Raw genomic sequence first — 119,555 nt, 5'->3', positions numbered from 1 at the left:
TATTTGTTTTTTTTTTTTTTACTGAAAATTTCTCAGGCAGCAGAAATACATGTTTAAAATATATTTTGCATTGTTATTTTTGCTTTTTTCATCTTAATTGCTATTTCACTCTGTCACTGAAAGCGGTGACAGTCTAGCATCCTTGGGAGGATCCTCGTTAAGATGCTGGCTGCTCTGCGATTGGTCAGCAGTCAGCGTTTAATTGCTGTGTCACACTGAGACCATCTGCTCTATTTTTAGTGCTGTGTGACTCAGGCTCCACCCCCCCCATCCAAACCCAGGGGTCTCAGTAAAGCTTTAACTACCAGCGCAACCAAGTTCATTGTAAGTCATGCTTGGCTTTGGGAACACAAGCTTTAGCTGCAGCTTGCGGTTAAAACCACATAGGAATCTATTCTGCTTTTGCCTGAGATTCTCCCTGTGTGAGCAACGGCTTTTCAGTTACCAGCAGAGCCTCACAACTTCAGGGCTGATTCCTGCCCTTCTGGCTGTGTGGAGTTTGTATATTCGGCCCATATTTGCTGATGTTTTCTCCCACGGTTCAAAACTGTGCAGTTAGATAGACTGGTGCCTCTACATTTCCCATAATGCTTGACTGAATGTGAACATCCTGTCAGGTGTAGCCTGTGCATCCTGGGCAAGGTCTAACACACTCTAGTCTGGAAAAGCGATGGGGGTTTTTGGTCTAGCTGAGTATGGGTATCTGAAGTAGTGGGATGACAGGGCATCCATGTCCGTGTTTAACCACTTAGTCAGAAAACAAGGTAATTAAAAGGTATTTTTCATACTGGGGTACTATTGGTCACCTGCAAGCTTCAGCTGAAGAACAGCTGCTAAAAACAACCAGAATGTGAGGAGCCAGGCAAAGTGCTGTTACATACCTGGGTGCTGTGGCTGTTCAGTAGTGTTGCCTCACATAGGTCTGGGAGTATGGTGGAGCATGGGGTCAGGGAGTATGGTGGAGTGTGGGGTCAGGGAGTATAGTGGAGTGTGGGGTCTGGGAGTATGATGGAGCGTGGGGTCAGGGAGTATGATGGAGCGTGGGGTCAGGGAGTATGGTGGAGCGTGGGGTCAGGGAGTATGATGGTGCATGGGGTCAGGGAGTATGATGGAGCGTGGGGTCTGGGAGTATGATGGAGCGTGGGGTCAGGGAGTATGATGGAGCATGGGGTCAGGGAGTATGATGGAGTGTGGGGTTTATGAGTATGGTGGAGCGTGGGGTCAGGGAGTATGATGGAGCGTATGGTCTGGGAGTATGAGGAAGCATGCATGTCTTCCCTATGTTGCATGGGTTACCTTGACATACCAGTCCAAAGACATATAGTTTGACTAACTGGTATCTCTAAATCACCCACAATGTGTGATTGTGTGTGCATGGGTATGTGCCATGTTATGGACTGGCATCATCTCCGGTGTGTACCCCAGCCTTGTCCTCTGCGTTGCAAGAAATAAACTCCAGAACTGTGCCTTATAAACCCTGAATGGAATAAGTGGCTGGAAGTTGGATGGTTGAGTGTTGAGACCCTTAAATATATTACTATAAACATAACATTGGTTTGCTCCCAGATTGCCAAACAACAGCTGTATGCTTGCAAACAGTGGATTGAATTACAGCAAGGTCGATATTCTCTGGCACCTACTTCTCTGTGCTGTGGTATAAGTCTGCAGGGTCCAAGCAAAGAAGCCAGACCCTTTTGGTGTCAGCTGGGACAGACTCTCTGATGCAGTTCTCCCCAGTGCCTGGCAGACATCAAGGGTATGGCACCAGTATCCATGGAAACTGTGTACCTAGTAACAGCACATTTTCCTAAAAAAAAATCACTGATGCCCTCCTAAATTTTTCTCGCCGCTGTTTCATTTATTGCATGTTTACAAACCATCAGCTTAATATCAAAATCATGTAGTTATAAATCTTAAGCAGCATTTTAAACTCAGTGGCAACTTAATTAGACACATCTAGCTTGCATCAAGTAGGAGCCACTTTTGCCTCCAGATTGCTTCAGCGGTTGTCCATTCAAAGAAGCAGTTCGTCTCTGTTGCCCTGAGCTGTTACACTGGGTCTTACGACCTTCCTGTTGGCTTTAGAGGGTCTGGGTCATTCTCCACTGATATCTTTCATTAAGAAGGAGTTTTTGCTCCCAGAAATAGAGCCGACTAAACATTTTTTATTTATTGCACCATTTTCTGTAAACACTAACCCCCTGCAGTCTGTGAAAGTCCCAAGAAGATATCAGTATCTAAGACGCTCGAGCCAGCAGAACGGGCAGCAACAATCACACCATGTCCAGAATCATTCAGATCACACATCTTGAGCCATTGTAATGCTGTGCCAAACGCTAGGTGGACCTCGTCACCCTGCCTGCTTGCTGTATGTATTCAGTTGTAGCCACAGGCTTTGCTATTTGCAGCATCAGGCAGATTGCATCATCAAGCATTTGTACCTAATACATTGGCCACGGATTTTTGATGTCTTTCTAGTACTCTTAACCCTTTCATGCCTAAATAATCAATGTGTTACGGAGCTGTCTAAGTATGTGGGTACCATGTATCGAAGAAGAAGAGATAATCAATGAAGAAATATATACTTACAATGTGTTTTAAGCATTTTTAGTTTATTTATTATTATATTTTGCTTTGGCATTATTGGAGACAGCAATACTCGGTCAGTGTTTTTATATGCTATATGGGATTCTATCCATCCATCCATTTTCCAAACCGCTTATCCTACTGGGTCGCGGGGGGTCCGGAGCCTATCCTGGAAGCAATGGGCACGAGGCAGGGAACAACCCAGGATGGGGGCCAGCCCATCGCAGGGCACGCTCACACAGCAGTCACACACATATGCATACCTACGGGTAATTTAGCAACTCCAATTAGCCTCAACATGTTTTTGGACTGTGGGGGGAAACCGGAGTACCCGGAGGAAACCCCACGACGACATGGGGAGAACATGCAAACTCTGCACACATGTGACCCAGGCGGAGACTCGAACCCGGGTCCCAGAGGTGTGAGGCAACAGTGCTAACCACTGCACCACCATGCCGCCCCTATATGGGATTCTAATCGAGTTATTATCAACATCTTAAATTTAACAAATATAGCTTCAAATCAACTGCCCCCCAGTGTATACACCATGCATGAGTTCTGTATACACAGCACAAAGGTCACTGTGTAATGCAATTCACCACGTTTCTCAACCTGCATTGACAAAAACAGCATGAGGAGAAGCCCATGCATCATTGGAGACGATGCCCCTCTGCACAGGATGATTGGCTTGTCCTGAATCCATCCACGAATCAGCAAAACCGGCTTGGCATTCACTTTAAAGCCGAATCAGCATCTTCATAAGGGCACACAATGGGAGGGGAGCAAAGATCACATGCTCGTGTTTTTTTAAGTCTTCATTGATGCATCTTAAAGGAAAATAGTGTGAGCTCATGAGGTAGAGGGCACAGCCCCACCAAAGCTATTAATACGTCCCAGGGGACATCAGCAGTTATTCATCGCACTGCAAAAGCACACATCTTCCACTGCCCAATTCACTGTCATTTGTTTTTGTGGCGTTAAAAACTGGCCACGTGTATTTATACTTAAAAAGGTTCATCATATTGTTAGAAGGTGGGTCTTGTCATGCCTGCAGCTGTCTGGCACTTCTGCTGCTTTTCACATAAATGTCATAACTCAGCTGGTAATACGTTACAAAACGTCCACCAATGGCGAGTGACTCAGCCGTGAAGTCTGCTATGTAATTGGATGGAATATCCTTCCATCTCCTCTAGGACACAGAACGTCAGTCTCAGCATTTGTTTTGGCTTTAAAGAATGGAATTTCAAAAAATCACTTCCTCTGATGTCAAGAAAGACAGATTTACATTTTTTTATGATGCTTACCAAGCACCTCCAGTATTGAACATATATTTATGCAGCAGAATTCATTGTCAAGGCTGCTCTGATTAACAGTTACAGTACAGGAAAGTAAACGCTGGAACAGTCTGGCTCCTGCATTTGTGTGGTGGACAGTTAGGGAAATGATATGCCCTGGGTCAATCTACTGCCTTTTTAAATAAGAATCCCAAAATGGTCTAGATGGGGGTGTGTATTTTTATACATGTGTGATATGTAGGTTATATAATTTCATGCAGTTGTTTCTGAGGGTGATATATGTTTAGATATACAGATGATAATGATATATAGACAGACATTGCTGAAATCGCTGTATTTGAGTTGCCATGGAAACCATTTTTGTACGAGTTTTTGCCCCTTAATCCGTTTCGGTGAGAAAATACAAGCTGCCACGACAATTTTTGTTACAGTATGTTCTAATTTTAATGGGCACCAAAAACACACATATACACACACAACAACAACATGCACACATTGTACGCTCATGAACGCTACATACACACAAGGCATTTCGGCCCATGGCAGTGCAATTATAATGGGGTTTATGGCACATGCCAGGTGAAATGTTAGACCATGAAGGATATGCTGCAGTTATTGGAAATCAGTGTGTTAGTATTTCAAACACTGAAGTGTCTTATAGGCTATTGAATCGTGATACAGACTGAAAGAGATTTGCTGATGACACGGAGTCACAAAGTACTGTAGTACTGTGCGCATAACATTGCGAGAAATTATTGTGATATTCTAGATTATTATTGGGGTACACTAGCCAATCAGTGGATGTGGGATGTGCTCATTTTGGTTATATCTCCAGAGGTGGTTGGATATAAGTTCACCTAAAGGTTGGATATAAGTTCACCTAGTGCTCCAGGTGTAAAATCCAGCAGGGGTCCTCAGTGAGAGACAGCATTGTAGATTATACAGAGAATATATAGATGAATACACTTCTACAGTGTAGTGTAGTATAGTATATTATAGTATAGTGCATTACAGTATAGTATGGAGTATACACAAGAGTATTGCAGTATTGCACATGACACAGTGTAATTGTTGTAGCACTTCAGTCTAGTCTAGGGAGCATGAGGGAGTATAGTAGTACTGCGTGACTGTGGAGTACACTAGCACAATCAGAGGGATTCAGTTTGTCTGTGTGCTGGGTTTGACGTTAGCGGCCTCATTCTTCTCGACTTTCTTTGTGGAATCGACAGTCTCCTTGGCCGTCTCTTCAGCGTTCACAGCCTGGACGACGCCCTTCGGCCGATTGGCCCGTTGTCCTTCCTTGATGACGCTGCTGTGCGCGCGGGTCTGGTAGGTGTAGGTCATGCCGGCCCCCATGCTGGGCAAGGCTGGGCTGGTGCTGAAGCGGGTTTCCTCCCCCTCCAACAGTTTCCTTGCAGGAGAAGAGAAAGGCTGATGGAAGGTCTCGCTCCACAATGCAGCAACACGACCCATTCAGGCGTAAAGTCGCCATGCTTACTGTACCCATGGGGATCAATAACAAGTATCCATTATTATTATTAAGTATCCATCTTTACTGGGCTGGACTGGGATAAGAATTCGGCCCTGGACTTGGGGTCCCCAACAGATCCATGGTAAAATCTGCTGACTCAGGAAGGGGCATCCAAATGGCAGATGGCCAGTCCAGCCCTGAACATATATGATGCTCTTTTAATCAGTAAAACAATCATTAAGCTAAGGATCATGGGTATAGGTTTGATATGGACCCCCCCCCCCCCCAAATACTCACCCTACTCCCACAGTATTAGTAATGCTATATCCCTGTCATTCATACCCAAATCTACGCCCTTGCTAAGGGTGCATGTAACATTAATGAGGGGGCAGCATCCCTGCAGCCATGGGACAGTCACGGACTGGTTGCTTTCCACGTAATGGTGCACCTCACTCATTTGGGGGGTGCTTTGCACCCCTCAGCACCCTTGTAAACCCATGTATATAATCTGTTATAATGAAGTCCAGAAAACAGAATCGAAATATTAAATATGAATTGGAATTCACCAAATTCTAGGATACTTTCACTTTCATTTTTAAATCAAACAATATATGAGCAGTTAATGTATGTTTTAACGTTTTTTAGCTGGTTAAGAAACCATTCCTTCACTTTCCTATAGGGTCCCAGTGACAGATTACCGGTATGCTGCGATCTCAATGTCCAGGGCCATCTTGACGTTCAGCAGGTCCTGGTATTCTCTCAGGTGGTGCGCCATCTCGCTCTTCGTGCTCCTCAGTTCATTGTCCAGCTGTCCAATTGTATCCTGTTACGCAAAGTTAAATCAAATTATTTTGGCTGATTGAGCTTTGCCTTGTAATAGGAGGAACCAGATTCCACTAATTAACGCTTAAATAACAGGTTTACACTTGCTTAGGGCTATTTACATTCGCGCATAGGCTTCGTAGAATTTTTGTTTCGCTTAACTTCACATAACAAGATCTGTCCTTATTTGTATTAAGCTATAAATCACGTATAAGAAATGCCCAAATAATACACTTGGGTGTTCTACAGCAACAAATAGCAGGTCGATTTAAGATATCATTTTCATTTTTTAAATATAATGTGAATGCATATTACAGTACCAACGGCGGATGCGCATTTACACGTGCATCTTGTAACATTTTAAAAACCACGTAATTTCTGTTCTTTTGTATGAACAGTGTGAACTTTCTTTTTTTTTCCACGTATATTATATTTGATCACGGCTTAAAGTGGATCAGACCTAATCAGATCTACGACTATAAGTAGAGATGACGAAGAGAATTGTTAATAACCCTACGTACACATACAGGTGTCTGTTGTACGCTGTCTTGTGACCTTGTTACTGAAATGCCATTTTAGGAGCGTTACATATCGATGGCTTAGAGCGATTAACCTGGGCTTTCCGTAAACTCCAAAATTCACCACCAGGGACAAGTACAGCAATATTTCTTCGATCTCGTCCTACTCCCCTCTTTATAATAACTGCATTGAATTATCCGGCGAAATCCGGTGCTGGACCGAACAGACTACGCCCAGTATATTTCTGCTTCTCTGAGTTACCCAGAGCAACCCTCAACATATAACACTGGCAATTCCAACTTGGCCAAAAACGCATTTGTAAACGCTTCTAAATTAATAAATGTTTAGTGCGAATTACAGCAAATAAGAAAGCTACTCCTCAACGTACATAAGTTACATGTTAACATGTAGTTTAAATCTCTTTTAACGTAGTAACATTATATCAAATTATGAAAAATAAACCAATTGCTATATTAAATCTGTGCTTAATGTTTTTGTAATAATATTGTAACATTGGTCGGTATCAGTAATATGCATGTTTCCTGTTTTAGTTACATTTTTATGTTAGGTATTAAAATACCGCTTCTTGCCTGTAAAGTGTCGATTTCTATGTTGTGCCTGTTCTCCATCTCCCGAAGCTGACGCTCCAGCGACTCATTAGTCCCCCTTAGGCTCTCCATCTCGATGGTCTTGGACTGGAGCTGCCTCCTGAACTCGCCGATCTCCTCCCTGCTCGCCCGCATCGCCTCGTTACTTCTGGCTGCCTGCTCGTTCAGGTTCTCAAACTTGGACCGGTACCACTCCTCCGAAGCCTGTAAGTTCTTGTTAGCCAGGGACTCATACTGGGCGCGGATCTCCTTCAGGGCTGAGGTGAGATCCGGCTTTGATACCTCCATCTCCACGGAGACCTGTGCGGCCTGGAGCATGCTCATCAGGTCAGCGACCTCTTCATCATGCACCTTCCTCATAAAGGCGATCTCATCCAGGAGAGATTCCAGTTTCTTCTCCAGATCCAGTCGCACCAAGGTGGCACTGTCAACGTCCTTCATGTAGGCTTTCATGGTCTGCTCGGCTTCTTCCCGAGCTCTCATCTCCTCTTCATATTTCGCTTTAACTTTCTGAAGTTCATCTTCAATGTTGTCTCGTTCGATGAAGATCTGCGCCCTTTCCCCATTGACCTCCTCTAGCTGAGATCGGAGCTCACGGATCTCCTGTTGATATATCTCTGCCAGGCGGGATGGTTCCGTCTGCCTCTGCCTCAGGGCCACCAGCTCCGTCTCCAGAACCTTATTTTGCTGCTCCAGATTATGGACCTTCTCGATGAACATTACAAAGCGATCGTTGAGCCCCTGAAGCTGCTCCTTCTCATTAGTCCGAATGATCTTGAACTCATTGGTGATAACTGATGTCTGGTTCAGATCAATGATATCGCTTGACACGGGTGAGTAAGAAGGCCACCCCGATCGCTTGTGAAAACCTGCAGAGGAGCGAGACAGAGACTGTGATCTAAAACCGCTGGAAGATACGATACCCCGTGATGAGATCCCGCTGCTCAGGCGAGACTGAGACGGGGAGAAGCGAGGGGAGTCCCCGAAAATCTTCCGGTAGGAAGACGAGATGTAATAGTCTGGTACGGTACTCATTTTAGCGTCTAAGAAAACTAGGTGGGACAACCGGTGCGTGCGGTTTATATAGTCGGGCTGCCCCACCAAAAAAGCTATGTGGGATTTTCGGACATTGAAAATACATGATTAAACCGTTATCCTTATCTGAAATATGTTGTATATATTGTTATGTAGCTGTATCATTGCAGTTATTTCTGTTAGCTTTTCAAACGAGTGTGAACATTTAAAATGATTTTTTTTCCCGACAGTCTGCAGTGGAACTGTCCATTTTGGCGCAGTGCTGATACTGGCAGCAAATCAGGTAGTTTCATAGACAAGTTTCTCCCAGTCACTGTGAAAAACATCGGAAAATTTCAAATAAAATACATTTCACCACACATTTTTAAGAAACTGAAATGTTCAGTAGTATTCCTTGTGGAAACTCTGCCTTTGCATTGGAGAGGTTTATAGTTTACACGATTTAATTATCTGAATGAGTTTAAAATGGTGAACTGATGATAATTTTGATGATGAGGTTTTTCAATAGTTTTTATTCTATAGGCCTGCCAGCTAACCAAACACATAGGTAAATACGCTTCGCGATACATGATAAGCAGACAAATCCTATGTATTAGCTTCACTACTTGTCTTCTATGCTTATGTCTTGTCTCATTCGTAAGAAATTTAATGGATGAGTATAATTAATAATAAAACATGAAGTTATTATTTTCGCCCTCTGGACACACAGATTACATTTTATACTTTGGGTGTGTCCGATGCTGAAATTTTATCCTGTAGAAACAACTATTACAGGTTGTTTGAAAGCATCCCTTAATAACAACAACAAAAACAAACAACAACAACAACAAAAAAACACTTTGGGATAGCTAAACATCCGTTTAGTTGAAAATGACAAAAGTTAGTGTGGTACCATTACTTAAAAGTAATATTTCCCCCTTTTCTGCATAAACGTAAAAAGTTGCTGTGAAGTCAAAACTGATACTGTACTGCCCTCTGGTGTTGCTAAAGGACATATTTATTGCGGAAATTGTTGACCTACTTACAAACGAGAAAATCCTAAATTCAGCCAATGTTATACTGGTTAATAGTAACTCACGTCTTTAAAAAAAACTCAAGCTTTAAAGGGTCGAACATTTTCTTACACTCTTGCCAATGGTTCATCGTTATGATATATAGCACAGCAGTTTCGTCCTATTATGTGTTGCTCCGATAGACTTGTTTCTGATGCGGTCAGCTATGTGTCCAGCAGCAGATATCTGCAGCAGCTGGACCTGATGCTAAAACAGGCGGTGGATGTTTCTAGGGTCCCCACAAGCGAGTGTGGGCTTTCCTTACGTGACTTCTGAAAAACTACAGGCCAAGCTGTGTCTTGGCTCTCTTTACATCCATCCATCCATTTTCCAAACCGCTTATCCTACTGGGTCGCGGGGGGTCCGGAGCCTATCCCGGAAGCAACGGGCACGAGGCAGGGAACAACCCAGGATGGGGGGCCAGCCCATCGCAGGCTCTCTTTACATGCACATGCTATTCCAGTTAAACAGATTCAAGACGAACAAGTGGAAGTGTCACGAAGAAACGTTCTGCCAATATAAACATTACTTGTAGAGCCTAATTAATAAGATATATTACTTGTGCTTATACTTTTCGTTATGCAAAGCGTTGGAGTAGATGTTCCACTTTGAAAAACAAGGTGACAATGCAGTAATAAAAAACGCCCACTGTTTGCACATTGCCTTACTTTAACAATGCATCCATTGTTGTCTCACTCGTTTACAGGAAGTCACACTGCGGAACTAATTAATTCTCAGTCATACAGAACGATGTTATCGAGCCCCCCAAATGAGATGGAGTTAGACCCCTCCCACAAATGCGTGGTTGCATAAATAACAGAAAACTAAGGACGGGTGGAGATTTAATATAAACAAATTTCGCTGCAACCTGGGTGTGGAGTCACCCTTTAATACTGGATGCATATTCCGATATTTTATCAATTTACAATAAGTTTTTGCGGACCCCATGCTACTGCTCTATGCCCCCCCTGGGAGTCGCGGACCTCAGGTTGAAAAGTCCTGATGAAGACCATTACATTGGCATATTCCTTGCTCAAACGCAGTGTGGCAGTAATGAGCAAGGCATGAACAACACGTGCAGCTGTTCTGAGTGTCAACGAATTTTTTTCTGTACACCGAAAGAGCTACAAACGACTTCGCATGCAAGTACGTTAAACCACATAGCGGTTATTTATGGTTTATTATAGATGGGATGATCTAATTTCAGTTTACGATTTTTCCTGTTTAAAAATCACATGTATTTTAGTGTATTGCTGCTTATTTTAGTAACTTTTTTTTTTTAACACAAACCTGTTTTTTAGAACAGTCCTATCTGGGATCTGAACCAGCAGCCCTGTTCTTTTTATATCAAAAATCCCTATGAAATTTGTTATATCGGCACAGGCAGTGATACAGTAGCCTGTACTTGTAATCACAGCTGAAATGATCATTGGACGGTAACTTAAATCGTAAGATATATCAGCTTCAGATTAAGATAAACTTCATTGGCCCTACGGGGGGAACATTGAATCCGCCTACCTACTTTATATAAAAATAATTGTGCTTTCGATTCTTCTCGGCTGATTGAGAATGTATTTTCAGTGCCAGATTTTCAGATCTTGACTTGCCTGCTTTTTTTTGCCGTAGACGCTTCTAATGCCTCGGTCTGCGCACCGCATATGATTTCCTCATTCACCCAGAGCCCCGCTGGCGCGCATGCGCCGAAATGCGGCCAGCGACAGTGCGGTCATTCGCTGACAAGCAGAGAGGTAAGTGCCTTTGGGCTACCCGACCCCTACTCGATAGGAGTTTTACAGCCGTAAAAAGGCCACTAGGGAGACTCTAGACAGATTAACGGAGTGTGATTTGCGTGGTGTTTATCGAGTCGATCGCTTGCTTCTGATCCCATCGAGGAAAATGGGAATAAAATAAGTTATAACCAGCAAGAAAACTGACGTCTCTGCGTGTGACCAGGAAAAGTAACAAGCAGCGTTCGTGTTTCATTGAGTGTTGTTAGATGTCTTAAAGATAAAATGAAAATAACCAACCGTCCTGCACCGAAAATGAGTCCGTATTGATTGCGATGATCAGATCTTATGCACTTCAGCGTCTACTGCCTTTTAACTTTGCAGGCATTGTCAGACCAAACCAGATCTACGGATAATATATATTAATTTTAGCTGCCGATGAAGTGATTAGTTCCTAGTCAGCGTGGTCTTTTGATCTGTGAAGTTTCACTGATGGCTATGCTATATAATGAAGGTCTCTTCATTACCCAAAGTCGTGGGTGGTTAACGTCGATCCCTTTTGCGCTGCGGCGCCTTGTAGCCCAAGTGATTTATAGCTGGGATCGCAAAAGCGACCGTCTTGTGAAAGTGTGGGTTGAGTAACGTTTTGGCTGGTTGTTGCAGCTCACAGTGAAAGTCGAGGCTCCAAGCTCTGTACCGGAAGAAAGCACATGCATGCACTGTCATGCAGCGGCGTGCAGCATCCAACCACCTATTCATCTATCCATCCATCCATCTTCCGACCACTTATGCTGCAGTACCATGCCGGGAAACTGAGGTTCTGGCACAGACTTTTGTTATGCAGAAGGCTTAAAGCTCGTGATATCCCCATTGCCTGTATATTACTGCGGTCAGACGGGTAGCCGAAATACAGGCTGTCTTTAGCAAGAAGGCGCAACGCCTGAAATCCTGCATAATGGCAGTGGATTTGTGCTTATAGCGATACTTTAACGGTAGGTTTACTTTACAAGGAGTCAATTAGGTAAATGCATCGGGCGCTAGGCTTGTAAAATCACATTCTGGCAATAGTATGGAGTCAAATGAGAGACAGCTAGTAGTGTTAAAGTTTGCCGCGATACTACCGATGAATGATGATCTAATGATGTTATCATGTTTCTGAAAGGCACTTACGCACCAATGGTGCAATTTTTCTGTTAGCTGTTCTTTAAAAATCTCTTTAATTGTATGAAGTTTCCTTTTCTTGTATAACAGGTTTACGTGTTGATGTATTTTAGGAATTCTGTTATCTGCATTCATTTTTTGGAAGTTAAAACGAGAAGTATTTGTGTCTGAATCTTTATTTGATTTGGAGCCACCTGTCTTAAGATTTTTTTCACCTCTTTTGGTCACTGCGATCTTCGACCAGTAGCTTTTCTGTTGTTACCAGTTCCTGACCCTCAGTAATTACACGCTCCATTGGTGTGAGGTGGCCCAAATGTGTATAAATATAGGCGATGATGTCACTCCTTCCAGACTTTCCATGTTCCAGCCTCCCCTATTCATGTGGGCTACCCTTCTGGAAAGAGCTTCTCTCACTTGCTGTTTTCAAAGTTTGCTTTTGGTTACTGTGAAATTCCTATAAGTGTGAAACAGGGACGCAAAAACGTCTCCACTGTTTGTCTGTTGACCAGAGTAGGGCGGTTGTCTGAGCATTGCTCAAATGATCTGTTTTCCGCGTAGATACCAGAGAACAACTTTTAAACACTTCTTCTAGGCTGGCCTTTGCTATTTTATGTATGTTTATTGCTCTTGTGGAGATAAAAGCAGGTTGTTACGCCTCACAGTTAGTCTATGTGTGTTGAGTGCAGGGGATGGCTGTTAAAGTTTGTTTTATGGAATTTTGGTTTGGTTATGGCTGCCTGTGAGGTTAAGGTGCGGGTGGCATCAAAGGCCCTAACTGCCCGTACATCATCTACAGCAACCATACCTCAGTCATCGGCGAAACCTTCTTTAAAATCGCTGGTACGTTTCACTTTGGGCCACACAGGAAGCACTAAGTCACTTAAGCAAACTAAGTCTTTGGTCACTTGTAAGTAAACCGAAAAGCCCCAGAATGTCATTTATTGATTTGATGTTTTGGATCAGAGAACAAGGTTAGGAGTCTCACTCAAGGACCCAACTGTGACACGCTTCTTATGTTGACCATGGGATTTGAACCGATGACCTTCGGGACACAGATGCAGAGCCCTAACTCACCAAGCCATGCCTCAGTAGCGAGCCGCTTCAGCGACGCATCCGAAAGAGCAACATTACGCCATTCATCCCCCTAGCGACAGTGCAATCTGACAATACTGTGCATATTGATGAAGTCTGTCATTATCTGCAGAGCAGTTGCGGCCGATGCAGAACGCATCCTCCTGTGCTCTGTGCTACAGAAAAGGAACAGCTGTGTTTGGATAGTCACAAAGTGTCACTGAAGAGGCTGCCCGGCCACTGCAGGTGTCTGACGACATATTACCGACATCTGTCTTCGCAATCAGTAATCTACTCAACGGAAAGAATGCTGTTAGATTTCGAAATAAAGCTGAAATATTGCTGGAGATGGATTTCCAAAGACCTCAATTGCAATTAATTTTCTCTTTGGTTAATGTTTGGAACTTAATTAATGTTTGGAACTTAATTTAGGTTTGTTGAGCTGTTCACATTACAGTATTTTATCTTAGAGCTTATACTTAGCAAAGGTTTTGTGAGTTCATGGACAGTATAAATGTTTCTGGCATGAATGGGGTTAATTGTACACCAAGGACAGGCAGAACATTCCCAGTGGACGTCCTCGGATTAATAGCCCCCTCTCAGCAGTGCACTGTATCAGCTGACACATGTTTATGGATTAATGGAATATTTATAAGTAGAACAATTAAGTTTTGAAGCTGAAATTATGTGAGCTAGAAAGTAATACAAGGGACAGTGACAGGTAAACAAGGTTACACAGACATGAAAAGACTGTGATGGGATTGTTCAGTTCTGTCAGTTGTAACAGAAGGTGAATACAAAGGAGATTTAAGACTATGGCAGATACACTGGTGTTCTTTGGGGGGCTGAATATGGGGCTGAAGACGCGGGTCAGGAAGAAAGGGCATGAAAGCAGGGATTTAGGAAATAAAGGCTCACTGAACAACACAGGTGACACCTCTTCACACACATCCAGAAATAAAGAAACGTTTTAAAAACTGCCGATCTTATTCAGTCTGCATTTACATTCATTTTTATTAAGCAGATGCTTTTGTCCAAAATGACAAATCAATTAGACATAAGTGTGCCGATGTGATTTACTGCTCCCCTTCAATTTTTTTTATTAAGTATGTAATAATAATATTCAGAGTTCCTGTTTAACTCATCAAAAATTAAGTCTATAAAGCATAATCTACAGGGGGAATTCAGATCGACTTCATATGCTGTGGTTGTCTAATTTTCTCATGGTCTATTAAACTGGTTTCAAACTGGAACAGAAATTAAGGCTCGCAGAGAGACTATAGGGCTGAACACTGGATGTAATGTAATTATATTCCAACATTTTTAAGACTCCGTGGATTAAAACTTTTTAAAAGGAGGAAGCCTGCCGGTTCTAGTGAGTTTTATTCGGGCAGGATTTTCTCAGGTAGACCTTGACTTGGTTTGGCATGGGCAGATTTCCCAGAGAAACACAAAGAAGCAGTTATAACACGTTAACCGAAATATGTAATGGAACTTGACTGAAGACAAATAATTGTCGTCTCCCTCTCTTATCTCTGCGTACCAACTGATCCAGAATGCAAGTAGATAAAAAAAACAATTTTCATTGTGAAAAAAATCATTCTCCCTCTTTCATTTTAATTGTGATATCGTTATTAATATTAGCATTTTATATTCTTGCCATTCCTCATTTGTTAGCCTGCCTCAGGACTGCAGAAGAAATTGGACTCTGCTGATAAAACACTTTGCATCATTGTGCTTTGTAACTAAGTTAAATTAATGAATATGAATGTATTTCACAGTGAATCTCCGGTTGATTTTAAAATGGCGACATCCTGGAGCGATCGACTGCAGAACTGCGCCGACCTTCCCGCTAACATGGACGGCCTGGCACTGAAGAAGTACCGGCGCGAGGCCTACCACAGGTCAGCGAGATGCAAGGGCCACGCATCCATCACCATCTCCACCTTAAATCCACCTTAAATCCACCTTAAATCCACCTTAAGATGCTTCGGCAAGCCTGGAACATTACGCCAGTATTTCTCTTCTGGGGCCTGTATCATGTGGCTGGATTTCATGCTTAGCTGGATAACTTGTCAGATTTAAGATGCTCCGGGCTAAATGTTACTGAAGAAATATAAAGTCTTTTTAAACTTGGGTGCCTTAAATCTGACGAGTTATGTAGCTAAACAAGAAATCCTGCTTCATGACTCCGTCCCCTGCTGTCTGAGAAAAATAAATGTTATGTCTGAGAATGAATAAAACCTGAGGCATAACATTTGAATAATACTAAATTAAATATTTAAGTTAAAAATTGAAGGGGCGGCATGGTGGTGCAGTGGTTTACATTGGGGGGCGGCATGGTGGTGCAGTGGTTTACACTGGGGGGCGGCATGGTGGTGCAGTGGTTAGCACTGTTGCCTCACACCTCTGGGACCCGGGTTCGAGTCTCCGCCTGGGTCACATGTGTGTGGAGTTTGCATGTTCTCCCCATGTCGTCGTGGGGTTTCCTCCGGGTACTCCGGTTTCCCCCCACAGTCTAAAAACATGCTGAGGCTAATTGGAGTTGCTAAATTGCCTATAGGAGTGCATGTGTGAGTGAATGGTGTGTGAGTGTGCCCTGCGATGGGCTGGCCCCCCCATCCTGGGTTGTTCCCTGCTTCTGCCCATTGCTTCCGGGATAGGCTCCGGACCCCCCGCGACCCGCTAGGATAAGCGGTTTGGAAAATGGATGGATGGAAGTTAAAAATTAACGATTAATCTACCCCCTCTTGCTCAGTCATTTTGCATGTGGGGGGTCAAATACTAGCTTCAGTATTTTCATATAGAACATGGGGGCAGCTCGGTTTTGCATGATATTATGGAAGTACCAAACTTTAAAACTTTATCGTTTTTTTTTTTCTTGATTTTAATGGTCACGTAGGCAGATCTAGACCACTAGTCTTTGTCTAAATTAAACAGGAAACTGCTGTGTTACCTAGACGTCTCTCTGGCGTATTAATGGTATGCGCCGTTTGTGTTGAGTAGTACTCTGAGCACATTCGCTCGCTCGCACGCAGCAGAGTCTAGCGTGTTTCGAAACAAGCGCTTCATGTGTAAGCGAGGCTCGGGACCCAGAGCCACTGCTGTCCGCAGGTGTCCGGAAGGTTCTGCTGCCCACAGGGAGCTTGGTTATGTAATCAGAAGGGCTGCATGCGTGCGGCTGTTTTTAAAAACCTCCCCGGGGTTTTCTGGAACACAAAAAGAAAGTAAAAAAAATCAGCATGTGTGCAGAAATAGACAAACCAGAACACCCCCCGCCCCCGGCACTGCAAAGTTACCCATGTTATTTCACATTCTTTGTGAGACATAATGGGAGCGAATATCGTTTGTGTGCCAAACAGAAAAGCTGCATTGTGGCCTGTGTAAACAGTATTAAGTTTATCTCAGTCAACAGGGGCCTCTATCACAAAGCAGGATTTCTTGCTTAGCTGGGTAACTTGTCAGGTTTTAGGTAGCCTGGGCTAAATGTAAGCAAATGAAGATAAAGTCCATTTAAACAAGGGTACCTTAAATTTGACAAATTATCTGGCTTGGCGAGAAGTCCTGCTTTGTCATACAGGCCCCAAGTCTTGATGCTTTGACATGAAATTGTAGATGTTCTATCTATCCTGGCTTGGGAGTGGTATTTAAAAACTTTCCTTTTTCCATCAGATGTGGTAGCTAAGATGCTGTATGAGAAATTATGTTGTAAAATATTTTTTTGGGGTTTAAAGGCGATGTTTTAGCTACTGTCTGATTTGGTTTTCTCGGTCGTTGCTAACTAAAATTTATGATGAAGTTTTTGACTCTACAGAAGTGTGATGAATGGTTCTGTTGTCTTTGCCGCTTCAGTAACGGTGTTTGAGACTTTGTGAATAACTCCCACATGTCAGCTCGCGCCAGTACTTCCTCGTTATTAGAATAAATGAATATTCTGGACTTTTTTTGTGTGTGTGTTTCAAACGTCTTCCTTATCTCTAACAACGTCAGAGAAGAGCATGGAAATTACTGACTTGTTTGCGCAGCCTGTCGGGGATGACAGGACGAGAGAGCCCAGTGGGGGGGTGTTTGGCGGGGGGAGGGGGGGTCACGGAGCTGAGGACAGGTGCTACAGTGTTACTGTGGCAGCAGTTGCTGGCAGAGCAGGGAAACGAATCACGGGCCCAGAGCCACGCAACCATTAGCTATGCTGTTCAGCGCCCCCCCATTTTTCACGAGGGGGTGGCTGACATATTGGGGGTGGAGGTCGGCTGGTCCTGGAAATCTCTGTAAGTTGCATGTAATTCTCATATTGTTCTTCCTCGGTTCTCTCTCATGAGAACCACATGGAATCTCCTGGAATTCATCTCCAGGTTTGTGTGTAGATGCAGCCTGACTGTACTTTGCTCTGTGCTGTAGACTGTATTGCCTTATGAGTGTAGCAGGATTGATGGAATTACATAAGTGTATTTGGGGTGGTTTCTGTACTGTCGCAATGGGAAGCTACACTGTCATGGTGATGAGTGAGGCTAGTCATCCCTGTAACAGCGCTGACTCCACATCTTGGCTCAGCAGTTCAGTGGAACAGCTTATTTTTAGATCTGCGGACTGTTTCGTAATATTGTGATGTGGTGATGATGATGGTGATGATGATGATCGGTGATACTTTGTTTCACAATTTGTACGACTGCAGGTCGTTTTTGCGTCTCCCATCCTGCTGTCCCTTGAGACTCTCACACGTAGAGGAGAGGGCAAGGCATGAGGCCATTCATCCATCTCCCTTGGAGCGGTTTTCAGGGTTTGTTGAAGGACACATAGTGTTAATATGCAGAGCCACAGCCTGCCCAAGGCGTTGGGTTGGATGGTTTAAATATGAGCTGTTGACAGGAGGTGGAAAAGAAAGGACCAGAAAAAAGGACCAGAGTGTTTGACCATATAGACCAGCTTCCATACAGGACACTTATAAAGAGCTAGATTATGGAGATACAGAACCAAGATGTTCTTTGTGTCTGTGATCATGAGTTTTGACTGGAAACATGAATGAAAATATGGAAGGAAAACGTGTTCTGTTGAGGAGATTAACAGGGCGTGGAATTGGGGCATGAAGGGTTTGGAATATTGCAGTCTTGTTAAGGATAAGGAAATGGTGACTGTAATTGGTCAGTGTGCCTCCGGTCTTTGTTCCTGTCTATGACGTAAGCAGATGGCCTGTGTGGTTTGACATTTGAGTGGGAATTTAATCCGTGCTTTTATGTGCGGAGCCATGCACTGTCGGTGAAACAAAAACGCTCCTTAGGTGACCTGAACATCTTGCAGAAATATTTTAAGTTCAGTAATTACCACCCGCTGTAAATTCAACCTTCTAGATGATACTTTTAGACGGGATAAAGTCTGTCGGCTAGCTCTGTTGGACAGGCTGACATCATATTCTATTCTATCATATTTTAATCCTGACTTGTTGAAGTGTGCCAAGCAGTGTATTTTAGATCAGGACAATTTATTGCGTTCATACATCCCAATTGTAGTCTTGTTAACCTGAAATGGTCAGTTGTTTTTATTATGTAAAGCACTTTGTGTTACATTATGTTTGTATGAAACGTGCTATATAAATAAAGTGTGATTGATTGATTGATTGATTGATTGATTGATTGATTGATTAACTGTGCTTTGGTTTGTTGTTCATCATACACACCCCCACCCACTTTGCTTTAGCAACTGGTGGCAGCAGTTTGTAGTTTGACTCTTTGTCTCATTTCCCCAGAGTGTTTGTAAACAGAAGCTTAGCAATGGAGAAGATTAAATGCTTCGGCTTCGATATGGATTATACCCTAGCAGGTATGTCTGGGGACATCGTATGGGGGAGCAGCTACACGCTTTTTTCTTTCCACACATTTACAAATTAACCATTAAGCCCCGTAAGGCCGAGGGGGTCCCCATATGGCTGAGGGGGTCCCCGTATGGGCGAGAAGGTCCCCGTATGGGCGAGGGGGGTCCCCGTATGGGCGAGGGGGTCCCCGTATGGGCGAGGGGGTCCCCGTAAGACCGAGGGGGTCCCCGTATGGGCGAGGGGGACCCCATATGACCGAGGGGGTCCCCGTATGGGCGAGAGGGACCCCGTATGACCGAGGGGGACCCCGTATGGGCGAGGGGGACCCCGTATGGGCGAGGGGGTCCCCGTATGGGCGAGGGGGACCCCGTATGGCCGAGGGGGACCCTGCATGGGCGAGGGGGTCCCCGTATGGGTGAGGGGGACCCCGTATGACCCTCAAGCCCGAGCTCCCTGGGCCAGCGTACTCTCACCTACAGAGAGCAAGTTGGGGTTGGCGTAAAGAGAACTTAATAAAAAGTATCACTTATTGTTATTTGGTCCAGAATGGCTTATTATACACCCTGCATCTGATCCAGAAACTACTCTGCTCTCTCCACTGTGCCCCAGTATACAAATCCCCAGAATATGAGTCTCTTGGCTTTGATCTGACCGTGGAGCGACTCGTGTCCATTGGCTACCCTCAGGAGCTCCTCAATTTTGTCTACGACCCTTCATTTCCCACCAGGTAAGGACCAGGGATGCACTAATCAAAACCTGGTCATCTTCACTGCGTATCCGTTCATGGTACCAACCTGGTCATGGAGACTTCCCGACTCCGCTTACCGTAACACCAGTCGAAATACATTAGTTGGCTGAAATGATCGAAATATTTCTTCATAGGGGTCTTGTGTTTGACACAACGTATGGAAACCTGCTGAAGGTGGATGCATATGGCAACATCTTGGTGTGTGCCCACGGCTTTAACTTCATGCGAGGGTAGGTTTATTCATGCATGTGTTGCTCGGTCCTACCCATAATGCACCTCTGAATTGTAACATCTGCCATGCGCATGTCCGTCTTGTGTTCCTGTTAATTTGCATATGATACAATGTTAAATTGTGTTCTCTGAGCGGATATACACTTACTGCCCCGGTGAAATATTTTCATTGACTGCTTAAGACTTTTGCACATTACCGTATGTGTGTTTATCTTCAAGACCAGAAATCCGGGAGATGTACCCGAACAAGTTCATTCAGCGGGGAGACACAGACCGCTTTTACATCCTGAACACTCTCTTCAACCTCCCTGGTGAGGAACCAGCCTGCTGCCGTTCCTGCCCAGTAAAGTCACCTCATACTAGGACATCTCTATAGAGATAAGCTTTATGTCCCGTTATATTAGGTTTTAGAGCAGATCAACCCAAGTTTTTCTGAAAGGGAGTCGGTCGTCTCTTGTTGGTAATGATTACGACTCTCGCTGAAGCTTCAATATTGTCTGAACTTTATACTGTAAGACCTTATGGATGGTGAATGAGATTTGTGTGCCTGGAATGTGGGTCTTTCCAGGAGTCCAAACTTTCCACGTTTGGGCTGTGCTGTATCACAATACACCACCAATGGTAGCATTCTCATTTAATCAAAAGGTCAGTAATTCATCTGTTTTTACTCATATAGAAGATGCCTGAATTTTAAGGTTCCTTTGCTGTCCCCTGACCCTCTGTTGTTCTTCTCTACACAGAAACGTACCTCTTTGCATGTCTGGTGGACTTTTTCACCAACTGTGACAGGTACAGCAGGTAAGGCCAGAACGATGAATATCACTCCTTTTTTGTACAATTGCGAGTGGGGTGATGACCAGGGGTCTTCCATACAGGTTTATGAGTTGAGTGAAGATGCATGAAGTCCATCCATTAGAGGTTCAGGCCATTCTGAGCAAATTTTTAACGGATTTGAATGACGGATAGCAGCCGCTCTAAGATGATTTTTAATGCATCTGCGTTATTTTGTTTTTCGTTGCCATCTCCCTCTCCTGACTTCTCTAGTTGTGAAAAAGGCTTCAAGGATGGCGACCTCTTCATGTCCTTCAAGAGTATGTTCCAGGATGTGCGTGATGCTGTGGACTGGGTCCATTTCAAGGTGCTACGTTTTTCCATGACGCTCATAGTGATATTTCAATAGAAGCAGTTTTGATTCGAGGTTCAGTCCTGAAGCGTCACACAGCTTCACTATCATTACAAATCAAGTATAATTTTGATATAAAAGCACCAGGTGTCACATCTATAGCATATTTATATTTGTCTTTATGTTTTCAGGGATCTCTGAAGGAGAAAACGGTAGAAAACTTAGAGAAGTACGTGGTGAAAGATGTAAGTAGTTTTTGGTTGGCATCGCTGAGTGAGAACGGTGCAGTAAGAAGCCGACTTACCACCTGTCCCTGTGTCTGCCCCCCCCACCCCCCAACCAGGCGAAACTCCCCCTTCTCCTCAGCCGGATGAATGAAGTGGCCAAGGTTTTCCTCGTCACCAACAGCGACTACAAGTATACTGACGTAAGTCGGGGCGTGTGTGTGCGCGTTCGAGTGTGTGTGTCCTCCCTCTTTTCAGGAGTATAAGGATTATTAATGTACTTATTGATATATAAAATATGATGTATTTTGCTAGCAAACTGAGCAATAACCTTCAGTATCGAGTGCTGCAGATATTTTGCATGTGCATGGCCGTAAGAGCTCTTGTTGTGTATGTGTGTGTGTGTGTGTGTATATATATATGGTCCGGTGTCAGCACAAGGGCTATATATATATATATAGCCCTTATGCTGACACCGGACCATATGGTCGCAGGATGCCGGAAATCCGGATCCCCGGTTAAGGTAGCTGAGTGTAGAGGAAGCTTACTGGAACCCATTAGAGTAAACCTGGATAGCTAACTCAGGGCATTTTTATTTTATTTTATTTTTTTTATTATTTTTTTTTTAACTACTTTTTTTTCTCCTTTACAGAAAATTATGACATATCTCTTTGATTTCCCTCATGGTCCAAAGGTCAGTTTCTTGACTGATTTACGCTGCTGGCAAATCGGTATATTAAAAATAAACAATATTTCCGTAAATGTCCAGATCCCGAACGACATGCATTCTGTTGTTATACTAAACAATTACTGAACTACAGAGAATTTGGGTTTATCTTGTACATTTTATGTGATTGTAACTCAGTGGGTGAGAAGGTTGTGGGTTCACCTCCCATGGTTGACAGTAATCATATTGCGTATGCAAGGTCCTGAACCCCAACTGTAATGTAAATGAGCTATGCTGAATCGAGCACCTGGTATCTCCCGAATAATACTGTCAGTTATAGCACTGCAGGTCAGTGGACAGGTATTTCACTGGTGTATGAGTAACAGCAGACAGGTGGTGTGTTCTGCCCCCTGCAGGCAGGTACCTCTCACTGCCCTTGGCAGTCTTATTTCGATCTCATCCTGGTTGACGCACGGAAGCCCCTGTTTTTCGGAGAGGGCACAGTGCTCAGACAAGTAGACACGGTGAGTAACACAGTTTTACGCTGCCTTAACCTCAGGATCCATGTCTTAGCCTCCTACCTACACTACAGTTCAGTAACACAAAGTAGACACACGATAATATCCAGGATAATCCATAAATAATCCTTATGATCCTCAAGACAAACCTTATGCAACACACCAATTATACAACGACATGCATAAGCTACCTTTTAATCTTTCTTTATGCTCCACAGCCTTCTTAATGTAGTAACAGGCAGTAATAATACTCCTTCAGAAGTATCAGAAGTTAGAATACAGTAATTTGTAGTAACATGCAGCAACGAGATACCCCCTAGAGGCAAATGCAGGTAGCACACTTTAACCTACTGACTGAAGAGATTTGAAGCAATGGACTGCAAGCTACTATAGTAACACATTGATGTTTATTTCCTGTCGTGGGTGTGTGGTTGGGGAGTTTAGATGACTGGCCGGTTGAAGATTGGGACGTACACAGGACCTCTGCAGCATGGTATTGTTTATTCTGGAGGTAAGGCCTGCTATCTGGCTTATATGTGTGTGCGAGTAGCAATGGTATAACCTACAGTATACATGTGAGCATTTTCAGCTTAAGTGCCTCTGTCATTCCTACATGTGCGGCTCATTGGTTCAGGTCTTTTTCCCTGCGGTCGGAAGGGTGTTGGTTCAAATCCCACCCTCAACGGAATATTCTCATGTCCGCCGGGCCCGTAAGCAAGACCCTTAACCCTCGCAAAATGCTACACAGGCGTCAGATAAATGGCTGACCTTGGGCTTGGATCCCAAGCTTCGCTTTCAGCTGTGTATACGCAATGCCAAAGTATCGAATCCCCTTTAAAATTACATTGTTCTTGTCAGTTTTTTTCTTTTTTTTTTGCAAACTCATAGTCTCACAGTAATCAGTTATCTGTCAGCAAAACTTATGAAGAAATCCAAACGCCGAAAAGTGCTGCTCGCATAAGTATTCAATATCTGTGCTGTAGAAGCTCCAGATGACAGAGTAAAAAGATTCGGATGGAAAACTGAAGAATGAAGAGCATTCTAAGAAAGTTAAAGATAAAATAATTTAATTGCATGCATTTAGAATAGGGTACATCTGCCATCCCTCAGAACTCAGCAATGATACAAAGAGGAGACTGGTGAAGGAAGCCAAAATAGGACCAACAGTCACTCAGAAGGAGCTGTACAGTTCAGTGGCTGAGAGTGGAGTGAAGCTGCACCAATCAGCCAATGCAAGAGCATACTGCTTACTGCAGCAGTGCACACTGCATACCGTGGCAGTGCATACTGCAGCATTGCATACTGCATACCGCAGCAGTGCCTACTGCACATTGCATAGTGCTGCATTGCCTACTGCATATTGCATACTGCAGCAGTGCATACTGCCAGAATATGCAGGCTATCTTGAAGACCTCAAACAGAAGAGCCACATGAAAGCATGTCTAGAGTTTGAAAGAGTTTGAAAGTATGAGGATTTATCCAATTAACATGTCAGTCAAGGTTTTGTGGTCTGTTGAGAAATTGCAGAAAATAGAACACAGGAAAAACAAGAAGAATATATGTATATATCACTGGTAATTCAGGCAAATCATTATTTTGGGGAGGGGGGGGTGAGTACTTTTTCAAGGCACTATATGTCTGTGTATGTCTCAAAGGAGAGCATGATGACAGATATGAGAAGAAGCACTCCATTGTGCCTGTACTCCTACGTGTTCATATAGCAAATAAAACATCATTTCATTTTCAAAAAGCACCATTGCATTTCATGCTGCCCCCCCCACAGGGTCTTCAGACATTGTGTGTGACCTGCTGGGAGCCAAGGGCAAGGACATCCTGTACATCGGAGACCACATTTTTGGGGACATCCTCAAGTCCAAGAAGCGCCAGGGCTGGAGAACCTTCCTGGTGATTCCAGAACTGGCCCAGGAGCTGCACGTCTGGACCGACAAGAGCAGTGAGTGGCCGTGTGACCATGTCAGGCTGGCTCCTGCGTGTGATCATGTGACCTCTGACTTTCCCCTCTGTCTGACAGCTTTGTTCGAGGAGCTGCAGGGCCTGGATATATTCCTGGCAGAGCTATACAAGTGAGTATGGTGAAAATACCTCCAACCTCCACCAGGGGGCAGCCAATGTCGACCCACGGCTGACATTTAACCTGCTGATCCTGTTCCCCATCTGTTTCCAGGAATTTGGACAGCAGCAGTAATGAGAGACCGGACATCAGCTCCTTACAGCGAAGGATGAAGGTGCGGCATCTCACACAAACGTCCTAGGATTTTTTTCAGCCGACTCATCCTACTTCAATTAATGTTTATTATCTCACCTCCATCTTACTTAGATATTAAATTAATGAGCAGTAAGGTTTCTTCAGGTAATGATAGTGACGACGTGTATGAAATGAAATGAAATGAGCACCTAACGTTTCCCACACTAATGTCACAGTTCATGCCAGCTAGTCTTACATCATCCCCCACCCCAAACAGATATTCAAGGCATTACATTTCTCTCAGGCACCTTTTGTACCTCTAACAGCTTCTTTTTAGAAGTCTATTTATTATTATTCGTTTAACTAATGGTGTTATACACCGTTGCCACACACCAGGGTTTGAGTTTGCATATGCTGGTGTGTGTGCCCTGTAGAGGGTTGGCACCCTGTCCTGGGTTATTCCTTGCCTTGCGCGCGTAGCTTCCGGGATGGACTCCCGTGACCCTGCATAGGACAAGCGGGTATGGATGGATGGATGGATGGATGGAGTATTCCTGAATGATTATTCTGTTTCTCAAAAGTCATGCTTCTTCTTGTTGTTTTGAGCCCGATTCAGTTCAGTTCCATCACGCTGCATGTTCTCCTCCCCGCAGAGAGTCACCCATGACATGGACATGTGCTATGGCATGATGGGAAGTCTGTTCCGCAGCGGATCCCGCCAGACGCTCTTCGCCTCCCAGGTGATGCGCTACGCCGACCTGTACGCCGCCTCCTTCATCAACCTGCTCTACTACCCCTTCAGCTACCTCTTCCGGGCGGCACACGTCCTGGTGAGCACTTGGTCCTTCTTGTCGGTTCCCCGTCGCCCCCCTCCTCCTAGTCCCAGTGAGCAGCTCCCCCCCCCGCTCAGACCTGCCACCCCCTGTATCTAGATGCCCCACGAGTCGACGGTGGAGCACGCCCACGTCGACATCAACGACCTGGAGTCGCCCATGGCCACCCGCAATCGTCGCTCCCTGGACTTCTGGGACACAGAATGCCGTCGGCACCAGCTGACCAGGTCCATCAGCGAGATCCAGCCCCCGCACCTCTTCCCGGAGACCCCCCAGGAGATCACTCACTGCCACGACGAGGACGATGATGAGGAAGAGGAGGAGGAAGAAGAGTAAGCAGCTGATATGACCTGGCTTGGACATCCAGTATTGTACTGAGGGAATCCCAGGGGACGGGTTACGGAGAGTCGGAGAGGCATTTCCTACATATCGGATGCGCCTTAGCTTCCAAATTTTTCGCTGTGTGCCCTGGAACGTCGTACTGCCACTCAGCTACTCAAGTATGCACCTGCATCTGTTAATTTTAATTATTTATATATATATAACTTGTTTTGTTTGCAATATTCATAAGAAAATAACCACATGAGAAGTCAGACCAAATTCTGGAGGTCAGGACAGGAAAAGTTATGCCAATATATTCTTTGTGTGTGTTTTTATGTGGGTTTGATTTCCACGTGTATGTATATATAAAATACTTCTGCTGCGTATGCCGTCACAGGGACAGCAGCAAGGCTTAGAGGCCCAGTGTGTTTGGCGTGGCAGTTACACACACGGCCCTCCGAAGAGCCCCCTTGCAGCTACACGCAGCTCGCAAACTGGAAACCACCGTCCAGTTTTTTCCATCCGCCAGTTGAACTCCACCTGCCTGGTATTCACTGCTCAGAAGGGGGCAGCACCCAACGCTTTCATCTGAGGAAGTGTTTACCGTTAGAGGCAGAGGAAAACACCACAGCTCTTGAAATACAGCACCTGCAACGCAATAGTGAAATATGAAACGTTTTGGAACGCAGGTGATGCTGTACCCTCTGGGAAGTGGAGTCAGGTGCCGACAGCTCATTGGCCCATAGCATGTCCCGCCCCCCACCTCCTACCCAAAACATGATTGGGGCCAACTGTCCTACTGCCCAGTATCATGGTTCCCTTTGCTCAAAGCTGTGACGCTTACAAAGCTGGGAGGAGCATCCAGATTGCATGTGTATAATTACATACTGTAGGCAGCTGGGGAGCCCCCCAGCCCCAAGCCCTAATACCCCCCCAAGCTGCTAGCTCTCTGTTTCTGGCTATTTTTTTTTCTGCAGCACGGACACAAAGAACATATAGTTTAAATTTTTACTTTTCGTTCACTTTTTACTTTCCACGCATATTCCTGAGCTTGGGAGTACACTGTGAATTTTAGTTTTCCTTAAAGACAATGAGAAGCATATGTCTTGCTTTTGTTCTGGTGTAATATTAAAAAAAAAATTATTTAATAATTTTTTTTTGTGCTTTTTAACATCCATTTCTTACACTGGCAGCTATAATACATTTTCTAGATTATGGTGGTATGAATTAGTATTTTGTTTTGATCTGTTTGTAAGGAAAAAAATGAGGAACATAGCTTGTGTTAAATATCTCTTTATTGGACCAACAACTTTGACCAGCATACATATGTGGTGTGTATATATATATATATATATAGACACATATATACATACATACCAATACCAGTGTATTACTTTCTGGTTGATACTGTGTAGGCTACATTACTGCTGTATCTCTATATATATACATTCAGGATTCAAAATAGCAGCTGAAAATGCAGGACTTACTCTACAGGCTGTTGGAGCACCGTAAAAAAAAAAACCATAAAGGGGAGAAATTAATCAGACAGGTCTTGTGTTTCGAGTTTCACGGTGCGTTCGCTCATTAACACTGACTGGAGCGAAGGGCCACCACGTCCCTTTTGTGAACCGTTGGAGGAGGAGGACCTGGTCTGTCCATCCTGCTGGAATTTGGAACTCCGGGTGCATAGACATTCTCGTGTGCTCAGTCTCCCAGAATGCACTGCCAGCAGCGAGACTGTAGGAAGGGTGGGTACCTGATGCAATCACATGTGATTGTCCTTGCAGCTCAGTTAAAATATTTCATAAACTATAGTTTTTTGTGTTTTTTTTTTTAAAGATGCATGCAGCACACCTTAGAGACACTATGAAAATACAGATCCCAAGGATGAGATGCAATTACACCGTTACCAATCGACTGGTACCTAAGAAAACTGACCATATGGGCACCACCATGGAATGCACTAGGGCATAAATTCTTCGGGGGGACGGTAGAAATCGATAATTGCATAAAGTAAATTAGCTCTGTGTGTGAAAGAGTGAGAGATTGGGAGCAGTGGATTGGATCTCCTGGCTTAATGAAATGCCCGTTTACACTATCGGCCAAAGCGATTGTTCCGTGTGTTCCTCGGTTTACGGTCCTCTCTGTCACACCACAAGGGTGCCAGCAGATTTATCGCTCATTATTATTATTAATAATAATATTATTATATTCACATTCATTCCTCCAATAATCCCTGTTTCCCGCTGATGTGTTCGCCAGCACGAACAGCTGAGTTAATCATAACCCCAATATAAACCTTTTTTTGAGGTTCTTCTCCAGCTGGTGTGTGGAACAGGAGTCCCCATGACCTCACACCTCCACGCCGTCTAGGACACGGCCAGTTCCAGCCTGATTATCGTAGCTGCGTGTCGCTAGCCGTCGATACAGCTCTGCATGCTCAATGCGAATCAATCCAGCCGCAGGCTGCTATAGGTCTTTCGGCCATGCACCAAACGCTACATGCAGAAGTGCCAAGGCTCCCCGGACCGGAACCGGACCAGGTTTAGGGCCGCGTAGCGACTGACGGGGGGGGGACGTACTTGCACTATAAGTGCCATCTCCAGATTATGGTCATAAAGCGGGGATCACAACTGATCTCTCGCGGCTGACGTAGCAGAAGTGGTAAGAAACCATGACATCACTTCGCTTGTGGACAGAAACTACATTGCATAAAAAAGGACATTTATAACGTGTAACAATCATTCAAATCACACTCTACGTAAATTGTGGTCCATTGCACTTGGTAAGACAATAATATGATTAACAAGGAAAATAATTCAAACCTCACTTTAAAAAGATGTAAAGAGATATTGTACCATAAGCCTGATTTATCATGTACAGTTACAATAAGATCTGTAATAATACATCTGTAAAACACCCTCACGTGCACATACACGAATGTATGCGGAAGTATGTGCGAACGTACATACACACACACACATACATAAAATAAATAAATACACAAAAACATTCTTGGTTCCTGGTTGCCATAGAAAGCGATATTTGGAACAGTCTTGACTCACAGTTTTCGCTTGAGCTGTTTTGCTTGTTCAGTCCAGTTTTCTCCTCCCTGAAAAGATAAGAGGGACCGGACTCTTTGGTTTGGGGCCTTGCGTCTGGTCCATCCGGGATTCGGAGAAGGTATGAAGCCTGGCCCCAGGCACTGCAAGTTCCCACCACGGTAGGGCACAGGACACGGGGAAAAGTGAATGATACGTGTGCAGTACTCCCTCCCCGGCGCTAGATGGCGCCCTCATTGTGCATAGTGTGGTTGGGTTTGGCGTGCGCCAAACAGTTCTGCTGCTGGTTCAACAGGATCGCTGTCTCCTCTGGCAAACCATCCTGAAGTTCTGTGAGAGTCAGTTCGATTTTGGTGTATTCGCCGTCCGAGGACTGAGGCGTCTTGTCCATGCGGGATGCCATCAGGGCATTCTGGTATTGCTGGCGGGTGACCTGTGTGACACAGGTACATGTCACCTGCTAGAATGAGAACATGAGGAGGCAAACTCTGCCCTAGAGTCTCCAACAATGCACAAAGACACATTTGTAGGACCAAGGGCGTAGGTTTGGTTTCAATACCGGTAGGAATCAAATCAGTCTGGACTCCCCCACCCCCTAAACACACAGGGTGCTTCCATATTATTGGAAGGGAAATAGCCCAACTGCCCACGAAGAGCAGCCACCCATAGCAGGCCTACTGAACCACACACTGTCCATTAGAGATCAAGGCAGCAGACAGTCATGAAAAATCCCAGCCCCTCCCAGAGCAAACATCCCCAGGGCGGAAGCCGCACCTTGATGTAGAGCAGGTCGCTGGCGGCGCGGACGGAGTAGTCCGGCACGTAGATCTGCAGGAAGGCGTTCAGCTGGTTGTTGCTGCTACCCAACGTGGGTGTCCCGGTGTCCAGACGCTCGCCGCGGTTCAGGGAGTCCGAATGGTTCAGCCCAAAAGGCCTTGGCGGGGACTTACTCTCTGCGTGGCACACAGGACAGAGCGCGGTTGGAGGGGAAGGGAGGTACACCGGGTAGCGCACACACGGAGGCAGGGGTGCTGCTAGAGATTTTGGGCCCTGTGAAAGCATATCATATGGGGTCCCAACCCAGAAAAATCCAATTATGTTCCAAATTTTTGAGGGCATCTGAAATCGACTGAACTTTCCGCCTTTTACGGTGTCCCCAGTACGATGAATACTAATGGCAGGTAATTATTATGGTGTACACCAGGCGTAGAACACCCTGATTTGGGAAAGCCAATCTCCAGCGGGTTTTCTATCCCTCCTGATGTGTTACGATCTGCCCGATCATCAGAGTCCGGGCAGGATAGAAACCCTGTGGCACACTGGCTCACCAGGATCTGTAGACCATGGTTGTGTAAAACACACTGAAGTGCAATGGTGTAGACTAGGGGTGGGCAATTTTATCCAGAAAGGGCTATCGTATCTGCAGGTTTTCACTGCAACTCCATAATTAGATTACTAATGAGAGGACTGATTGGCTGAAGAGTCCTCACACCTGGGTTTGAACAATTGACCAAAAGGCTATCCCAAAAACCTGCAAACACACTGGCCCTTCCTGGATAAGATTGCCCACCTCAGCTGTAGGCCAAACACATTGAATACACAGTGCAGTGTAACAGTGTAAGCTATGGGTAAGGAGGTATACAGAATAGTTTATCACATTACACTTTATTGTTTTTAGTAGACACATTTATCCAGGGTCAGCCAGTCACTGGAGCAATGGGGGGTAAGGGCCTGACTCAGGGGCCAAGCAGTGAAATCACTGTGGTGACTCTGGGATTTGAACCCACAACCTTCCAATAATAGGAACAGCATTCTAACCCAGTGAACCACACACCACTGCCAAGTAGCCAGTGCTAGAAAAGTGCCTAGAATGCAGCTGGATAGACAGATGAATATCACAGTGTATTCACTGGGCAGGTACTGTACAGTGTTCTGTAAGAGATGTACCGTATGTGACACGGTATGATAATTACACATGTGTAGTTTGCACTAAAACAAAGTAACAGTTAAAAAACAAAACCACAACAGAACAATCATTTGTACTACGAATAAATAACAGCATAGGAAATAAAGCATAAATAACAGCATAGTCTCATCAGTTTAGGTAAATCAGCACCATTTTCTGTGATGAAAAATCATGGAAAATCCATTTGCTCTGTACAGTTGTGACACTTGGCAAAGGATTGTTCTATTGTCTCATTCCTGGACACACGGTGGCGCTCACAGTTCATGTAAGTACTAGAAGCCCTTGAATTACATTCGGTACATCAAAGGCGGCTAAAAAATGCGTTGGCATGACCACCCCTCTTTCCCGTTACCCTGAATAAGCCAGTGGTCCCCAGATACTGGAAGACAGGCTGTCACTCAACCGGACTTTCAGAAAGGCGGGATGGTGGTGGAAAAAAAAGTGACAAACGCACAAGACCTTCTCTTTTTAATTAAACACAGATTATGTTTTCCACTACTTAAAGCGACACCTGCCAAGGTGCACAGAGGCAGCAATTTGGCCGGAATGTCTCTAATCCGGGTCGGGGTGTGTGCTCCAGGCGATCCGGTCCACGCAATGCAGCGGGCAGCCAATGGGAACGCTCCACTCGAGCAACCCCCCAGGGGCCAATGAGGGCTGCCGGAATCGGGGCCACCAGAGTCTCGTTCGAGAGGCGCTGGCCGAGTGCGGCCGTAACCCACGGCGAGACATGCGCCTGCAAAAATGAGGCGAGGAGGCGGGCCCCGAGTCCGTCATTGGACGGCCGATGCTGTCAATCAAACAGAATGAGCAGCCTGACACACCCTGAGGGACAGGTGGTTGGATGGCATCCTGGGAAGGTAATTAAGGGCTCATTTCCATTCTGAAAGGCCTGGAGAGGCAACTGTTGCCAGGTCTCTGGCTGCGCTGAGGGGATTTTCGGTCAGGGATAAGATGAGATGGAAATGATGCCTTCTTTTTTTTTTTTTTTAGTAAGGGAGAGCAGAGAGGAAGCAGAAACCGACATGCCGGCGACAAGCAGACACAGTACCTGGAGATCCAGCCAGAGACTCCGCCCTACTCACCACGAACGTGCGAGAGAGTGAGAGAGGAACTGGAGGGGGGAAGGGAGGGTCACAGGGGGGGATGTAGGGAAGAAACTGTCACCAGAGAGAGAACGAAAAAGGACAATGCTACCACACTCCCATCTGCTCCCCCACCCAACACACGGGAAGGCCACCGTCAGTGTTTGTCACTCGCTGCAAAGCGAGTCACTCCGCTAGCAGCGGACACTCGCGAGGACCAACCGCCTCGCCGACAGTCCAACGGAGGATGACATCAGAGCGTGTGGAATTGCAGTCGGTCAGACTCCACAACCGCCCCCATTTTGGTGTAAAGACTCCATTCCAATTGTTGCACCAAAGTGCCTCGTCGAGTAAAACGTAACAGCACCAGAAATACTGAAATACCGGCTGACGTTTCTCCTCACTGCGTAGACGTTTTGAATAAAAGTATATTTACAGAGATACTTAGTGAAGGAATCCTTCAACAGGAACTTGCTAATGAGTAACTGCAGTAGCGTCCTAATCACGACATTGGGTGAACAACCTAATAAACATCAGGCGAAACACTATGAGCTACTTCAGGTTTTACAAACTACTTTAAAACTGAAAGGCTCCTCTGCATGGCCTAATAGTTCAGTTCTTCTTGTGCTTTGACTGGTTTGTTTCCTGGATTGAGAGACTCATCCAGCTGTTTCGCATTGACATTAGTGACACATGCATGATTATAGAAGACTGACCAATCGGCACACAGCAAGAACTGAAGGTCTTCTTAATTGGAACAGTAGTTTACAAATCCTGCCCTAGCTCATAGTGAACCCCCCTGACATGGATTAGGAAGTCACTCCATCACAACACCACGTGCGGTACATGCCCTACTCACTGCAATAAACTCAGGTTATGTTCACAGTGCGTGGAGCGTATGGGACAGGCCTACCTGGACAGGTGGTCAGTGCCAGCATCCCGTAATAGGAGAACGGCCCAGCTTCGAACTTCATGCCTTCTTTTCCTGCTTCTACCTCCACTTTCCCCTGGCCAAATGAGGGGAGACATGCAATTTAGTCAAGAATGTCATACTTAGGAGCGATGGTATTCCAAACGAGATGGGAAACCAGGGAGGTGTAGGCAGGACACACCAAGGAGAAGGTAAGGCTCGGGGGGAGATGGTGAGCAGCATGACACGGAGTTGGGAGTATGGAATGGGACTGTTTGGGAGACTACTGGGTTTAGTGCTGAAGTGGAGAAGCACAAATTGGCATCAAGTAACCATGGCGAAAGACAAACAGAGGACGTTCTTATAATATGAGAAATTTTTATAATATTAGAGCTAGCTTTCCTACTTACAATAACATTACAAATCAAAACGTGGCCTTATCAAATCCCTCGATAAGGCAGTGTAATTCAGACTAGGTTCTGCAGCTATGCTCTGTGTTCTACATGGTCGGTGTTGAAAGTTTGGTCCATAAAGCGCATGCAGCAGGACGTGGAGAACCGAACTGGGCCGTGTGGTCGAACCTGACCTGCATGATGAGGATGAAGTAATCCACGGGCTTGTTGCGGTGGAAGAGGTAATGTTCGGCCATCTTCTTGTTCTTCTCATCGTACTTTAACTCCTGGATGACGCTGGGGTGCTTGAGAAGTCGCAGCAAGATCTTCTCGGACATGTGGGTGGGCCCGAAGGGATCCACTTCTGCTCGTTGAGACCGCAACTGCTTTAGCTGGTTAGCATTTCTGTTTTAAGGCGGCTCCAATAAAGAGCGCGACCGCTTGCAATTCCTCACCTCGTTATGGTGGCAATTTTTTGATCTATTTATATTCTCAGGCAGTTCTCCGGAGTACAACAGCATTTACTTTTCTAGTACACACAACCCTCAGTCCTCAGTCCATAAACTACAATTCAATGGGTACATAAACATCCATGAAACCTATTTACCTTTTCATAAGAGAAAGGGCTTATGGGAAACGTAGGACTAGAAACCAAAAAAAAAAAAGACTTCTAATGCATAAGCAATAACTGTGCAGTTTTGAAAACACATCAACTTTCATTGGACAGTATAAAAAGCACGCAGTGGACATGCATGCTCTACAGAGGACATTAGTCAAGCTCTCCATCAGTTTGTCTGAATAAAAATTCCAACAGAATCATCTGCTTGTGATGTTTTTTCCAGATCACAAAGTGTTTTTGGATAACAAAACTCAACATATCATTCTTGGGCGGATTTTGACTTAACGGTCTGTATCGTAATATTGTCACACTGTCCTGATCTGCCCTGACCACTACGATAATAAAAGGAAACTGCCACATGCTCCTTTACGTCAGTGACAAGACTTCCTGTGTAACGCATGTGGCAGAACGTCCCACTTGCCTGTTGCTAGGAAACGCAGCGTAGCCAGTAGAAGCTGAGGTGATATTTTAACCTTCATCTCATTGTCTGTGGGCTTGAAAGCTGAGAAATCCTGCTTCCTCTCTCGATGAGTGATCTTCTTCTTAGTTTTGTTGTCAGCTACAGAAAACAGGGAACAAGGGCATGAGGAGAACTGAGGAAGAAGGAAGAGTGATCTCCATAGGGACTCTAAGTAATTCAGGTCTTAGAGGGAACTTCATTAGCTATGTTTAGGATTCAGGGTAAATACACTCATAAAAATGCAAGTTTCGCTTCAGGTAAATAATCTAAGAGTAATCGTGAGTTGCTGACTTATGACCTTTATCTTATAATATACACCGCTGTGTAAAAGTTTGGGCACCCCAGACACTTGCAAAGCATTTGAACTCACGACTTCATTTAAACATATTTTATACCTTATGGAAACAGTAACATTTCTGTAGCAAATATTTCAATATTTTTTATTGGAACAATGAAACCAATTTAATGTGCATTTAAATAAAAACAGGCGGGTGCATAAATTTGGGCGCCACAAAGGAATAATTACTAAATGTTTAGTAAAACCTCCTTTTGATGAAACAACAGCCTGTACTTGCACAACATTCTGACTGGTGGCAATTTGCACCATTCTTCCATACAAAATGCCGGCACTTCAGTCAGGTTTGAAGGCTTCCGGACGTGGACAGCCTACATCAAATCAATCCATGCATTTTCAATGATGTTCAGGTCTGGGGACTGGGATGGCCGTTCTAGAAGATTGTACTTGTGCCTCTGCCTGAATTCCTTGGTAGATTCTGAATAGTGCTCTGGATCATTGTTGTGTTGAAACATCCAACCCCAACGTAACTTCAACTTGTCAAGAATCTGCTGATCCTTGGAGGAATTCACGCGACCCTCAGCTTTAACAAGGTTTCCAGTCCCTGTGCTGGCCACACAGCCCCATAACATAATGGACCCTCCACCGAATTTTACAGTAGGCAGCAAGATCTTCTCCTGGAATGCTGTGTTTTTCTCGCCATGCATAACGCCTCTGGTTGTGACCACATAACTCTACCTTAGCCTCATCTGTCCACAGTATTTTTTTCCACAATGTTTCTGGCTTGTCCAGATGTGATTTTTGCGTACCTCGTGCGACCCTTCTTGTGGTGAGTACTCAGAAAAGGCTTCTCGCCCATCACCCTTCCACCGAGCTGTTCTCGGTGCTAAGTGCACTGGACTGTGGAACGATCAGCAGCCAGACCTTGTTGTAGCTCTCTGTAGGGGGTCTATGGTTTGTCTGTGACCTTTGTAGGTTAAGGTCTAATGAGCTAATCAAAGCAATTCTGTCCTGCAATCTCTCAGCACCGAATGACTACCAGTCTTCAAATTAATGCAATTAATGCCCAAACTTTTGCACATCCAATTTTTATATACTTTACTTTATTTCATTTCATACAACTCAGTAATGCTAAACTGAGAATTTTGGTCTGATAAACATCCCCCTTGTCTACATTTCTTTAGAACAAAAATGGCATATTGCTGTTATCGTCTCTTATGTAGACGGAGCAAACTATCATGCAACCTCAATGGGGTGCCCAAACTTTTACACAGCACTGTAAAACATTACTAACTACATATGATGAAAATGATCCATAATCGTTATTGACTAAGGATATTGAGTAAAGGCACCACAAAGGATTTGCATAGTATTTCAAACATGTTACTCAATCCCAATATGAACATTTAGCCTGTATCATTATGTTTACCTTCTACCCCTGTTTTATTGTAGCATTTCTGCATCCATGCACTATAACGGCTTGGTGGAATACTGGATTTAATTCTGCATCCAGCTGTGTATCCCTGGAGGTTTCATGCTATCTGTGTCCTTTGGTTTCCTCCCATAGGTCAGGATCAAGCAGTGTAGGTGGATTGTCCATAAATCTTGCTCAGTGTATGGTTGTGTGTGTGTGTGTGTGTGTGTGTGTGTGTGTGTGTGTGTGTCCTTAGATGGACTGACACGCTGTGGATAGGGTGTCCCCTGCCCCATTCCCTGTGCTTGGTTCCTGGCCTGCCATGAGTCCACACTGGATAGGCGCATAAACGAAATGGATGCACTGGGCAGAAGATTGCAGAGCATATTTCCCTCTATTGAAATAACAATGAACATTGCAGATGTGATGAAAGTCAAGCCAAGCTTCTGGAAAAGATTCCCTGCTCCCTGAGGGAAGGTACCTACTATACAAGTCTGTCTCATCGAGGATCTCCGACTTGATGATTTCTTCAATAACGTCTTCCAGAGTGACGATGCCCAGGACCTCGTAGAATGGGTCGCCCTCTCCCTCATTGTTCACCCGCTGAACAATGGCTAGATGAGACTTTCCTGAGCACAGAGAGGGAGTTTCAGAAGCAGTACACCACGGTGCCCATGCAACACAGGGCAATCACAGCCACAAGTGTGATGGAAAGTTGCGTGGTACATCACGTAAGCTTTAGTTTATGTTGGTTCTTAAGATATCGACATGTTCTGCTGTTTAGCTATTGGCAGGGATTGACATAACTGGTACGCAAGTGCGCATTCACCTTTAAAAGCGATACATACAGCAATCGATCGTTGTAACAGCATGAATGCATACGCATTTTATGTGCATTTGTGCCAAAATAACTAAATTATTGTGCTTTTTAACCTCTATACCGCAAATGAATTATGAATTAGCATATAAAGGTTAAAATGCACGATACTGTCTTGTCATACGTAGGCATTCACGCTATTACAACAATCGATTGCCACACGCATCACTTTTAAAGGTGAATGCGTACTTGCGTACCAGTTATGTCCATCCCTGGCTACTGGTATTACCTGCCAATTATTCTTCTTCACTTATTCTTGTACAATTACTGAATCATTCAATATCCACTCTTGCTTACAATTCAAACTGAAGGTGGAAAATCAGGTTGCCACAAACGTCATTCTTGCAGTGTGCAAATTTGTCGTTCTGCGATGGATGAAGTGAGACCAACTGATACAACCTCAAGCAACTCAAAGGTACCAGGGCCAAGAAATGTGCTGCTACTTGAAAATCGTGTTTGTGTTTTTAAATAGAGTGCAGACCAGGAAATGGCCGTTTCGTGGCAACTCACTGCTGTCCACCTCAGGGACAGGGTCATAAAATTGGATGTGCTGATAACAGCAGTCAAGAAATGACACAAACAAGGCGCTCTATGGCCACACAGACCGCTATCTGTCCAGTTTTCTTTATAAATTTCTAAGAATTCCACATCTGGGTTCCCAGGACCCTCTGCGAGTAAAAAAAACTTCCAAGTAAAGACTCAACCAAATGCTAAACAAATTCTTTTCCCATTCAAAGCTAGCAATCATTTAAAAGGAATTTTCCAGAGTGGAGGCTAATATTAGACCCAAAATGAAGTTTCCATTCCTCTTTGGCCATGTTCTCACTGACAGAACGGCTGTGGGGTCTGATTGGATCTGAGGCTCGTGCCGACTTGTTTGCATGCAAAGAGGCGGAGATTAAGCAGCCAACACCTGAGACCCGTGTGGACCATGTCCAAGTAACGACATGCAAGAAAGAGTCGGCTCTGTCTATACCTGAACTTTACCCCCCTCCCCCCCTGCTAAACCTCATGACCCCTACAACTCCCCAAACTCACGATGGACATGCCAGAGTTCATTGACCAACAAATGCTACCGTTTGTCTGCTAGCTGGCTGGACTTGCCTTCAAAATCTCACCACCCCTAACATGTTAAAGTTCATCATTCACATTAAGCCTCAATTCTTAAATCGAACTGGAAGCAGCTTTTAATAAAAGCATCTGTTAAACAATAAATGAAAATTTACACATAGACTTGTATTTATAAAACCAGTTAATAAATGTTTAGGAGTACACCATATCACCCACTAGTATTAGGTCACACTCTTCAAAAATCGGTTGATAATGTACTGTAGCTCCGCCTGGGTCACATGTGTGTGGAGTTTGCATGTTCTCCCCATGTCGTCGTGGGGTTTCCTCCGGGTACTCCGGTTTCCCCCCACAGTCCAAAAACATGCTGAGGCTAATTGGAGCTACTAAATTGCCCGTAGGTGTGCATGTGTGAGTGAGTGGTGTGTGAGTGTGCCCTGCGATGGGCTGGCCCCCCATCCTGGGTTGTTCCCTGCCTTGTGCCCATTGCTTCCGGGATAGGCTCCGAACCCCCCACGACCCAGTAGGATAAGCGGTTTGGAAAATAAATGGATGGATGGATGGATGGATGTACTGTAGCTTGGCTGGAAGTGATACCTAAGCAAGAGTGCAACTCCGCTGCTAAAAATAAATGGCACCTGTAAATTTAAGAAAAGTATGACACAAGGCTACAACATCCAAGGTGGATTGCGGTGTGGGTCACCAATATCTTATGTCCAATAGGTAACTTTATCGGTTGACCAGCCAATGAATGACACTGCACATCAATCCCACCTACTTTGTGTTTAAAACCTCATTTCTTCGAACAGATCAAACCAAGCAGGCATGTGATTTGGAAACATGTTGATACAGCAGGCCAGGAGGATTGTGTAGCTGGTAACAGATAATAAATAGGCTACATACAATGCATTTAGGCATCTTCTGAAAGATAGATGTTTTCTTCATTGAGGCTAAACAGTTCTCCCATCTAGCTATAGCTGAAGATGTATCCCAGCCAATAGGACAGAAAAGCAGTGATGCAAAGACAACCGAACTCACAACATCCACTAGCTTGAGAAACTTGGTTCAGTCTGGCGTGAATGCATGCTCAACATCTCCCCTGACACCAAAAACTGGCACAGAAAAACTCAGTAAGTGTCCAAGGCGATTTCACTAGAACGTGTTGGCTGATTACTTCTTCTAACAAACACTGAAGAGGACTGTCAGAGGAACAAGCTACTCCACGTAGGATGGGATGGGCTCGCCCAGGCCTTTGACTTCCCAGGCTATTTTTTGAGAGGCCTCTGGACATAACAGTTTAATATAAATTTGGCTCATATGTCATTAACTTTGGCGCGGGAAACAACAAGCAGCCATGGCAGAGAGGGTGTGGAGGGAGGAGTCACATCAAACAACAGGAATCAACCAATGAGAATGGAGACAATGTGGTAGAATTTGCCATGGGGCGTCGGACTTTGGAGATCCGCCTTGGGCTGATCCACTGGAAGGGGATGCAGGAAAGACAGACTGTGTATCACATTCAGTTATGTTCCCAGGTGAGAAGGATGTGATTCTGCAGTGAAACAATACTGTTTTTTAGTACTTTTATCTCGTCATGCAAAAAAAAAATAAGTTTAATAGGATGAACTAATAAAGCAAAAGTGGTTAAGGGAAGTAGGGGTGTTGCATAGCTAAAGGCTTATAAGAACTAAATTTATAGAGGAAGGCTCAGTGGCCTGCATTGTTGAATCACACCTCCAAGGTTTGGGATTCGAATCCTATGCATGTTCTCAGGGAGTCATATGGTTTTACTCTTACAGACCAAAGACATCCAGTCAGATCGATTGCCACTGCAAGGTGGCAATAGCATGTGTGTGCACACATACAGCCCGACGATGGACTGGCATCCCTCTCATCATATACCCTTGCCCCGGACTACCTGGGTTAGTCTCCAAGGCCAGGAAGTTGGATGGATGGATTCATTTACGCAATAATGGTCAAAGTAATAATAAAAAAATATGCTTACACAATTAACCTGTAAATTGACATTTAGGGTTATGGATACATTGCTGAAACTTCTTTATTCGTCAGAGATGTAAAAATGATAATCAGGGTATCGTAAAAATAGTTCCCAAATTCCTGGAAAAATAAACACCTTGCTTGTAAATAGAATATTTTAAAGATTATTTCTAAAGAAATGTTCCGGTTTAAATGTTATGCATGATAGTTTCGCTTTCCCACAAATGACAGTGGACAATGGAAAATGTTTTTTATACCAAAAGAGAACATCGCACACGGTCTATTTATGTCACTTAGGCTTCTATAATTCTTCTATAATTTAACCCAGATTTTAACTAAATCCTTTCCTTTACTAAGCACTAGGGATCATTTTTATCTTTTTACAAATTTCAGCGTTTGCTTCCGTTTTCATCTGAGGTGTAAAGCATAAAAGCACAATAACATCTCCCATCACCGGCACACATCCATGAATAGCTGCAAAATCCCTGTAAAATCATGGTTTCAAGCTCCACGAAAAAAATTACCTTTCAGCAATCTGAGAGAACGACCCCTTTTTTATCTGGCATAGACCTGAGGCTACATAAACTGAGATACAATAATACACAGATACACAACCTCGCTTTATACACATACTTACATGCAAAATACTGTGAGCAGTTTTAAGTTTTAAGGTATCTTGTGTATCTTAAAGCTTTTTTACACTGCACTACAGAAAATTAACCTTTCATAGCGCCACTGCTGAAATTTCACCCAGGTGAGTGTTTAAGTCACTGTCACTCAGCCCAGTCCTCAGGGACCCCCAAACAGTCCACCTTTTTGGTCCCTTCCAAATCCCAGCACACCTGTACCAAACAATCCTGTGTAATCAAGAACACCAAACACCTGCTACAAGTGCGCTGGGAGCCGGGAGGGACCAAAAACGTGGACTGTTTGGGGGTCCCTGAGGACCGGGCTGAGAAACACTGGCTTATAAGTACCACGTTGTCATATTTCAAAGACGACCCCCTCCCCCCCCCTCCCAGCAGTAAGGATCCGCTCCCTCGGAAGAGCCAAGTGTGTCGAGCTGCCGTGAGCGGGCAGCGAGAGAGAGACCCCCCCCATCCACGCCTCCTCTGTATGGCACAATGACCTAGATATACAGAACAGGCTGCGGCGCACTCAGGCAGGCGGGCAGGCAGGCGGCCGCTTTCATTCTCCGCGACGATCACCCCAGGCTCCAGGGGCCGAGAAGGGGGCTAAACAGGGGAACTCTGCCATGAGCGCTCAGCTGCACACACCCCCCACCCCGGCCGCGTCCCCATGCCTGAAGGGTGTACCCAGAATTAGCTACAAAGAAGCAACAGAAAGTAACATTCCCACCCTCCCCACGATATCCAAGTTCCCCCGGAGATAGCAGAAATCCCTTACTGGGCATGGCACCTGACCAGGCGACCACACCAGCGTCCTCGCAGTAGGGGGGGCCTAAGCAGACACCTTGCACTGCGGGGGCTAACGAAGTCACTTCTGACGCTGTCCGCCAATCAACTCCAGGCCCGGTGAATAATTGCTTATTTTAGCTGTGCCGTGCATAACCCATGTCCCTGAAACCTACTTCAACTGACATTGTTACATTTAGACGCTGTGCCAGATATAAACACACACACACACACACACACACACACACGTCTTTTTTCTGACGTACTCATACGTTACACATGCAACGATGAAGGAAATGTACCATGGTACTGTGCTGAGAAATGAAGGTAGAGTTTTGTCAAACCTCGCAATTGACAGGACTACTCTTGTTAAACAAGCTAGTCGGGTCCCACAGCAGCCATCACTGAAGAGATTTAATCAATCGGAACTAACAGACCAGTTTGCAAATACCCCCCATTGGCTAGAGTGTCACAAGACAACAAGACGACTGATATCGAAGCTCAGCTCCCCCCACCCAACCCCCCAGTAAATAAGGGATTCATCAAAACGGATCGTATCACGCCAGGGACAATTCTTGGATTTTTTTTTTTAAGGTGGGGGGGGCATTCAAGGGTCCATAATTCATACTGAGTAGGCAACCTTATCATTAGCCAATGATGTATTTGAAATGGTGAATGATAGGGGAGGGGGCACTGCAGGGGCGAATTAACATTCAGCTGTGGCCAGTGCCCCAGTGCCCCAGTGCCCCTGTGCCCCACCCTCGTATCGTGCAACTTTAACAAGCAAAAGACCTGTTAGCATGTTGTGGGGTTTTCTTGATGCGTCCCTCAAAACTTCCGCAGGAAAACCACAGCAATGAGCTGGTTACCATTAATTACCAACCTCCGTCTGAAGCAGCATTGTAATATAAGTACTGAGAAGGCCAGAGAGACGTGAAAGAGAAGCAGTTCCCTCCATTCTGGGTCACAGCAATGCAGGCCTGGGTGGTATGGCGCCACCACCAGGCCGCTGATGGCATTTAGAATATGCATTACCATAGGACTCATTTTAGAAGATTAAATATTGGCATTAGAGAGTTATGTAGGGTGCACACTAAACACGTGATACGGGCATTTAATGTAACCGCAATACAAAGAACGTTTCTTTAAATACCCCAGTATGCGTCGTCATAAATGTTGGCAGCTTAAAAGCTGCCTTTGTTCCCGAGGAAATAGATTGGACGGACAGACAGACAGACACAGACAGACAGAGACCCCTAGCACACATACAATACCCCATCATCCCATGCAGAGGTCAAAACTTGCCTAAATTAAACATGCGTGACATCATCAATTCAAACAAACTCTGATCAGATGCTATTAAATGGTAAATGGACTGCATTTATATAGCACTTTTCTACTCCTACGTTGTACTCAAAGTGCTTTACATTTCATGCCTCACATTCACTCATTCATACACTGGTGGCGGAGGCTGCCATGCAAGGTGCCAACCTGCTCACCGGGAGCAATTTGGGGTTCAGTGTCTTGCTCAAGGACACTTTGATGGGGTCAGGAGGAACCAGGGCTCGAACCTGCAACCCTCCAGTTGCCCAACGACAGTACTACCTCCTGTGCCACCATCTTCCCCGGATCCACTCACATGTTATTAAGCAGATGAATGCAAGCATTTGACGTTTTTCTATGTTTATATGCATATTAAATTCCTTATAATATTGTTTATAATGGAGTTACTACCTGATAAACCAGCTCCCTGACCTTGGTCTCTGTCTTACACAATGCAATCGGCTGTAAACAAGACTGATGGAGCCTGGAAGCTGGAGACTGGAGCCTGGAGACTGGAGACTGGAGGCTGAAGGCTGGAGGCTGGAGGCTGGAGGCTGAAGGCTGGAGGCTGGAGGCTGGAGGCTGGAGGCTGAAGGCTGGCCCCAGGCTTCTCTGATGAACCTCGGAGTCAGCTGAGCCCGGCACCCACCCCTGGGACTGGGCCCCTGTTCTTGAAGAGCACACTAGCTAGCCGATTTCTCCATGACCAGACTCAACGCACCTAATGCAGCTAATCCTCAGCTCTTTGTGCAACAGGTGTATGTTTAACCAGAGAGACATGAAATCATGAAGTCACGAAAGCAGAATTAATGCACACAAAACTAATTAAAACATCATTCACCGCAAATGCTGAAGTTCAGGCCGATATAAGACAAAACCAGACAGTACTATAGCTCAGGCCCGTTAAGATTAATGAATGACAAATTCAGGTCTGACTATTATCTTGCAGAATGGGTAGTTTAGCATAGTTATAACACAGTTTGTCAAAGTTTGTCTGAAGAAAGTGGCTGGAGTGTTTCACACGATTAGGTAAGAAAGAGGCAATTCTCTGAAATCCTGCCTGCTGGGGACCTCATGGCTGTCGATCGTGGGCTGAATGAGCAGCTGTGCGTACATATGTACCCACAAGTCTGACCAGCTGGTCTCCTGCGATAAGCTCACTTAAATCACCCGGAATCCCTGGCAGGACTAGACAACGCCAGTGCGGGTCTGGACCTCAGGCTACAATGGGCGCTTCCCCAATCGCCCTGCAGACTTCAAAGGAACATGGTCACTTTGTTCTCACCAAGAAGGGGACAATCTGTTCCAGGGACCTTGTTCCAGTCCCCTTTATAAATTACTGGGGCAGTATTTGATTATTTATCGTTTTTTTGTCTAAAGGCTTTCAGTTGCAATTTAATAACCAATACACTGTTCTTGAGTAGAGTTTGTCGTTGTTGTTTTGTTCTTAACCCTAGAAATAATGTTTAATACACAGATATACAGTGATTAGAGTCATTCAGATGAAATGTAAACTAAGAAATAGGTCTTGCTTGGATCTTCTTGGATATCTGAGGATATTTTCCTTGAAGGACGTTGCCTGCTGCCTGCCCTGCCTTTATGAAAATCCATAGACACGTTTGACTGTGATCGATATTCCGAGAAAATTTCCCCAAAGTAGAATCGGACAATAATGGCATTGCCTTGCACTACAGGGACTACATTCACTGCTATAGTGCCCAAGTATGAAAGGTCATCAGAGGTCATCCCCGACTAATCGATTATTGTCAGCGATGAAATTTATCATTTGGGTTGTAGACTAAGGAGCCATTTAAACCACCAAGAGAACATTTAAAAAAAACAAAGCACTGATAAATGATTCATAAATGTTTAATTTCTTGCATACTTACGCAAACGAAACAACTTTGAACACCTGCTCGTGAACATTAACACGAGAGCTCAGCATACAGGTGAAGAATCTACCTGCTGTTTGAAAATGGCAAACGTATTTTACATAGTACTTTAAAAATGCTGGAAAATTCAGTGATAACCAGATTTCCTCATTCACATCTTCTAACTGTCCCCCATTAAATCGATAAGCTATATTAAAGTCAAAGCTCACAATCCTAATTAGCGCAATTACGGTGTCATTTAATAACCCATTTAACCACTAGTGAATCTGACATATAAAAGAAGTATAAAAAAAAAAGACATAAAGCTCGTTACATTCTCTTTCTTTATCTCCTTCTCGGCCCATTTGCCTGTTAACCTTACCTGTCCAACTCCCACATGTGCCACAGCTGTATTGGACAGCCGACCTCCCCAAGGTGGCTACAGCACGGATGGTCTCCTGACACTAAAGTAAACCTTCTCAGCTAATTCTGAAGCTGCACATTTCAATGGCCGCTCATATGATTGATATTCCCTCTGCATTTATCACTAGCATTGCATAGCAGAACCAGTTAAATGAACTGATTACGGTCTAAACGTATTCATTTCTAAATATTACGATGACCTTCAGTACTTCCTCTTATTATGTTGGATACATGGGTGGGACAGTATAGTGGCTCAAACCAACCTCTGCGGTTTGTGGTTCGAATGCAGCCACCGCTGCATCAAAACTCCCCTTCTGCAGTCCAAAGCCATACATCACTGTCCCTAAAACGACTACAGTGTTATTGTGTGTGATCTGTGATGGACCACAATCCTATCCAGGGTGCCTTGTACCCTACACTGACTGGGAAAGTCTCCAGGCTTCCCACCATCAGTTCTCAGATAAGCAGTTGGGTATTTCAGAGGTCATGTATGGTTGTAGCACTTCCTCTGCTCCCGCAACACTGTGGACAGTGTCAGCTTCGACACTCCAGCTCCAGGTAGAGACAGATGCTGATCAAGGCCATTTGATCAGGTTTTAATGTCAGCTCCATTCAAGATTACCCTTGCGTCAATGCGACCCGTCCTTTTAAAACACTTTGTGGAACCTGATCAAGCTTTTAGGGAGCAGCTGCCCAGTTTAGCGAATTGTTTAGTAGGTATGTTAGTAGATAAATTTAATAATTAGACCTTTGCTTATGAAAAGTGACAGTGAGTCACATGACAGATACAGTGAGTCACATGACAGTTGCAGTGAGTCACATGACAGTTGCAGTGAGTCACATGACAGTTGCACACAAAACTTAAATGGGTTACTGGTTCTCTTTTACCTCCATTATTTGCAAATTACAATGGTACTTCTACATTTGTGTTTGGGTGTTGTTAGAGCAATGGTACAGCATTTTATCTTACCGTTGTGCGACTAATGATTTTATTATCTAGAGTAGTGTTTATTTATGATGCAAGACTCATTAATACACTTCAGGTCTGTTATTGTGTGCATCTTTGCATTTACTATGTGTTTAGGGCACAATTCTCGTGAACGCTTTATGGTCTCCTGTTGTGTGTATTTACAGTGTAATCCTCATTAGCGTACAGTATGGTGTAATCCACAGGAAAACATTTTTGGCCAACTATTATGTGGTTTAGGCTCCACCCCCTCCAACCCCAAACAGGACTGGAAGACGGGGGGTGAATGTTCTGTGGGATTGATTATGTGCCATGTAACACCGTGTGCACTTTGATGTGAGAGTGCTGGGGGTTCTTTTGTAGGAAAGGCGTGGGGATCCTTTCAACTGCACATACAAACACTTTTTTGTGTCTTGGACGACAACTTTCCTTTGTCCTCTTTTGTTCTTCCGTAACCTTGAGTAACGTCAACCTGCACGCCAGCAGAGGCGACGCTCTATGACTGCCTTGAGCCACCGTTGTTCCAAAATCCGCAACAGAACCACTCAAGATCCGAAATGCCCTTGATTTTTAACAGAAAAGATCTCTCCAGACAACCAGCAGTCTATTCTGACCTGCATCCTCGATCCTTGCAAGTACGACGGCAGATCTTTGAAGAACGGAATCACTGTTCTCTGGCTTGTACAGGGGATACATCCTCACCCAAATGCCTGGCACACAGATCTGCCATTGCTCCTGTATGCTCTCACTCTCAACTCCGTGTATATGAGAGACACCAAGCGGACATATTTCTCCCCAAGGGTAAGACATGTCTCCGACCAATCTGCTAATTTCATTCAAAAACGATCAGCTTCCCAATATTCACAGGAATATGATTTAATCATACCATACTGAAAGAGGCCGGCCGGTGCAGCTTTCAGGTGCACCTCTGAATATTTAAGCTTGATTTATGTTTCTCGTTTGTTTTACTAATCTGTTTAAAGTCCACTTCCTGTCGTATCAGAATTTGAAGAATGCAGGCTATGTCAGAAGCTGACCCTCCATGGGGAGTTCTGCCCGTTATGGATGAGGGACCATTGATTAAATTAAAGCTGTACGATACCGAGGTCACACTGCCTTAAAGGTTATAAATATTTAATTCAATGGGTGTTAAAGGAGCTGATAATCCATTCAAGTCCTCTGTAAATGTTGTTTTTGGCCGCCTACATTGTTATGGTCATAAAGACTCCACGTCACTGGACACCTACAGTCTAAAGACTTGTTTATATCATAGAAAAGCAAAAGATCTGAAGAATGTGGAACAGCCAATGAGAAGAGGGCCAGAATGCAGACAGGGTCAGGGTAAACTTCATGTACGGTGGCTCAGTGACCAATAACCACATCCCAAAAAAAGACACACACACATGACTATTTATACACTTCTTATTCTTTCGGATATTGGGATATAAAAACTGAAACTTAATGTGTTTTTCACTTCCTGCAAAGAACAAAAATGGAATTTCAAGGGTGAATCTGCAGGGGGGTCAGTGAAGCTGGATTTTCCTCAGGAAGGTTTTAGTTACACCATGTCTACTTTCAGTTTCAGTCCTGCTCATCCCTTTCTTCGAGATTTCATTGCCCAGACATTCCAGATGGGTTGCTTTTTTCGATGTGCGCTTCATTTATAAAAATCAGAAAGGATTTAGAGCCGTAACAAGTCATCAGTGAATGATCGATATCCAAGATATTTACCCATGAATCAGTTATGGAGGAGTACATACTCAAATTAAATGTGAGAGAAAAATACAAAAGTGACTTTCAAAATTTCAGATCCTTCTGCCTAATCTAGCAGCTACACTCTCTCCCTCATGATGAGGCGTGCAAACGGTGATTACGTAACCACCTGAGCTCAAGGCAGAGATCAGAGCCGAAAGATTGATCGTATGTGGGAATAGAACAGTCCTAAAAGAGTATTTCTCAGATCTCGATGCAGGGTCACAACTCTGTATGCCGCAAAACGCACGGCTACCCCAAGAGCTGACACACACAGCAGGGGCCACAGAGGTCGAGCATTTCCGCTGATGCAGCAAATGGTCTCCTAAACACGTTTTACACTCACCTGGCTATTGTTGCACTCACCCAACCCCCCTTAAGGTGTTTGCTTTGGTGTGATCTACAGTCAAGTAACTCAGGCTGATGTGTTGTGAAACTCACTTGAGATTAGGGACTGGTTTAGAAGCTTTCCCACGTACATGTTGACAGATTTGTAGATTTTCCTGCAGAGCTAGCACTATGCGACACCGTTACAAGTGACGCTACAACGTTCGACACCATCACCTGCAGTGAAAGAAGCCGGCCAATTAGGACTGTAAATGTGTCGATTTTGCCCCCCCCCCCCCATAAACACCCGCGAATATTTTAAGCAGCAACTCTCAGTCATAAAGTTAATAATCAAATAATCAAAGGTCTTACAATTAGCTCAAACCCACTTTTCATCATCATAAAAGCAACACAGTACGTTATGCTAATAAACAAAATAACCGAGAACATGGAAACCGATGGCAGCAACCAGTGCAGTTCAGCAGACCTGGATATTGTTACGGTTCACTTAAAGTCAGTCAGGCAGGTCAGTGACACTGGAGGTAATAAATGTTAGCGCTACGGGTGACTCCGCTAATGGTTTTACTGCTTCTATGGATGAATGATTTAACCGCATGCTCACGTTCAGGTAAGCCTTCAAAAGCTTGTCTTAAACCATCAGGTCCTTGACTACGGCGACAGCTCCCTTAACACATCAGAGCTGCAAAATGCACAAGAAGCAAAGGCACCAATGATGATTTAATGAATGTGACCGGCACTAGGCCAGGAAATCAATTATGACACCGTGGAGGGGGGGGGTGTGGCCCTCAAACATCTTGGAAGGGAAACAAAATAATAAATCAGAAGATCTGGTTTTATATAATGATTACACCTGCCCATCGTTTCTCAATATGTGCTGCTGGGTTTTCTTTTGTTTTCCCCAAGTGCCATATTTGAGTCCATTTGCCAGCTAGGGAATATCAGTCAGCATTCGTTTCATTTTATTTTCAGCAACCTGGCCCACGGATTTTCTGCTTACATGCATGCTGTTTTGCTGCCACTTCCACCACGATTTCTCTGAGAGCCCCCACAAAGGGCAAAGTTTCTAACCAACCGGTCCTTCTTTGCCAAGTCCCTGGTCATGTGATCGGGGCTCACTGTTCCGACACGAGACACTCATGCATGCACGGGAGCACATGCACGGGAGCACATGCACGCCCACAAGTCACAGACAGCTGGAAAACAAGCCGGATCTCCATAGTTTAGGTGTGAAGGTTTCTGTTTTTTTCTTTAAAATAAGCAGGTGCTCTGGATTAACAGTTTCATCTCTTACAAATCTATCAGTTCAAAATGTTATCTTTTAAGCCAAATATGAGTTTTATGTCAAAGGCTATCTGGTTCGTCACATGCACCAAAACCCGATACACTCTCAGGTTCTGCTCTCCATCTGCACATTCACCCTGAGGTCAGAACAGGGAGAGGAAACTTCTCCTACAAATGGCCACTAATTCCACCTCTGACAGAAGCGATTAATGTGCTGCTTAAAGTTTCGGTCGATTTTCGGCTCCGAGAGGCACCTCGGACCCCTACACATCAACGGCTCCATCAGTCATGCTCCCAGAGCGCCAGCCGTGGAGAATGACGTTTCTCCAGTTCATGAATGCAGACGAGAACATATCAGAAGAAAAGCTACACTAATAAACTTTCCAGGTGTTCTTTGTAGTGGAATTTTTTTTTCTGCGAGCTTAACAAACTCCACAAGAGCCATCAAATTAATTAACACTGACTTACCATATAAAGTACTTTAATCTGAGTGTGTGCTGCACCAAAGAGCCAGACTAAATAAAAACTTTGACCACCCCCCCCCCATCTAATCACATTAACACAGCTCAATCCTGGAGGTGGATTCCCCTTTGGCTTCATGCCAGATGCGCCCCAGCCATCGTGCTAGAATGCCAGCCTGTGAACTGATGCATTTTGCTTAAAGTGGATGCCTGCGACCTTAGCGGTAACCCGGGGCAACCACTCACTCGCACTGCTACCTCGAAATTCCACACCAGGTGACCAGGCAACTTCTTATTTGCCTTTTGTAAGTTGTATCACAAAACAGTACATAAATCACACTTCAAAAGACTGTTTAATTAGAGGGGGAAATACCACAAAAAGTAACATTAATTCGATATTTGTCTTGCTTAAATACAGTGGGTCATGTTCCGCTGACATATTGTTCCATGAACTTCAAGCCAGAAAAGACTTCATCGGGTGGGCTAACTTCTGGCGGATCTGCACCTAGTACCTTGATTTCACAGGATACATAAGACCCTCAATGTAGAATATAGAAATAGAATATAGAATATAGAAATAGAAACTGGGATAGAAAACCACAGATTTATACCAAGTTGGAGAATGTTCTGGATTTACGTGGCCTTTGTCACTTAAACATCCCTTGGTGTGAACTCTAAACCCACCTCAAATTACAGTCATCAGAAATCAGAGATTCATCATGAGTAAGATTAAGGAGACGTCCAAACCTTCACAAATGCATAGCACAGCAGATGCTTATGTACGTTCCGGCTTGAAGACACCACAAATCACCCAAACAGTGACTTAAAGTGCGCCATTGTTTCATCAAACCATCTGCTAATCAAGGTAAACGTCCAGTTACTTGCTACTAATCATCCACCAACCACAGGCAACCTCAGTTCTTACCGACCAATCGAAACCTATATACAAAGGATAAAAAAGGTAAAATGCTTTGTAAACTCTGAATCACAAGAAAGAATAGGAATGGAGTGGGTTGGAGATTCAACAGTCATAATCTAAACAGACAAAACCCATTCAGTGACGGGAGGTTAAGCTAGTTTAAAGAAAGGTATATCTTCAGGTGCACCTGTGTCATATATTCCACTACCTTCAGAAAGCTGTATCAGCAAATAACCATTCACATCACTCGTGGTGTGTCAACAAATCTTAGATAACCTTGCATTGAACTGTAAGGTTAGTGAGAGAGAAAACGACAATGAGTAGTATGGCGAACTCTCACATCCCCCCCCCCCCCACTCCCCTTTAAAAAAGAGACATTTTACCAAGAGGATCCAACTTAGTTACTGAGTGACTGATCAAGCAATCAATGTCTTCCAAGTCATTTTAAACAGGCTATATCAGTTAGATAATAAACAAACGAAAACAAACAAATAAATAAAAACCAAACAAACAATGATCATCATTATCATCATCTATACTATTATTATTGTTGTTTTTTCTGCAATAGTAATTTATGGAATGAATTGCCCTTAATTCAGTAACGTGATGTTTGTCCTTAAAGGTCACATCATTCCTCACCACGTGCAAACGCTGGAGAAGATTTGGACCTCAATCACTGTCAGATTCATCCCTCCATTTTCCCAGCACACTTAAAAAAGTGGGCTTCCGCAAGTGCCATCGCGGCCAGGTAATATGTAAGTGAAGCGTTCGGATCCAGCGTCATTTGGTAAATAAGCGTGTCTAAAGCTGCGATTTGCCATTGCAGTATCTATTGGGGTCAAACTGTCATTCAAGGCGAATATTCATCACACAATGGGCAAGTTCGGTCAGTTTTGAGGCTTTTTTTATAAAAGGCACAGAACCGGCAGTCACCCCGGCAGCAGGCAGCCGTCGGTGGGGTCACCGCTCCGGGGACCGTTAACTCTATCGGCGTTAACGCAGGAAAAACAGTGATAAACTCCGCTAGTCCCGAACTCTTCATTCGATTTGTACCTCTTTATTTTTAACCCACTTAAAAAAAACGGCGAAACAAAATAAATTAAGTACGCTTGTTTAAAGGTGGGTCATTTCCACGTGTATAACGAGATGAAGATGGTTTCCAAAGCATCGCTTTACTACAAGGCAAATCGCAGACAGACAAACCCAGCCCAGCCGCCTTACCTTTTTTAAACTCCTCCAGCATTGCATCCAACTTAGTGTCATTGAACACAAAATGCAACGGGTGGCTGTAGAACTTTGTGATGGTTTTTAATGGCGTGCTGTCATCGGGGTCCACGAAAGCCAGATCCTTGACGAACAGCAGGTCTACGATGTTGCAGCGCTCGCCCTCGAAAACCGGGATCCGCGTGTAGCCGCTCTCCATGATCTCTGACATGGTATTAAAATCCAGGATCGCGTCTCCCGCGATCATGAAGCAGTCGCGCAGGGGGGTCATCACATCCTCCACGGTCTTTGTCCTGAGCTCCAAGGCACCCTGAATAATGTTAAGCTCCTCTTTCACCAGATCGTTATAAGGATCCGTCACTCGCAGCATCTCCAGGAGTTTTTCTCGGTTGTACACGGTTCCTATCTCCTGTCCCAAAAGGTAATCTAGCAGCTTGCTCACCGGGTACGAGGCAGGGAAAGTGAGCAGCATGAAGAATTTGGTGAGGAATATGGTATTGGCACCGACCGCAAGGCCATGCCTGGAACATATTGCTTGCGGAACTATTTCGCCGAATATAACTATCCCAATCGTTGACACAACGACGGCGATCAATCCAGAGCCGGCGATATCATCCAGCAAAATAGTCAAGGTGGTATTAACTAAGACGTTTCCTAAAAGCAGCGAGCAGAGAAGGTAATTCCCCTGACTCCGCACCGGCTCGATCTTCTTCGCGTAATTCTTCTCTCTCTCGGTGCCGCAGTTCTGAACTATCCGGAGCTCCATGGGATCCAGGGCCATCAGCCCCAGATTCAGCCCGCTGAACATGCCGGACAGACAGAGCAGCATAGCGATGAAGATCACTTGCAGCCAGAACGGCAACAGAAACTTCTTCTCCTCCACTACGATCACTTTAGTGTCGTGTCCATCGTGATAGATCCAGGTGTTTTCGGTCCAAGGGTCATGGACCCCCGGGACCGCGGGCGTTGAGGTTGCGATGCACAGGTAGTAAGCTTTGCTCCTCTCGGTTTTGCGGAGGGGCTTCACTTCAATTTCAACTATCCCCGACGTTTTCCTATTCACAGTTATACTGGGCAAAATTATAATATCCGATGTCCTGATGCCGCAAGGATGGAAACCGGATACATCTTCTTTGCTCTTGTTGTCCCCGAATGAATTGTCAATGTTACCGATGACTCTAGTTCTCTCGTGTTCTGTGAAAGCGATTTTGGACCATGTCTCGTTGTTAATGTTTTGCCCATATACCCTCAACTTGACACGGGACCTCTCGCTGACCCGCAGATAGCCCCTGTCCATAAAGGAAACGTCATCCGTGTCCTCCAGTCTCAGACCTATGATGACAGTTTCTTCGGCTCCGTCTTTGCTACTTGACGAGCTACCCAAACAGCCGCTGACAGTCAAGAAAACCAGTGTCAGGGCTCGAACCCGGCAAAGCGCCGCCATCTTTGGAGTGGGCACTGCAGCCGATTGCTCTGCCATGTTCATAATGGGCAACCTCTAAATGGAAAAAAAAATATTTATCAGAGCCAATCGGAGTCCGGCCACATCTCCGCTGTGGGTCTCACTGGCTCGCGCATCAGACCAGCTGCGCTCCCGCTACGCGTCTGAAACTCCGAACTGATTTCACTCCAGCGCGAGCTCAGTATGAACTCGTGCGTCTCCCAGAGCCCACAGACGGGCGTTCCCGTCGACCAATCAGGTGAGGCAAGCCGAACTGAGGCGGGCATTCTAGGCACCTGCAGCAAATAAAGATCCAGGACCTAGATCCAGTGGGACGCAACCTCCTGGTGATTTGTTTGGATTGGTTTACAGGAGACCAATGATGAATATGGGAAGCTCGCGGACTCGGGAGGGGAGTTTGGCAGGGGGTGCTGCTATGCTATTCCGTAAACGTTTGTCAACTCTTCGGATGCGGTGTGTACGCTAGATGCGGGGGGAGCTGGCTGAATCGGAATCGGGATATTTATGAAAATGCCCTCTTTAGACTCTGATATATTATGCAGTACCTTATAAAAAAATAGGAATGAAGCAATCTTTCTCGGAACAATACCGTATAAAATGCTGACCTATTTAAAAGTAACCTTAAGTTGTATCTTGTTTTAGTGATTCCGGTTCCTCGTATATATACGTATGGAACTCTGTAACGTAATGAAATAAACAAGTCAAGGTTAATGGAAAAAAAATCAGCGAAGCATTATGTTATTGGTTATTAAGATTGCGATTTCGTCGGAATCAACTCGCTAGCCTGGATTTCAGCGAAAACGATGGTCTAACATCAGGAAATTTGCGTAATAGGTGGTTATTGCACAACACAATGTATGCATACTTACTGTATTTAGTCTTTGCAAAATATCAGTATTTCACGTCGTATGTTATATCTACGGGGATGGGGCATAACTGCAGTGGATGCACCAGTTCGAATGTTACGTAATTTCAATTTTGATTCACATGGCACAATAATGTACATTGATTTCTAATAATTTAGTGCGAAAATGGATAAATGTAAGTCTATAAAATCTCATATGTTATGTTTTAATAAAGAGGCTTAGAGTCCCTTGGCATGTGTTTTCAAACCATGGAGGAAACCTTTAATATTTATTGCCATAATGTAAACTATGACAATACTGTGTTTTGATCTCCCTTTAATACTTATCATAGTTGAGCCATAATAAGATTCAGGTCTTCCTCAGGCATAATGGTGTGTCGGAGTACTTAATGCATTCATAAATATTTGATCTGATAGTCACTGTATAAATAAATCAGAATATTCCAGTAAAGTAGACTGGTACTTGTAAACCATACGCTATTAGGTTGTACAGTGATGTTCAAACATGCTCACGAAACTACATTTGTTTGATTTTGTAGGACGTGTTAGGATCAGAGAGAAATTAGTTCTGTTTAGTATAAATCATGCTATTCTGCTTTGTATTTTTAAGCGTGACTCTGCAAGAGACATTCTAAAGCATTGTAATGACAACAATATTTAAAATAAACGATATTCCTAATAAATTGCATGTTTGTTTGACTATATCGGAGGATAAAGTGTGTACTACTATTTGAGTGAAAGAAATCCCGAATGAATGAAATTAACATATTGCTGTTTAATACTTAGGTGTAATATTTAGGTCTGCATTTTGTGATGACTTCAAAAGTAGTTATTCATTGTATGAAAATGGTTTTTGCAAATGCTTACCGTCATATTGATGTCGACACCCATAAACTATTTGGAGGTTTAATCACTGGGTTCTTCTTACACATTTTCTTGAGTTACTGCACTGGTCTTGAAGAGAATCAGCATTTTTTTTTATCTTCATAATCTTCATTAGTATACCTATAAAGCAAATCGTAATATTTCACACGATCATTTAAAATCAGCTCCTAGTTAATGATGCAAAAACATTTATAATTCTATCTTCCAAGTACTTATTCTGTTTAGAGGCATGGAGTGGGGGGTGGGGCTGGATCTTTGGCAATATACGGCACAAGACCGCGGTACACCCTGGCTGGGATGCCGGTCCGCTTTGATGCAAACACAAAAACATACTCTATGGACAGTTTACACACCAACTAGCCTAGCTACGCATCTTTGGAGTGCAGGACGAAACCAAGATGACAGAGGAAGAACATACTAACTCCACACAGAGACCAGAGATGGGTTTCGAACCTAAATATGGAGGCGAGAAGCAAAAGTGATACCCACTAAGCCACTGCAGCACCCAGAAATAGATTTATTCTGTAAACATGTTTATTTCTCAGTTACATCTGGTTTCATTAAAAGCAAAATGGCAATCAGTTGCTACTGCAAAGTTAATGGATTGATATAAAGGAGAGAAATCCTCTAACTTAAATCATACCACAAACATCCCTACTGTTTTGGAAGACATCGTTACCACCTCCCTTCAGGTACAATGTTCTCCTGAAAGACGAGAAGTTCTCTCACCCCTGCAATGGATGTTTACATTCTACAGTGACCCCTTGTGGCGACACTTACAGTACGCTGAGATTCTTAACTACCTAATTAGATCCGAGTTGTTTCCAAAGTACTTTAAAAGCCATAAAAAAAAACAAAAGCAATTGAGTCATGATTGCTAATTTTATTTAGGGCACGTTAAGTGGCCAAATAAACACCTCAGAGATTTTAGGATTTAGGTGAAATATTTTCCTGTGTCATCTCCAAGCACATTTTCCAATTATGGTTGAAAGCACTGGTTCTAACTAAAAATTGTACAATTACTTCTTTGCATACGGTTTTCTGTGAATCCTGTTTTCTTAGGAATACTTCAGATCAAACAGCTATAATTAATGTCCCCGCAATAAACTGACCCCGCAAAAAACTGATCTTCCTGAAATGTGTCCAATCCAATGAAGTGTCTGGGGTCAGTGTGGGGGTCAGTAGGTTAGGATGCTGTGACTATGAATGGAAGTTCTCCTGTTCAAATTGTTTGGCTCTGCTTTCTCTAAAGATGATGTCGTTCTGGATAAAATTGCCAGCTAAATGAATATAATATAAAATGAGAATGCACTAAGATACGTGAACCACCTGGTCATGACGTCAATACCGACTGTTTTATTGCATAATGAATATATAACATAGGTGAAAATAGTAAAAAAAGACGTGAATTGTTTTCATTCTAAAACATCCCATTGCCTCTTGAGATTCCCCATATACAGAACAAATGAAGACTTAGGAGAATAGTGACAGGTGATAGTGAGCTAATATGTTATAGGATTCTCTTCTATCTTTTAGTCAGTGACTTACACCCCACACTTTCCAGTCAGTAGTAAAAATGCAGTCGTGCAAGAAATGCAGATGACCCTGAATAAAAGGCCGTTGAAGAGACTCCTTTAAAGTGTTTGCTTTATCTTATCTGACCCGTGCTTATGAGAATGGAAATTACAGACCAGAGGTCAGAGATTGTCTCACACATGCAGTTTTTCCATCCCTAACAGGGCTGAATTTATGGCACAGCTCATAAATTCAGAGAATGTATGATGAAGCACCTGCAATGGGGAAATGACATTAAGATAATGACCTGGAAATGAGATGAGAGAGCAAGAACTCTGTCATAGGTATATATGACCGTCCAAAAGGGTCATTTTAAGGACTGGCCAAAATATTTAGCAAAATGACCACTGGTAGGTGATGCTGCACCATATTTCAGCCACAAGCCACCATACCCCCCCCACCACAAACAAACACACACACACACACACAACAGTGGTTTATTATGCCGTCACGATTTATCAAACTTGCGAATCCTCACCATAAAGATGATGAGGAATGAACTCAGCACGATCAGCCAGTATCCAAAGGGCAGACTCGCGCTTGCATTACATGTTCTGGCAGCAGGGAAACCTAACGTCGCACGACGAAGGAGGGATGACGGTGATCTAAGGGAAAGGGGGGCCACCAAAACACAGCTTCCCAGCTGCACTTCGTCACGCACAACATGCACAGCTGATGACCCGTGACCTTGCTTTCACTAATCTGCTATACCTTTAAACAGATTTACACTGCTATACCCGGGCTCTGCAACATAATCCAACACCTTCTTCCAACTAAGGATGACACTGACATTGAAGCTATCTTCCACAGACAGCTGCCTAAAACAGAAAAATGTCTCATTGTCAGCCCTAGGGACAAGAATTTGAAAAAAGAATGTAGCTAACAAGACTCATAAAATCTCACAGTACCTCCTCACTAAAAAACATTCTGTTTGAGTTATGAATTTTAAATAAACTTTAGGGGTTAGGATAAGGTACAGTCCTTAGAGCAGATGTCATCCTTTCGCTGGTTATGTACACGCACCTCTTCCGGTACTGTCACTGTGTCTCAGGCGAAAGCCAGTTTGGAGTCAGCGGTTTTCATCAGACAGCGACCGGAAGCTGCAAACAGGGGAGAACATGCAAATCCTGCATACAAATAGCTAAAACCAAATTCAAGCCTGCGCATGAGGAAGCTAATAATGTCAATATATCCATTCATACGTCTATCATACAGGATTGTTGTGTGATTCTAATATATTTAACATTAAATATTTAAACTTGAAATACATATTGTGCATAAACATCAAATGTAGACATACAATTTCAATACCAAGACGTTTTTTTTCTTAATATGTCATTGTACTGTTCAGATAACTGAAAGTGGAAGACACGGCATTAATTGTTTATGACACAACTAATCAAATACGGGTGGTTGTCAGGTAGGTAATTCACTACTAATAAAACACTAACGTAAAGCAATTAAAGACTACTGTACATGACTACTGTAATTATCCCAGTTTAAATAGTCTAATAGCTTAATTGGACCAGTAGCATTTCTCGGTACGGGTATAATCTTTATTTAAATCTGAGCAAATCTGAACCCGCATTTGTTTTGTTGTCGAATAGAAATTCCACGATTGAAAGCGACTCTGTGACCAATGTGTCGGATTGATATTTTTCTGCATAGCGCTATCAATTAAAATATTCGATTACCTTAACGTTTCTATGCTAAAAAACAATTAATTGATTGATAGTGAATAAAATTAAGGTTTATATAATTAAATTAAACTGGGCAACCATTATATCACGGCCATATAACTAGCGCTGATACTTCACACCTTTAGGATTATCTGTTCGAATCTCACCTCTGCTTTATGTTGGTAGTTTGCGCATGTTTTGCCAGTGTCACACGAATTTCGTCCTGCAGTCTAACACATGCAATTACAGTAAGTGCTGTCTCTAGATTAGGCATAACTCTATGATTGAGTGATGGTGTTTGAGACTGGCATCCCATCTATAGGTCTTTGCTACTTGGGGCAGGCACCCGAGATCCACGGATTATGTCCTGTCTCTTCGCTTGTGAGCCCTCCTTCAGTAACGTGTTTGCAGCATGCAGTAGAAGCGATAAAGCGTTTAACTGATAAACGTGTTTCTAAGGTGAGTCGTGAATGTTGAGGCACCCGAGCATTAAAGTGTAGCCCGGGATAGGGAAATATAAATGATCTTTTATTTTCCTGCTTGCAAATCTGCAAACTGTGATTATGAGCTATGAAGAACGTCCTTCTTCATACTGACGTCCTTCGGGGGTGGCTAAAGCCCATCGCAGACCGCACAGGACACAAGACAGGAAGCCGGGGGACGAAAGTGGGGAGTCCACTTGAATCAAATGCACGCCAAACACTGAGCGAGGAAGTGATTTGACTTTAACTTCATCAATTTCCACAGGAAGGTACAATTCACGGGAGATTATTCTTAATTATACGAAACCGCTGCAGTGAAACATATCGTTGAACAGCATTCTGAGAAATATTTTCGTTATCATTTTGAAATTTAAGGGAGTAACTGTGGTGAAGAACAAAACAACCCCGGCCCAATACGAGTGTATCCCAGGGGATTAACGTGAAAAACATACGAAGTCGTATTGGTTGGCATCCTGATGCCCTCTACAGGCCAATAAGCGCATTGTACCTTAAACCAACACGTCTTACTGGTAAACGAGCAGTTCCGCAGTTGCCTTTCACTGACAGTTCTTTACATATAATACTTAAGTGTTTATCTTATGGAAAATAAAAGAAACAAAAAAGGCATTACAATGTGGCTTTTTATTCTCTCCACATTAATCATATCTTACAAAATGCTACAAATAACGCTGGTAAATTGCACTGTGCAAAATGTTACGAGAAATCAGAGTAAAATACAGCTCAGCACACAGCCCGAGGAGGAAAGGCAGCTGCTACCTTCGGCTCGCTCTAGCACTTCATTCAGCTGTAGCCTTTCTAGATAAAAAAATACATTCCAATATAAAACAGTAAGCAGAGACATTTGGTCACATTAACAAAAGGGATGCAAAACTTACAGTAACTGAATTTACAGTAATTTTGGTTTTATGCCCAAGAACCATGTGACATATTATATAACAAAGGAAAGATTCCTTATAACTTAAACCAGTTCTTAGTTTTAAGGCAAAACCAGACGGTTGATAAACATTTTTACAACTATCTCATCAGACAGATTCCGATTTAAGACAATCAATCACTTCTGAACTAATATCTACTGGAAGAAAAGACAGATGACAATCTCTCTATAAGCTTTCAATAGCACAGCTGCAACCCCAAGTAGTTAAAGCTCATCAAGGAGTCAGACTAGACCAGTAAGGGCGATAATACACAGGGCGACGTTTTGAGCAAAGTTGCTTGGGCACTTTCCCATTGATTTTAGGCAACATTTTTCAACTTGGAAAAACTTTGATCACCGATGGGCAACTTTTTGTGAACATCCAGATGCAGATGAGTTTTCCTTTGTCTCACCTGGTTGGCAACTGTGTTGTTGCTGTGTGTATCATCACCTTAAAGGGTCCATCTGTGGGACTGTGTCACCTGTAACTGAGGGCTCTTCCCCGTTTCCCTCAATGGAGCCGACTGCTCATGATCAGGACAACCACACAAGTGACCAATTGAGCGCTACAACTGCTTTCAATCTCTTAAAACCTAGTGTCAAACAGCAAACAAAAAGCAAATCAGAAGTATATAGGAACTTCATTCAAAACTAAAATTACTGCACATCGAAGACCATGAAAAACCACTTGTTCAAAGGCAGGGCACGAATAAATTTAAACAGTAGATGTTTTGCCTATATGAACCCAAAGTAGAAAAATCTTCGTGACCGAGTGCTTATTTTCTGTCTATTCATTCACTTGGCTAAAAGCAGCCACTTGAACCAAGAAACAGCTTAATATCACTCATGGTTAAAAGAACTATAACTGAAGCAGCAGACTGCAAAATGTGATAAAAAGAAAACCCACAACATCTGTAGATGACCTTACATTTCACTTTTAGAATGCTAATAATGAATAAATACACATATCTGGGTGTTAAGCCACTGCCTAATGAACCAGACATGTTGTTCAGAGCACCAGTGCAAATGGCCTGTTTAACCTGACCCTGGACGGTGCCAGAAACAGGTCAAGCAGCGGCCATTCCTCTGCACCCCGGCTGCGGCCGCGAACCACAGGGGGCCCTCTAGTGGCAACTGACAGCTGCATCACCTCCGGCAGTCAGTCTGCTGCTGCCAGCTGATCGTGCATTCCCATTGGCTATCTGCGTAGGCACTTTGTCGGCAGTGCAAGGAAAGGCCTGTTGGGGGAGAAGGCTTTGCGGGATCCTGCTTATGAGTCCGACACTGAGAATGTACCTCACTCTTGACACGCGCGCGCGCGCGCGCACACACACACACACACACACACACACACACACACACACACACACACACACACATTCACAGGAAATAAAAACAATGCAGTCTTCTTCATCCACCTCAGCTCTGAGGCCCCGGGCTATTGGCTTGGCTGTGTCCCTCCTGCTCATTGATGGTGTGTAGGAGATACCCAAGGGCCCTGGGCTCCATGCCCGGCTCCTCGTTCCCGGGGCTGTCCGCAATGCAGCCCTCACAGAAGTCCAGCGGCTCCAGTGGGTCGCCGCCCTGCCTGTGGCTGCAGACACACACCTCGATTCCCGAGTCGCCCGTGAAGCGCCGGTGCCTCCCTGGGGTCTGCTCCTTGCCCTCCCGCTGCTGCTCGGACACCTCGTCCTCCTGGGCGTCCGGGGGGGCAGGTTCACATTCACGGGGCCTGGGGCTGCTCAGTGGCTGGAGCTCGTCCGTCCGCTCTGGGACGAAAGGGTCGAGGGGGGCCATCTGGCTGGGAGGTCTGACGCTGTACGGGGGGGGCGGTGTCGGGGGGTGGCTAACCACCTCGTCATAGGCTGGGAGAAGGTAGCTGGGCAATAACCCTGTGAAGGAAAGCGAGAAAGCAGCTGACAGGTATATGTATACATCAAATGCTCCTGCAATCATACAACACAAACCTACATACATACACACCAACAGCTCTCCTTAAAAAGGCCCCCTCTGTGGTACCCAATTCAGCTAAGAAATTCATCACTGAATAACATGAGCTTTAAGATAATTGAAATTTAGCTGGAAGAGGTTCCAGGCCCCCAAACAACAAACTTTTCCTGGACAGTCGACTTGACTGATCTTGGAAAACCAGTCATCTTGATTACTTGCTCACATGACTATCAAGTGCTGACTATTCAAAAGCTGGGAGCGAAGGCAGTTTCTTGGACAGTGCACTCACTGAAGTAGAATGGCAGAGACGAGTTGTTGTGGGCCTCCCTGTAGGCGATGAGGTTGATTTCATGCTGCCGTTGCTGCTGCTGGAGGCGGAGTTTGGCCCGGCGGTGGTGGCAGATGCAGCAGCAGCTCAGGGTGATGATGAGGGTCCACACCAGCCAGAACCCTGGCAAACCACGCCCACCGCGGTTGGTCCCAGCCAATTACAGCCACACAGACCAAACCTATACCCAATCATCTCTACCCCTGTATGAGCTCTGCTTCCCATAGGAACCAACCAGCAGAATCATACATTCACCAACAATAATCTATGCCAGTCTTCTCTGCCAGATTATCTACAATAGCACTTAACATTTTAGGTGGAGTAGACAGGGTACAGAAATAGTACAGCTGGTACTATAGGGGTGAGGTTTAGCAGTAAATACCGCTTGAACGGGAATTGGGGGGAGGGACTTACACCAAAGCTGATAGTAGTGGCCGCAGCATTCAGACTCTCCGCAGCATTGGCCAGACTCACAGGTGTAACTCTGGTTCTTCTGGTCATAGCAGATCAGCTTGTTCTGGAAGGGAGAGGCACAGTACACTTTACATTACTATGGTCACATCCTCGGAAAACCACACTATTCGCTCGAGAAACCCGACATGGAGGACATGAAGTCATGTGCTCCGTGTGCGAGCGTACATGTCCCGTGTGAGAAAGCACGCGCCGCGGGTATCACCGACTAAGCTGCGCGTGTGAGCCCACGTGGAGAATTTTCACCCGTATTAAATGCGTAAATGCAGGTAACATGAGTGTCATCTGTAGAGGCGGAAAACTATGAAATCAATTTAATTACTTAAATCAAGATCAATGTCCTATCATTACCAAGACACTCTGCAGTGCACCATAGTCTTTAAAAAAAATTTGATTATTCCCTATTGGACGATTTTAGATTTAAGGCTTTCTTTTAAATATGATTTACAGTGGGGTTTACAAAGGCTTTTTACAGCTAGTAAGTTCTAAACATAAAAAAATCAATATTAATATTATTTTCTATTGTTATATACGATCATCAGCCAAAGTATTAATTCTGTCTCTAGTTTACCAACACATGTTTACTGACACACACACACAGGCTACTTAAGCCAGAAGTCAGTACTCAGATCCTCACACTCGGTCAGTTCCTCAATATTATCATTCTGCTCATCTGTCGCTGGCTCCCGTAGCTCTAAAATGTTTTCCAAGGGTCCGTAAATGCTGCTGAGCTTTTGTCTGCCCTGTCCCAGCTACAGTATGCCACTGGCTTCTCTGCCGCACCCGAAATACGATACCAGCAGGCTGTTCTCTGGGGCTACCCAAGCAAAACTGGCAGCCTGTGAAATGTGGACGTTCTGCTCAAAACATTAATCTACTCACATCCGGCAAATCTAAGCATTCAGAGCACAATGCACGGATATGCCAGTTGCGTAAAAAAATGAACGGAATGAACACTGACCACCCTACGCTTATCATTCCCACTCCTAAGAGCCAACGAGCACCTTCGTTATGGAACAAAAGTTCAGTTAATCATCTGCAGGTTCCCAGTTACCTCCTGCAATCCCTGAAAAAAGGGCATGATGATGCTGCTTCGTGCTCCTTCGGAGATCTGCTAGGGCAGCCCGTTCCAGGGGCTTTTCCAACTGAGGAGGCGGGCTCTGTGGAGAGACAGGTCTCCCTGCACACTGTGCAAAAGAACAGGGGCAAACGGGGCAACATAAGCCCAACCCCAAAAACACACACACACACCCAAATCTAACCAACCAAGTTCGGCACAATGGCTGAAACTTTCATTCACTCTAGACTCATAAGACACTACTTGAGTAAAAGACAAAAAACTTCCAACTACCATATCACAGTATTTGCATCTTGTATATGCAGCACTTAGTGAATACATTCTTCTGTTGGTGCCCATCTCCTTACTACTGAACACACAGCCCTGCGGCTATCAGCTATAAAAATAACGTGTATAAATATATACATATAAATATGTCAAGCAATATATGACACCATCGCGGATGTATGGGCAACATCCTGAGGAGCGATATGGTGAAACTGCAAAATGGATATAGGAGGAGAATATATTACCTATTTACATTTACGTTTTTCAGGCTGAAAGTATTCTAGAAAAACCAGTTTTAAAGCTATCTTATGTTTCTTGGCCAATTTGCAGCTTATGTGATCAGTCTATTTCAAAAGACAACTTTAGTCACACATGTAGACGCTGAGACTGGGGCTAGTGCGGGACACTGTCTACGAAGAACAAGAATCCCACAGCTTAGATTTCTGGTCCTCAGGGGTCAGATGAAATGCTTTTTTTGCTGAACCATCAATCCCTGTTTGCATCAATGGAATAATTATTCGTCACTATGTTGCATTACCCAGGATCTCAGGTGTCCATCAGAAAGTAATAAAATGTATTTTAAAGCCTCCGGTTTTATTTTTGCCGCACCAGTTATCTAACCCTCGTGTATGTTCTCACATAAACATCCTGGTCAGGTTCCAAGAACCAGCAATAAAATCATTTAGAGTGACGACTCCATTGATGCAAAAAAGAGAGAGAGATGGGCTGGGGGAACAATCAGTCTCTTATTAGAATCTATGGATGGTTAGGGTTACTGTAGCAGGACATACTGACTTAAACCTAATCGGTTTTAATGACAAGATGTTGAAAAGACCCTGCTTACCCAAGTGGCCAGTTCTGCCAGTCAGCCATTCAACATCTTCATGGATTACATCTGAGTGCCAGCTATTTGAACACAATATTTCAGGTGGTGTTGATTAAATACAGATGGAGAGTGTCAGCAAATTGGGTTGCGAAATACCACCCGGAGCTGAAATCGAACCCACTGATATGTCCGCTAACCTCCCATAAAAAGGGGATTAGGATTTTGCCTATGGCACACAACGTGGAGTCAAAAAAACATACACTTTGTACACTTGACTCATTAAAAAAAAACACCAAGTCAGGTGTAGGACTCTTCCTGATAGCTACCATAAACCAGCCGCACTCGATATTTCAGACAACCTATGTCTGCCAGTACCCTGAAGGTGCCGTCAAACTTGTTACCACTAGGAGGGCTGATTTACAACCACATTCAAATGTAACGATCCACATGCTACGTATAATTAAAAATACAAACATTAACTTTTAAAACAGCTGGTGTAATAATTAAATATCCAGAGACTACGTGCTGTGCCACTAATACATGAAAATAATACATTTTAACAAACTTCTTATATTAGAATATATGTTTTCAATGCATGTATATTTACAAATCTGTTATATACCAAACTTTTTCTTAGATTCTTAACAGCGAAAGCATGGAGACCTGCACTGTATATCTGGTAAACAGTAACCTTCATGCTCCGGATTCAGCATTTAAGTGCATGTGGGGCGTGAGAGCGAGCAGAACAACAAGCGTCCATCCAGGCTGAAATCACTTTTCGTTTTTAGATGTTCGGCTTCATAAACTCGGGCAGCGCACAGAACCCCCCACCTCCGAGCTATTGTGTTACAGTGTGACTGCTCCCCGTCCAGACACATCTGACTGGTAAACAGTCTATAGAAGTTTGGACCGAAGATCATCAACTGTGTAACACCGGCTATAATATACTGCAAGCAACTTTTAACCGGAGATCTAGTTTGCGCTTTCAGTTGTGACTCGATCTATTTCCTACTTACACGCCCTTCCAAGTGTCTGTGCCATGTAAATAGCTTGGCTTAATTTCAGTTTGATGAATTAATACGCATTAGACGGACGTATGCTTGTGTACTGAAACCCAAAATGACATTTTGCTCTAATGTCTAGAAGACTTACACTAATACGCTATAATGTTGAGATAACTTAAGTGTAACTCAATGTAACTCAAAACTGTTCTTGCTCTGACCTGTTCCTTTGTTTCTGATCTGCTGTTTCTCTACAGCCCCGTCTGTCTTTCTTACTACTTAATAACAGATACTGACAAACTGACTATATTTAACAAGCTCTGTTCACTTCTTAACAAATAATACAAATAAGTACGGCTTCCTTGACGCTTGTTGACTAGGCTGCTTCACGAGCTTCCTCACGAGACGAATTTTAACGGCAAATAAAATTCACGACTTTATACCACAGATAACTATCACACCGAGGAGGTTAAGTTACCAGGCAACAGCGCGAAGTCGAATAAACGTGAAGATCGTTGTTTAAAAACTACCCGTCTCTCACCTCTTTGGCTACTGTTTCTGTTGCTACGGGGATAATGGGCCCGGCGAAGTAAAATAAAATAAATCTCATTTTCAGACAGCCTATTTCCTTCTTTCCACCGGTATCCTGTAAACTAGCGAATGGCATCGCGCACACAAACATACGTTCACGTACTTTCTACCGTTTCTTGGATAAGTCTACTGACTTTTTAAAAGTGGGACATGCACCGCCCCAATGTGACTTAGCAATTGGTCGATTTTGGGAAGCTCCTCCCACTCTGCCCTTCTGCGTGATATCGATTGGCCGACTGCGCTGTCACACACGTGGCCGACACCACCCCGTTACTGGCAGCCTCGCTCTGCTGGACGTGACTTTAAAAGTCTTGCTATTTGCGCAGAAATCAGGTGATAACAAGTTTTAAAGGGACAGGGTGCGTGTGTGTTTTCTCTGCCTCCCCGGAAACGGGAACGCAATAAAATTATTCTTGTCGAAGGATAATGTGAACACTTACGAAGATTGCTGATTGAACTTCCTAATTTAAGATGATTTGGTTCCACATTAATAGTTGCGTTCAGTTTATTTACGCTGATGAGTATATGTACAATTGTCTCAGCAGCAATGCCTGAGCTGACCATCTTACACTTTCATTTACAAACTGCAATGGTCAAAATATAATCGCGACATAAAATTAAGGCGTGAATAATTGTAGACTGCATTGTCACGGAATCTAACTAGTTAAACGAAATATCACAAGAGTCAATATAGTGATCCAATGGGTCTGCATCACGCTGTATATCCTACCACAAAACTTCTAACATGAAATGTATGGGTCAGGTTATCATAGGATGTCAAATGCTGTCATAGGCAACAAAATCGAACCAATCTCCGAATATGATTTAAATATTTCATCCATCAATCAATTTTCTCTACCGGCTTGTCATGTGCAAGTTCGTGGGGGTCAATTCTATATAAACATTTATGAAGATAAAGCAGCAAAAAAAAAAGAAAATCTATATACAAGTATTCTTATCCGCCCAAATAGTGCATCAGCATTCAGACACACTGACAATGCCATGAGAAATTGTACATAGTGAAATTAATCGCTAAACAAAATTTTAAACATTTTTGATAACAAGCCCATTGACTGTAAATTATTCAGATCTTTGTTTTCCCCACAACTGGACAGATTTTTAGTTTTTCTAGGACTTTCCTGAACCAGTTTTTTCTCCAGATTCGAAAGACATGTCTGTGTATTGGTGGAAGTACTAGAAGTTAGTAAAGTCTGTTTTGTTTTTGAACATCTGATTTCTGTAATATTTTAGGTTACTCATACATGAAGGTTTCAATACTACATACAGATCGAGTCAAACCAAACACATCTCATTTCTTTAGTTTGATCAGAAATAATCTAAGCTCTGTAGTCAAACTGGTTTTCTAACCAATATCCACACTATAATCATTTTTTGTGACATATCTGTAACAGTAATACACATATCTGAATTACTACTTATTCTCTGCATGTTGTAGGAAGTCGTAAGACTTTGTTTACAAATGGCTACAGAGTGATTTTCCATTTAAAAGTGCGCCATGGTCAGATAGATGAACGCTACTGCGAGAGCGTACTGGAAGGAGGCTTTGGAAGGCGACAACCCAGTGAATGGAATGTTGGGCTATGTCTGAAACACTGAAGTTAGTCATGCACAGAATTAAACTAATAACGGCTTTGCTGTATCCATTTCTCCTCTCCAGGTATTTGGGAAAAAGGTGATGTCATACGGAGCACCAGTGCGACCTGGTAAGGAATGTGATTGCTTTCACTGACTCACCAGGGGTGGGATCCGGTGGTGCAGGAACAACTTCTGCTCACCAGCATCCAGAGTCCTGCCTCGGCATGGGAGGAGGACACGGCTTAATCCCCCTAATCTGCTTTCTCTCTCCAGCAAGCCCAAAGGGAGGGAGAGATATGGAACTGTAATCCTATAGAGAGAACAATAGGATTAGTCGCCTGCTCTATGGAGTGACAATCAGGTGTCTACACTTCAGTCGGCTAAGCGGGCCTTATTTTGCTAGGTTGGGTATCTGCGGCTGCTTTGTGCGTGCGGGTAAGAATGTTATACATGCCTGAGCATGCCACGGTGGGCTCTTGCGTGTTCGTGACATCCATTAATGACCGTGTATGCCAGACAGAGATGCTGTGGGAATTCCTGCCGCCAGTGACTGACAGGGCAGTATGGGTTATCGGGATGTGGTTTCTGCTGACTGGGCAAAGCAGACCAGCTGCTTCCCAGCTTGAGCGAGGCTTCCTGTTTGATCTCACGTATATCAGCTGCACTCACACCACGTTCCGCAATTATGGCTCCTGCTCCTGCTCGCCGCCGTCACCTCTTAGCCCGGTAATGTGCCAATAAAGTGCCGACGCTTAGTGTTTGTCAACGGCTTTCGTGCAGTAGGCTGAGAAGTAAGCACTGCTCATGTACTCCGATGAAGCGGGCATAGTTCAAACACGATAAAAACAACACCGCGGCACCTTACCTCAAAACGCACTGCCACTGTCCTGTGATTTCCTTCTGAACCAAGTTTCAAGTTGAGGATGATTTATTGAGCTTAAAAATACATGATGAAAATATTTATGTATAGTAGCACTTTACGTGAAGGGGGACAGCTAATATAGTATGATATGATTACTTATGTATTAATTAACTACAAAAAAGTCTTAGTTACATACTGTTTGCTCATCATTAGTTATCTGAAGTAGCAACTATATTTGTTCATGATTTGTTCATAATTTGTACTTCAGTAGTGACTGAGTTATTACTACATATTAGTGCCCTGTCAAGTAAAGTATTACCATAATAATCAATCATGCACTGTGAAGGTTCAGATGGATATCAGCCCCCCCTCCATCGTTTGTAATATGAGCAGTAAATTGCAGCTAATTATAACTTAAAAATACACAAATACTATATACAATATACTGTTCTAAAGGGAAAAACTACTAAGCAGGTGGGTAGAACTGTTGCTTTACACCTCTTGAGTTGGGGGGGTTTAATTTTGCCTTTATTCTCTGTGTGGATTTCGTCTGGTTCGCTGTGGTGGTCCAGTAACATTCAGACTACTGTGGTCACCATGCACACTGATCAAGTCTGTGTTCAAGTTTGACTTCTACCCTCTTGTATCAGGTGACTGGAAATTTCAGATTTCCTGTTCAGTTATGGAATGGATCCACCCACACTATAAATGGTGATTAAAAAGGTCAAAGTCTGCCCCTGCAAGATTTTCCTTCAAAGTTTTTTTTTTTTTTTTTTTTTAATTATTTATTTATTTATTTTAAATCTCAATGAAGAACTTGCTGGAAATGCCTTGTGTCTTTCCCACAGTGGCTGCATTCATTCACTGCACCAAACTCAGCTTTTTATACAATTGCTAGTTCGGCCTAGATCTCCTTGGCTTCTAACAAAGAGTCATTGAAATGTCCCCGTTTAGTTCTACACAAAAGAAATTCTTTGGCTAAAGCACTAGGAGACTGCATAGTGGACAAGATGCAAGACAAAACAAAAATACGTCTCCCGAGGCACAATCGAAAAAATTAAAAATAGAAAAATATTCCAGATTTTACTGAAATGCAAAAAAAAACAAAAAAAAAACAATAATAATTCGAATAAATCTGCATTCAATATATTCGAATTTTCTTAAAACGTCATTTGTAATGCTGTGTCCATAGCCGATAGTGCCATAATTATTCCGGAATGTTTATTAACAATTTTATTTTACAAACGGTATCGTGTTACTTGCTGTCTAGTATGTAACACCGCTCTGCTCCGATAGGTGGCACTGTTGGTGTAAGATTGATAGAGATCGGCATATTTCTACGCTTGGCGAGGGAAAGGCGTCGAAGAAAGTATTTCTCCTTGAGTAATTAGCACTGTGACACCTGATACGAACATAGCCCAGACAAGACCTCTACTAGTAAGAAACAGGGGTCACCTGCAGGGGTCATGTGACCGAGGGAAAGGTCCAAGATTCCATTAACACCCAATGAAACTGGCAAAACATAACAGAGGCCAGTTCCCAGTAAGTTCATGTTTTACTCTGATCTTTATTGCTGGCGTATTTCTTTGCAAGCAAGGAGGTGTAAAATGGAGGGGAGGTCGAGAAACAGATCGTTCCGGAAGGTGCCACTGGCAGCACTGCATGGCCTTCTCCTAAGGGGTTGAAATTACATTTACGCTGCCATTCAGCATCCACATACAACACAAACAGTGCATTTTCTTCATATATTACCAGTTCACATTGTTCACATAAAACATAGCGATCGCCTTAGACTTTAGCATGGACTCCACCACAATTTCTTGAAGATTATCGTCCCACCTGTAGCTGCTGCAGATTCTTTTACCTACTTATCTACTGAACCTAATACTGAAGGTTTTTTATGCTAAATGCAAGGGTGGGTTACCTCATCGAGCAGCCCCAGTGTTACATCAGCATGGACAAGTGAAAAGAAATGTTTGTTCCAGATGCCTTATATCGTTTGTGTGTTGGACGTGATCGATTGTCCGAGGTGTGAATGATGCGCGGATGCTTCTTCTAGTTTTGTTTTACTGTATCATTACTTCATCCCAAACTGCACGATGGCCCTGCAGAAATGGTATTTCATGGTGGCCATGTGGGGTATAGTACACGAAAGGCACATTTAGCATTGATCTGCCCCAGGCTAAATATTATGAGCTTTGCAGCAAACCCAGTAAGATAATAAAGAATGTAATTATTGTAAATAAGAGGTGCATTACGGCATGTTCATTGTCTTCTGAAGATGCTGCTACCCCCCCCCCCCCACCCGCACCCCAACCCCCGATCTCCGGAAGACCTTGTTGACTCACTTGTTCACCTGCCTCCTGTGCTCAGGATGCCCCGCCCATGTCAGGATGTCACAGGTGTGAGTTACATCAGGCCACCCACAAACCCAGGCTTGCTCGATTCGTCCACTACACTCTCGTCCCATACTGCGATCGCAGCCTTTCCCAACTCTTAGGCAGTCAAAACAACATAAAACAGCAATTAAGAGGCAGTATTTGTTACTGTAACTCTGCATCCTACATGGTGCACGGACACATGGGCAGCACTGTAGCACTGACCCCGGTATGACACTGGCAGCCCTATCCTCTTTCACCATGCTCCCCCCAGCTTTTTAAGCAAGCTTGTTTAATTGTTTTCTTTACCCACCTGCTCACCAGCTCCGTTAACAGTACCGGGGATGATTTAATGTGGTTTTCACAGGTGTCGGGACGGCTTGTAATACACTGGGCCAGAACGAGCACACTCAGCTACACGCTAGGGCTGGCTCAGCCTCCAGCCTCGCTGGCCGCGAAGGGCGTTCCGGGCAGCGCCGCTGTGGGGAGTGTTTCCTTCACTGTGTAGGCTCTTCCCTTGGGCACAAGGCCACTTTTCGGTAGGTTTCCACTGTGGCAGGGTGCCCAGCATCCAGCTTAGGGAACACGAGTGGGGGCTAGCGGTGAACTGTCATGACAACAGACGGCCTCCGCGTAGTCGGTGCCCCGGAGGCGAGGACGGACACTGCAGTTGTCGTGCCAACGCTGACCTCGTCGAGGAAAGCTCCCCATTCCCCGTCCACGTCATGACTCACTTGCAGCACATAAAGGACACTCAGAGCAGACCCGGGCTGCACTTTGAGGTGACTCGCTCTGTTTTGTCTTAATTCACTCCAACAAAGAAAAGAAAACAAGAAGCTCTGCGAGATTCCACTTTAAGGCCAGATGATGGTTGTGTTTTCCTTGCAGTGACAGTTAAGAGTCTTCACCCCCTCGGAAAGTGGAGCAATCATCCAACATTCCTCTGGATATAGATTTCAAAGTCTGCCGGGTCATGCACAATAGAGAACGTCCCACTGATATGCCACCCGCTCGGCATGTTTTACCACGGAGGTCAAACGGGACACTACGGGGTGACCAGGCTGTGTGAACATGAGGGTGGGAGTGTGGTTAGTTGCATCCTGGTTGGAACTGGAAACCTCTGGGAGGTGGAGAATGGCCTGGATGGGCAGCTCCATCTCCTCTATATGCATCCACCCCAAAACACACAGCACATTCTCCATTATGCTGCAGCTACTGTAGGACAATGTGTGATGGAATTGATCATGCGTGTTCTACAGATTACTAATTAGTACTTGCAGTTACTTTTGAGCTGGAGTCTTTCACAAGCGCGATCCAGCTTTTGGTCTTTGATGAGTGTAAGATAAGTTTCACTTCTAACAAAGCAATACAAGCATTTACCACCTGACACAATGAACACTGCTAAGGATAAGTATTACTGCACACATCGCACCTGATGATTATTCAGTGAGTACAGCAAACTTTTCCAGTAGTTCCCTAACCCCTAATAAATGCTGTTTTTATTATATACACTATTTCGAATCTATGGGAATAAAGCAATTATCTTCATGTAATGTACTATATTTTATCTCATTATATGGAAAATCTATAAATGCTTGATTGTGCTCAACTCAGACTAACTTTTATCTGATACGTAATATATCATAATACGATGAACACTACTTCTTACATGGACCAGGTACAGTACATTTCTTCCGCATTTAATTTTTCAAATTCAAAAATACTTGCATACTTTAAGGCAAAGGAAATGGCATCAAAAAATGTTCTAACCAGCTGAAATGATCATCTCTCACTTGTAGCTTACTATAGCGAGTAAGACGTCCAATTTAGCAGCATTTTTGAATGATTGTGTAACATTAAAATGAATAAAAGAGCACTTATTGGCCCCAGGATTTCAAGAGTCATCTCCAGCCACAAGGTTCTTATACGGGTATATCCCCGCATGCCCTACGGTGTCTGAGTCGAAGGCTAGCATAGCCTAGCGACATCCTCGAGCGCGCTCTTCAATAGCAGCCAAATCCCAGGGCTTTAACATCAATAGGACAAGAAATTTGTTTTCCGAGGCACCGGGATTACCAGCGTCAGGCGTGTTTTGGCTTGTTCTGACACTGACAGTGCTGTAGACCACAACCATGATGCAGCCCCCCCCCAAAAAAAAAAAAGATAATGCAGGTCGACATTTGTGTCTTCCAACATAGAGAAGCCCGCATCCAAACTTTGTAACTTTATTCGAAAAACAAGACACCTAGGGGTACATTTCAGAGGATGACAGTGGTAACCTAATATTCTCCATAGCATATCTGCGTTATTCGGATGCTTATGACCGTGATGTGTGACTAAATTCTAACCACAGCAGTATTCTTTAGTGGCAAAAACAGTCCGGATGCTTCATCTAACCTCCTAATGGCTAACTGGCCCTAAATAATTAAGGAGGGAAATCCATCAGTCACCATGGGGCTTGACATGTAGGTATCGATGCTCTGTCAGTGGGGAAGAAGGAGATCTGCTGCCCAATATATTTGGGTTAGTGGAATGGAAGCTTCCAGCTCTTGACAAGCAATGGGTCACAAAGGGAGAGGTTCAGTGCACTGGACCCCTTTGGAAACCACTGCCTGGTTTGTATGGTCTACAAGTTTCGGGAGGTGATGTCCAATCATCTAATCCAGAGCTCTGTAGAACATGCAATCACACAAACACAAGATTCTCCACCTTCCAAAGGGCTGCACGTAGCATAAAGAGGCACACTGGGGTCCAAGGCCGACGTGAGGAAGCTCCTGCTGGTGGTTCGTGATCTCCCTCATCTCCTGACCTTGGTCACATGACCCCGGAAGTCCAGAGCGAAGAGTGCGGTGGCCAGGGCGGTGTACAGGTGAGATGTGTTGAACCGTAGGCAGTACACAGGGCTGCTGGTGGATGGCGACAGCTGGAAAGACTGCAATAACCAGACCCAAGGGTGGAGAAAAGCCAGAAAACAGGTGGAGTCAAGGATGGGGCCAACCGTGGTCTCCAGCAAACGCACATATGCCTGCTTCACGCTCAAAGGCGTGGACGTCATCGTCGGCAGTGAGTGCCTCACCTGCAAGCACCGGGTGTGGCGCTTGTCCCACAGACGCACAACGCCGTAGTAGGAGGAGCCACTCGCGATCATGTGGTTTCCGTCACTTTGGATGCAGTACAGAGCGCAATCATGAGGCTCCTCCCACTGCATGACACAACTCCTGTTAAGGAAATAGCGCGGAACAATGAGGCTCCTCCTACTGTATGACAATTCCTATTAAGGAAATAACGCAGAATGATGAGGCTCCTCCCATTACATGACAGGATTCCCAGTAAGGAAAACGTGCGGAAAGATCGATCATTAGTCATAGATAATTTAATAAATTATGAGTACAGATTTGCACGGACTAGCATAAGTATGCCGTGATAGATTAATACCCAAAACAGAACCTGCTACAGAAATTAAAATCTCTTTACTCTTTTAAACCTGAAATACCTTAACATTTAGTTCACAGCATGTAAACACTCGGACTGAACTAGTTTTATCTATCATGTTTTGCATTTTTTGAATGAACGACTGTAAAGGTTTCGTTGAAGCTGGTGATGACTTTAATCTTTGATGGTGACCTTGGTCAACCTAATGCCTGCTCTTTAGCTATCTGACGACAGCATTCTGATCTGTGCTCCACAGAAAGAGAGATAGGAGGGTGAGAGACAGCCTCTTGGGTCTCAGGACAGTGCAGCCCCTACCCTGTTGGTGGACACGGACCTTCTCTGTCAAAGGTTCAAATCTGAAGAGATCTTTAATCTTGGCCTGTCAATATACATGTTTGCATGCAGGATGAAATATCGTCTCCCTAAGCCCTGTGTGCTGGATTTACACTTTTAATAAATGATAGACTATGGCATACTAACAGAAACACATTAACTAGACAATAAACCCATAAGGCAAAAACATTATGACCACATGAAGCAAATAATGTTGAAATCTCGTATAAAAAAAATAAATAGAATAAATTTTTTAAAAAACGGTAAGTTCGACATTCATAGCAGACATTATCATTGTGGCTAGATGACTCTCAGAGTATCTCTGAAATGGCAGGTCCAGTGAAGCACTCGCAGTCAGCCGTGTTGGATACCTACTGGCAGTGGCCCGAGGAGGGAAAAATCCATGAATTACCGGCTAGGTGTTGGGCAGCCAAGACTTGCGAGATGTGAACAAAGGCTAACCATCTAATACATCTCAGACCTTCACGTAAACCCGTTTTAACAAGATGATCAGCATTATTTGCTTCACATGGGGGTAGTGATAATGTTTTGGGTCATTGGTATAAACGCTGCATAATACATTTATACAGTGACTGGAAGATACGATACTGGATGTGGTGGGGGGGGGGGGGGGGGGGGGGGAGCATGAGATGATGGCGATCAGGGGAGCAAATGGGAGGGGGGCTATAGGCACATTGGGAATCATTTTGCTAGCAGCTCTCTTGGAGGGGGGGCCACACTCGCTCGCCTCTTTCCCAAACAGCCGTTTCAAAACAGCTTCCTCCAGGGGGCTCTCCTCCACAGAGGCCCGTCAGACATGCGCCCCCTCGCACTTCTAGGCGTCGCCCCGATGCGGGGCCATTGTCCGAGGTCGCGACCTCGCAGTGGCAGCTCAATGAAAGCACCAAGCCGCCCTGTAGACTGCGTGTCGGACTCGGTAACACCTGTACGGGGCCCACGCTCCGCAGCGAGATCTCACGCGAACAGCAGCTACTCACCTGAAACCCGACTCGCAGTCTCATGCGGGCCTCCACTTCCTACTGGCAATTCGCTGCTTTGTGCTCTGCTGTTTATACTCATCAATACTTTTAATGATTACGGGACTCATATTTCACTCAAATGTTTTCTCCCGCTACACCTGTAAGCCATACTGCATTTCTGATGGCACGCCATATATTTCATATTAGCATCAACAGGAATAACAGCAATAGGCAGAACGAATCAAATACATTTTATTTAAAACATGAGGTGACTGATGAAAGGAGACTGCATGAGCCAAATTCAGCTGGAATTGTTTCCGATTTTTCAAATAATAAATAATAATAATAATAATAATCTCCCAAGTTTTCTGAAAATTCTTTCAGAAGTCCAGTCATTCTTAATCCGTGCTTCTAACCCACTGCATCAGGCTATTGGGCAGACACAGGTACTGAAAACAGATTTCCTGACAGACAAGTATTACATGCTTTAGGACCCTGGGAGCAGGCTTTGCCAAATGAGGTGTGACCCTACACTGCCAGACTATGCAATGCATTATTGATACCTAAAGAGGGAGGCCATTTGCCCCCCCCCCCCCCCGCACCGATTTCCCTGAGGACCTCATCCAATCAGCTCTCATTTGTGCCACTTGACCAACCCAGCGACTGTACCACCTACAAGTGTAATGTGTGCATAACTGAAATTTTGGGCCCGGACCGACTGCTGAGATGTGTCGGTTATGGACCTCTGTGTTGGGCATTACCCCCAAACCCACCTGGTGCTGGTCCTCAGGTCCCAGTAGCGAATGTAGGTGTCATGGCCACAACTGAGGAGCAGGGCGGGCGACTCGTACGCCACGTCCAGCACACCCGCTCCATGCCGAAACTGCCCTCCCAGACACGTTACCAGCTGACCCCTGTGAGGGGATGGGACAAAGAGGTCAAAGTTAATCCTGATCCAACCCCAAGGGGGTACCAGATTCCCTTTGAGAAGGAATGGGCAGTTTCTGATGTGTCTTCCTGTCCCAGTATTTATGGGACGTGGGCAGGAAAAAATGGGCAGTGTGTGAAGGTCGTCACCCACCCCCCTCCCACGCCACACCCCGTGCCCACTGTGAAGTCTGGCGCCCCCTACTTGCCGGGAACGGCAAAGCATGCCCCTTCCTGATGCTCCTGTCTCTTGAGTCCTGTGTCTGCGCTAACAGAATGGTGATCCCGTCGGTGAGACCTCGCGCTAAGCCAAACGCCTTCATTTGCTGACCTAATCCGTCATTACCACCCCCACCCTGCAATCCTCCGTAGTTCTCTGACCATGACTAGGGGCCACACAATGGAGAAATCCACTGCCAGGAGATGTTTGGGGGGGGGGGACCTGAATATGCCCGGGACGGCAGATTAGGGGCGGCGGCGTGTCCCAGATGAGGGCGTCCACAGCACGCTCTCGTGATCACAGCCACCCCGCCCCGCACTCCAAAGCAGCAGCTTATCTAGAATAACTATTTCTTTGTCACCAATTCATTCCCTCCGTGACCGCAACTCGCAGGGACCCTGATACCTGGTCCCTGGCAACCATTGAGGAGGGCCCGTTGCCCCCGGTAACCGCCCGCCCCCCCCCCTCACGATGCCAGCCACTCCGGTGTGCCCCCATACGGAGGCAGGACGAGTAATCCCTTGCTCTACTGTTACCAGCTGGGGGTGGAGTGGTAGACCTGTAGGGCCAGGGCTTTCTCATGGCTCATCGATGGGAAGCAGTCCATCGTCGCCCCCTACAGAGATACTGCACTCTGCTGTGGGAAGAAAGGGACCTGGAGATGCGAAGGCTGGTAGGGTATTGAGAATAAAAGCTCTCAAGCTACTTCAACAGAAGCAAGGAGCAGCTGGATTTCCAGGCTTGTGGGGAGACACAGAGCGAGACATTGGTTTGGAGTCCAACAATGCTGAGAGTAAACGCTTCGAAATCTGGAGAAACCCAACCATCATCATCAATTGGGGGACCCACTGCTCCATCCATCCATCCATCCATCCATCCAGTTCCCTCCATACAGCTGCCTGGCAAATGTCATTTTTTTATGCATTCCATTCAAAATGATAAGTATTCTTACATTTTGACGAGAGACACTTAAATAATACAAACTGTTCCACATTAAGGAAGCACAAAGCTGTTGACCTATATGTATCATCATGACTAATGATCCATCTTTCCGCATTTCAAAACATCCGTACAGGGCACTGGACGGGCTACAATGCTGTTCAGCCACCAGAGAAAAATCTATAAGCAATATAACAGTTTCTCTTTTCTTGCCCACATCGTTGCACTGTCACAAAATAACTTATAACTGCATCCTTATCAGTTTACAGACAGAGGAGGATCCATGGGGTGGGCGGGGGGGGGTCATGGTTATGTCTGACCATCAGAGCCCACTAGCTGCGGTTGCAGACGACTCCCACATTATTACACGTTTGGGCCACACACACGTTTTCTGAAAAGCCTCTATTACTGAATTGATGCATTTTTAAAAAGGAGACACTATGGGTATTCTCCTCGTCTGAAGGAACTATGGTAGGAAAGGTCATTTTTTGTCTGAGCTCTTGTAAGGTTAAGTCCAGAGTATAAACTGGTATGTGCCGGCTATGGGAAACAGTCTTTTTTGTAAAAGGCCTTGGGACAGGTACATAAAGAGTCCCGCTGAGTTTTTCAGGGCCTAAAACAAACATAAATGGCGCGCTGCCCTCAGCTCGTCCCCCAATTTAGCGGTGGGTCGGCGCAACACAGCCTCTCGGCCCGGGGGCCCCACGGGGGCCCCTGCATGCCGCACGCGTTCTCTCAAAAACAATGAGATTGCAATTTGTATAACACAGCAACCCCCAAATTCAGACATTTAACCCTCTTTTTCAGTGAAGAATCTCAGGAATTTGGTAGCGATTGTAAGATTCTTTGATGGGGTTCTTTTTTTCCTCTTCTTCTCCTTTTTTTTCCCCACTTCTATCCATGAGCAGAGGCCTCGTAAAGAGTCGGGGGTCTTTGTGCCAGACCCCTTGTGTGGGATCTTTGTGTGCCCAGGATCATGGGCCATCCACAATGAGCAGCACAGACAAAACAGGGTCAGAGCAGAAAAGAGAACGGGGGCCGTTTTAAATTAAGAACCCGACACAACAATGGGGGGGGGGGCGGGGGGAGAGGAAAGAAAAAAAAAAATCGCTCCCAACTTTCTGCACCACAGAAGTCACTGTTTTTTGTTTTTGTGTGGGAGGGTTATAAGGATAAAAAATATCAAGACGAATCCACTCAATGTCTGTTAAAAGATGGTACAGGCGCTCCCCGGGTTACGATGGCCGGCGTTACGATTTGCTGACATTACGGTGGGTAAATGTGTTCAGTACATTACCCAATACTCCTGTCTGAGTCATTTCGCGCAGTACATTTGATAAAAGTGGGATTTCCTTTATTTCAACCAGTCTGAAGGGTCAGAGGTCAGACACAGGCTGCATGCATGCCCTGTGACATGTGCACAGCTGAACCTTTTGGGCCCGTCAGACATTAAAGGTGTATGGAGTGTTGCCATCTCTCCCCGAAGCGGAGAATATGCCTCCATGTCCCTGACGCCTTTGTGAAAGGCGCTGCTCAGGGAACTTCTCCTAATGCATCTTCTGTTATGTTTCACAGGCTCTTCCCTCTGTTGTGGTTTTTCAGGCTGATTTCTATCAATGCCCGTGTCACTCCTTCCCCCCCGTTACATACAGTTGCATGTTATGGCCTGCTGGTCGGGATGAAAGGCAGCCCCCCCCCCCCCCCCCCACCCACCCATGCACACGGCCACACTGCACCACCCAGCTGCTGTGGCATGGGGGCGGCAGGGTCCGGGTTCGACGTCGCTCTCGGAGTGCTCCCGTTGGTCAAAACGGGGAGGAGATAAGGATGTTTTCCTCCCTATGTCTGTTTTGAATTGAAAAGAACAGCAACCCAAGGAGATCAGCAATGGTGCTGGGCTGAAGCGTCTCAGAACAGAACCAAATAAATACAGACCGGAACTACAGACAGCGATGTACGCGTCCGTGTGGCACAGGATGTAAAACCTGGAGGTCTGCCTCGCCCCCACCCAGGGGTGCGCTGCTACCACAAGGATATCCCGCGATCAGTCCCTCTGTTCCCTCCGATTATCGCTCTATGCACGCCTAATGCCATGCTGTCCTCATCCCCGGCCTGGATGCCAGTCTCTCCAGTCACCTAATGGTTTATTTTTCACTGTCCTTGTTGGGATGAGGAGGGGGGTAGACTTCAAGAGAACATTTTCAAAACGTACTCATTTCCTGTTCTTCTTCAGATGAGACTGCCGACGGCCTACAGTCAGGTCTTATCATCATACGTTACGGCATCGGGAACCAGAACCAACGGCAAGCAGAGATTTGCTCAAAAAACTAATCTCGTGGGCTGAGAGAGTTTCGGAAATTCGGAAGGTTCCTATAGCCGAGTTTCTGTATCAGACAGGAGTGTGGGACAGTGTTGCCCTTCCGGTGTCGGTAAGGTGAGCAGACCTCAGCACAGGGGCAGGGTGACTGGGGTAGTGCGGCATAACAGAGCTTACCGCTAATAGCTCCCAGTGACTGTGGATGAAGCGTAACCCAAACAGGGATTATTTTTAGCGGATTCACCCTGCCTACCACCGACGTCGCTGGTGCAAAAGCCATCGCCTCTGCCAGTCGTGGTAAACCCGTGCGGGCGGAGGAGGGCACGGAAGCACAGTCGCGGGCCACAGGTGCGGGGAAAAACAGCTCGCCCCCATGCAGCCCGGACGCCCCCACGAAGAAGCACCCAGTAGATTCAGAGCCGGATAGCCGCCGCGTGTGGGTGCGCCTCACCCCTGCGACGGAGCACGGCGGGGAGGGGTCCGTGTCACCACCCGCCCTGGGAGCCACAGCAACGCCATTACCTGGCAACCGCATTACCACCCCCACGACTCACCTAATAAGGCAGCCCAACATCTGGTAGCTTCTACCGACTTATCACCATAAACCGTAGGTTTTCAAATTGGACAAACGTAATGATAATTCATTTCAACTGCAGACAGGAATATGGATACGATTTGAGCAGATACAGCAGACAGAAATTGTTATATTAATCGATTATCCATTTTAACCTGGTCAACATGATCATGCTTTTCTGTTTCAGGTACCTCATCCTGCGCTGGCTTCCACATCTCACCTTAATTGGACCCCCCCCCCCCCCCCAGCTCCAAGAGACCCACCCACCCAGAAAGGCAGAGAGCTGGAAGCCCATTTAACTGTAAGTACCTGTGTAGCAGTGGGTGGGGCCCTGCGGCTCCTGTCCATCAGCCTGTCACTCACAATCTGCGCTTGAGAGATCAAACTGAATCCCCCCGTTCCTCTGCTCTAATCCCGCTCAAAATATGACTCCCACAGAAAGGCGCTCAAAGGCCCCTCCCTCGGCCAGCTCACGTTTCCCTGCCGTTTTGTCCCGGAAACCCCTTCATTTCTGCCATACAATGTGCTAAAGGTTTAATTCAGCGGGCAGGCCTTGGGAATTCCGTGGGGCTGTGAGGCTGTATCAGGTTTTAAGCCCCGCTTTCATACCAGGAATGCTCCAGCCCGCTTTGAACTGCGCAAACAAAGTCCGCCCTTAAGACCTGAAAAGGTACGGGATTGACAACTCTCGTCCGAAAAGTTTCCTACTTTCCACCGGTCTAATCAATTCCGCCGACAAAAAGGAAGCGAGCCCGCGCCTTTGTAACGGCGGCCGTCGTTGGTGGCTAATGGGCCATTCAGAAGGTCCGACACATACAGGCGAATGTAGCCCAGATCCCTTACAGTTCCACATTCCAGATGCAATCATTCCATTGTATTGTGCTGCTTAGATTCCGTCTGTGGGAAATGAATTTATAGACAACAGATATTCTCCAGTTGCCCTCGGCATCTGGACAGTAGATCTTTCTTAAGTCAATGCAACTGAGGTAAAACTTTTTCATAAGGATACTGAGCTCTTTGTCCTTGAAGCACCTGTTTTTCTGCACCACCAGACTCACCAGAATTAAGTTTTTAAGAGCCGCTTGAAAGTCATCGCCCACCGAAAGTCGTTTCCATCGGCACTATAAACAACTTCATAAACAGGATTGGCTTGAGCCGCGTCCGAATCAGCCCTGACCGGGTGACCTTGCGGGGTCTCCCGGGGCTTCGTGACCACCCACGTGACAGGGGTTGGTCGCTTCTCCTGCGTCACGCATGTGCGGTTACCTCTCTGTGTCCCAGATGCGCAGAGGAGTGGGGTTCTCGCAGCAGGCCGTCCCTGTCACGAAGGAGCTGCAGGAGGAGAACAGAAGAACTCCATAAGCTCAGTGCTCAGATCTAAAGTAATAAGATTGGGTGTTTCATTCCCAATCGCTGCCTGTGATGAAACCGAGGGGGCTGGCTTTTGGTCCTGATTAACGCACTCAATGAGACCACAGACCAATCGTTCTGACATTTTAAGTTAATGTGACATAATAGGTGGCTGCAGAGCCATCAGGCCACCCAGGGGAAGCAGGTGTTCAGGATGTCTATCCCATACAGCAAGGCCTCACACAGACCCAAACCTAAATGGGCTTAGTCTCTCACAGGCCTGAACACAGTGTCACATCAATGGGGGCGTGGCCTCTAGCAAAGTGGGATGCAAACTCACTGGAAGCGTCCTCCTTTATTAATAGCGCCCAGGGTCAATGACTAATGCTACGGTACAGATAGGAGCCTAAAAGGGGGCGGGGACACTGAGAAAACAGCCAATCAGAAAGTACTAGCGATGGAGGAGAAACACACTCGGACACGGGGAGGCGGGAGGGCACACGCGGTTTGGCAAAGCAGCCATGACAGCTGTCTGCTCGGTGAGTGGCGGCCCATCAAATGGATTCAGCCCTGGGGGCCGTACTGCCATTTTAATTGCCGTGGGCCAGTGAAGGCGATGTGCCGTCATCAAATGCAGCTGGTCCCTGACCTCCACTCCGGGGACACGAGCTGGAAGAGAGGCAGAGATGCTGGGCTATCTCACCTTAGCCCGTACTAATGTACTGCATTTACTCATCTGCCTAATTACATCCATCCATTTTCTAAACCTGCTTGTCCTATGCAGGGTTGCGGAAACTATGGGCGCAAGGCAGGGATTAACAGACAATTTGACAACCATAATTCAGCTTAACATGTGTTTGGGAAACCCATAGAACCTGGAGGAAACTCTATGACGACACTGGGAGAACATGCAAATTCTACACATGTAGATCCACGGCAGAAACTTGAGCCCTGGTCCCAGAGGTGTGAGACAATAGTGCAAAACAATACAATTAAACGCACAGACATGCTCCGTTTGACAGGAGAAGCACCTGCACAGATACCAGGTGACATTATCCACTCCTGGATTATCAGAACCACAAGTTCGTTCTTGGTATTGAGAAATGCCCATGATCCCCTTTTTTGAAGACACACTCTGCTGATGTCATCACCGGGGGCCAATGAGAAGCTTTCTGCAGCTCTAATCCCACATAACAGTTGATCTATAGAGAACCCTCACCAGAGAACATGGGGATGTATCAAATTCAACGTCTTTGACTATTGAGGAAGTAAGAAACATCTAATCAGAAAGTGTTCTCTGTAAGTGACACATTTAAAGGAAAGTTCCAGAAGTAGCAGACACACACGTCAACTTGACTCAGTTTTTAAGTCTATTAATCCAAATGAATTAAAATTTAGACCGATTATAAAATTCTAATTAAACAATACCAACACCCATGAAGGCTTTAATTAATCTTCTTGATCTAGGCATTAATTGCCGGAACTTGGATATCACTCCTGAAAAGGGATAATGAGTTATTGGGCTCGGATCTGTAGGAGGAGACCTAAAGACACCTGCATAATGGGTAGCTGATCGAGCAGGAGCTGTGTCGTAGAAAAGGCTTCCCAGTGAGGTTAATCCCATCCCGAGGCACCTTCTTCAGCAAGCGGCAGGTACAGAACACAACAGTACACAACAGAACACAGGTATAGAATAATGGAGAAGCTGTCCTACGGCATTTGGCATGTGCTACGTCCTATTTCAGCTCTCTATGGACCAAGTTCTACACCATAACCTGCAAAAATACCCAAAGCTTCAAAGGCAACATCCGAGAAGGTGTTCCAAGGAAATCAAGGTCCACCTCAGCTCCAAGACCCACATATGCTCAGGTTCTCTGCTGCAACCTAGAACGTTCACAAAGCTCCAACAAGTAAGGCTGTCTTTCATCATGGTCTTGAAAGTCTACTGAACCCCAACAGCAGATCTGTACTCCCTTGAAGGATGCAGATGGTGCAGAGATCGTGACTAAACTGGATGGAGGTTGGTCTGCCCAAAGACACAAGAAGCAGAGGTGGGATCACCACAACCTGGTCAGTGGCTCACATTTGAAGCGAGGGCGAGATGTGAAGAAGTGTCATGTGAACCACATTGTGTTAGCTTCTTAGTAAAACTGATGGACATATGGTCAACAAACCAGAACCTGACAAGGACTCCAAAACACAGGTTACAGAACAAAAGGTTTACTTTTAGCGCAGTATTTTTGGAATTCTACCAAGCACAGCCTCTCGATTCTGGGGTCCCCCTGCAATAAAATTTGCCAGCCTTCTTCTTGCAGACATAAAGATCTCTCTAGGCTACTAAAACACACTTCTACTGAAGAGACATTTAAAAAGAACATCTAAATGGCATGTTAAGTGGTTCTTGAGTGGATCGATAAGTGTCCTGAATGTCATGAAATTAAGCTAGTTCCGTCTGGGCTGAGGGCGCAGTAGCCTGCACTAGCATGCACTCCTAGTGTGCAAAATTAGGGTCAAAAATCAGGGGAAAATAAAAGAAAGCCACAAAAAAAGGAGGGGAGAGAAAGGGCATACATTCCTGGTGACCATTTGGATTGTGGCGTTCAGTGGGCAGCCCCTATGTGGGGCATGTGCCTCTAATGGCTAGGGGGCTAGGGGGCTGGGGGGGGGCGGTGGGGTGGGCTGTCGGGAATGGGCAGGTCTGCTGCAATTACTGGGGACGCCTCCCGCCAGCAGAGGCCTGGCCCCTCGCTGGGCTTTCAGCGACAAGCGCCCTGTATTTAACGTGTGGGAACACTCGCCCCCATCCCTTATCGCTTTATTGTCGCAGAGTCTTTCTTTCCTCTTTTTCTAACTAATTGAATTCTTGACTCCTAAGACACAGCCCTGCTCGGCCAGGCCTGGGGCAGACCAAAGGCTAAAGAAAGATGCAAGGTTTGGTTTTGCTTTGCTTGAGTGGGGCGGAGCAATGGCTGGTGGGGGCAGCGGTGGGTTCCCTGTACTCTTATACAGAGGTCAGAGGTGACGGCTCCTCCGCTGTGAGAAAGAACTGATTTGGGTAGTTTATCCGACTGTCATTTTCTCTCTCTTTTTGCAAATTTAAAGAGGCACTGCCCTACGACAACTTTGTAGTTTTGCTTGATGAGTTCTAGACAAAACAAAACCAGAAAGAAAAGCCCCCTTTCTCACCTCTCCTGGGGGGGCTACTCCTCCACGCCATCGGTTCGCTGTCCCATTCCTTCTCAGCGCCTGGTGTTAGGCATGCTCTTCACTGGGGGGCGCACTCCGAGGTCTCGGCATGCACGCTAGTCATCCCTTCTACTCCCTGATGACCTACTGCTGTCCACAGCCTAACAAGCGTGGTCGTGAGACTGGGATTAAGGCAACCGAGCCGAACCACGACGAGAGAGTAGTTACAGCATGGTGCCGGCTGGTTCCCACCGGAAAGGGGTTTTCCGGGTTAGAAGATCAATAATTCTGCTCTGTAATATTTTTTAAAAATGGTGTTCAGAAATTTTCAAGTACTGAGTTGGGAATGCATCAATATTTTGCAATGTGCAATACTACTAATAATGAATAATACGTACAATGTGCCTTTTCCCTTCAGATAATCGAATCATATTAACACAGATCACTGGTATCTCGGGTACAGGCTCAGTTCTTGGCGGCAGTGGAAAAGTGTAGATACAGCACCCATTGGCACATGGTACATTTACTTATTTAGCAGATACTTTTGTACAACACAACGTAAAGGTATGGATCAGAGAGCAGGGTCAGCCAGTCCCTAGAGCGATTGGGGTTAAGGGCCTTGCTCAAAAGCCCAATTAGGACACCACTCTGCCCGCCATGGGATTTGAACTAGCAAGCTTCCGATCATGAGCACAGAGTCATAACATGCAGAACCACAAAACGCCCCATTGGTTAGCACTGCCTGTTGTCCTACTACAGGTGAAAAGGGGCATGTAGCTTGGAATCACATCTTGTATGTTCGCTCAGCCAACTCATCAAGCAGATAAGCTGCTTCCACTCCTCATGTTCCTCTCAAATTTCCCCCATCCATAGTCACCACATCTGCCATACTCCCCACAGCTGTATCTTGATATAGACACCGATGCATATGACATTCTCCTTAAAGATTCTACTATAATAAACAGCACAGCAAAGAACCAAAATCAAATCTCTATGCAAATGGCTGTCCGAAGGCCAATAAAAAAAAATAAAGGAGGGGAAACTCGGGCGACAGAGATTTAAGCGCTCTCAGTTCTTCTGCTGAGGGGCTACAGGGGAGATGTAGGTGAAGCTCTACTGCCGGTGTGATTAGTGCGTGCTGGTCAAAGAGGGAGCTGGGCGCAGTGCAGTGTCATGTAAAACTCGCTAGTGCTCATGGCAGTAGGCCACGTATTTCCACACTGCTACAAATATTATCATTCCTCCGGGACCACTAACAGGAAATCTGGGATCCTAAAACTATTTTCAACTCATCCTCTCCATCAAAACAGCATTTTTCATATTTATATTGATACTCCCGTCCTGTTTCATGACAAACTGTAAACATGTAAAAAAAAAAAAAAGTTTTTCCACTGTAGAAACTCGAGTCAGTCAAACTCGGTCAGCAAATATAGCCATTCACCTGGTCCAACGACCAGCACCAAGCTCCCTGTTCTTGGACTGTAGGTCATTTCCCTACCTTATGTAATATGTTGCGATCAATGTCTGTCCCCCAACCTTAGACTGAATTGCAATATGGAGCCCGTGTCAGACTTTCCAAAGCCGTTAATTCCTGTCACTGACACGTGAGGCCGGACATTCGGTGACAGAACACAGTTACCTCCACACTCAACAGCAGGGGGAGGCCTAACTATACATATAATTAAGCTCCCCTTTCCGGGCCTCTCTCTGAGTTTAAAATGCTATGTGTGAAGCCAAGGAAGGGGGGGGGGTGACATTAAGGTATCCACAGAGGCTTCCGGAATGATGAACGGAGGCCAGGGCACTGGAAGGGACATTTTACATACTTTCCTGCTCTGTCAAGACAGTTGGACTTGCATGCTGGAAACACAAAGACAGCACTTTTGCGTGTTCAGATTACACTCCCCCCAGACCATGTAAAAGGGACTGTTCTAGCACTTTCTAAACATGTTTTTAAGATTTCGGCAACAATTAGCTCAAGAAGAATAACAAATGCTTGACTGATTTTTTTTCCCCCTGAAATTTAAATACGCATAATTCAGTCGCAAAGGGTTTCCATGTCTAGCGTATTACAGTGCAGATTTGATATGTCGATTAGGAAGGAAATGCGTCTTCTGTAAACTAACCCTGCAGGCCATATCGGAGGCAAAGGTCAGCACCTCTGACAGTTAAGCTGATTAAAAGCTGCCATGATGAAGCCATTTTTAAAGGAAAAGACTGAACAATCCAACACCAAATGATGGATCTGTATTTCATCTGAACCGACAGGGGAGCGGTGCTGACACTAAAGGATTATGGGTAACGGGCCCACACCCAGACATAGTTCTGGGGGTTATAAGCAAAAGCCTCCCCTCCTATGGAGTGATATGTCAGAGGTGAAGGGGGGGAGGACTCAGAATGCAGGTGGGGCCCACGCTCAGATGAGCCAGCGCAGCTCGGGAGCGAGATGAAACGCGCCCCCCGCCATTTCGCTGGATTTATACGCCGCGCGGAGATGGGAGATGTGACGCGATGGGGAGTTCCTGTCACGGCCTCGGAACTCGATAACGTTGTCGGATCTCGGGGCCCTCGGCGGCGCGGCCTGGGCTGGGCCCGGGCGGCCGAGCGTGGAGGCCTGCATGCGAATCCGAGAAGAGGCTGGCGGAGTGATGGGTGAAAGGCGAGCGTGCGGAGCAAGGGGCCGGCTTCGGCACCTGCACGGCGGGGTCCCAGGTCATTCATCTGCACACAATGTGCCCCCTAATGGATCCTGGGATGCGGCTCCCCAGAGGAGACCAGCAAGTTGGATCTCCTTACACCCGGCCCTTTCTTTCAGCCTGGATACCAGTGAAGCCCCCCTCCACACACCTGGGGGGGGGGGGCACCTCTCACTCCCCACAACCCAGCCGCTCCCAGCTGCGCCCCCCAACCCCATCCCACCACCCCTCCTCCCCCCCCCCCCCCCCAACACACCCCAGCCCTGCGCTTTAGATACCTCGAGCGTGAAGCGGGAACAATGCCATTTGCAACACAAGGGGCTCCCTTTCTTCTGGGTCTGGCTGCTCAAATTAAAACACCCCCCCCCCCCCCCGACACCCCCATCTGAGATGTAGGTCCACCTACCATTCGGCAAAATATTCGAACCCATACAGGCGCAACCTAAAAACTGACCGCCTTCTCCAGTGTAACTAAAAGTGTCTGTGATGCCTTGATAAAAGAAGAAAGATTTAAAAATCAAATGAAAACTCAAATGAGACGGACAAGAACCCCGTCTTTGTAAATGTACAGGTGACGATGTCCCCTACATCACATGAAACCTTACAAAAGCACCAGTTAAAATAATAATATATAAGGGTCACAATAATCATTAATATTTAACCAACTGAAAATGATTCCTATTCCAGTTAATTCACAAATGCACATTTCCCTGTTTGATCTGCAGCCTATGAGTGAATTCCGGCTATCAAGGTGCAAGAAACACAATATCGGGTGTCCGCTGCTCGACACCATTTCCTGGGGCACAGGAGAGGGATTCACCCAGCAGCGGGGTTTTCCGGTGACGCCCGGCAGTGCTTACGAACTGAACCAGAAGATACAGTTACCTTTAATCGAATCTCAGTCGCTCGCGTGAGCCGAGAGCAAGGCCCCCCTCTGGCATGGAAGTGTAACTGCTGGCCAAAACGGCCAAACTGCAGACCCAAAAAACCGTACACAGAGGAGCACAGGACCGTGAGCTGCCCCAAAACCGGCCAAGGTGGTGGTGGGGAGGGGGGTCTGACTGCAGCTTTTGCCCCCCCCCCAAGGGGGGAGTGATTTGTTTGAGCACGGAGGGTTTCCAGGTTAGCTGACACCTCTGTTTCTGGGAATTTTAATTAACCTCTTGCCTCATCCACAGCTGCGTGGTTTCGTGGGGCAGCAGGCTGTGCCCGGCCTGCTATTTCAGCCATCAAATTGGAGAATTAATGACATGGATAATCACTCTTGAATCCGAATGCAAAACGCCTGGCTGGAGAGGCCGCAAGGGGCTGCCGGTCCAGGACTGGCCAGCCAGCTGATGCTGATGTCCGGGTTGCGGCCGGAGCAGAAAGGCCCAAAGAATCCCCTGGGGGGGGGGATACCAGTTAGCCAGGTAACCAGATTTGTATCTGTAATCAACGCAGGTCATGCAGAGGAGTAGAACATATGTGGGCAGGGGCCACCATGTAGACGGAGCCTCGTGGGGGTGTGGCGCCGGTGAGCAAGGACACAGGTCAGCAGTCAAAGTGCCGGCAAGAACAAGCTGGCTTTTGCGTGATATCCGGCCACACTTCCGACCGGCGGACGTACACCTGCTGGAAAAGCACGGAACTGCAGTGCAGAACCAAACAAATAAAAGCAACGGGGCAAGCAGAGGTGAGGAGACGCAGCAGTAAGGTAACATTACAGCAGGTTTACTCCCCATTAGTCATATCTAATGTCCTCTCTCTCTCTCACACACACACATACATACATACACAGCCTCGTTTAGTCACTGGGCCTGAGCTGTTAGTGGCACCGCGGATGACACCCCCCTCTTCACGGCTTCGGAGCGGCAGTTCATACTCAGAGGTTAAGTGAGACAAACAGAGAGGGAAGAAAGATTTGCTTGACCCCACGGAATTCATGGTCAATTGAGGATTTACAAGAGTGTTTTCTTTTTTTTTTCCCTTTTTACAGCCCTATGAAAAGGTTAAAGCGGTGCGCGTCATGCTATAAATCACAGTTAATCTGCATGTTTTATGTCGCAAACCCGCAGGACGGGAATCTTCCTCAGCGGCCGCGAGTGGACCGACCTCTCGTCCATCTGCACTTCAGAGGTGCTGCAGGACTTCAAAGCCAATCGGGGGCAGTAAACTAGAGACTCCGTCTGAAAAGGTCCCACTTCACGCTACCCCCCCCCCCCCCCCCCCCCAAATCCTGATCACTGGTTCCCGTTTAAGTGGCCTGACGCAGTTCACGCTCGGCCTATGGCTTCACCTGGAGGGCGGTGGCCTTTTCGAAGCATTTGATCACGACCTACGTGATGGAACTGAGATCCACATACGTCAGCAGCAAGATGCTAAATCTCCTTATATCGATTTACGCTGAAGCTTCTGTCCAACGCAGAATTACCCATGAAATCAGGCAAGAGTCAGAAGCAGGAGCTTGTGCGTGCGTCTCCAGATTGGGACATCCACAGAGAAAGCGAGCGTCGTGATGCAATCGCATCGAGGGAGGCGGGAATTAGCTTGCCATGTCCACAGCTGGTTGCCATTAACCTCACTTTATTACCCACTTGACATTACGTCGCAGCAGGCTGTGAACTCTGTAGGGTGAGGGAGGGTGGACTGGAGTGCCTGTGCAAGAGAGGTCAGCCGCTGGGGGCTGAGGGGGGGGGGGGGCAGGGCTTACCATGTGCCCAGGTCTTGCCCTGACCCGTAACATACATATGCCAGGAGGCCAGTCACTGAAGTGAGTGCTTAACTGATTAACCTTATTCTTATAACCAGGGGTGGCCAATCTTATCCGCAAAGGGCCGGTATATATATGCAGGTCTTCGCTGCAACTCCCTAATTAGGTCACTAATTAGAGGACTGATTGGCTGAAGAGTCCTCACACCTGGGTTTGAACAGCTGACCTCAAGGCTATCCCACAAACCCGCATACACACCGGCCCTTTGCGGATAAGATCGGCCACCCCTGCTTATAACCGTTTATGGAAGGAGCAGGGCAGTGATACTGACTGAGACCCAAACACCCACCCTTACCTCTGGGATGGACTAATGGCCACGGACCACACTCTGTCCAACATGGGGATGGTGTACAAACATCCCCCAAGCTGCTCCGACGACAGTGTCCATACCTTAGAAAGAATACAGGTGATATGAGCTTCTCAACATAGTCACATAAACGCTGATTTAATGAAAACACGCATGGAGAACAAGTGACTAAGACGATAACAGTTTGTACAACATCAGAATTGTGTTTTTTTTTTTAATGACAATAACATTTTAGCATTGGGTTATTACCCAATTATTTGTTCAATAATTTAATCTCAAAAAGAGAGGAGATACTACCTGCTCTACTTTAATGAACCAGCCCCCAACCCCCGCCAAAGCCCATAGCGCTACATACCCGTGCTGTGCGGTCTCTCGAGCCACTGACGATGACCCCGCCCTGGCTGTCAACGCAGTTCACTTCCTGCCCGTGGCCACTGAACTCGACCCACTGGCGACCCCACCGGTGGTGAGCAATAATCTTCCCATCTCTGAGGAATGAGATATTGTTGCAATTATTGCCTAGCAGATACCTTTTTACCTCAAAACTGATCCCGTGCCTGTGATAGGAAGGTTGCTGGTTCAAATCCCCGGGCCGACAGACTGATGTCGCTGCTGGGTCCTCCTGGCTGGGGATGCTGGCAGATCCTGCCTGCTGTCAGCTGTACATGTGTCCATGTAACACATACAACGCAAGATGGGAGAGGGAAAAGCCTATAGATTTTGCATCAATTAAAAAAGGTAGGTTGTCTCAAGGGAACTTGCAAGTCTATGTCCACAACCACTATCCATGGCTCTTAGGGGGAGGAGACCAGCAGCGAGAATGTTGCCTCTGTGGGAGCCTCTGAAAGGTCCCTTCGGAGTGGGGGAGTGGAGGGCACAGTTAATCCAAGCCCACAAACACCACCCCACCTTGTACTACAGGTGGAAGTCAGTCACTGACTGAAAGGTGACCAAAGCATAAAGCAAAAAGAGGCCCCGAGCTCTAGAGGCGCCCACCTACACCAGTGTGATGCCAAAAAGGATTTTAATGCTCAACTTCTCCTAAACATTACGGCTGAACTGGGGATTAAGAGAATTTTTCAAAGCGTGGTTGAGGGAGAAATGGTTCCGATAAAGGAATTCCTATCTAAAACCACTTGAGAAGGCAGCCGTTGTCAAACCTTACCCTCCGGCACTGATGAGGTGTGTGTCTGTCAAAACAAATCTGCACACATCCTCCCGGTGGCCTGAATACACAGCTGCAGGCCTGCGGATTCTCCCCCCCTCCACCCGGAGGTGGTATGCCCCGATGTCTGCCGCCTGAGACAGATACAGGACATCTCGGTCCAGCTGTATCCATGGCAACAAACTGTGGAGGAACACAGAGAATGGAAAGTGGTCACCCGCATGGATTTCCAAGCCCCTCCTCAGCTTCGGTCCCCTGTATGACAGGACAACTGAAAAATCACACTGATAGCTTTTCAAGCATGGCGACGTTTCAGGGTCAACCTAAATAAATCAAAGTGCTTTGTAAAAATTCTCAGTTTAAGTGATTTAAATATTAGTTTATATTATATGCTATAACCTCATTCAGAATCCTACACACATATTAAGTTAAACAGAAGTTAATAAGTTTTCTGGTTCTGAATATTAAGTTTTTTCTAATTTACTTGGCTTTTCATTAAAAAAATATATATACACCTTACATAGACATATACATAGACTTTTAGGACAACAACTTGGGATCTATGAAAACAAACTGCAGCTCCATCATTTAGTCCTCACTTGACCACTAGACGGGCTTCAAACCCATCCTGTTCCAACACCCCAGCTAAGACCTATTTATCACTAAGTTTTACGGAAGTTCATATTATGTTTCAGTCCCTAAAAAGACATTAACGTTACATTCTAGGTTCTTTCCAACCACCACCAGAAGGTCCAGTGTCCACAAATTGGGTGTTAATGATCAACCCCCACACCACCCCACCCCACCCCACCCCACCTCACACCAATGATCTAGCTCAGCTTCTGGAAAGATGAGCCTCGCAGTAAATGAGTGACCAAAATAGGATCTTGCATACATCATATTGGACTTCAGGGCGAACATCAGTACAGATATTATTCAAAACTATGAGAAGCTCTAGTTTCTCTTCACTTACTTCGTCTTCCACTTCAGCAAGACCTCCTTCCGATGATGTCCCCTCCGCCAGTTCTGTGACACCCTCACCCGGTCCTTTAGGGGGATCTGGGGGTACCTGAAAAGATCAATTACACCTCAGACATCATCCTTACAAATGCTATCAACATTAATACTAAAAAACTCACTAACCAGGTGTGAATAACTGATTCATTGAACACATTTCAAACTGTGATACTACATATCTGATTGAAAAAGGTTGCAAGCTTACATAGTTTCACGATGCACACAAAAGCGATCGGTAATCAGTTTGCTGGTTATGCTTAGAACAAGCCAGTCAGTTCTGACCCTCATTGTTCGAATAAATTTTTGCCTGAATGCAGAGGAATGTATACAACTGAAATACGCAGTGAACACACAACGCATGCAGTTTAGCACAACCATACTTGTTCATCAATCACAAATATCTTAACTGCATACATATTACTAACTTGCTGTGTTACTAGATACTACGTGAGTATTAAGATCACTGAGGAAGACCGTAAATTTAAATGTTCATCTTAACAGAATGCTGGGACTTCTGGACTATCGCAATAAATGATATTTTTAAATACATAAATGCAACATCATTTTTACAAAAAAGATGATCGAATATCCGTGTTTTCGGCTACCTCAATAATAATTTGGTAATACAACACATCTGGCGTTTTGATATATTGATAATTTGGTAATATTGTTTCTAGTTGATTTAAGCACTATTTCAACGTAGAATCGAGGTACGGCAGTTGAAGAATTGCGGGGTACTTAGCGTCGTTAGGGATTTCCTACGTTTAATACGCTAGATCCGGTACGTATTCAACGTAGGCACGTAAAAAAATATGTCGTACGCAGGCCTTCGGATACAAATGTTTCACGCTAAATTACACAACAACAAAAAAAGCTTACATATCTGTCCCTTGTCTGGTCATTCCCGTGTTGATGCATTCTCTAGCTATGCTCCTCCAGACTGCGTCACGGTTAACGAAAGTGTGAATTTTCTTGCAAACTTGGGACAACCGGCTCAAAGACTTGCAGTCCAAATAGTAGAGAACGAGGTATAGTATGTCGTCTGGTAACTGGTATAACAGCATATTCCGTTATTTCGAGTGCTTTGCTCTCCTTCTCACATTTGCCTGATATTTTTTTCGGAGATGTCTGAGAATGCCTCTGTAGCATCTATGGGTAACCGTGTTTCTCTTTGACACACAGTTGTCCATGTTTTCAGACGGTGAGCAGGGAGCCGATGCAGGAAGCCATTACAGGGACTGGCGGCGGTCACGTGACTCGCGCCGGTGGCTCGCGGAAGGCGGCCGGGCATGCGGAACGGAGCCTTTGCATAATGCACGGCAATAACCTCTCGATTTATTGTTTCTCTGTATTAGAGAAGAGGCAGACATCGGCTAATATTAAACTGTCTGGAAAACTAGGTACGATGTATACCTTCATTGTGCCCCTTTTTGTAATTAAAACTGTTTTGCGGTGAATTAAAAAATAGACACTTATGTTCAATGATGCAGGGTCGCCAATTCTCACGCATCTGGCGCTTTCTGATTCTCAGATCCTATATTATTCCACTATAAACCTAAAATTAGCTACATCAAAAGCACTGCACACCCTACACACAATTTACAAGATAATAAAACTGTTACATACATGTAAATGCGTGTGCAGACGTCTCAAATTGAAAATGTCATACATTCTGTATTATATATAAATATATTTCACACAGTTTATAATTCGATATGGTCATTTCGTATATTCAGTATGTTGAATGTAATTTTGAATTACGTATTTCTGTTTCTATTGGAGCGCAGTTCCAGGTTACTTGCCTTGCACGAAAATCGCCGAAGCACGTCTCTTCCTCTAAGAAAGTAATCCTTCGTAATTGTCTTCGTGTCATTAACCAATTTTAACGACTCTTCTCTGCGAAACACACCGTGTTGTTGCAATTTAATGTGTCGTTAATTTAAAAGAAAATCATAATTTTATCTTCAGCGTTGTTTTATAGTGAATAAATGTTTTATTAAAAATCGACTTTCAAACACGAAGGCACTCGAGTACTTACATATAATATGAAGGCAGAATCACTAAGCAACACAGTCAGTCCTTCAGTTGAACACAAAATAACATTTTCTCTAATACTCTGCATAAGAGCGATATGATAATATTAATACTTTTAAGTACTTTCATGTTTAAATCACTCCTTTCCCCAATTACATCACTATTGCTTTGATTCATGTCAGCTTACAGTAATGTATACATTTTAAATATCTTTGTTGGTCAAAAAATGTGTTAGTAAGCTCTTATTTCAAATGCAAAGTGAATGAAAGCTATTAAGTTACCCCCGTTCATAAACGTATTTCTGAAATATTCTGTACATCACTGCGTTTATTCACTTTGAGCTGAAAATCAACATAGATTTACAAACCTGAGAGTTTCACATGATCATTTCATATATCCAGTATGTTGAATGTTTGTAGTTTTGAATCACATATTTCTGTTCAAGGCAGTTTTTGCATTAACTGATTAGCACTGGGCTAGGCCTGTTAGCCTGGGGGGAGGGACTCAGTGTACCCTTTACAGGGGCCGTTGAAGATGCAAAATATTTCAATTATCTAATGTAACTTTTAACTATTTAATTTGACATTTTGTCAGGGGATGCAGAATTAGGCAGTAGTTATGTCCTTGGCTTTTATCTGTGAAACCTGGCTTCTTCTGGGGGTGGACCTCCTGGCCACAAGAGCGGAGATGCTATCCCTCGGTGGGGTGCATCTCCCTACATCGCCCTCTGTTTCTTTAGTCGCCTTTTTCACCAAGGTCATGCTCAGGCGCTCCTGGAAAGCATTCTTCAGCTTCTCTCTTTATTTTTCCCACCATTTTGTCGTGGCCCTTACATCCCGGCACCCCCCCTTCCCCACGCCGAGACACATTCTGCGAGCCGGCCCCTCCCTCGTTCCCCCTGCATGTCCTGCCCCTCCGCCGCCGCTGGTGGCTCGGTGCTTCTCGTGTCATTATTCTGGGCCGTCATTGTAAAACATGTTTTATATCAGCGGCACAAAGCAGCCGTTTGATCCGGGGTTATGGTGTGTGAGTATCAGAGATGCCGGTCAATGGCAGAACTCTGTTTGTCACCAAGTGGTGACCTGACTTTGTGTCTTTCATCGCCGGGTTTCTGGTTCTTCACGGGCCGGTCCGCCCCTTTGCTGTTTCGCTCTCTGATCGCACTCAATCCGGCTCCTGTCACAGATATTACCTCACAGCAATACTCTCCTCGGCTCTAATTAAAAAAACCACCCTTTCTTTTCATCAGCGCGCTGCTATCTCCCGAACCCTTTGCTTTAAGGAATCTCTCTCCGCTGGATCGCACGGGACCACGGGGCACATTTTTGATTTAAGGACCAAAAGCCTCTGGGAATGAATTTGATATGATAAAATTCCTGCTGCCGTAGTGTTTTCAAATATTAACTGCTTAAAATGACAAGCAAATAACCCAAAAATATATCTGTAATAACAATGAAAAACATTGTTTTTCAGGACCAGGAATTGATCCAGCCTTTGTCATTTTCCATAGTTTACATGAAAAGATGAACATTTTCCAAATGGAATTGTTTGAGATCCACCACAACTGCATTTTCACAGATGCATAATTACCTAATTATTTGCATGTATGTATTTTATCCAGGTGAAATATTTTAACAGAGTTTAAAGACATATCAGAGAGTTTAACACCTTTAAGTAACACCTCTTCACCCATCCCATGAATTCCTCTACTAGCCACATGCTTCTTTACATATCCTGAATATTCTTATGTTGCCATTCTGGTTATTGAATAGTCTTATCGGGTTCTTGCTTTATTAGAAGTTGTTGTGTAGCTCCTGCTCCAGTCCTGCTTACATTCATACCTGGGCATTCACTGGAAGCTCAGCCTAGCTACCCTTATGCCTAGTTGACTCCATGACGGCAACGGCTTGCAATATGCTACTTGCTTCAATTGTATTTCGATAAAAAAATGTTTGCTAAATATGTAAGTGTAATTAATTAATTTATTATGGATACAATACATCACTGTCCCTCTTAAAGGACACCAAAAATCACAAACCAGCCTCATTGACTTGGATTGGCAGGGCTCGTTCTACAAACATTGGTCAAAAACAAGACATTGCCTCTACGAAACATGGTTTAATTTTGATTGTTATTAGAAATGATTGAAAGTCTTGTCAGTAAAGAATACCTTTACCTTCTCTGGACCCCCCCCCCCTCACCCACCTTAACTTCACTTTGGGGTGCCACTGGCTTTGATCAGCTGAGCACATCGGGGTATAATTGGAACCAACGTGTTTTTTGGGATGTGTCCAGTGCCGAGAGTGGCGTGTCCCTCGGTGTCTGGGTCCCAAACACTGGGGCTTTTAAAGATCATTTATGGTTGGGTTTCCAGCTGAATTGACAGGCCTGAAAGGATGGTCCCTTTTGATCTCTCTCAAACGAGGTGGGGGTGGGTTGAGGGAGGGGGGTGTTGGTGGAGGTGAGGGATTTTTTTGGCAAGTTGGCAAACATATTTACCCAATGATGGGGTTAGATCATCCTGACAGTCTCTCTTAGAAATGCATGGACAAACAAAAGTTTACAGCCCCAACTGGAAAAGTCAACAAGTCACCCTCCCTACAGAACCGTATATATAAACAATAACACTACTGGTTTTCATCTCCCCTTTGATCCATTTTAAACGTCCCTCTTGGCCTGGCTGCTGCCTCGGCATCCTGCCTCTTTAGATCACTTTTTACGTCATCAGAGTCACTGAGCGCTTTCAGGTAGCATCTTAAACCGCGACTTGAGGCCGCACGGGTTGCACTTTCGGCCTTTCTTGCGACACATGTGGGACGACTGAGATGGCTGCATCCATATTCATTGGCGCTGATTGTTTGCTGGGTCAATCCTCCCTGGGAAGCGAGGATAAATAGCGGAGAGTCATATGCGGTTCCCCTTCACAGCATCCCAGTTAGCATCCCGCTGAGATAAGGCTACAGAATGCTCTTCTCCCCTGCTGGCTCTCGTTGGCGCTCGCTCTTGGCAGTCGGCATGTTCGGCCTCATCTTGCCCCTTAACGAACCCCAAATCCCATGCAGACATAATTGGCATTATTGACTTTGTACCCAATTCTATTCTATGATTACCATTACCTAGCAATATTGCTTGCCCCACGCACATTCATAGATGAGTGAGCTGGTGATGTGAAGTTTGAGATTATAAATAGTCTCGCAGTATCTTTTTAAAATACTTACAATTTGGAAACTCCAGCAACCTCTTTCTAAATCGGTATTTTGAAAGCATCTCGTGCAGGATGAAGGTGGACCCAGCCTTGTTCTCTGTGATTCTTGGTGTAGACTCTGGACATTGAAGTCCTAATCAATCTTGCAGATTGAAAGATGGGTCAGTCATTTATTATTTATATCGTGTTTCTACTGTGTTATACAATATAACTACTGCATTATTCTATACTGTTTTATTAATTGTTGTAAGACTATGTCATGACACATTGCTGTCACATAACTCCTTGCTGTTAATTTTGAATAACTCTTTTTCAGATCACTAATGCACTATCATATATTGTTTTTAAGCTTCAAGACTCAAGCAATTTATTGTCATAAGTGCAGTGTTTACACAATGAAATTCTTAGTTTGTTCACTTCTCCAGATGCGGTAAGAAAAGAAATCGAAAACAGAAAACAACAGCACAGAAGACAAGTAGATAAATAAGGTATTACTATAACACTACTATACTATACTACTACTACTATACTATTCCATTACTCTATCTTGTTACTTGTTGTGTTTTATGTTGTGCGTTTACTGCACTACTCTGTACTGAAACGCTGTTATTTTGCGCCCTGTGTGATCCTGATTTGCGCTTTTCTGCCATGTCCCATCTCGACTCCTTCTTCTTCTGGACAGGGTCACGCTCCTCTGTCACCCTGCCGTTCTACGGCCCCCGTGGGGGGGCTCGTAGCAGTCTAAATTGCTGCCTAAGCAAATGAAGGAGGTAGCTCTGTTTGTTTATAAGAGTTTAAGAACGACAAGTGTGACCCTATAAAGTGGGTATGGCAGGCGCCCTTTGAGTGAGATTGCTCCCCATTTGCACGCCATCACAAGCCGCTCCGGAAAGTGTGATATTTCCCACAGCTGGCCACTTGTAGTAGAATGTCTTGTCCCTCCATTACCGAACGAAAGGGACGCGTTTACCTCGTTTGGAACTGATTGAGATGGGCTTAAACCGAGGCTAGCATCTGTCTGTGGAAAGTCCTCCCATGTGCCCCATGAAGTCAGGGACACATATGCCTGATCCACGCTCCCCTATAAAGGCGAAACACAGTAGCTATGCTGGCACTGTAACTGAAAAAAACAGCAAACGTCAAGGTTCTTTGACTGTCCGTCCGCATGTGTAATAGGTAAATGATAGTGTGCTTATTAAAATGGAACATTATGTGGTTATGAGATGAAACAAAGTCTAAGAGACTCAGTTTTGGTCATAACTCAGCTTTGATGAAATATGCATGAGCTCTCCTTAATGACAGCATACTCAATTTTTTACAGGCAAAGACTTTAACATTTTGAACATAATTAGCATTAAAAAAAATCAGTTGCAGAGGAGATGGTACCAATGTTGAAGAAAATTCAGCCATTTGGGTGCAGAATTTACATCAACATCAGGGATGTAGGGTGTGCTTTTCCTGATCAAAATAAAGGCTTTTAAAATTCTGAAACACTCCAGAAAGGAGCCCAAGTGCTGCATGCAGTTGATTCCTATCGGCACCTGAGATTAGAACTCGCTACGGAAGCTCGTCTCCCTTTGTCATGGTTACCGACGGAGATAAAAATCTGCTGCTGAATGCCTGGACCGCTGAAGTACCGCAGGGCGGCCCAATTAGGACACCCAGCTGCGAAATGAGTGTTTTTTTTGCTATAAAGAGATTCTTTTTGTGTATGCAGACAATATTCTTTGCAGGTGACAGATGCCTCGGTCACAGTGAGTGTGGCATGATTTTACGCTGGGGGCTGAAGCAGGTGACCTCCCTCCCCCCCCCCCCCACTCTCCAATGACCCAAGAGCACATGCTTGAGGTGTGTTGGTGTAGCTGGAGACATTCAGAACCGAACATGGGCCAGAGTACGTGGTATTTGGGTTGGGGGATTTGACCCACCGGAGTTCCACAAGGCCCCCTAATGCTCAAATTAATAACTGGAAGACTTCTTCCATCACCGGTCCAGAGGCACCGCCCCACTATGGAGGCCTGAGGCCAGTTAGTGGCCAGATTGAACCAGAGGGGTGCAAGAGGCCTGAGCCGAATGAAAAACACCTGCCTCTTTCTGCAGCGACAAGCAGCACCGGTGTTATTTTTGGCCCTTAGCATAAGCGGAACACCCCCCCCTCCCTCCCAGGGAGCCCCCCCCGCTGCGCCGTTGATCTAAGAGCTCGGAGTGGCACAGAGGCCACGCCCCTTTGGCCCCGGCTCAGCCAGGCTTCTGCTCCTCCACTTACGGCTCTCGGCAGCATCGTCGACACTAAACTAAGATGCGTCGGTCGCTCTGACTCGTGACGGCGAGTTATTTCCGGGACATGAAGCCAGAGAGAGCAATTTACAGTGGCTGGGTTGATATAAATGAGAAAAAAGGAAAGAAGAGATATAGACAAAAGGGCATTTGGTACGAAACGAGCAGCAGAATGACACTCCTGGCCAGCTGGGCTCTTCCTGTGCGGCATGCTGAGCCCTCCTCTCCGGCATAACGCCCCGTCAGCAGCCGGGGATGAATAGACAGGCACTGCCGCTATGGCCAGGCGCGATACGAGTGGCTGAGGGAGGCTTTACCAATGATAGGAAAGCCGACGGGGAAGTTGACTTTCCCCAGGTAAAAGTCCTTCAGCATATTTTTTGTTTTTCAAGGATTCAAGGGATTTGTCACATGCAAGGCATACAGTCAGACTGTGACCTGCAGTGAAGTGCAAGGTGGTCAACTCTGCCGTAATAAACCGTGAAAGCAAAAAGACATAAAAAGTAGCAAAATTAAGGCACAATAAAACCATACAATGTCCGTGATCATTGGACCGTAAACCATGTATTTCACTAATGAAACAGGTGTCTAGCTCAGTGTTCTTATGTCAGTATAGCATCCTACTTTTAATGCGTCTCAGCTTCTCCGATCTGAATGCCGCCACTTTGAACCTCAGTTGGTTGAGTGGTTCCTCTGTTGGACCCTTGAGCGAGGCCTCTAACCCCACCCACCACCTCCCTGTCTGACCCTGTTTCCTGTCCTGTACGTCACTTTGGATGAAAGATGCATAAGTAAAATGTGAATGTTCAAACAGGCAGCTAGGGCAGTATTCTAATGTCAATTTATTACACATTTTTAAATAAATATTCCATCATTAAAATTATTATACACATCCTTGAATAAAAATATATTTATATATGTATAAAAACAAACAAAATGCAACAGAAACAGAGTACTTCTACGCGTAAAACGAAACATTTACACCTCAGATTTACAGTTAAAAGAACAACAGAGGACCTGGGTTGGCTGATTGGGCTGCCATAGGTATGTGTAATTAAAGCTGTATTGATAGTAAGCATGTTTTCCCTGGACGAGAACCAAGCCCCACACTGGCCGAGGACCCGGTGGGCATGTGTTCGGGTAGCCATGACCCTGCCTGTCCTCAGCACAGCTTCCCAGGGACCCTTCAAGTTTCCTTAAGCAGCATCCGATGTGTAGCAGTGACTAAAACTTCCAGGCGAAACCACTGGGGAGAAGCCCACTAACGTCGGTACGCCCGACCAATCATATGCTTCGCTAACTAAACCGTTTCCTAAAATCATAAAACATTTTCTATCCGAGTACAAAAATAGATGACTTTTTCTTTTTTCTACATTTTTTTTTCTTTCTGAAAAATTATGAACAACTAAATATTAGGAATATGAACGTTCTGTACGCTGCTGTACAGGGCACAGTGAGAAGCCGATGTGGAGGGTCCTGCTTTGCCCTCCGCGGGCTCAGCGCTGCCCCGTATGGCGGGTGCGTTTAGTCCGTCGGTTGAAAGGGTAGTTGATGAAGTCGAATGGCCGGTGCTCTGCGACGTGGTGCCCCCGGGGCAGCCTCTTCATGAAGTGGACCTCCCGCTGGTGCTGGCGGGTCCGGGACCCCTTCCTGGGCCGGCCGCGCCTGGTGAACGCCATGTACCAGCCATCGTATTTGGCGCTCTGTAATGCCGTGTAGTTATTCTCCAGGACGATCTCCGTGAAGACACAGTCCTTGCCCTGGCCATTCCGCTGAGGGGGTGAGAGAAGGATGGGGGGGGGGGGGGCTGTTTAGTTACAGTGGGGTTTGCCGAAACGAGCGCATGGAGTGAGACCTGAACGCAGCCGGCGCTGGTTTCCATTCGGGCGGAAACTCCCCGTGAGAGCAGAGCATGTGCTGAACACATTACGCCCAGAGATCAAGGGGCAGCGGGATGACCAGAAAGGCTAACGACGTCTTGCCCCTTAAGCAAACACAAGTGCGGCCCCCACCCTGGACTCCAGCCCTCGTGCCGCACGGAGACTGTCGCGGGTCACCGCTTAAAGTGCTACTGGAGAGCGCCTTGTAATTCGGCGTTTCCCTCCCCAGGTAAAACCAGGCTGGACTGATTGGCTACCGCTTGTGTCAACAGTGCCTCCATGATCCAAGTGACCAGTCATTCTAAAATTCTACTAAGAAGTCCTCCGTCCCCCGTTCTAGAACATTCCGGGTTACTGTTTCTTTAAGACTCTTCTTGATATCTACCCCTTTCAGCAATGCAATCATCTTAAGTCAGCTTCACACGTATTTCTTCCGTGCAACTGCCACTGTTGTATTCTTTAACAATCTTTTAAGAGGTGGATCTACTAGATATTTTTTATATTAATTAATATGTGAAATGTTGAAAGGGAGTGCTAGCATAGGATGAGAATGGGAGTATGAGATTTCTGCCTTGGCCAGTGAGTCTAGGGACACGTAACATAGTCATGGTCTCTCCAGCCCTGCCCCCAACGCCCCCCACCCCACCCCACCCCCCCGCAGGCCTGCCGCATATTGCGTCCCGAGTGAGCCAAACGCAGAGCACATGCGCACCTCGGGCCACTTAACAAAATGGGCTGTTAAAAATAAACCAGGCATTTCAGCGAGCACCTCCAGGCACACCTATCGACCCAAAAGTGGCATCCAGGCGGTGCTGAGGGGGGCCAACATGTCAGGGAGAATAAGATCAGGGTCTCGGCCAGATGGCGGTCCCGGCAGGGTGCTGGGGGGGGCGGGGGGGGACAGTGCTGGGTGTGCATCCCGGTTTATTACCGTACGCAGCAAGAACGAGGCATTAATCTATGCCTGGAACAAAAAATGCCCACCGAAAAAGAGAGGGAGGATCCGATTGCTTTCACTCCATCACCCCAACAATTCATAACGGCAGAGGAGGGGAGTCAAAACCAAAACAGTAAGGAGGGGTCTGCACTCCGTTCACACCATTTACCTCACAGTGGTACCATCCGCTCATCTCGTCTTATACTGATGCAAGGTTACAAAATCAGGCCAAATAAAGCATTTCTCTGAAATGTAAATCTTTCAGGATACACATTCCTGTATTTAATCTTGTTACCCCCAGGTTATTATTACAGCTATATTTAAACATTCTTTTACTTATTGCATTGTTTTGGCCATCTCACATTTACTGAGGAATTCCTTATAATGATACCCCATGCTACAGTTTTCAGACCTGTATCATCCATACATGCACACATCGGGCTGGGGAGAATCTGATATTGGGGGGAGGGGATGGGGAGCAACTTAATTATTTAAATGCAAGGAACTAATGATGAATGAATCCAAATAAACCCCTCTCATTTCCTATGGTCCTGCATGCACATTGTATCTGTCATCCAAATTGTCTGTTACCACCGACTTAGTCTTCTTTCAGCTGTGTATCTACTGCATTTATGAGAGCCACTGACAACTGCAGAGAAATTCCCTGTCTGTACGAACCAGCTCGGCCAATAAACCTGATTCTGATTCTATTTCAGATGACACTGTAATTGAGTATAGTTACCTTGCCAATCAGCTTCCCCCGTTTGTTCATGCAGATGTAGAATCCTGTCTCCGCTCCTTTAATTCGAACCCGACTTCCAAATGTGTCTGTCTCCACAATGAGTTTGGCTGAAGGGATACAAACAAAGGACTCTTCACTAGAGGGATCAAACAGTCATAACTAGTTGGTACATGTGATGAATCCCCACCTTTGGACAAGGTCACGCCCGAATGGGAGTTCAGTTTGTATAATAGCCCATTTTTGGGTTACAAATGATGCATCCTTTATAAATGGCTTAAGCATGCAAGGATGCAAAACACGCATGCACACACAAGCAGTAAACCTGCGGGGGATATATCTGGAGATTTATGCAAGCGAGGACCCCAGCAAAATGATAAAAACACGTGTAGCCCTATCCCTTTAAAGAGAAAAGGAGCACCGTGGACAACCCTGGAAGGATTATTAAATTCTCTGTAATCCTACATTTGCATCGTACACATACAGCAAATTGTCTGCATTGTGGATACCGGGAAGAAAAATCTGGAGATAAAATCACAAATTGCAGCGTGCAGTAAATCACAGAGACGCAAACTGCCGACTTAACTCTGCCCAGTCAAGGAGCTTAACTGGAATTTTGACCGATTAAAGATTTAAGCTGATAATATTTTAGAATTACATCTACATCAAGCAGCGAATGAACTTCACACCTTTAGTCTTTTATGCTTAGAATATACCAAGCGGCCATCAATGTGAATAACATTAATATCTATTAATTATAAACACAAAATCTACAAAGACATAGTATAAATTATTATATGTCCAGATACAAAGTTGTTTATTTTACCAAAATTATTGTATCTATTTGGTTGTAGGGCAACAACACTACAAATTCTTTTTAGAAATTAAATAAAATTACTAAGCCATGCAGATCTAATGGTACCAGGCCCAGTTGGACCTGAAACCTGCGAGGCCTGATAGCTCTGGTTCTGTTTCTGAGCCTTACAGCCTGCGGCGGTTCTGGGTGTCGTTCAGATAGGGAGCTGACCCACAATGGCCTCTCACCCACTTTGACACATCGCTCAGACATGGACTGCAGGTCCCAAAACGTGCGCAGGGATGACAAGGGGGCCGGCATTGGAAGGCGGCCACACGAACCAGACGCACATGCTGTAGGATTTCGCTCCCTGCCCTCGGGGGTGTTCCTCCCCTTCCCCTCACCCCAGCAAATGTGTCCCGCCAGCAATACTGTTGCTTAATTTCTCCAAACACCGTCACCCATATAATATTAAGGCTTTAGGCCAAATAGGGACCTTCAGAGCAAGCTCACCAAGTCAGGCCACCTTGAGGGTCTCCCACTGGTGTTAAGTAGGCGACCAATATCGCTCTGTGCAACCGAACCGTAATTCACAGCTGCTGCGTTAACGTGACATTAGATCTAAATCTGAGCTTCAAAACAATCAGAAAACACGCTTAATTCATTTAAATATAGGTATCGAGAAAATTCAATATACAATAAACCTGTCGCAGTTAATTTAATTTTATGCCTACAATGCCGTTTTTTTTAAAAAAATAAACGTTGTCTATTTTAGTTTTCTGTAAAAGCCCATTGATAATTAACTGCGGTGCATTTATTATTTATTTTAGATGCGTTTTGCCGGTCTGAAGAGACAGAATGGCACAACTCTGCTCAAGGAATCCCATGGGTGAAACTAGGAATTAGGATTTTAGAAATGGACGGGACATCTTTTTCAGAGGGAGAGCTATTCCGGAAATATTAAGATGATTTCTAATGACTCTTCCAGACGTGTTTCTCTGGAGAGTGACAATCTGAAAAATCCAAAATCCATTTTTTTTTTTTTTTTTTGGTCAGTCAACTCGTCGTCAGTCAAACTTTACTAGCTGAAAGTTCTCGCCTCACCATCTAACTGCATTCGCATTAAATTTATACATGAAGAAAATGACACCTTGATATTTCCCAGCAATGATAATATCCTGTAAGTATTTCCTTTTCTTTATTGTACACTATTAATCTACGGATTCAGTTCATAATGTTTGGAAATAGTAACAGCGGTACTAAGAAATATTCTGGTCACAGAAATAGGCTTTTATTTTGACATTTAATGCCTATGCACCGATTTTATTCTTATTATATACGTCTGTGATGCATTAATGTAAACTTACAGTGTGTTTACGAAGTTCTTCCAACTTTATTAACAATCGCTTTTACGGTATCTACGGTAATTTACGAATTAGCCCTAAAACTTTGAAGACTGATTGGCATGTATCTTACCGAAAGTGTCTCCATCCTCGGCCATGGCATTGATTTTCTTGTTTCCGAGAACCTGGACGTGCTTCCCACTTGTACGGCTGTAGAGCTGGTAGGTCCGAATAAGTCTCCGGCTGACCCGGTCCGTCACTTTACTCTGCTCGCTCACATGTTGCGTAAAATTAGGCGGGGACTGAATAGTTACCTGTAGGAAATTAAACGTAGCAGAGTAAATATTTGCTAAACTGCTTAACCGACTTTGATTAAAGTTGTATAAGGTCAATATGGATGCAGGTGTGCCTGACTAATTGCTTAACTTGGGCAAACACAAGTGCGAAAGTTGCTACACCATAATCATCATATTAAATAAGTTTATGTCAAAATATATCTCAATTGTCTAAAATCATATCACAACGAAAAAGTAGAATACCGCCCAGATGGCGTGGGAAAAATGTCCACAATGACCGAAACTTTTGATTCATTCACTTTCTTGAAACAGTACATATAAATAAAAAAAAAATACATGGACAAAAGAATACAGCAACAGCTCGAGATGGAATGAATTTACGCTTAATGTGTCTTAACCCTTTAAATGACGGTGGCATCCCGGACGGTGCGTGTAAAATAGAGATCTCCGTGACTTTGGAGATATTCTTAAAAAGAAGACGGGGGTATTGCTTATTCAGGCTGTGGCCTTAAAACTCATTCCCACCGAAGTGCCCCTGGCATCCTCCGGCGTGTTTGTACCCTTGCATCGACTGCATGGAGCAATATGTTCCCGAATACCTGCCAGTTCGTGACGAACTGCACAGGCGGCGACAGCCGCCGTCCACTCCAGCACTGATCACGCTTATACCCCAAAGACACCTCAGCCTATATTCCCATCTATACCATTTAACCATCCAGTTCAGTAAGAAAAAAATATCACTTCATTTTCTATATGATATCCTAATTTAAGCCGGTCTATTTCAGGTGTGCAGGAATAAATGCGATTACTAGGAAGAGTGCGCCGTAACCGCGTCTAACTCATGACATCAGTTATGTCACATTACGATACCGTGCGAGCAGCGCGAACTGTGCGCGCACTATGCACGCTCGCGATTTTGGTATTAAAATGACAATGAATAAGAAAAAATGCGTTAATAATCGGGATGATATTGCAGAGAGACGATGCCTACGTACCTGAGCGTAGTAGCAAAATGCAAAAAAGTGAAGAAACCTGCAAAAGAGAGCAGCCGTGAGTGGAAATCTCTCAATGATGCATCGCCAACACATTCAAGGGGTTGTTGCTTGATTGGAAATATATAGTACTTACACATAGCTAAGTCTTGATGGTAGGATTTTCATTTTGACCTTTCGAGTAGAATTCGCTTCGCTCACAGAAATTGCACTGCTGTTAGATTATACAGAGATCTTGTAACTGATGGGAAAGACGGAGCTTTCGATATTTTAAATCTCTGCTGCAGGCTTCGGAACGAAATATTTTAGAAATCCCGACCAGAAAAAAATATATAAAGAAGTGACAGCGTGGATTCAGTTAAAAAACGGAGGAATGTATTTAAATAAGTGTAAAAATTTCCATATTGCGGCGACGATAACACAATATTACACGTCCTCAGTGATGACCGGTAGTATCATATGATGCCTGAAAACTGCATCTATCAATCCTCATAACAAGTGTCATTTCAGACTCGTTATACTCATATATCAACTACTTCTGAGTGGACATTGTGGAAAACTGAGCCGGTACATCTTCGAAAATGCGCCATGTAAGTTAGAACAAAGAAACTTTTTTTGCAATATAAATCATACATTTAGTCACAGAAAAAAACGGTCATTCTGTGTCCGTTAATGTTCTTGTAAACAAAATATATAGATGCTTTAACGCAAATGTATATTCTGATAAACCAAAGAAGTTCCCACTGGACATCAAATCCGTAGCGCTGACTTTGCGGCTTATTCTCTTGAGAAATTAGTTAGGATCCCGGAGTGACGGTCCCTCTCAGATCACGCCGAGCTGCTTATCGCTATGGGCGATGTGGCTTCAATGAGCAGCGGTGCAGCACTGACTTCTTCCCCTTATTCCCTCCTCTGCTTTCCATTGCCAGTCTCCAGTGTCAACCTCGTTCACGCTTTCACTCCGGTTAAAATGGTAGGACGATCCTGAAGGAGCAAGCCCCCTTTTCCTCGCGAACAAAAGCGACCCCCCCTCCCCCTGCATGTAAAATATACTCTCACCTGAGGAACAAGTCAACTATTGCGGGAGGGGCTTGTGTAACACCGCACGAGTTATCACACCTCTCTGCATAAGTTGCAATGCACTGCACGTTTGCATGGGGCTATAATTAACTAATAATCCAACATTTAAGAAAAAATAAAATTTAAAAAGCAAATCCGTGTATTTAAAGTAGACGATATTTATGCAAATTGTAAATAATGTATTCCCTTCGAATTAAAAACATGAAATGTATAATTCCAATGCAAATATTAGTACTTCAGATGTGAAAAAACACTATGCAACGGTTTCCTCGCAAAATTTCAAGGGTCAGTTTGTATCTTTTTATACGGCAATAAAGAGTCGCGCCCGGGATAATACAGACACTGGGATAGCTGACTTGTGTATTGCCAATGCAAAGTGTGAGACGTATTAAAAGGATTACAGACGATTAGCGTTTTTAAAACAACTCCCCCCTCCTTTTCTACCCGCTAAAGAATGACACATTCTCCACTACTTAAACTGTCGTTTCTCGCCTCATTCCGTTCTCTTTAATGATAGCTTAGACTTGGTCCTTCCATAGGTTCAAAATACTTCGATAAGAAATGAACCGCAAATAAACAAAATATAGGTCTTTGCAGTGTATTTTACTACCGTAATTATTACCATTTTGTTTCCCAAGAAAAACAATAAGGTGATTAAAAAAATTAATTGACTCAAATTTTAAACCTGATTATATCTCAGCCACTGAATAAAAAATAAAAAGAAAACACGAATAATCTAATTTACAAACCTTTCGGAAGCATTTATTGGTTGTGAGGATTTGTACATATAGATAATTAGTTATGATTAAAAAATAATTATTAATGAATTATTAGGCCTACTTATTATTACTGGACTAGTAAAAACGATTCCGGGAATTGCTTCAAATCTAGTATAAATCCATACTATCCTCCGCAGCTGCAACAAGAAAGCAATTTATAAAATGTGTATTCAGATTAAATTAAGCTTTACATAAAAGAGAGGAAAAAGGAATATTAATCCAAGGGAGACGAATTACATGCATATCTGCGGTACTTTTTGTCTTAGTTTAAGAACACTTTAAACCTCCCCAGCGTCTTGTAAGCGTGCAGGAGGCCTACGAAGATACCCGCTATTCCTCTCTCCTTGGTGGTTCATGGCAGCCTACACGCGCTTGTATGGGTTGCCTAGAAATAATTCGGTGACCGCCTCCAAAAAATAAATAACTTTTTTTTTGCCAAGATTATGTTAAATGACACGGATAACAGTCTTACAAATCCCAAGTACTGTGTTTTTTTCACAGCTCAAAATCTTTTTTGAAGGTGCTGAAGATTATAATTATATGTCTATGTTGCAAGATTCTCAGGTTCAACGTCTAAAAGCTATATTTTGAAGAACACTGACTGTTTCGTCTGTTTCATGTGTTTTTAGTATTAGAAAGAGTTGATTTGCGGTTAAGTAGCTTATACATTAAGCATAAATCGTTTCTATTTTGAAGTTTTCTTTCTTTGCACGTGATCATAATGATTTTTTTTCCCGATGTCACCAACACTTACCATTACTAGTAGTACTAAACTTTACTCTTTCTCTTTTGATCTTAAAAAATATTCCGCCACCTCCAGAATTCTCCCAGTTGTCCGTAAGAGGGCACTAGTCATAGGGATTTTACTAGCTGTCTATATACGTTTAGTTGAAGATTATTTCGGTCCATATTAAACAATAAATTTATAGCAAGAAATGACAATTACAACATTAATACTATTTTTCCAGATAATAAGTAAAAATCTTCTTGTTGTTGATGTTGTTTTCTTTTTGTAATTATTATTGTAATAATTATTCGCAGCAGTAATAGTAATGGTAGTTAAGCAGTTAATAGTAGTAGTTAAATCAGTCAATTTCCGATTTCAATCAACGGAGAGGGTAAATTCTCTTTCCCTCTTTAAATATCTTTTATTAAATTGCAAGTTAGTTAAAAAAAACTGTCAGTGTTAACCATTTTACAGAAATCTCTCCATTTGCCAGTAACATAACGACTTACATCTGCGCTCCAAACTTAAAGGGACACAAAACTCAGGCCGGAAGACACCTTTGAACTTGCAGTCTTCGGGGCTGCCCCCGTGGCAGGGGCAGTGCTGCTGTGCCAGCCCCTCGTGGACGTGGACCCCCAAAGATCCCAACAAGGAGCTCTGCTCAGTTGCTCCCCAGGCTCGGACGCTGGGGAGGATGTGGGGGCTCATTCTACGAGTTCCCAGAAAGCATCTGGAGTTCCCTCCCCAGGCAAACAAGATCTCAGGCCCCTTCTAATGCTTCTTCTTGCTTCTTCCTCCCTCATGGAGCTACATTCTTTTAACGCATAACCCCCCCCCCCACACACACACACACACACCCCACTCCACATTTGATGTGCTGGTTTGCCTTTGTGTGGAAGTAGAACTGTATTAACGGGCCATTGAAGGCGGGCTGGCCCGCTCCATGGCTGAACACCCCTGGATAGCCCCAGGCGCGTCTGGGCTCCATTACCCCCGGAGCGGCCCTCCGTGCCTCGCAGCCTAACCTGTCTGGGATGACTAGCCTGGGAACCCACGTTTGTTTTTCGACCCACGGCACAGGCGGCATCCAGGTGGTATGTGGGAAACCACGCCGGAGCTTCCAGCTCTCTCTCCCCGTGACCGACGCACTCACCTTTGCAGATTTTACCCAGGTAGTAGATTTGCTGGTACCAGTCGCTTTGTGTGCACGTTCGTTTTAGCCGCGGTCACATGACCGCGCCGTTGTTGAAGGATGGTCCTCCCGGCCATAGCGAATGTATTTCCTCTCGCTCCAGTCCTCCCAAGATTGTCATTATGTCCATTCATCTTTCATAACCACTTATCCAAAGCAGGTCTGCGATGAGCCTGAAGATTATCCTTGGACGCACAAGGCACATGGCCCCACACAGGACCCTAATTTTTCACATGAACACCCACTAACGGCAATTCCGAGACACCAGTCCCCGTAAACCACATGTCATTGGACTGTGGAAGGCGACTGTAAAATTCCATATTTGTATTCTTCTGAAACAATGCTTGTATTTGCAACATGATACAATGTAGATGTCAGCCATATGTATATGTCTTTGAAAATCGATAAAAATGTAGGTCTCATAAACATTTAGGATGAAAACCTTCAGGGCCGTTGTAGCCATGGAGACAGCTGACATCTTGAAAGAGGTGGGTTCGGCAGTGGTGAGGGGTTGCCGGGTACCTCCTGTGGTGGTCATGACGGATGCTGGCACTGCGGGGGATTGGGGGCGGGGGGGGGGGATCTTTTATAACGAAAGTCAGGATCAATGTGGCACTGGAGCAGCAAACTGGGATTGACAGTACCTGAGTGTCAGAGTACGTCATAGCACTCACTTAGCTGGACCCGCCTCGGAGAGAAGCACAACCCCCCACCCCCGCCCCCAGCCCCCACGGTGTCCTTTGAGACGTGCCGAAACTGACTGACAGGCGTCACGTGGACGTAGAAGAGGCGCGGGAGGGGCGTGGGGGGGGGTGACGGAGATGCTAATTAGCAGGAGGGTGAGGGTGTGGTGGACGCCGCAGGGCTCAGCATGCGAGGAATGCAGCCCCTCTTCGAGACGGCAACCAGCAGGGCTCCTGCTCGGGGAAGACAGAGCTCAGAAACACGCACTGCGGAGCATCAGATGTCACACAGCAAAGGCATCATTCCTTAGCAGTTACTTTCAACTAAAGTATTTACATTTGCTTACTTAGCAGATGCTTTTGTCCGCTGACTGGGTGAGAGAAGAGGAGTTAACGGGGTATATGCTGTCAGATTAGTACTGACTTGTCAAACAAGGCCCAGCCATAATTCTGTGTCCTGCTCCAACGTTCAGTATCACTGCCTGGGTCATAGTGGATGTTTTACATGCCCCTCCCTCTCCAAACCCAAGTAATTTCCATTCCAGTCTGACAGGTAGCTACTTCCTCTTCCTCTTTCCACAACTGGAAAAAAAAAAGAAACAACTCAAAAGCGGTAGATGCAGCCTAGAGCTACACGGACGTATTTATCCATCGCTACATTCATGTCACTCCCTTATACGTCAGTCCCGTGACGGTTTTGATGGATTAGCTTTTATTCTCCGCCTCTTAGCCGCGTAGCATCACTGACTGAGCCCCTCGTAGATGTTTTAAAGGTTTATCAGTACGCAAAGTGCTCCATCTGAGCGGCATCTGCTTATGAAAATCTCGGACTGCAGCGAAATCGGCTTATTCCCATGCGTAAGACCAGGGACTGTTTCATGGTCCCCTTGGGTTGACATAAATATAATCTTAACTTTTCTTTCATTTGGCATATGTAAGTAATACTTATTCCATATGCTTCTAACTTTAGCACGGAGCCAGCTAGCCAAAACGGTCGTTATTTAATAGTCTGGACTGTCTGTGCCTCATGGTATAGAACGATGTGCACTAAACAAGTTCAATCTTGCCTGTTCTGAGCACACAATACAATATGGTGTTATGGTATATGGTGGTATATGGTAAAATATTAATTGATTTCTGCCATTATGTTACCATTGTATCAATCATTTGTATTACTTTCATATTCTATTTTAAGTATAATGTAACCAATACTGTAAAATATACAGATGGTATTTAAGTGATTAAGGAATTAAACTTATGGCTGAAATGTCACTAGTTCAGGCTTTAGGACAGATTCTTGTGTTATATTCTTGAGGTAAAGACTTAAATGAACTTATGTAAATGACCTCAGCAGCTGTTTACACAGGATTAATCAAGCAACTCATGAGGATTATGATGATGAAGATGATGATAAGTATTATTATTATAAGCGACAATCATAATCCTATGATTATTTGATCAGTGATGTCGGATACTTCACTTTTGACGCCCAGTTCAGTAAGTTCTCGCCATAATGTCTAAGGCCATAGATTGGAAACTTACAAGCAACACAGTATTTTCACCGCCCATGTGCATGATTTTTGGTGTCTGTTATGTGACCTTATGAAGTTCAAAGGTTTTCAGCTCAGATATAGTGTTGGCTCTGGAAGTGTATTTGGAATATGGGTCCAAATGGCTGCATTATGATGGGATTGCGCCCTTTCCTGGGTTATTCCTTCCTTGTCTCCGGGATGTGGGGAATCCCACAACGCTGCATATGACAAGGAGGTATGGAAAAATGAATGACTGAATTAATGAATGACTGAATGAATTAATGACTGAATGAATGGGCTAGAGGATTCAGGCTCCCATGTGGCCTGCTAACGGAATCTAGGCCCGTGAGGTCTGGCAGAAATCAGGGCCCAGGGAGGAGCACAGGTCCATCTGCAGGAGGCGTCAGCTCCTGGGTGGCAGCGAGGAGCCTGCTCGGGTGTTAAATGTAGGCCACCGTCGCCATGGAAACCGGCTCTGGCGGCCACCCCACACACGCTCCCAATTAGACCCCCCCCTCCCCCCCCCCTCCCCCCCCCCCAAAGCACCCACCCTTCCCCTTCTCTCCGGGCCTCCACCCAAGACGTAACCTTTGACCCCTACAGGAAAAGGTTACACGCTCAAGGCAATATATCACTTCTGATCTTGGCAAATTGCTTTGGCGAAACACTTGTCATGGCGTAGTGATCAAGAGCGTGACTCCGGAATGGCTCTCACACGCCCTGGCTTTTTATCTTGCATTCTCACTTGCCGGCTCCAGCTCCCGGTGACCATGTGTGGCCGCAGCCAAGCTTGTCAGCAGTCATCCCACCACCATAGGTGTTTCCCACACCCGTCCTCGTCACCCCCCCCCCCGTGTGCCTGCTGCCAAGTCTAGGCATCCAGTTGTGGCTACATGGGCTGAGCCCCCTCCAAGCCCTTTTTTCCAGTACACACACCCCCCACCCCCCCAGAATGGAGCCTCTTCGTTGGACTCCGAGGGTGTGACAGGTGCGACGACACCACTGGGGGAGGCCGTGACCAGTTTGGCAGGCTGGCGCAGGTCAACACAGAGGGGGACTCACCGAATGTCCAGGCCAGGAAAACGCTCAGCCCCGAGGGCTGTCGTTTTGTTTCGCTAATACGAGACACGGAACGAACCTGCGTTGACCCAGCTAAGAGAGTAACAAGAGCATTTCTTCGGTGGATATGCCTGTGATGGAGAAAAACAGCCTTGAAAATCAGACGTTTCTCTGAAAAAAAGGAAAATAGAATATATATACTGTGGCAGTGTACCCCTTTTTGATTTCGACCACATATGCTGCTTCGATGATTAGCGTTTGGAACACAATTTGCCGGCAGACCTGAATGTGCCAGAACCTTCTGCCACCCGGCCTTGGTACACCTGGAACCTGTGGGGAATCCTCTGCTTGATGGAGAACACGGTGCCATTCGGCCCGGTCCGCGCTCATCTTGGACACCGTCATTGATATCATATGCAGAGATGCCGTCTTTGAACGATGCGTAAATGCAGCCCCCCCCCTTAGTACGGGGTATCCATTCCTCCTTAATGCACGTTTGTATATAGAAACTAAGGTTTGTCCACAATCAAAATCACCATAAATCACTAACTGGTTTTCAACCGATTTTCAAGCAGTCTGATTTGTTACGAATCTCAGACATGTATTCATGATACAGAATACCTGGTCAAATAAAAAGAAATTTCCGATGTAATGTAGAGTACTTCTATTCCAAATGAACATACTATTTTTTTCTGAAAATATTCTACAGCTACCATGGTGTCATTTTATTTATAAGTTTTGAAATAAATATTAATTCCTTTGAAATGTATACAGTGTATTATGTATAAAAATGCAGTGAAATGTTATTCCCTGTTGTTTAATTATTTCTTTCATTAGAACATCCATAAGCAGTACAAAGGTCCGGCACCTTCCATTTGTAGTGCATACTAGGACTCGGCAGAACCTCGTCACAGAATGGCAGCAAAATTTCTGCATGCTGACAAACCCAATGCGGTATCTGCGTATATAATATGTATGGGACACTGTGTGAGAGAAATGTGTGAAGTAACTGGATGGGTCACATGGGCGAAACATCGACCAATCAGATGGTGATATAGGTAAGTGGCCACTGAAAATGTCTGATACAGAAAGTGTGATTACTGTTTAATTTGGTATTGATCACAATAAGAGGCTAAACTCTCATCTCTTGTCAAACAATGTAATAATGAGAAACCAGTGATCATTTTTATGTCATTATAAGGGAACTCATCCCTTCCCTGGCAGTAATGAATGCGGAGTTCCTACCAGCCCCTCATGAAATACTCAGCCTTCTGATCGAGCATAATTCCTCGGATAGCATGGAATGTGTAGCTGTACAAGCATAAAGTCAGTATTGCCTGTAATCATAACTAATGTACTTATAATGAAGTAAAAAAGAAAAACATTAACAATATGATTTTGCAAATAAACTATTATGAATAGTAGTATTAATACTATTAGCAATTAATACTAAATCAGTACTATTAATTTCGCAACAGTTCTTGAGGCAAAATTGCTATTGAAAAGCGTGAAGCTCCATAAATTACGTGACATGAGAAAGCAGTTTGACTTTGTAAAGGATGTTTCCTTTATATTTACCCGTAATTAAGTGAACTGCAGGGCCCCCTTTGATTAAGCGTCTGTGTGTAGCGCACCAGCGGCGCAGCTAACGGCAAGAGCATGTGCCACAGTGAGAATACAGAGACCCCCCCCCCATAGTGACAAGGCCTCTGGGTATTCAAAGTACAGCACCTGTGCCGGCCTCCCACAACACACTTCTGCTGTCAGTCTGCCCCCCACGGCAGCATCGAAGGTCAATCCCCCCCAAAAAAAAAAAAAAAACGGCCTGCCGCAGGCCACAGCAAGGACGTCGTCTGGATCGTCTGCGGCAGGACCGACCCGTGACCTCACAAAACCCCCCCCCCCCACCACCCCAGCTCCGACCGAAGGACGGATGGGTGAGTGTTGCAGGAGGAAGGGCGAAGTGGAAAAGCAGAACGGGAGAGGAGCCTGGCTGGAATTCGGAGGAAAGGCAGAGTTAAAAACGAGAAAACAGCAAGCTGAGAGTTGTTGTGTTTACCCCCCCCCCCCCCCCCCCCTTCAAAGGACTCCTTAATTATTTTTCCATCTTGCGAGGCTGGAGTTGCACTGACTTGGGGTCTGAGATGCTCCTGCCTGTCACTGGTTAACCCCGCATATACCATGGTCTACTTCCACCCTATAGTACCCCTGACCTGTGCCTTACATTTCACTATTTATTCATAACACTACATCCCTCAATGTATGTCAAAGCTTGCACCCCCCAGCTAACCCATATAAGCTCTCCTACTCCTGCGTGACCCCATAGTGCATATTCAGATCACTGCCGTACACTACATATCTCTGTTCTGTCACTGACATCATATATGGCTCTCATATCACTCATGACCTCACAGGGACCTCATATTGTCCATAAATCCCCCCCCTCCCCCCCCCTCCCGAGGCCACATTTCAAACCTTTAATCCCACCATTTTACCCCATGACCCGAACCTCCTGCTACGTCCCGAGCATCCATTGGCTACGAGGCGCCTCGTGGCCATGGGGCTACCGACGCGGCCCCCCCAGCGGAGGTAGGTGGGTCCCGGAACCTTAGGGGGCGCCGCCCAGAATCACGGCGATGGAGGGTGGTCATGCACGGTCACCCCGTCCCCCCAAAGCACAGTGTGCAGATGCAGGCGGATTCCAGGGCACCCCCAGAGTACCAGGGGTGAGGCGGTGGGCTGCCAAGTGAGCATGAAGGCGAATGCATGATGGTCCGGTAACCACCCCCCCCAAACCAACACCCTACCTCTTCCCCACCCCCATATTTTAAACACATTGATCACAAAATCTCACTCACTCATCCTATTCAACACAGAATCCCATTAAAACCAGTATTGTAAAACACAAGCATAATTTTCTGTTTCATAGACCAGTTAGTTACGAGACACATGGCTCTATAGCCATTCTAACAGGACTGGCAGGCCGGCTTTGCTGATCAGATAAGAGAAAGGGGGCCTGATTAGCTTTTGAGTGGATAAATCAGTCCTTATCTCCATGTGGGAATCACGTCCAATCAAGCGGGAAATGAGGCAAGTCCTACTGGTTATGATAAACTCCTGTGTACAGCGTTGAACCATTTAATCAGTTAACAACTGAGAATGGGCCATGACTGTCTGGCCACTGGTGCAGTCGACAGTCTCATTCTCTCTTTTTGACAGGAGTGGAGCATGATTATAGATCTTTGGCTATACTGCAAGATATATAATTGGTTATCCTTACAGAAATCAGAAATGCGCTATTTCACCAGGGGCATTTACATGTCTGAGGAATTTGTTATATTGCATAATCTGACTCTTTACACATAACATATAACTGAGAAAAACAGGCATAGGATGACAAAGAATTATTATACAGTAACAGAATGCAGATATTTACAAGATAATGTACATAATTAGTAGAGCAGTAATAGAGACAACAAAATGTGTCTCTAATGTAGGGTGCAATTGTACAAAATGATGTGGATTTTTGCATATTATCTGTTAAATATGCTGTTGCATAAATACATAACTATGCATAGTACTGTATAATAATATTATTGAAGCTGATGTTGCTGTTTGGTTTTATGCAAATGCGAGCTGACGGTGAGCTGTTGGATCCCTTCCTCACGCACACTCCTCCGCTTGCCTAATTAGGAGAGCGAGGTCCGTTCCGGACAGGACGGGCTCGCCCTTTGGGGGCTGTTTTCAGGAATACTCAGCTGGTCACTGTGGCAGTGCGGACCTGCCTTGCCCCGCATTCCACTGGCAATTTTTAGTCACTCTCCAGATGTCCGTCAACCCTGTTTATCTCCTGCCCCCTGCTGCCCCTCCTCGCTCCGTGGCCTGTCGATGTGTTAATCACCCCGCACTGCTGACAGAGACACACAGATACTGTCCCCCCCCCCCCCGATAACCCCTAGCCCAGGTCACCACCGGCCCGCTCACCTCTCCCCGGTGCTGTGGCAAAGGCTCAGACCCCCACCATCTCTAAGACCCCCAAGTCTCTATCTCTACCCCTGAAAATAACCAGCCGTGGCAATAAAAACAACAAACCCTAATTATACTACTTCATTCCAAAGACATACAAGTCTATTTATATTTTAACGTTACTTCCCTGTAGTCTTTGCAATATAGTTCATATATGCGCCACAAGCTGACTTCTTCATTGATATCATAGGTGACTCCTAACCCTGTTTATGGGGGCATAAACTGCCCTATTTTTTGATTCAGCCCCCCAGAAAGATAATTATTCTAACCATTTAGCAATTTATCCCATATTTGTATGTATATTTTTTACCCTCAGCTCAGCATGTTTAATTGTAGGAGACACACACCCCCTCCACACACACACACACACACAAATTTAATCCTCGTTAACTTCAAGCT

General features: G+C 45.0%; 6 protein-coding genes and 1 long non-coding RNA gene across 18 annotated transcripts; 2 read left to right on the top strand and 5 right to left on the bottom strand.

Moving 5' to 3' along the window:
* Positions 1–4,300: 4,300 nt before the first annotated feature.
* On the bottom strand, positions 4,301–8,536 carry LOC125738668 (alpha-internexin-like). Its single transcript, XM_049007861.1, has 3 exons — positions 7,284–8,536; positions 6,051–6,175; positions 4,301–5,292 (listed from the first exon to the last, which is right to left on the bottom strand). The coding sequence occupies exons 1-3, from the start codon at positions 8,334–8,336 to the stop codon at positions 5,040–5,042; spliced, it is 1,431 nt and encodes a 476-aa protein (XP_048863818.1). The 5' UTR covers positions 8,337–8,536; the 3' UTR covers positions 4,301–5,039.
* A 2,459-nt stretch (positions 8,537–10,995) lies between these two features.
* LOC125738667 (cytosolic purine 5'-nucleotidase-like) lies at positions 10,996–27,175 on the top strand. Of its 3 annotated transcripts, none has more exons than XM_049007858.1 (18): positions 10,996–11,136; positions 15,129–15,251; positions 19,088–19,161; positions 19,763–19,880; positions 20,036–20,131; positions 20,352–20,443; positions 20,873–20,930; positions 21,177–21,270; positions 21,447–21,500; positions 21,599–21,682; positions 22,132–22,173; positions 22,563–22,670; positions 23,109–23,175; positions 24,448–24,618; positions 24,697–24,748; positions 24,850–24,910; positions 25,524–25,700; positions 25,803–27,175. In XM_049007858.1, the coding sequence occupies exons 2-18, from the start codon at positions 15,151–15,153 to the stop codon at positions 26,037–26,039; spliced, it is 1,686 nt and encodes a 561-aa protein (XP_048863815.1). In that variant the 5' UTR covers positions 10,996–11,136; positions 15,129–15,150; the 3' UTR covers positions 26,040–27,175. The 3 variants fall into 3 exon arrangements, with proteins under 3 accessions (XP_048863815.1, XP_048863817.1, XP_048863816.1); XM_049007860.1 differs by lacking the exon at positions 10,996–11,136 and adding an exon at positions 11,149–12,107; XM_049007859.1 differs by lacking the exon at positions 10,996–11,136 and adding an exon at positions 12,142–13,593.
* On the bottom strand, positions 16,444–53,844 carry LOC125738665 (metal transporter CNNM2-like). Of its 5 annotated transcripts, XM_049007853.1 has the most exons (8): positions 52,152–53,842; positions 36,713–36,856; positions 34,480–34,617; positions 33,634–33,803; positions 33,051–33,144; positions 32,104–32,166; positions 29,861–30,039; positions 27,788–29,519 (listed from the first exon to the last, which is right to left on the bottom strand). In XM_049007853.1, the coding sequence occupies exons 1-8, from the start codon at positions 53,638–53,640 to the stop codon at positions 29,307–29,309; spliced, it is 2,490 nt and encodes an 829-aa protein (XP_048863810.1). In that variant the 5' UTR covers positions 53,641–53,842; the 3' UTR covers positions 27,788–29,306. The 5 variants fall into 5 exon arrangements, with proteins under 5 accessions (XP_048863812.1, XP_048863810.1, XP_048863811.1 ...); XM_049007854.1 differs by lacking the exon at positions 32,104–32,166 and having other exon boundaries at positions 52,152–53,841; XM_049007855.1 differs by lacking the exons at positions 27,788–29,519; positions 29,861–30,039; positions 32,104–32,166; ... (2 more) ...; positions 34,480–34,617; positions 36,713–36,856 and adding an exon at positions 16,444–16,556 and having other exon boundaries at positions 52,152–53,844.
* A 5,436-nt stretch (positions 53,845–59,280) lies between these two features.
* Positions 59,281–66,700, bottom strand: LOC125739354 (WW domain binding protein 1-like). Of its 4 annotated transcripts, XM_049009381.1 has the most exons (6): positions 66,499–66,699; positions 64,975–65,036; positions 63,840–63,972; positions 62,729–62,831; positions 62,276–62,437; positions 59,283–61,928 (listed from the first exon to the last, which is right to left on the bottom strand). In XM_049009381.1, the coding sequence occupies exons 3-6, from the start codon at positions 63,864–63,866 to the stop codon at positions 61,456–61,458; spliced, it is 765 nt and encodes a 254-aa protein (XP_048865338.1). In that variant the 5' UTR covers positions 63,867–63,972; positions 64,975–65,036; positions 66,499–66,699; the 3' UTR covers positions 59,283–61,455. The 4 variants fall into 4 exon arrangements, 3 of the variants coding, with proteins under 3 accessions (XP_048865338.1, XP_048865336.1, XP_048865339.1); XR_007397124.1 differs by lacking the exons at positions 63,840–63,972; positions 64,975–65,036 and having other exon boundaries at positions 59,281–59,918; positions 60,450–61,928; positions 66,499–66,700; XM_049009379.1 differs by lacking the exons at positions 63,840–63,972; positions 64,975–65,036 and having other exon boundaries at positions 66,499–66,700.
* Positions 66,701–73,595: 6,895 nt separating this feature from the next.
* Positions 73,596–94,782, bottom strand: fbxw4 (F-box and WD repeat domain containing 4). 3 transcript variants are annotated; one of them, XM_049008831.1, is made up of 9 exons: positions 94,459–94,782; positions 93,536–93,631; positions 92,563–92,745; positions 91,753–91,885; positions 91,386–91,480; positions 82,373–82,438; positions 76,903–77,043; positions 74,461–74,602; positions 73,596–74,316 (listed from the first exon to the last, which is right to left on the bottom strand). In XM_049008831.1, the coding sequence occupies exons 1-9, from the start codon at positions 94,641–94,643 to the stop codon at positions 74,182–74,184; spliced, it is 1,176 nt and encodes a 391-aa protein (XP_048864788.1). In that variant the 5' UTR covers positions 94,644–94,782; the 3' UTR covers positions 73,596–74,181. The 3 variants fall into 3 exon arrangements, with proteins under 3 accessions (XP_048864788.1, XP_048864790.1, XP_048864789.1); XM_049008833.1 differs by lacking the exon at positions 94,459–94,782 and adding an exon at positions 94,185–94,330; XM_049008832.1 differs by lacking the exon at positions 76,903–77,043.
* On the top strand, positions 94,483–94,978 carry LOC125739091 (uncharacterized). The gene is made up of 2 exons (XR_007397048.1): positions 94,483–94,607; positions 94,778–94,978. It is a non-coding gene; the product is annotated as an uncharacterized LOC125739091 (long non-coding RNA).
* Positions 94,979–101,919: 6,941 nt separating this feature from the next.
* LOC125739541 (fibroblast growth factor 8) lies at positions 101,920–109,158 on the bottom strand. Its single transcript, XM_049009759.1, has 5 exons — positions 108,215–109,158; positions 108,082–108,118; positions 106,924–107,104; positions 104,655–104,761; positions 101,920–102,867 (listed from the first exon to the last, which is right to left on the bottom strand). Exons 1-5 carry the CDS (start codon positions 108,244–108,246, stop codon positions 102,592–102,594), a joined length of 633 nt encoding a protein of 210 aa, XP_048865716.1. The 5' UTR covers positions 108,247–109,158; the 3' UTR covers positions 101,920–102,591.
* Positions 109,159–119,555: the final 10,397 nt, after the last annotated feature.

This window comes from Brienomyrus brachyistius, chromosome 3 (genome assembly GCF_023856365.1).
Source record: "Brienomyrus brachyistius isolate T26 chromosome 3, BBRACH_0.4, whole genome shotgun sequence".
NCBI classification, from domain to species: domain Eukaryota; kingdom Metazoa; phylum Chordata; class Actinopteri; order Osteoglossiformes; family Mormyridae; genus Brienomyrus; species Brienomyrus brachyistius.
The sequence above is the reverse complement of the archived record's forward strand: the minus strand, read 5'-3'. Positions and strand labels throughout refer to the sequence as shown.

Coding starts and splice junctions, on each gene's coding strand:
- LOC125738668 (XM_049007861.1), bottom strand. CDS start 8,336: ATGAGTACCGTACCAGACTATTACATCTCGTCTTCCTACCGGAAGATT. Junction 6,176..7,283: donor TAGAAATCGACACTTTACAG/GCAAGAAGCGGT, acceptor TTTGCGTAACAG/GATACAATTGGACAGCTGGA. Junction 5,293..6,050: donor ATTGAGATCGCAGCATACCG/GTAATCTGTCAC, acceptor TTCTCCTGCAAG/GAAACTGTTGGAGGGGGAGG.
- LOC125738667 (XM_049007858.1), top strand. CDS start 15,151: ATGGCGACATCCTGGAGCGATCGACTGCAGAACTGCGCCGACCTTCCC. Junction 20,132..20,351: donor GGCTTTAACTTCATGCGAGG/GTAGGTTTATTC, acceptor TTTATCTTCAAG/ACCAGAAATCCGGGAGATGT. Junction 24,911..25,523: donor CCTTACAGCGAAGGATGAAG/GTGCGGCATCTC, acceptor TCCTCCCCGCAG/AGAGTCACCCATGACATGGA.
- LOC125738665 (XM_049007853.1), bottom strand. CDS start 53,640: ATGAACATGGCAGAGCAATCGGCTGCAGTGCCCACTCCAAAGATGGCG. Junction 33,145..33,633: donor ACTTCATCCTCATCATGCAG/GTCAGGTTCGAC, acceptor TCATTTGGCCAG/GGGAAAGTGGAGGTAGAAGC. Junction 29,520..29,860: donor GCGACCTGCTCTACATCAAG/GTGCGGCTTCCG, acceptor TGTGTCACACAG/GTCACCCGCCAGCAATACCA.
- LOC125739354 (XM_049009379.1), bottom strand. CDS start 66,639: ATGTTTGTGTGCGCGATGCCATTCGCTAGTTTACAGGATACCGGTGGA. Junction 62,438..62,728: donor CCACTACTATCAGCTTTGGT/GTAAGTCCCTCC, acceptor GTGGTTTGCCAG/GGTTCTGGCTGGTGTGGACC. Junction 61,929..62,275: donor GTCTCTGCCATTCTACTTCA/GTGAGTGCACTG, acceptor TTTCCTTCACAG/GGTTATTGCCCAGCTACCTT.
- fbxw4 (XM_049008831.1), bottom strand. CDS start 94,643: ATGCTGTTATACCAGTTACCAGACGACATACTATACCTCGTTCTCTAC. Junction 92,746..93,535: donor TTGCTGAAGTGGAAGACGAA/GTAAGTGAAGAG, acceptor GTTCCTCCACAG/TTTGTTGCCATGGATACAGC. Junction 74,603..76,902: donor GACCTGAGGACCAGCACCAG/GTGGGTTTGGGG, acceptor TTTCCTTAACAG/GAGTTGTGTCATGCAGTGGG.
- LOC125739541 (XM_049009759.1), bottom strand. CDS start 108,246: ATGAAAATCCTACCATCAAGACTTAGCTATGT. Junction 107,105..108,081: donor CATTTTGCTACTACGCTCAG/GTACGTAGGCAT, acceptor AATTTCCTACAG/GTAACTATTCAGTCCCCGCC. Junction 104,762..106,923: donor CGAGGATGGAGACACTTTCG/GTAAGATACATG, acceptor GTATCCCTTCAG/CCAAACTCATTGTGGAGACA.